A 144,179-nucleotide genomic window follows, 5' to 3' on the forward strand; every position below is an offset into this window, starting at 1 on the left:
AATACTAAACAATGACAATAAAGTTTTTATGGCTATAATGGCTAAAAGAATGGCAAAGGTGATGCCAAAATTGATAGATATGGATCAATATGGTTTCTTGGAGGGGAGGCAAACATTTGACAACATTAACAGAACATTGATGATCCAGAGGGAAGCAGAATGTAAGAAAATACCAATATTGTTGATGGGTATTGATGCAGAGAAATCATTGACAGAGCAATCTGGGACTTTACAAGCAGGACAATGGAAGAATTTCCATTCCCTGATAAAATTATAAGGTTGATTAGGAGGATGTATGAGGGATCGGAGGCAAAAATTAAAGTGGGTGGGTTCCTCTCTGATAATTTCTGCTTGAGCAGAAGAATCAGACAGATGTGTCTTCTTTCCCCTTTGTTATTTGCATTATGTTTAGAACCATTGGCAAAGAAATTAAGGGACTCAGAAATTCAAGGATATAATTGGTATGGTAGTCAAAAAAAGCTGACTCTGGTTGCAGACGATATTATTTTATACCTGATATAACCAGAAAAGGACATTACAGTGTTGTGGAACATTTGACACAGTTTCAACTCTTTTTGGGATACAAAATTACTGGAATATTTTGAGACAGTTTCAACTCTTTTTGGCATACAAACTTAATAAAGCTAAAACAGGCAATAGCAGTAAATTATGTACTCACACACAATTTGGTTCAGCAATATCTATATTTATGGGGACATAATAAATCTAAGTATTTAGGAGTATGGATTAAAAAATGATTCTGGTGTGGCAGCTAAGGATATGTGGGAAAAGATTAAACAAAAGATAATACAAAAAGTGAGAAACTGAAAGCTCTGTTATATGGATATGTATAGTAAGATACAAGCAGTTAAAATGCTTTTAGTCCCTTTAATCTTATACACAGGTCAGGCATATTTTTATCAACCATAAGAGAAGTTGTGGATAGCAATTAATAAAGAGTTGAAGGATTTTATCTGAGAAGGGAAGACGTCAAAAGTCAAGTGGGATAAGTTGATTCTTCCAGGGTGGATTGGGATTACCCAATTTGAATGGGGTAATTCAGAGCTACACAGTTAACAGTGGATATAAAAAGTTTACACATCCCTGTTAAAATGCCAGGTTTTTGTGATGTAAAAAATGAGACCACAATAAAGCATTTCAAAACTTTTTCCAATTTTAATGTCACCTATAACCTGTACAATTCAATTTAAAAAACAAAATCTGTTAGGAGAACAAATACAAAAAAAAAAACATTCAAAATGCTGGTTGCATAAGTGTGCACACCCTTAAACTAATACTTTGTTGAAGCACCTTTTGATTTAATTACAGCATTCAGTCTTCTTGGGTAGGAGTCTATCAGCATGGCACATCTTGACTTGGCAATATTCGCTCACTCTTCCTTGCAAAAGCAGTGCAAATCTGTCAGATTGCTAGGGCATCTCTTGTGCACAGCCCTCTTCAGGTCACCCCACAAATTTTCTAGTGAATTTACATTTAAGCTCTGGCTGGGCCATTCCAAAACTTTAATTTTCTTCTGGTGAAGCCATTCTTTTGTTGATTTGGATGTATGCTTGGGGTCATTGTCATGCTGAAAGGTGAAATTCCTCTTCATCTTCAGCTTTCTAGCTGACGCCTGAAGGTTTTGGGCCAAAAGTGACTGGTATTTGGAACTGTTCATAATTCCCTCCACCTTGACTAAAGCCCCAGTTCTAGCTGAAGAAAAGCAACCCCAAAGCATGATACTGCCACCACCATGCTTCACCATGGGGATGGTGTTCTTTTGGTGATGCAAAGTGTCGTTTTTGCGCCAAACGTACCTTTTGGAATTGTAGCCAGAAAGTTCAACCTTGGTCTCATCAGACCATAATATATCTTCCCACATGCTTTTGGGGGACTTGATGTATTGTTGTGCAAATTTTAACCGGGCCTGGATGTTTTTCTGTGTAAGAAAAGGCTTCCATCTTGCAATCCTACCCATAGCCCAGACATATGGACAATATGGGAGCTTGTTGTCACATGTAGTACACAACCAATACTTTGCAGAAATTCCTGTAGCTCCTTTAGTGTTGCTGTAGGTCTCTTGGCAGCTGCCCTGACCAGTTTTTGTCTTGTCTTTTCATCAATTTTGGAGGGATGTCTAGTTTTGTATAACGTCATTGTTGTCCCATATTTTTTCCACTTTTTGATGACTGTTTTCACTATGTTCCATGGTATATCCAATGCTGTGGAATTTTTTTTGTACCCTTTTCCTGACTGATACCATTCAACATTGAGATCCCTTTGATGCTTTGTAAGCTCTCTGCGAACCATGGCTTTTGCTGTAGCAGGCAACTGAGTAAATGTCAGGAAAATCCTACTAGGGCAGCTGAACTTTATTTTGGGTTAATTAGAGTCTCTTTAATTGATGGCAGGTGTGTACCCCAGAAGACTGAATGCTGTAATTAAATCAAAAGCTGCTTCAACAAAGTATTAGTTTAAGGGTGTGCACACGTATGCAACCATCTTATTGTACTTTTTTTATTTTTTATATTTTCCTCCTAACAGATTTGTTTGTTTTTCAATTGAATTGTACAGGTTATAGGTCACATTAATGGTGGGAAAACTTTTGAAATGATTTATTGTGGTCTCATTTTTTATATCACCAAATCCTGGCATTTTAACAGGGGTGTGTAAACTTTTTATATCCACTGTAAGTCTCCTATACATAGCACAAGCAGAAACCAATAATTCAAACTGGAAAGGGATGATGATGAAACAGGGAGGAAGCTCAAGAAACAAGAAGAGACTTGGATTTTGGAAGCAGACCTTTAAGGAGAATAACAATAATCATACAGAATATTATATTCTTAAAGTAGCAGAAAGTATTCTAAGAACTAAGCCAACATGGGAATGCAAAAAGGAGATTCTTCGATAGGGATGACTGCAATTAGGGATACAAACAATAGGCAAGAGGGGGCTGTAGTTTATTGGAGAAAACTGGCAAAGAAACCAAGATATTGGGAGCAGATAACTAGAGAGAGAAGAATAATAGAATGGGAAGATGCCAATAATTTATTTGGACTGCAGATTAGAGATTGTTTTCCCAATCAAGGATTTATATCAGAGTATAGGCAAAAAGAAAGAAATGGGGGGGGGTCCTAAATGAAAGATCAGCACTGGTAGTGTTTTTGGTAGACTCTAGAATAGACGCTGTTGTTTAAAAATGAATAATTAGTGGATCATATTATACATTGCATGATAACTATAAGAATTAAGCAGACGACTTTAGAAAGGATTAGGAAGAGAGAATGGATAAGCAATTCACAAACAAACAATGGGGGATATATGTTTGTCTTCCAAATATGCAACAAAATCCAGAAGATTTAGGATTTTCCTTAGAAATGTTTACATATTATACCCAAGCAGACTCCAGAGAATTTTTCCTCAGGTAGACACCAAATGTTGGAGGTGTGATGGAAAGAAAGAGCTAATTGGGAACATGTTTTCTGGGAGAGTAAGGAGCTGGTAGACTTTAAAGATTCCTGCAGACAGCTCTGTCAGAGATACTGGGTGAGCAAATTGGTGTAACTAGGGAAATGATTCTTCTGAGCTATGATACATAATTGGAATTGCCTAGACACGGTAAGGCCTTGCTGAAGCTAATTATGGTGGCTGCCAAAAAAGCAATTACTACAAAATGGAAATCAGAGTCTAAACCAACTATACTAGAAGTAATGAATATAGTAACAGAGATAAGACAACTGTAATTGGGATCTTTAGAAAAAGGTAGAAGTAAATTACGTAGGAAAAAAATGGGAATTGTGGGAGCAATACATACAGGGGAAGAATGAGGTTTAAAAGAAGGCAGGATTTCAATGAGCTATGCAATGTTTGACTGACAATGACTGGGTAGATTATAAGTGATGTATAATGTTTGCAACTAAAATTATGTCAATATGGTTTGTGATATAAATTGCTTGCAACTAAGATTATGTCAGTATGGTTTGTTTTCATGTAAATAAATGTATGATTGTCTATGCCACAAGTGATAATTTAATAAAGATGTTTCTTGTTTAAAAAAAGAAGATTTTAACTTCACAAAGATTATATGTAGAAGAATAAACACTTCAGTGTCTTTACTATTCATTATCAGCTATCCACTGTAAATTATTTTTTGCCTACAATGTCTCTCATGTCTTTAATTCAAAAGCTAACCTGGACTTGAAAATTTACAACTGTAGTTTAATATGGAAGCACCAGGCTATGAAGTTTGATTAGGTATCTAACTTAACTCAAGATTGGTGATATTATGGAAATAATTATCCCTTCAAAATAAAGACAGTAAGAACTTAAAATCCTTTAAGAGACAACTGGATTCCTGGGCTGGGGATAGAGTGTTTGATCTCGAAATCTTGGAGTAAGGGCTACTAGACAACCATACGGTCTTAAAGTTGGTACACAGCTTATGAATTTATAAAAGATTGTTGGCATCATGTCATGGTGGAGAGATGTAGAGATCAGCTAGAACACGGAATGCTGCATTTTCTTCACTTTTCCCTACTCTCTGAGTTTGTGCAATCTCAGAGTAGGTGTGTGTATCTATCTATATATGTATATATACATGGGATCACTACTAAATGCCAAACACACAAAATACCGAAGATGTAAATACCGAGACTAAAATCCCGAAATGCCAGAATGCCGAATTTTCAAAAACATGAATCCCACATTACCGAAATAGAGGCGTGAATATACCAATCAGTTGTAGAAGGAGTGCACAATTTACACATGCTCTGCCTATAAAAGAAGTACCATAACTTTAAGAAAATGTTCAATAGTGAACGTCTTATTACTGCTTTGTCCAGAGAGCAGAATCATGTACATGCATCGAGGGAGAGACTTGCCACAGGCTGTCCTCCTTCTCCAAAGTACAGAAAACTGATTAGTCAACATAACCATTTCCAAGCTGTGGTGGAGCATCAGGAAGACTGTACGTGCATACAACTAGTGCAGGCTATAGCACGGTTACTACAGATGTAATTATCAAGTTGCTATTGATCCATACCAGTAAGGGATTTATGTGTACTTGTGTTGAATGCTCACTATATAACATTTATGTGTTGGGAAATGGTTTCACAGGCTATGTCATGCAATATACACTTTCATATTTATTTGTTTGTGTTTTACATACATAGTACTCTACGGTGACAGAACTGTTGGATTTCGTGATGTATTGGTGTTTCTACAGAGGTGTGACTCTGCATTTATTATTTTAACGCACCGGTGGCATCGCACCTCATTAAACAAGCCGCTTTTGGTATTTTGGTCTCTCGGTATTCTGAGATTCGTGTTTTTGAAAATTCGGCATTCTGGCTTTTCGTGATTTCAGTGTCGGTATTTTATGTTTGGTATTTTGTGTGTTCGGGATTTAGTAGTGATCCTATATATATATATATATATATATATATATATATATATATATATATGTATATAATTTCGAAATACCACAATCTCAAGTTTCAGAATATCGAGTTCAGAATCTCGAGATCTTGGAATCTCAATATTAAGAACCCCCCCCCCCCCCAGAAAAAGCAGTCAACTTGTTAGAAAAATATATAATAATAATATGCATACTAAGCATTCGAGGTTTAAAAGGGTTAATACATTTATTCTGTTCACACTGCATGAATCTGCACAGTTATTAGAAACTTAACAAGAGGCATTTCATTTCTGCTAAGGTCATGAACATAACAAGTGACATTTCATTTCTGCTAAAGTTATGAAACTTAACAAAGAGATATTCATTACTGCTTATGCTATGAGAAAGTATGCAGCTGCTAGAAGCATTGATAAAGAAAACAATAGATGCTTGAAAGTATAAACCATAGACAGCATTACTTGTACTAAAGCTAGAAATGTACCTTGAATCCAGACAAAATGTAACACATGCATTAGAAAAGTACAATTGAAGAATTGAAAAGTTAAAATGGGCTAAAATAAGCCCAAGGCCAGGTTGTTTTTCTCAAAATGTTTTGCAAGCTAGCAAATAATCTAACCTAGTCAGCAATAAGTCTAGTATCATTTTCTGTAGAACATACAGAAAGCTGTGTCTAACCACGTCAGCAATAGAATAGTAACATTTTCTGTGTGACAGGAAGAGAACTGTATAAGAATAACATACTAATCACCAGTAATTCAGACAAATCTTGTGCCTACATGCTTTGTCTCCTTGCTGCAAGTAATAAAGGGTGCCTTGCTTGAACCTAACGTGAATTGGTCTTTGAAGTTTTTTCTTTGACAGATTGGTCCTTCTGACCGGAACCCTTTCTTCACCTCGGATCAGATGGCCAGGTGGTTGAAACCGTACGGGTAAGAAACCAAATCAGTTCTTCTTATATGGAAAGTCTTTGGACTGAATTGTCATTCAAAAGAGGCCAGCCACTTTCTGATCTGTGACTGAAGGACGGGTCTCCATGAATTGGTGATCAATCATGTGGGCTCAGGTAAGGTGAATCTACTTTTTTCTGTTTTCTGTTTTAGATCAGGGACTAGATGTGTATTGTCTTTGTCAGACTGTATTTTTCTTACAAGTCAGGGACAAAAAAGATTATTGTCTTGTCATAGATCAGGAGAAACAGAATAAGTAGGCAGTCATTCTGAAGAGACTATAACAAAATCCATGGTACCACATTAAAAAATTAAGAGAAGTTACGTAACGATCAAAGGGTAGAACAAAATGGGTAATAATTGCACAAAAAGACCCCAAAATCCGCCTTTAACAGAAGACACAAAATATATGCAGTCGCAGCTCGCCGACAATATTAGATATTATTCAAAATGGGTTAATAAATATGAATTTGACGGAAAATTAGAAAAATCCTCACTTATCAAACTTATCAAACAGCTCAAAACCGATTCCAAAGGTTGGGTAAAAAAGCAACGTCGATTAGTAATTCCTCAGGCACACAGGTGGCTTGAGGAAGTAAACCGTAGGGAACAAAAGAACAAAAATTCAAAAGCAATGTTTTTAGATAAGGAGGACAATAACTTAGTAATAGCATCAGCACCTCCGCCTCCCTTACCAGAATATGAAGCAAGTGAACAGGTTAGTCCACTCCCATGATATCCTGTAGTCACTGAAGATAGAGATATTATGAAACTAAAACTTACTAAAATTAGAGATCCCATCAGGACCAGGTCCCAAACAAAGGCAGGTAACTCAGATGAAGGCATCGAGTTATGGCAAATGGTTAAGAATTCACAATCTATAAGTGAAGAAGAAGAAATATGCCCACTTATAGAAGTACCCAATCCTCAGGCAGGTCAAGACAATCAGGACCCAACTATTTTAGTGTATAGACCTTGGACTCTGGAAGACATCCGGAAAGCCACTGAGGGAATTCCCCATCCAAAGGTTAATTTTAGAAAATTCTCAGAAGATTTACAAGGAATGAGGCTGAGTTATAACCTAAATGGAGAAGAAATAGAAAAGGTAGTTAGACAGATTGTAGGGCCAGATTGGTACATGATTAGTGGGAACTGGAATCCCATGACGCTGCACAAAGACCCTCCCACATAGCAGCAGAATTAGACACCAGAGTAAAAGGTCTGACAGACCGCATCTCTGAAAAATGGAAACCTAGGGCAGACTGGATTTGCATTAATCAATGCATCCAACAAGAAGGTGAAACAATTGACCGGTACTATGCCAGATTATTAGAGTGTTTTAATAACCACTGTGGAATGCAGGTTCCTGAAGATCAAACACAAGATTCCTCATATGAACAGCAATTAAAGAATGCATTCTTAAAAGGCAGTATTGCACCTATAAGCAGTTTTATTACAAAACATATGGTAGACCATCGTACAAGCAGGTTACAATCATTACTTGAATATGCTAGTCATGCCGAAAGGCATTTTAATAGCAAAAAGAAAAAGAAAGCTCAAGTATTTTCTGTAGAAGATGGAGCAGAAGTTTATGTAGTACAGTCTGGGAAAAAGGGCAAGAGAAATGCGCAGGGAAACAAACAATCTGATCAAAGATCAGAGGACTTTGAAGGGCGGAAGAAAAGGGGAGAGTGTTTTAAATGCGGTAAAAAGGGACATTTGGCAAGGGATTGCAAGAAAAACAAGAAGGCAATAACGGAAGACAAGGAGGGTGAGGACTGACTATATGGTAGTCAGGAATTTTGCTTTTCTGTGTCAATCCTGAAACTGGATCAGTTATTACAATGTTACTAGAAGGGGCTAGCGAAGAAAGGACACATGAGAATGTGATAGAGGGAGTAGAGGAAGTGCAGGAAGTTAGTGACAATGAAGAAAATGAAATATTGGCCCTAGCTTTATTGAGCTTGGAGCTCTATTTAGCAGACATGAAACCAAAAGTTACACTCTTGGTAGAAGGGAGGGAAGTCAAATTCTTGTGTGACTCAGGGGCATCACGAATCCTGATACATCCCTCCAAACTGCCAGAAAACACAGAGTCACCTGATTACATACTGGTCAAAGCAGCTAATGGACAGCTGTATTGAGAGCCTCTCTGCCATAACATTGCAATAACTGATCCAGTTTCAGGATTGACACAGAAAAGAAAAATTGTTGTTTCTGCAAAATGCCCAGTAAACCTCTTGGGCAGAGACCTCATGCAGCTATTTGGTATAGCAGTAGCCCCAACCATGCAGGGTATGGAAGCACAGTGGCAAATTAATACCTCTACAGTGCAATTGGAGGGTGAAATGTTTTATTGGTACAGCCAGGACCTGGTTACGACTAGTCCAGGGACTGTGACCAAAGAGTTACTGAATGTAGCCATCAGCAAGTTCCCCTCCCTTGACATTGATAAGCAACACCTTTTGCACTGTACCCTGTATTATTGTAACACACCAGGACCTGATAAGGAATATGAGCAAGAATTATTTAAAAATCATGCAAACAGATTGATATTACGCAACCTGTACTGGGACACAGAAGGGAACAGTGTAGCCAGCTGTTCATTGCCCCAGGAGTTCTTTGCACTTTATAAATCTAATCGATTATCACGTTAGCTTAACAAAAAACAGAAATATAGAATGGGCAGACCTAGGAGAAAAAGTCACGAGATGGGAGAAACAGACAGAACTAGAACTGTCAGAACAGGGAATACAAATACAGAAGTTGAATTGGATAACTCAGACCAACCCAGCTGTGCACTTGCAGTCTAGCGAGGACAGCTGATTGACACTCCTGTTAGAGGAAGAAGAGAATGCCTTAGAAATATACCAGAGACCTTCTGTTCAACAGGAAAATCAGATGTAGGACTCATTTGTACAGTGGGACTAGTTACTATTACGCCAAAGTCAGCATTCAGACCACAAAAAAGACAGTATCCCTTAAGAAAAGATGCAGAGGCAGGGATAAAGCCTATTATAGCAGCCTTACTTAAAGGAGGGATACTAGTAGAATCTCCCGATTCACCATATAACACACCCTTATTTCCAGTTAAAAAGGCCAATGGAGAATGGCGTATGGTCCAAGATTTACAAGCTGTAAATGATGCAGTAATACCAAGAGCACCTACGGTGCCAGACTCAAACACCCTGTTGAATGATCTGAAACCTCAACAGAAGTATTTTTCTGTGGTAGACATCAGCAATGCGTTCTTTTCGATACCAATACACCCTGATAGCCAGTATTGGTTTGCATTCACATTTCAGGGGAAAAGGTATACATATATGCGACTACCACAGGGATATTGTGAAAGTCCAACAATATTCTCACAAGAAATGGCAAGCAACTTGGCGGGATTCACCCCACCAAGAGGCAGTCAGATTTTACTTTATGTTGATGACATCTTGCTGGCAGCCCCACCCAGCAGGAATGTAGAGAAGATGCCATTGCACTTCTACAATTTTTAGCCGCTGAAGGACATAAGGTAAATAAAAGTAAACTGCAGCTTTGGAAAAAACAAGTCAAATACCTGGGATATGTAATATCCAAGGAAGGTAGAACATTAGATGAGGACAGAAAAATAGCAATTTTGCAAGCACCAAAACCCACTACCAAGAAGGAAATGATGTCCTTCCTGTATACAACCAATTTTTGCTGGAGCTGGATTCCAAACTATGCCTTGGAATCTGTACCTCTGACTGACCTTATATATAAAAAGCCTATGGCAGCGCAGGATTTGTTACAATGGACACCAGAGGCAGAATCTGCCTTCTGTAAACTAAAGCAGTTAATAGCATCCTCATTAGTTCTGGGACTGCCAAACTACCATAAACATTTTTTCCAAACTGTAGATTGTAAGCAGGGTTACATGACATCAGTATTAACACAACAGCATGGGGATAAGCAACGCCCCATTGCTTACTATCCATCACAACTAGACCCAGTGGCACGATCCTTACCTCACTGTGTACAAGCAGTAGTTGCAGCTGCAATGGCAGTACAGGCTTCAGCCTCAGTAGTTTTGTTCCACCCTCTCACTTTGAGAGTACCTCATGCAGTCGCGATTATTTTACTACAAGAAAAGGTGGCATATCTTTCCCCTGCTAGGCATCTTTCCTGTATGACTATCTTGATGAGCCAACCTCATATGACAATTGAGCGATGCACGACTTTAAACCCTTCTACTCTGCTCCCGACCTCTGCGGATGGCACACCACACCGCTGCCTGCAGGTAATTGAGCAAAAGACACTACCTAGAAAAGATCTCACGGATGTCCCCTTAGATGATGCCGAGGTGACATACTACGTGGATGGTTCATGCAAAAGTGGTCCTGCAGGACAGAACCTAGTAGGATATGCAGTAGTTTCTGATACTGGGATTATAGAAGCAAAACCTTTACCACACACCTTATCTGCACAGGCAGCAGAATTGATTGCCCTGACACGGGCATGTACCTTAGCAAAGGGTAAATGTGTAAACATTTTTACTGATAGCCAGTACGCTTTTTCTACTGTACGTGTTTTTGCGCAACAGTGGAAAAATCGGGGAATGATAACAACTACTAGCAAACATATAAATCATGCACAGTTTATTTTAGATCTTTTAGAATCTATTCAGTTACCTCAGAAAGTAGCCATTTGTAAATGCACAGCTCACACCAAGCAACAAGATAGGATTTCAAAAGGTAATGCAAGAGCTGATACAGCTGCAAAACAAGCAGCCACAGAAGTATTTCTTTTAAATGAGGAATTACAACCCTCTGAGATTTTAGCTTTAGATATGTTAAAAACAATGCAGACACTCACTATGCAAGCTGAAAAACAACGATGGATAAAATGAGGAGCAATCCTTGAAAAGGGGCTGTACATCTCTGGAGAAGGAAAACCGATACTACCCTCTAATTTGCTTTGATATGCAGCTTTGTTGAGCCATGGGCAGTGCCATGTCTCAACAGGGGGGATGGTACAGCTGGTGAACCAGGTGTTCACAACGTATGGATTTACAAACTACTCTAAAAAATTTGTTTGATGTGTCAGATTTGTAACAAACATCATGCACAGGGGGCGATAAAGCCCAAGCAAGGGAGTTTCCCTACACCACCATATCCATTTCACACTATCTGTATGGATTTCATAGAATTGAACAAATGTGAAAATAAGAAATATTGTCTTGTCATTGTAGATATGTTTTCCAGATGGGTGGAAGCCTTTCCAACCAAAAATCCAGATGCAGCTACGGTGGCAAAATTACTTGTCAAGGAAATCATTCCTAGGTTTGGTATTCCGGAAAGGATCTACAGTGACAATGGTACACACTTTGTAAATCAAACCATACAACAGTTGAGTAAGCATTTTGGTATTTCTTTACATTGTGCATACCATCCACAATCTGCAGGGCTAGTTGAAAGGCATAATGGTATACTAAAAAACAAATTGAGAAAATTAGTAGCTGAGACAGGGAAAAAACTGGTTATACTGTTTGCCCCTGGCACTGTTGATCATGAGAACTGTCCCTACAGCAAAAGGATTGACTCCTTTTGAAAAATTATTTGGAAGGGCTTATTATACACCCAGTGGAAACTTCTCATGTCATCAGACCAGGAAGCTGATTTCACACTAGCTGAATATATGAAAAAGTTGTTGAGTTCTAAACATCTGTTGCAGTCAAATTCTGTTTCAGATAGAAAACAAACTGAGACATCAGAAGTGGCAGTGATGCCCGGAGATTGGGTGTGGATCAAAAACATCAAGAGGAAAAATTGGTCATCACCAAGGTGGGAAGGTCCCTACCAGGTGCTTCTTTCGACACCCACTGCAGTTAAGCTAGAACAAGCTTCGTGGATACACCTGACGCACTGCCAGGGCCGGCCTTAGGCATAGGCGAACAAGGCGACCGCCTTTTAAAGGGCGCAATTTTGGCTTATTTATTTGTTTAGTTTAATTAGTGCATTCTTTCTTCCCAGTGCCTGCAGCAAGTGGCGGGAAGAAAGAATGCACTAACTAAACCAATTAAAAAAAAACAGGGCGGAAACCGGGGAGGAGCGCCCCTCCCACTTTTACAGCTGCAGCAGGTCGATTGCCCTATTAGCGTCTTCTCCTGTGATGAGAATCATGCGTGCTTCGCCAGCTTGGAAGTAAATACAATTTTCAGTCAAAGCCAAATTTTAAGATAGCAGTTCCGTGAAGTCGGGTGGGGGTTAAATCCACGTGGCAGTTTGCTTTAGAAAAAGGTAAGTGTTTGTATCGTGTGTAATTCTGTTTATATATATAGATATATATATATATATATATATATATATATATATATATATATATATATTGGGGCACAGATGGCAGGAATAAAAGGTGTTCACAGTACAGATACAACTTATCTTAGTTCTTTTATACGTGTGTATATGTTGTGTCTGACACAACCTGAGAGTAAACCAAATCACTCTGGCATATGTGTTATTCACTATGTGTCGGTGTGTAGGTAGGCACTTCTTTCTATTAAGACTCTTCTGTACATTTGCGTAAATCTCTGGAGAGTGTCTTTAATTCATGTTTAAATCACTATCTTCCAGGTACAAAATATACTAAACTTGCTGATTAATTATAACCTCACTTATTCATGCTTTCTTTATTAACCCTAGTAATCGGTTATAAAAAAAACTGTTCATTGCTGTTATATTTCCTTTGTCAGCCTCTGAACCAAAGTCCCTTATTAATGTATACTTTAGAAAACTCCCTGTCTTTAGTCTATAATGTCACCCTTGGGTTATGTGAACTCTTAATGCCATATTAATTTTTCCAAAGGGGAAAGTGTCTTCTTTCCAAGGATCAGACTCTTGAGATTTCTGGCCTGATTAAGATTTAATATCTGACAGGGATGAAATCTATACGTGTATCTGGTTAAGCCTGTTACCTTTCCTGACTTCTGTTTTCCAGAAACCCCTTTTTGCCAGCCCGTTGACCTATAAGTCTAAGCCAATAGGTAGCTCCTGTGTATTGGAATGGGATATTTTAATGCAATTGCATTACATGTTGGCATTTCAGATGCTGACATTTAGCATGAATGAAAATAATAGAAGTTTAATTTATTTGACTGGTTTATAGAAGTAGTAATGATTTTTTGTGTGCTGCCCTGTTTTGCAGTTGTTCTGTTGCACTGCAGTCTTCTCTTGTCGTTTATACAGAAAGCATGCTACCATGAATGTGTGGGGAGGTGCATGCAGTTCGAAAATATTGAGAAGGCATGGTTACGTTTTGTAATATTGGTAGTTTTAAGCCTTGCAGTTTTGATCTATTTTAAAAAAAATCCTGTTACTGGAGTGACTGCAGCCAGTGTAGAAGTTTTATACAGTGCCTAATCAAAGTAAATATAAAAGTGTGTCTCCCTAGATGTCTCACCTCAGACTTGAGAAATATGTCTCACCTCAGACTTGAGAAATATGCAGTGTATTAAAAACAATAGTAATATCTTTAACATTTTACAAATTTTGTTTGCAATTTGTCTTGTTAGTTGTTGACAGTGATGGTATTCTCTTCCAGGCTTTGCATTCATTTCAGTTCCCTTTCTTCTCAGTGTACATATGTAGTGACCTTGTCAGCACTGACAGAGAAGGCATTTAGCTTTGCAGAAAATGTATTTTGGTGTTTATGATTGCTCTATCAGACATTTTTGAAGATGGTTTATGGCTTCTACTTAAAAGGAGACAAAACCACTTAAAAAAAAATAACTGTCATTACCAGAGCTTTAACATGTGTGTACATTTAAATTTTAATTCAATGTGAAGGCCAGTACTTCACAAATAAGAGATGGCAGTAGGCAGATTTGTGGTTTGTGGGAGGAAACCGAGCACCGGAGGAAATCCACATGACCACAGGGAGGACATGCAGACTCCGCACAGAAGGCACCCCAGCCAAGCATCGAAAAGGAGAACCTCTTGCTGTGAGGTGACGACGCTAACTGCTGCACCACCGCAATTGTCCTTGCGTATTGATTGATACTGGTGGATTGTAATGACAAGTTTGAGTGGCCTTTTATGGTTAAAATGTTCTGAAATGGGCAGTTTTGTCATTATTGGGTCAAAATTTTTCATTGTTTGCTGGAAAAATATTCAAAATTACAAATTTAAAACATACTAACAACTGGTACTGTATTATACTAGGAATATAATTTATTACAATCAGGAAGGTGAATCAAAGAACACATACATGAATGCATGGCCATAAAACTGTGTTCAAGGAGCCTGTAATTTGAAAATAGCCCAAAGGTAAACTTAATTCTCCACTTTCCAGATGCATTTCATTTGAATGTAGGTTTTAATGCTGTTTCAATGGCAGAAAATACCTAATTGTATACACACTGAGGTTTGAACATTGTTCATAGTAACTAGGGAGAAATAGCCAAGTAACAAAACACTGGTATGGCTGGGGAGGGGGCTGCTGCAAGAGAGGCTGCTCAGGAGGCCTCCTCAATCTATTACACTGCCTAGGGTCCCATTTGACCATGATTTTCTCTGCTAATAAAGTGAGAGTAGTTTACATGGCCTCTTTAAATCGGAAAAACACTCCATGGTGCGGCGTCCTCTCTTTAAGGAGGACCAGGAGTGCTACACATACTGATGTGAGTAATGGGTCATGAAAATTACCATTTTCAACAGTGGGTCTTGGTCCATAAAGGTTTCGGAACCACTGCTTTACACCACCTACCCAACTGCTGACAGAAAGGAGTTTGTGTTTCAGTGCATTTAAGGGAATGGAGTTTTCAGTGCATTTTCAAGGGACTGAGTTTCGGTGTATTTTCAAGGGATTACGTTTCAAAGGAAAGTTTACTGCTGCTCATGCTAAGTCCCGTTTTCAATGTGCAACTGTTTTATCAAATGGCATATTGTTGTAGAATTTGAAAGCAGTGTTAGTAGCATAATTGCCTTTGGTGCAGAAGGCTGTGGAGTCTACTCCCACACCATGTAGATGAAGTGCTGATATCGCAGTACCCATATGATTGCAGATTATTTGGTGTATTACATGGAGGAATAGGGGTTCTGCACTCCTGAGTTTCCTCCTTTTGTATGAGATGCCTAGTAACTATGAACTTGTCGGTTTTAGTAATTTCCTATTGCAATATTCCCAGTTTACCAAATTTTTTAATGTAATATAGATTAATGCAAGGGCAACAGGCACTGAATTTGTAGCTGAAACGTTGAGGTGTAAAGTTGTTTGCCAGTAGCAACCTCTTCATTAATTACAGATATCTTTTAATGTGGAATTATTCCAATGATTTTACTTCTGTAGAGACTGTGTATCGAGTGATATTGGTGGATTGTCATGACAGAAGTCTTGGTTGGTTGCCTTTTATGGTTGAAATTTTCTGAAATGGGTAATTTTGTTATTGGTTTATACTTTGTTTCATTGTTTATTAAAATGTTTAAAACTACAAATTTTAAAATACCTTCTAACAAGTGGTGCTGTATTATAGAAGGAATATAATTTAATACAATCAGGAAGGTGAATAAAAGAACAAATTCATGTATGCATTGCCTTAAAATGTGTGCAAGGAGTCTATTTTGAAAACGACCCAAAAGTAAACCTATTCCTCCACTGGTCAGATGCATTTTCTATGAATGTTGGTTTTCATGCTAAGTCTATCTGTGTTTGTGCTGTTCTAGTTTAAGCTGCTGTACACAGGGAGGAGAGAGGTTACTATTCTACTTTCACTGAACTGTAAGGCTTGCTCGCCTACCCATAGTAAATTAAACTGTTAAGATTAACTTGAGCATCTGTTTGAAAGAAGGCACATGGGCTTGTATTTTCTGAGGACATGACTTTTACAGTAAAATGTGTGAAGGAGCAACAGATAAAGCAGGCTTATTAAAAAAAATTCCACTTTCCTTCACTTGCAGTTTAACTATATTACAAGGTATCTTCTTCCAGTGCATTTAAATAATTTAGTTTGGGAGGGTGGCCTAATGGTTAAGGTGTTTGCCTTACAAACACAAGGTGCAGCCTACAAAACACAAGGTGCAGGGTTTGAGTCTCACAAGGGATAATTGGCTAGGCTTAAAATGGCTCGCAAGGGCAGTTAGCCTAGTACTAATCTATTAACCTATTAAGGAAATGACTGGAGTGGCTTTCTTGGGGAGCGACCTTCATGTGGATGTGGCTTATAGGGCAGGAGGGGTATGGTGTGGGTGGGGCTTAAGGGTGCTGTTATGGGTGGGGCTTAAGGGAGCATTTTGCCTATTTGCCTAAAACCGCCATTTTGGGGGTGCTGTTATTGGGTGGGGCTTGGGGCTGGGTACTATTTTTCTGAGCCACCATTTCAGCTAAGGCTTGACCCACTGCAAGCTGGTTAAGAACTTTGAGTTGGACAAAAATCTTACCTCTCCATCGGGGCCCTCAGCACAAAGTCTGGCTACAAAGGGGGTCAGATCAATAGGACTGATCCGTCTCAACCCCAGTGAAGAAACCATCAGTGCTGAAGGTTCTATTAGGGCAGAGAGTAAGAGCACGTGTCCAAAGAAAAGATGACGGAATCCAGTAAGATCCAAAACCTACTCGGAAGAGTCGGACAAAATAGAAATGCAGAACAACCGTTTCCACAAAAGTATTGCATAACCATCCTGTTGACTGTACTAGTGACAATAATCTTTTTGTTGTGGCCATTCCTTTTCTCAGCCACACAAACTGAACTGAACAAGCATGCAGAGTGGCACCTGAACTTTAACACTTACCAGGCAATCAAATATGTGGCAATCAAATATGTGTATGCTGAAACTTTCAATGTTTCGAATTGCTGGATTTGCACAGCCTTACCAACAGCATATGGGGGGTTACTGTTAACTTCAGTTCCCCTAAGAGCCAACAAGACCTGGGAAAACCTAATTCATGATACATTAGATGTCACATCACAAGATAAAGTAGCATTACACTTGTCTGTTCAACAGAAGGGAACTGTGTGTTTTTACAAGAATGGTACAGTTCAGGTGGGTTGGAGCAATTGCAATGTGACTGTTCCCTATAGATGCTACACTAAACCTGATAACACCAGATCCTATTGCAACACAAGCTATGATACATTTTTTGAACTGATGCATAGGACAACTGAAGAAGTAAAACATAATGCTGATCTCTATAAGCAACTGTCTATAATCGACAAAAAATGTTTCATGCAGAGCCAGGGCATAGTAAAGTTACTACTAAAGTTGAAGATTGTTACTTTGTATGCGGTAGAAAAGCATATAAATGGTTACCTGAGAATTGGTCCGACAGTTGTTTTTTGGGTTACCTGGTTCCGGCCATATGACACACAGCAGTTTTACCTCAAGGGAAAATTCGGAATGTTCGAGAAATCAAGAAATCTATCAATCCAGTGGGGCAAATCAATGTGCGCTGGAAAAACCTTCATGCTGTGGGCAATGGACTGGCACACATGGACTTGAGTGATACTATTATATCATGGGCAGGTGTAATGCCAACATATGGAGCAACAAAATCAATCTGGGAACTGAGAAAATTGTCTAAGCTTCTCGAAATAATGAGCAATGCAACCTTTTCTGCCCTAGAACTGGTGACTGATGAACTGACTGCCATGAGAACAGTGGTGCTTCAAAATCGCATGGCTCTTGACTTCACCCTAGCGGCGAGAGGAGGTACATGCACTTTAATCCAGGAGGAGTGCTGTTCATATATTCCTGACCACAAACACGAGATAGACAACCATCTTGAGGTGTCAGCCATGACCAAACCAGGACCAAATCCATTGACGGACTTTTTCCAGAAATTGTTTGGGGGGGTGGTGCAGTATCCTGATGAACATTCTGATTGCCATCTGTGTAGGAATAATCCTACTGGTGGTATGTGTGTGCTGCTGCATCCCCTGCATAAAAATACTGATTAAAGACTTTATAGACATTTCAGTTTCAGAAACCTTATACCAAGGTGCTGAACTTGAAGAATTGCTAAAAAAATGAAAAGGCTTTCATAAGTTTAAACTGAATGACTCTCTTAACTGCAAATCCTGAGTAGGAAGAGGTTAGGGGAAGAAAAAACTGTTTATGCTTATCTTGAAAGTAGAATAAAAGTATTAAAAGGGGGGAAATGTTAGAAAAATATATAATAATAATATACATACTAAGCATTCAAGGTTTAAAAGGGTTAATACATTTATTCTGTTCACACTGCATGAATCTGCACAGCTATTAGAAACTTAACAAGAGGCATTTCATTTCTGCTAATGTCATGAAAATAACAAGAGACATTTCATTTCTGCTAAAGTCATGAAACTTAACAGAGATATTCATTTCTCCTTATGCTATGAGAAAGTATGCAGCTGCTAGAAGCATTGATAAAGAAAACAATAGATGCTTGAAAGTATAAACCATAGCCAGCATTACTTGTACTAAAGCTAGAAATGTACCTTGAATCCAGACAAAATGTAACACATGTATTAGAACAGTACAATTGAAGAATTAAAAAGTTAAAATGGGCTAAAATAAGCCCAAGGCCAGGTTGTTTTTCTCAAAATGTTTTGCAAGCTAACAAATAATCTAACCTAGTCAGCAATAAGTCTAGTAACATTTTCTGTAGAACATACAGAAAGTTGTGTCTAACTACGTCAGCAATAGAATAGTAACATTTTCTGTGTGACAGGAAGAGAACTGTATAAGAATAACATACTAATCACCAGTAATTCAGACAAACCTTGTGCTTACATGTTTTGTCTCCTTGCTGCAAGTAATAAAGGGTGCCTTGCTTGAACCTAACGTGAATTGGTCTTTGAAGTTTTTTCTTTGACACAACTCATCACAAAACATGCTTTTGCAGGAGGACAAGCCCCCCTGCACCCTCACACCCCCCGCTACTTAAATATACCAACTCTGAGATCGCACTATAGTGAAGAAAAGGGAAATCTCCCATTCCATGCTGTATGCCGATCTCCGTTCAGGATTTCAAAGTTTTCTGTAGGGGACCCATATATATATATATATATATATATATATATATATATATATATATATATATATATATGTGTGTGTATATATCTGTGTGTGTGTGTGTGTGTGTGTGTGTGTATGGCTCTACTTCAAAACATTGAAATCTCATAACACTGAACCTCAAAACACTGAGACCATAACATCGAAAACCCAAAACAAAGAAAAATCAGAACACTGAAATTTTGCATCATAAGATTTAAACCTACAACGCACATGTAAATAACATCCCCTCCACCTATAACAACACCAATGTAACAAACACACTTTTTGCAACATTTCTGTATGGTGATCATGTTATAGTGGGGTTAGAAAATTAACTTTTATTCCACTGTAATGCAATCTAGGAGTTGGTATATTTAATTTACAGGGGTGTGGGGAAATAGCCTCCCACATGGGGGGTGCAGGGGGGCTTGCCTTGCAGAAACTTAGTAAAAAGCGTGTTTCTTACTTTGGTAGTGCTATAGGTGGAGGGGATGTTATTTACATGTGCGTTGTAGTTTTCTATGTTATGATGCACACTTTCAGTGTACTGAGTTTTCGTTGTTTTGAGTTTTCAGTGTTTTGGTTTTTTGATGTTATGGTCTCCATGTTCTGAATTTCAGTGTTATGAGATTTCAATGTTTTGAAGTAGACCGGTATATATATATATATATATATATATATATATATATATATATATATATATATATATATATATATGTATATATAGCCTATGTCAGATAACACAGAAAATACTCAACATAAGATCGAGTTTCCAAAAACCTGAACATCAAAAAAAAAAAAAAAAAATATATATATATATATATATATATATATATATATATATATATATAAATGTGCCTTTTTTACATTTTTCTGCACACCCACACTCCTGCAGATTATATATACCAACTGAAAGATTGCACTACAGTGAGGAAAAGGGCACATTTTCCGATCCTTGGTGTACCTCAATCTCCATTCAAAAGTTTTGAGATTTCAAAAACTCAATCATATGGTCTCAACAATATTAAGTTCAAGTTTCTGAAAACTTGATCAGTTGATTAACTAAAAGGGACCCATATATATATATATATATATATATATATATATATGTGTGTGTGTGTGTGTGTGTGTGTGTGTGTGTGTGTGTATGTATGTGTGGGCATAAAAACTGCAAAAAAAACTTAGCCAAGCTAGAGTTTCACTGTGATACCTTAAACCTCTTGAAATGGAAGCCCATGTGATATATGCAAATGACCCCTTAAGGATGTTAAATGTTTCAGCTACAGGGCTTCTGAATATCCATGACTCTTTGACTTTTTAAGTCTTTATGGTTACATTTAGGCCAGTAAAGCTGTGGACATGCATGTTTTTGCCTTTTATTGACCTCGCCAGCACAGCATAAGTGGATAGTTTGGCTATAGTTCAGAAACATAAGGTCTTTATCCAGCTGATACCCATAAAGATTAAGGTAGTGGAGTTTGGCTTTATTCTTGGCACCTGTTGCTCTTCTTATGTGTATTATTAAGAAGGCTTTGAGGCCTGGGAATTCATTTAAGTAGTTTACTGTATACAAATACATCAGGATGAATGGCAGGAACATTGAAATTAAACAAACTATCTAACTAACTGACTGACTACATACTTGCATGCTCTCACTCTGGCTGCTCACTCCAAATTACACTCTTGCTTGTATGTGCTCAGTACTTATATGTATATGTTGACTCAAGGAAAGCTTCTTAAAGGTATATCACACACACTGATCTACATTCTCCCTCTTTACTGAGCTGTCTCTTATAAACAATGATATTTCAATGGGCATGCAATTTATACAGACACTAATAAAGAAAAACAACAGTCATAGCCATGTTGCTGTTTATCTGGAACTAGGTTTCAAGATGTGACTTGATCTCATGATATAATAGGACTGGGTTTAGCAACAGGGACAGTCATGATGGAATGTTCTGCTTGAAGAGTTTCAGGAATTTTCTCAGGAATGGTGATTGCTGACTGAATGTTCTCTGGAACAGGAACATTGGACAAGTCAGCCTGAGAACCAGTGGCGGCTGGTGACTTCAAATCAAAGGGGGGCTGCAGGAGACAGCTGAATGGGTGGGGTCAAGGGGGAGGGGTGTGGTCAACTAGAAAGGGGAGGAGCTATGTTCAAAACCACAAAAACTAACTTTAATTAAATACACTGCCCTTGGTGGCAAACCATCATTATGAGAGTCCAATCAAGACAAAAATAAGTGTAGAAGAATAAAAATATTTCAATGCATTGGCTGCATGACAGCTTACTTAATATCTAGATGGAAACAAAAGGTTGTGAGGCATGAAACAATAAATTACTTTTTAAATACATTACTGGAATGCCAGTCAAAATCAAGTACAAGAAAAAAACAGAAGCACTCAACTCAAACCACTTCTCCTTGCACTGCAGTTCTAATTATAATTTATATTCAGCTTTATTAACGTACCAAGTAACATGCTGAAAGTAGAAATCTCTGTGATGCCCCCACTTGTAAAAATGTTTCTTATCCAAAAAAGACCTGCTGCCTGACAACTATCTACTTGTTTCATGGGGAAAACATGTAAGTAAAAAATGAAAAGCAAACAAGAAACAAGCTCAAGATACATTGCTTAAAGGATTACTGTACAGGTTATGGACCACACATGATCATTGAAATTCTGTTTAGTTTACGGGTAAAGTCTGTAGAGATGACTGTAAGTCTCCAACAAGTGTAATGAGCTTTTTAAAATAATGGAATCCTGTCCTTTAATACCCAAGGCTTATACATTATCTAGTCAAGTATTCTCTGCATGGCAACAACAGAAAGGCTTTCAGTGTTGGCAATTCTTTAACAGTATGCTTATTAAAGCTTACTTGCATCTTACGATCTCAGACAAGCTTACCTTATGGTCATTAAAGCATTGCACAGAGCAACAGGCACTTTGAGTAATAAGCATAAATCAACAGTACAAAAATATGACAGAAACCAGACCTTTCTGCAAAATCAAGGACAGATGAAAAGCCACTGTAGTACTTGTGTCTACCTTGGATGGGGGGGACACACTGCACATTTACACTGCATAACTACTCCTTGCCTTGCTTGGACACATCCAGAGTCACTACATGGTGGAGTGGGGTGCAGCAAGTATGTCACAATTTGAAATGTCTCTGGCTGACTGATGGCTGTGACACATTTGTCATACCTCTCAACCTCAGAGCAAGAAATCTGGACAAAGCCATACACAGAAGTGGGACAAATGCCCACAAATAAGGACAATTTTTAAATATTGCTCTAATAAACTAATAAAATAAATAAGATAATAGAATAGGTCTTGCATTAGTATGACCTTTTTGACGGGTATAAAATCTGAAACTCAAATGTCTGTCATTATTTTCTAACTTCAGTCTTTAGTGATTTGTCACTAATTTGCCAAAAGACACAATTTTATGAAAAATGGACCAAATGTGATGCAAAAATATAAAATAGCCACACTATACAGCTGGGAACATGTCAAAGAAGGGACACTTTAATATTAGTACTGCTAACTTGAGCAGCTGACAAAATAAAAGAATCTACATGCATTTCAAGTAATCTATAACTTTGATTATTACAGTTATTTCTTAATTGTAAACCCTCCATGTTTTCTTCCAAAATTGCTATTTTGCAGAGGGATTATTAGGGGGAAGAGCAACATTTTGAGCCAAAATCGGGGACAGTTGAGAGGTTGGCTATGCCTAATTCTATAAAGCAATTTTATTTGCATGTACCTCTCAACCTGTTAATGCAGTAAATCTGAACAAGGCCAAATATATTGGGGGAACATATAAACAGTACTAAAAATTGCTCTTGTATAAATTGAGACAGTTGATAGAATAACAGTTCTTACTTTCGCATGCATTTTTCTGAAGGTTATGAAGTCTGAAACTCAGTGTATCATTATTTAGTGACTTAATTTCTAAATGATTTGCCAGAAAACTACAAATTTTATGAAGAACAAACCAAAAATAAGAAGCAAAAATCTATTCATTCTTTGAAAATCTGGACAGTTGGGAGGTATAGTTCAGCTAGGCCTGTCTGAGTTTGCTGCCCTTCCCCCTGACAAAATCATGGTTAAATGGAGCCTCTGCAGCCATTCCAATGAACCATTACTTGGCTATTTCACTCCTTTTACCATAAACACTAATGTGCATACTGCTTTACTTCTGTGATGAGTTGGACTTCATTTGAAAGTTTTATTTTGTATTTTACAGCACAAACACTAAGTCATCTACTAAACAAAGCAATGCAGTCTCACAATGAAAACTTAGCATTAAAACTTCTCTGCCCTTGAAACTCACATTCATTGAAACAGTATTGAAACCCACATTCAAAGAAAATACATTTTGCCAGTGGCAGATAAAAGATTAATTTTGGGCTGTTTTCAAATCATAGGCCCCTTGCATATGAAACATACATGTGCTCTTTGATACACCTTCCTCATTGTACTAAATTATATTCCTCGTACAATATATTACAGTTGTTAGAGGGCATTTTAAATTTGTTTTGAACATTTTTCCAGTAAGCAATGAAACAAAATGCATGCACCCATAATGACAAAACTGCCCAGTTCAGAACATTTATCATAAAAGTCTACTCAGACTTCCACAGTCCACCATTATCAGTAAATATGCACAATTCTACAGTCCACCACTATCAGTAAATATGCACAATTCTACAGCCCACCATTATCAGTAAATATGCACTATTCTACACAGTCCATTATCAGTAAATATGCACTATCTCTGAAGAAGTAAAAGTCATCTAAATAATTCCACATTAAAGAAATCTGTAACTAATGAAGAGGTTGCTGCTAGCAAACACCTTTATATTTCATGGTTTCATCAAAAAATAAAGTGTCTGTTGCCCCTCAGGAATAAACTGCCTATATTACATTAAAAAAATGATAAGCTAGTAATATTGCAAGAGGAAATGGATGGCAAACTGATAACGGACTCATAGTTAGTATCTTCACCAAGGAGAACATTCTCAGTACGGCAGCATCCACCCCTTGTGGGAGTAGAACCCACAGCCTTCTCAGTACGGCAGCATCCACCCCTTGTGTGAGTAGAACCCACAGCCTTCTGCATCAAAGGCAAGTACACAACCTGTTGTGCTATTAACAAGGCAAACCAACTTCACTTAAGCAACACTAAACTTCTGTTCCCCTGCTGCTCTCAGCTCCTTGTAAAATCTACTCAATACTCAACTTCGCAGCACAAGAAAACTGGAAAAAGCCAAAATGTATTGGGGGGGGGTCAAAAGCCCAAAACCCAGGGACACAAACATTGCTTGTATAATCTTGGAAAGTTGCTAGAACCATACATTTTACTGCCAAACTCCCTGTGCAAAACAGAGCAACATACCACTACGCCAAATCAGCTGCTTTGTAAAAGAGGAAGACTGAAACTTAAATGGCTATCATTTAGTGAATTCAGTTCTCACCATAGCTGTCAACCTCTTAGTACAAAACACCTGGACAAACCCAGTAATGAGGGAATACAGCCCTCAAACATTCAGTGAATTCAGTTCTTGCCATAGCTGTCAACCTTAGCACAAAAACCTGGACGAAGCCAATAATGGGGGAATACAGTCCCAAAAATAGGGACAAATTTCAAATATTCATCTTATAAACCTAGAAAATTGCTAGAATAAAAGGTTGTGTTACGGTTGTGTTACTATGTATTTTCTGAAGAACATGAAGTCTGAAATTCAAATGCCTGTCAATTTTACTGCTGACAGAATAAAAACAATTTTCAGCAGAGACCCAGGGAGAAATACTGCAGACACGTCTTTGTAAAATGACAGGGCACCAGAGCAAATCCACACAAATACAGGGAGGAGATGCAAACTCCACACAGAAGACACCCCAGCCAAGAATCAAACCAGAAAACCTATAGCTGTGAAGCAACAATACTACCACTGCACCATCAAATATGCAAGGACTCAAACATTCAGAAACCTGAAGTCTGAAATTCAAATGCCTGTCAATTGTATTTAACATTTGCTAATCAGGACAGTCTGACTTGGAACAAAAAAAAATTTCAGCAGAGGCCCAGGAAGAAATAATGCAGACATGTCTTTGTAGCATGGGAGGACACAAAAGCAAACCCACACAAACACAGGGAGAAGATAAAGACCCCACAAAGAAGGCACCCCAGCCAAGAAGCAAACCTGAGAACCTGCAGCTGTGAGGCAACAATGCTACCACCGCACCATCAAATATCAAGCATTGCAACATTTACAAACCACAGATATTATGAGGAACAGATCAGATCAAATATGAGGCAAAAATCTGCAGTTTTTTTTTTTTTACAAATGGTGGTGGGTAGGGAGTTCAGGTCTTTAACACCTGCATACAAGGTACAGGGTTCAAGCCTGAGGTATTCCCTACCACACACACACACACACACACACACACACACACACACACACACACACACACACACACACACACCCCTGTAGTAGCAAACCACAAAAACTAAATATACTGCACTGGGTGCCAAACAGTTGTCATGAGAGTCCAATCAAGACAAAATGAAGTGCAGAAGAATAAAAATATTTCAATGCATTGGCTGCATGACAGCTTAATATCTAGATGGAAACAAAAAAGGTTGTGAGGCATGAAAAAATAAATTACTTTTTTTAAATACATTAATGGAACGCCAGTCAAAATCAAGTATAAGAAAAACAAGCAGCACTCAACTCAAACCACTTCTTGCACTGCAGTTCTAATTCTAATTTATATTCAGCTTTACTAAAGTAACAAGTAACATGCTGAAAGTAGAAATCTCTGATGCCCCTACTTGTAAAAATGTTCCTTATCCAAAAAAAGACCTTCTGCCTGACATCTACTTGTTTCATGGGGAAAACATGATCAAAGTAAAAAATGAAAAGCAAACAAGAAAGAAGCTCAAGATACATTGCTTAAAAGGATTACTGTACAGGTTATGGACCACACGATTGGCATTTGGTTTACGGGTAAAGCCTGCAGAGATGACTGGAAGTCTCCAAGTGTAATGAGACTCTTAAAATAATGTAATTCTGTCCTTTATTACAAATACTGGCATATGCATTTCAATACCCAAGGTTTATACATTATCTAGTTAAGTATTCTCTACATGGCAACAGAAAGGCTTTAAATGTTGGCAATTCTTTAACAGTATGCTTATTAAAGCTTACTTACATCTTGCAATCTCAGCCAAGCTTACCTGATGGTCATTAAAGTATTGCTACTTAAACACAGAGCAACAGGCACTTTGAGTAATAAGCATAAATCAACAGTACAAAAAATATGACAGAAACCAGACCATTCTGTAAAAATCAAGGACAGATGAAAAGCCACTCTAGTACTTGTGTCTACCTTGGATGGGTGGTATTCTCTGCACATTTACACTGCATAACTACTCCTTGCCTTGCTTGACACATCCAGAGTCACTACATGGGGAGTGGGGTGTAACAAGTATGTCACAGTTTGAAATGTCTCTGGCTGACTTGTGATGGCCCTGACACATTTGTCATACCTCTCAACCTCAGAGCAAGAAATCTGGACAAAGCCATACAAAGAAATGGGACAAAGGCCCAAAAATAAGGACAATTTTTAAAATATTGCTCTTATAAACTTAGAAAGCTAATAGAGGTCTTGCATTAGTATGAATTTTCTGAATGGTATGAAATCTGAAACTCAAATGTCTGTCATTATTTTCTAACTTCAGTCTTTAATTATTTGTCACTAATTTGCCAAAAAAACACAATTTTATGAAAAATGGGCCAAAAATGTGATGTAAAAATATAAAATAGCAACACAATACAGCTGGGAACCTGTCAAAGAAGGGACACTTTAATATTAGTACTGCTAACTTGAGCAGCTGACAAAATAAAATAATCTACATGCATTTCTGAAATAAAAGTAATCTGATTATTACAGTCATTTCTTAATTATAAACCCTCCATGTTTTCTTCCAAAATTGCTATTTTGTGGAGGGATCATTAGGGGAAGAGCAACATTTTAAGTCAAAATCAGGGACATTTCAGAGGTTTGGCTATGCCTAATTCTATAAAGCAATTTATTTGGATGTACCTCTCAACCTGTTAATGCAATAAATCTGGACAAGGCCAAATATATTGAGGGAACATATAAACAGTACTAAAAATTGCTCTTCTATAAACTGGTTCAGTTGATAGAACAGGTCTTACTTTAGCATGCATTTTTCTGAAGGTTATGAAGTCTGAAACTAGTGTGTCATTATTTAGTGACTTAATTCCTAAATGATTTGCCAGAAAACCACAAATTTTATGAGGAACAATTCAAAAATAAGAAGCAAAAAATCTATTCATTCTTTGAAAATCTGGACAGTTGGGAGGTATAGTTCAGCTGGGGCTGTCTAAGTTTGCCGCCCTTCCCCCTCACAAAACCATGGTCAAATGGAGCCTCCCTGCAGCCATTCCAATGATCCATTACTTTGCTATTTCACTCCATTTACCATCAACACTAATGTGCATACTGATTTACTTCTATGATGATTTGAACTTCATTTGAAAGTTTTATTTTGCATTTTACAGCACAAACACTAAGACATCTGCTAAACAAACTTGGCATTAAACCTTCTCTGCCCTTGAAACTCACATTCATTGAAACAACATTGAAACCCACATTCAAAGAAAATACATTTTACCCGTGGCAGATAATAATTAATTCTGGTTTGTTTTCAAATCATAGGCCCCTTACATATGAAACATACATGTGCTCTTTGATACACCTTCCTATTGCTTTGAACATTTTTCCAGTAAACAATGAAACAAAACTGTCCAATTCAGAACATTTCCATCATAAAAGTCTACTCAAACTTCTACAGTCCACTATTATCAGTAAATATGCACAATTCTACAGTCCACCATTATCAGTAAATATGCACAATCTCTGAAGTAGTAAAAAAGTCATCTAAATAATTCCACATTAAATAAATCTGTAATGAAGAGGTTGGTGCTAGCAATCACCTTTATATTTCATGGTTTCATCGAAAAATAAAGTGTCTGATGCCCCTGAGGAATAAATTGCCTAAATTACATTAAAAACAAGCTAGTAATATTGCAATAGGAAATGGATGGCAAACTGATAACAGGCTCATAGTTAGTATCTTAATGTTAAGTACGGCAGCATTCACCCCTTATGGGAGTAGAACCAACAACCTTCTGCATCAAAAGCAAGTACACAACCTTTTGTGCTATTAGCAATGTGAGCTGACTTAGCATAATCAGCACTAAACTTCTCTTCCCCTGCAGCTCTCAGCTCCTTGTAAAATCTACTCAATACTCAACTGCATCTCAACTTCGCAGCACAAGAAGTCTGGAAAAAGCCAAATTTATTGGGGTGGGTCAAAGGGCAAAACCAGGGACACATTAAACATTGCTTGTATAATCTTGAAAGCTGCTAGAATAAAATGCTGTGTTACCACCATACATTTTACTGCCAAGGTCCCTGTGCAAAAGAGTCAGAACAACATACCACTATGCCAAATCACCTGCTTTGTGAAAGAAAAATGCTGTGTTATCACCGTACATTTTACTGCCAAGGTCCCTGTGCAAAACAGTCAAGAGCAACATACCTCTACGCCAAATCAGCTGCTTTGTGAAAGAGAGGAAGACTGAAACTTAAATGGCTATCATTTAATGAATTCAGTTCTCACCATAGCTGTCAACCTCTTAGTACAAAACACCTGGACAAACCCAGTAATGAGGGAATACAGCCCTCAAACATATTCAGTGAATTCAGTTCTTGCCATAGCTGTCAACCTTAGCACAAAAAACCTGGACAAAGCCATTAACAGGGTATTACAGTCCCAAAAATAAGGACAAATTTCAAATAGCCATCTTATAAACTTAAAAAATTGCTATAATAAAATGTTGCGTTACTATATATTTATTGCTAGAATAAAACGTTGTTTTACTATGTATTTTCTGAAGAATATGAAGTCTGAAATTCAAATGCCTGTCAATTTTACTTCTGACGGAACAAAAACAATTTTCAGCAGAGGCCCAGGGAGAAATACTGTAGACACATGTCTTTGTAAAATGGCAGGACACCAGAGCAAATCCACACAAACACAGGGATAAGATGCAGACTCCACACAGAAGGCACCCCAGCCAAGAATCAAACCAGAAAACCTATACCTGTGAGGCAACAATACTGCCACTGCACCATCAAATATGGAAGGAACTAAACATTCAGAAACTTGAAGTCTGAAATTCAAATGCCTGTCAATTTTATTTAACATTTGTTAATCAGGACAGTCTGACTTGGAACAAAAAAAAAATTCTCAGCAGAGGCCCAGGAAGAAATAATGCAGACATGTCTTTGTAACATGGGAGGACACAAAAGCAAACCCACACAAACACAGGGAGAAGATACAGACCCCCCCCCCACAAAGAAGGCACCCCAGCCAAGAAGCAAACCTGAGAACCTGCAGCTGTGAGGCAACAATGCTACCACTGCACTATCAAATATCAAGCATTGCAACATTTATAAACCACAGATATTATGAGGAACAGATCAGATCAAATATGAGGCAAAAATCTGCAATTTTTTTACAAATGGTGGTGGGTAGGGAATTCAGGTCTTTAACACCTGCATACAAGGTACAGGGTTCAAGCCTGAGGTTTTCCCTACCACACCACCATGAGCCTAACCACCAGTATATTGCACCAGGGGCATAAGCGGCAAAACCACCATTAGATACACACACAGTCCCTGTAATAAATTAGATCCAGGTCACAAACCCCCCGACGAGTGCAGCTGAAAAACCCTCGCAAATCCGGACCTTGCCCATCGTGAGATCTTCCCCTGCAGCAATCCAATCCAGACCCGAGATCCTTCTCCTGACTGCCGACCTTGCAGTCCGACCCCGACGCATTTCCCCAGCGAGTTCCCAGGCAGTCTATGCAGTTTAAAACTGCATAGACTTGTGGGAGCACTCCTGTTCACGTGTCTCAATCAGGACTGCTGCTGAGACAATCTACGCATGCTCCATGCTCTAGACTGTCTCAGCAGCAGTCTGGACTAGTGCGCATGCGCGAAGTCCGCGAAATTTAAAAATGTTTTTTTTTCTTATTTTTTTCTTTTTATTTGTTTTATTTTGTTAGTTTGAAGTTGAGGGGGCTGCAGTCCGGCAGTCCAATAGCACGGGCCGCCCCTGCTGAGAACTAGGGTCTTTTTCACAGACAAGATGCTGTAACACTGGTTCCGACAATGGTAACAAAAGCTCCTGATTTTGTCTGAATTCCACTCCTTGTGATTCCATAATGTATGATCTTGGCTCTTGACACAAACTCTTCACAAATCCAGTGCGATCAAAACTTTTTGACATCTGCATCCTCACTATCTCCCTTTTTTCAATGAACTGAGTGGTTTACTGGTTTTATCTTAGTAAGACTTCTGGGACAAATGCTTTTTCAACAGTTGTGCTTTTACTGCTTTGTTGTTCTTAGCACTTGGAACCAATAAATTACTGCTGATTGGTAGTGTGGTTCTGGTTTGTTTTAACATAAGCCTCTGGGCAGGTGAACCACAATGTTTATCACAAGGAATGTTTCTGAGATTTAACAAGTTTAGAAAAACATTGGTATTGTGACATCTGGATTTCTCTAATAGCTGTTTTACAGTTTGCACTGCACATTCAGCCAAGCCATTTGACTGAGGATATTCAGGACTACTCATAATATGAACAAAGTCCCATTCTTCTGCAAATTTCTTGAACTGCTGACTTGTAAACTGTGCACCATTGTCAGAAATAACTCTGTGCGGACTAGCATGGACAGAAAAATGTCTCTTCAACTTAGTGATGACAGTACTGAAAGTTAGGTTGGGAAGTAGGTCAAACTCAAACCAATTTGAATAAGAGTCTGCTAACACCAAATAATGTTGACCATTCTACTCAAAGATATCTGTGGCTACTGTCGACCAAGGTAGTTCAGGAATCCGGCGTAATAACTCATTACATCCGAGTGACGCCTCCAGGTGCATCTGCAGTTAACTCCTACTGACGCCTCCAGGCATCAAATATTGCTTGTTCATATTTGCATCAATAATTTCAAAAATGTGCTATGTACAAGGTTTTAAAAGATTTCATCTTAAAGCTTACACAATAGCAAACTTAACTTCATTAATATTTGATCTCTGTCTAATGTAGGTAAATAGATATTAACTGTTTTTTATTGTATTAATTTATAGAGATATAATTTTCACATTTTTTCTAAATATCTCAACAACCAGGTAACACAGGCAGAACTCCTTAGCTTCAAATGAAAGCTCTCAATTTGATGAATAAAATACTGCTGACAGTATGTGTGTAACTTGAGTGGTTGCTGAGATATTTTAAGGTGTTTACAAACTATTACAAATGTAATAGTTACTGTGTTTACTGTGACTTATAAATTCAGTTTAAGACATAGAACCTAAAGAATACTACCACTATAAAAAATAGTCTGTGCTGAAAAGTTTTCCATTTATACATCTTTCATAATCCCTATGGTTCCAGAAATATGAGCATTTGTTTGAAATGTGAATACATAATTTGATTCTGTCAGAAGACTTAGGTTTTGCCCATTGGAAGTTGCAGTGCAAACTTTTTGAGCTCCATTGGAGTGAATGAGTTGTGGTTCTCTCTGTTGATGTGGCTTTGTACTATTATATACTGAACAAGATGAAAGTAGTTTCTCAATATCTCTTGACATAGAAGGCCAAAATACTAGACCTCTCACCCTTCTTTTGGTAGAATCATTTCCTGAGTGGCCACAATGCAAGATCTTAATATACTCTTGTTGCAAGGACTTTGGAACAATCACTTTAGGACCGTTCATGATGATGCAATTGTCTGACAAAATCTCATCTCTGTATGGAAAATAAGACTGCACTTCTATTGGTAAACAAGATTGGTTTGAAGGCCATCCTTGACTGATAAACTGGTTGAGCTTCTGGAGAATTGGATATGAAGCTGTGTGAGTTTTGAGCTCATCAAGACGTGTGGAAAACAGAATTCTCACTTCCATGACCTCAAAATCAAGTTGGTTATTGTTATGCTGTTCTGTGTTTTTTTCTGGGTGATCTGGATAAGGTATCAGCAAGATAAAGAAGTTTGCCTTTTGTGGAAACAAGAGTGAAATTGTACTTTTGCAATTTCAGGATCATGCATTGCAGTCTAGCTGGAGCTGTATGCATAGGCTTTCTCAAAATAGTGACTAAAGGTTGGTGATCAGTTTCAATATGGATATGTCGACCAGAACAAAATATAATCATGAAACTTTGAACATGCAAACACTATTGCCAAAAGCACTTTCTCAGTCTTGACATACTGCATCTTGGTCTGGGTTAGAGTTCTTGATGCATAGGCTACTGGTCTACCCTCTTGAATAATGACTACACCTATACCAAAATTAGATGCATCACAGGAAAGAGTAACTGGTTTGTGAACATCATAGTAGCTGAGAGTTAGTGGGTTGGCAATTTCCTGTTTCTGGGCATCAAATACTCTTTGGTGCTGTTCTGACCATGATCAAATGACATCTTTGCATGTCAGCTGTTTTAGCGGTGCTGAAAGGTGGCTTAATTTGGAATGAACTTGCCTAGATAGTTGACCATGCCAAGAAGTCATTGTAGGGCTTGAACATTGTCTGGAGCTGGTATCTCAAGAATTGCTGTTTGATTTGAAGGATCTGGTTATAAGCCAGAAGTGGTAAACAAGTGACCAACATAAGCAACTTCTCATAGCCTGAACTTGCACTTCTGAGGATTCAGCTTAAGATTCACTTCATGTGCTCTTTCCAGAACTTTCTTGAGGTTTCTATCATGTTCGACTTCACCATTGACTACTGCCTCCTACTAGAATATCATCTACTATAACAGCACACGGATAGCACCCAAACATTTGCTCCATCGCATGCTGAAAGACTTCACTGGCAGAATTTATTCCAAATGGCATTCTCAGAAATCTGTATCCTCCAAATGGTGTACCAAATGTGGTTAGCAATAAAGATTTTTGGTCAAGCAAAATTTGCCAAAATGAACTCTCTGCATCTAAGACAGAAAAATGGTGGGATTTGGCATGAGGGCAGCAACCTCTTCAACTGTGCACATTGGATGATGAGGTCTTTTTAATGCTTTGTTCAGCTCTCTTGGATCAGTACATATTCTGATATCATCTGAGCTTTTCTTATGAGCTACTACCATGGAAGATACCCATTCAGTAGTTTTTTCTCCTGGACAAATCACTCGTAGCTGCACCATTTTGTCTACCTCGGCTTTGACTCTTCTCTGCATAGCTACTGGAACTTTCTGTGCTGGTTTGATAACTGGGCTGACCTCCGGGTCTAACTTCATAGAGTACACAACTGGTAGTTTCCAAAGTTTGTCTGCAAAAAATATCAGCATACTCAGAAAAAATAGTTTGGGTGAAATTTGAGCTGTTGTCATGTAGGCTTACATGGTGAACTTCTATATTAAGTGAAAACAGTCCAATTTTCAAACTGTCTCTGTGGCTTAATAATGACTGCACATGTCTCTTGACTACAAAACAATTGCAAGCCATAGCTGTTCCCAGCAGAGTAACATGAAAGCACTACTGAGCCTTCAGTTTGAATCTCTTCACCACCATAAGCAACAAGCTTCACATATTTTGTCAAATCAAGTTGTTCTGCAGCTTTTACTCTAGCAAATGCTTCTGATGACATAGCATTGCACTTTGAGCCAGTATCTACTTTGAGCTCTACAGACCTCCCATTAATCCAAACAGTAAAAAAGATTTCGATCTTTGCTCACAGATCTACTTCATTGAATGTTTCACCAAGTACAGACACATCATCAACATAAAACGTAGGGATGCAACTTTCTAATTGATCAACTTGCCTCTTGGAATGCCCTCTTTTAATAAAAGAATGTGCTTTATTTGATTTGCAAAACCTTTTGAGATGATTCCACTTATTGCAAGAATGACACTGCTGACGAAAAGCTAAGCACTTTTCTTATTTAGGTTCATGATTACCACCACAATTACAACAGTTGACTATAAAGCTGGGTGGAGGCACATGTTTTGACTTTGCTGACTCACCTTTGTGCTTCACTGAACATGCTCTGGAATTTGCTGGAAAGACTCAGGGTTTCCCAAGGACTGTTACAGGATCTGCAGTAGCTGCCATGTGCTTGGGCCTGTTTCTTTTAACCACGTGCTGCATACTATCAACATGAGCTTTGTCACTGTGCCTTCCACTGCTATTCATATTTGTAAGCATACTTGTGTGCTTTTATGTAAGCTCATATATCTGACAAATCTCAATGACCTTATTTAACATTAAATCATTGTCTCAAAGCAAAATATTTCTCACTGTGTCATTATTAATACCACACACAAGCCTGCCTTTTATCAACTCATCTCTAAAATCACCATACCTGCATGTTTTAGTCTTGTTTCTCAAGTCAGATATGCTGCAAAAATTTCACCAGGTTTTTGATCCCTTTTGTAAAATAAGTGCCTTTCCATTGTAATATTTGTTTGGGGGTCACACATTTTTGTGAATCTATGTTTTAAGCACTCAGTGTCTTGTACCACTATATGGCTTACTTCCCCCCTCCCCTGCAAACACAGTTGGTGCATACACAAATGAATATTCTCTTTCAATGGCCTCTGAACCAGCTAAATTAAGCAGAATAAATGCCTTTGCACACGTGTCTTTGTCAGAAAAAGCAGCCTGGATGAAAATATCATATTCCTACGCAAACATTCTCCAATTTTCTGCAATATTGTTATCAAACACAAGTGGTACAGGTCTGTGAGAACCTTCTGCCATGCCCACAGAATACAGTAAAACACAATGCAGTCTTGGCCCTTATAATTATGTATGAACATTCACAAACACCAGGTACTTGTAATAATATTCAAATGCACAATAAACTCTTTGAAAGACTGTACACTGCAAGATATGCATTGAAATAACTATACTTTGTGAAATATTCTTTAAAACAACTGTACTTTGCAAAATAACTGCACTGTAATACTGCACACACTTGCAAACACTTTGCACACTTCTGACATTTTGAATAGCTTTAGTTAATACAAAAAAGTAGGACATAGCAAAAACCTACAGTCATTTTCCAAATGGCACTCTTGCTTGCACGTGCTCAGTACTTATATGTATATGCTGACTCACTGGAAAGCTTCTTAAAGGTACATCCCTTCAAGGCTAGCCTTGATTCCAAACCAGGCTTCAGTAACAATTAGTACTGTAATGTTTTCATTAACAGTAACATAAACTCAGATTTTTTTACTTCAGTCTTCTTACATTAAACAGCAAGTATTTTAAAACATCACTGTGCAAAGTCTCATTTTAAACAAATTCAGTTCTGTTTGTAAAATTAACTCTGGTTAGCTTCATCAATTTGTAATCAGAGATTTTATTAACCACATGACTTAGAATATATTTGTGTTTAGAAAAGCTTGAATTGTTTCTTACAATGTATTCCCACAAGCATGACAGCATTTTATCAACATATAACATAAGCCATTTGTAGCTGTTTTGGTTGCTGGAAGGCTAACTACAAAAGTCAGTTTTGCACCAGTTTCATATTATATGTATATATTATTTATTTTATCTCAGTCACAATGTTTTTAATGGTGTATGTTCGATATCATGTCTCCCTGCACATGCGATTATGCTAATAAATATTGGATTTTTGTTCATTAACTTAAGTAGATCCATCCTAATGTCACATGATTTACATCCTCTTAAGGAAGTTAGTTATTTGTGATTTAGCTACACAGGAGAGGTAGTTATTGATACCTTTAAGCAGTGAGTCCCCAGCTGACAGACCTTTTATAGGTTCCTTACTAAAATGTTGTGACTCAAAAAGCCAAGTCCCAACACACCAAAAAATGGTCCAAAATGCAGAAGATGAGCATATATCAAACATTACTTTTCCCCTTTAAACTTTTTTTTTTGCATATGGACAAGGCTTCACACACCTTATCTTACATATACCAACTCAGTGATTGCTATAACTCAAAGATAAGGGAGCATTCAAGAAATGTCAACCTTAGACTTAGTATATGTATGTCCAGATTTTTAGCCATTCAGTCTCCAGTTTATAGGACTTGGCATTCCAAATCTTAATATTTCAAACAGTTACCACTTGCATATTATCAGCACTTGCTTCTTCTGTTTTATCAGAGTCTTGTCCCTTGTTAAATGATTAATTTGTTCTTTATGTGTTCTGTTTCTGCCGTCTTTTGTTCTGTTCAATAATCTAGCTTTATTTAAATGAGAGCTCCCTCCAGGGCACTGCATCACTTCTTTCTCTTATTTATGTTCCTTACTTTATTTACTTCCTCATCAGATTTATAACCAATACAAGGATCATAGGTTCATAGGTAGGTACTAGGCTATCTGCCCAAAGGCATTTGTAAGCCTAGCCAGAATGTGTTGGCTTTCGCTGCCCCCTTAGATTAGTTCCCTGTGCCTCTGACCAGCAGAGCCATTGAAGTGATCCCCGGGGTAAACTTTCTGTTTCCCATCCACTCGTCAAGGTTTCTCTTGCAGAGTGTTAGTGAGGAGCTCTGCCTAATGTAGATTGGAATCTTGTTCCAAAGCATGGGAGGTCTCTGTGACAGGAATCTATCCCTCCAGCATGTCCTATTTATTGTTGTGGTGAGGTTTAGATCCCTAGAGCATGTGGCTCAAGGAGATAAGCCTTTCTTTAGGTGGAGCATGTCCATCAGTTCTGGGTTGGACATGGCCTTGTATGTCAGGCAGAGATCACCTCTGAGTAGGCGGTATGCAACTGAGTACAGCTGGAGTTTCTTCAGTCGAGCTGCATAGGGCATCTGTTTGAGGCCAGTGATCCTCTTGGTGAGGTACTTCTGTGGTCTTTCCAGCTGTTGCAGGTGTCTTGTAAGATACATCCCAAATGGGGCATTGTACTCTATGATGGGTCTGATGAGCGATGAGTAGAGGGGCACAATGACCTATTTTGATCTGGATGCGAACCCTTTTGTGATAAGGTGTGCCACGTAGAAGGATTTTCTAACCAATGTGATTATCAAAGGAGAGTTTACTATCTACTTGGGTCCCCAGATCCCTTATTACATCTTCCGTATTTAGGGGACTACCACCTGTGTGGTAGTTTGTGGGCACTTTGTTTTTTCCAAAGGGGATGACTATGCACTTTTTGGCATTTAGCTTGAGGCCATGATTTTGACACCAGGTGTCCATCTCAGTGAGACCCTTTTGGAGGATGTCTGTGTCAGCCGGAGAGTCAAGCTACAATTTGAATTGCAGTTTTGCCCATTGTTAGTTGCACGTGGATGATCTCTGGAGCCTTAGACCAGGTTTCTGTTACTGCACATATATCAATTTTCTCCATACTGAGGAGTGCCTTGAGTGCGTGCATTTTGAGGTTTAGACTTCTGACATTGAGTAGCATTACCCTCAGTTTTTTGTTACTTGTGCTATTTATAGCGGTGGGTTTGTCTTTTGAACCTTGCCTAAAAAAGGCACTATGGGGGTGGCAAGAGCCTTGGCCAGTATTCGAAAGCCTAAGAGTGACAGGTGCAAGCCTTCTCTAGCGAAGCAGCATGGCTTGTCGAGCATGTAATCCCAGGTGGACAGACACTGGATCCCCTTTCAATGATACCAGAAACTTAGCCAATTATTAAAATTGATAATTTTTTCTTTATACTGTGGTATCATTCTTGGTGAGGGCAGAATGCTGCTTAGGGTCAGGGTCATACCAGCCTGGGCTACAAGATCAGAGAGCTCTTCCATGTCTCTTTTCGTGTAGTCCAGGGAGGTACGGCTCAGGTCATTCACACCAACATGGACAATGACAGAGTCATATTTGTACTTGTTCTGGAGTGACCTGAGTGCTTGTGTTATGTGATGGATCCTGGCACCTGACAGGCAGCTAACAGTAACCTTCTTCTTATTCAGCCTAGTGAGTGGGACGTCAGTGTGCCTGACTATAGAGTCACCTATTACTAGTATGCTGGGTATGTTATTTTGCCTTAAGGGCTGTGATTGCATGGCACACTGGTTTTGTGAAGTAAGTGTTTCATGATTTGTGATAGGGGGTGGAGGTTGCTTGGATGTCTGCTTTGGAGGTCTCTGTTGCTTTTGCAGATTTTTGTTTAGAGCCTCCGAGTATGTTTTCATGTATTTATGTGTGTTTTTTGCCAGTGCTGGTTTAATGGGTGTATGTGAGACTGCTGGTGTGATGCAAGTATTTCCCTTCTCCTCTTGACTGTCTGATCCAGCCTTGGGTTGAGAGAGCTTAGCCTCCAGTTTGACTGTATAATTGCATCTCTTGCATGTATTAGTGTTTGTTGGTAGGAGGAGAGGGCTGTCTGTGTACATGAGGCAGTTGTAATGTTGCCTCAAAATGCCCAGATTCACCAGTTTGACTGCAGAGTACACCTGAAGCTGTCCTTTGGACATGCCTGGATAGGTACAGTGAGCTGTTTTACTGAATGGCTGGTAAGGTTGAATAGAGAGCCTTGTCCTTCTGTAATATATAGGAGGGTATAGTGCTAGGGTTTATAAGTGCTTGTTTCAGACATGAAAGTTTAAGAATATTTCACCCAAAGTTTAAAGAAGGGAACAAGTAATTTCAGAGCAGTTTCCCGAAATGTGAACAGCATAACAAATGAAAGGAGAAGCAGAGCACTGGAATGGTGTAGTAAACTGAATGTTGACATTAGTCTGTTATGTGTCACAAGTGTTCGTACCTGTGAGGGACAAACAGGCGGAAAAGGCATGGGAAACTGGAATGGAATTTGGGGATGAGAGGTGTAGTAATTCTATGCAAAAGTGCAGTGAAGGTTTTGAATGTCTGTATAGCTAGGACAGGAAGATTGACAATCATGGACATTAGATGGGAAAATGAAGTTTATAGAACAATATGGGTATATGCATATACTAAAGTTAATGAAAGAAATCCTCTTTTTGAAGAAATAGAAATAGTTTTCAATATGCAAACTATAGTAATGGGAGATTTAAATGTTGATTTAAGAAGTGATAAGAAAAAAGGAAGTCAATAAGGTAGGGTAATGTGAAAGGTATTGAGTTGTGGAAAATTAAGAGTGTGGAGTAATAAGCACTGGCTATATAGGATAGAATAGATAAAAGTGGAGATTGATTATTTTCTAGTCACAGAAAATATGAAAGAAATGGAAGGGTGATATTTCACATGGACCTTTTTTTACAGATCATTTAGCCAGCTGGATAGAGATTTAAAAAAATAAGGATATAATTTTAGAAGAAATAAGAAGGCTTGCAGTATATTTTTTGGAAAGAATGGAGATAAAAAATAAAGTACATTTTTTTGGGAAGAGCATGCTGCAATTGCAGGTTTTTGAAAAAGTATTAGGAACTATTATTTGAATTACAGTTATATGGCAGACTGGAAATAAATAAATATCATAATCAGCTATGGGAGCAAATGGTGAATTCAAAGGAAATTAATTCAGATTATTTTAGAAAAGAGCAGGAGCTTTACAAGGAAAAATCAAAGGGAAGTAAGACAATTATCACTTAAATGAAGATTGTGGCTAAGAGGGAAGAAAGATGAAGATTCTCCATCGATGGAGAACAATGTTAAAAAAATGCGAGTATTATGAGAAGTATAAAAGAGGAAAATGGAAATTTAATGACAATGCAAACTGAAATAAAAAATGTAGTGAATGATTATTTTATTAAAATGTATAGTAAAGAAAAAGGGGTGGGGAGTATTATTTTCAGGAAAGGGAAGCAATGAGGCAGGAGGGTAGATGTCATTAGAGGGGCTACAAAGTCATGTTAGAACTGGATAAAGAAAACATGTTTGAAAAATGGGACGACAGACAGAAAATTAGGAAGGACCTAGTGAACAACATGAGAAGAATGGAAAGATATGTGGAGGATGGTGCATCCACAGAAACAAAAATGCACATTCAAATGGAATTTTTTTTGCTTAAGCTAATAGGCTGGACACAATACTGGGAAAAGCAGGAATTTAGGAGAGAGCAGAATGCACTGAAATACAGGCAAGATACCTTTCAGACCATGCAACAGAAGCAGTATAGATAAAAGTGGAAAGGTAGGCAAGAAAAGAGGTGGGACATGTATGGGCAAGTTATAAGTGAAGGGACCAGTAAGGAAAAGAGACACTGTAGGCATATACCAGTAAGGTGAGAGTTAGGAGGACAAGCAGCAAACAAGGAAGCACTGGTAGAATGGCATAAAAACAACAGTAAAGGAGAAGATAATGAGCCGGAGGGTGACAAAGGAAAATCAACAAGGAGAAAATTCAGAAGCTAGATTATAGTATTCTAGTGGAATACTTGGTTCTTGATCCAAGGGGCATTTTTAAGCCTAGCCATGCTTCCCAGTAAAATTTGACAGATTTTGGTTCCCAAGGGTTCTCTGTGGGTATATGTAATTTGACATGGGTGAACAAACATTTACATGCTTCCTCTCTCTAATAGAGACATATTTGCCAGACCAAAGGTATATTTACAGTTCCCCATCCCCTAATCCAAGTTTCACTTGAATAAGTGCAGGGATGACCTCTGTATAACATGGATGCCTGTTCCAGAGAAGGGGAGTCTTTGAGACATCAACACGTTCCTCCAGCATGTCTTACTTATGTTGCAGTCAAGGTTTAGGTCCCTGGATCAGGTATACCTGATGCTATTTCTTTTACGGCTATGCAATGGGTCCATTAAGACTGGATTGGAGGATGCTTTGTAGCCTAGGCATAGGTCTCCTCTCATCAGCCTGTAAAAGACTGAATATACGGATGAGGCTTTGTGGCAGTCTGCAAAGGGCTTGTTTTCCAGACCATGTATTCATTTTGTGAGGAATCTCCAAGGACATTCCAGATGTTGCCAGTGCCTGGCCAGGTACACACCAAATGGGGCATTCTACTCAGTGACTGGTTTTATGAGAGCAGAGTACAAAGGAATGATGACATCCTTGGATCTACTTGCCATACCCCTGCTTATAAGTTGTGCATGAAAATGTAGTAGTTTGTTGGGGTGGCCATCTTTCTGAAAGATACTATGATTCACTTTTTGACATTGAGTTTTAGACAATGACTCTGGCACTAGCTATTAGTCTGTGTCAGGCCTTCTTGGAGGATATTTGTATCTTGGGATTCAATGACTGCACCCAAATTGTAATCATCTGCATACATGATCAGCCAGATGTCCTTGATGTTAGCCCAACCTCAAAGAAGTAGATGCCAAACAGGAGCAGCCTCAGCAGTGAGACACCCCACTAGTAACTGGCCTTTTTATGGTGGAAGACTTCCCTATTTTAACTTCTTGGGTCCTGTCTGTAAGCAGGTGATGTAGGGTTTTATACTGCATTTAGTGAACTTTTCTACAATGCCTTAATGGGTATTGTGTCAAATACCTTGGCCAGGTTAAGATAGGCAGTAAGTACCATTTTCCTCTCATCTATTGCTTTGGTGACTTTCTCGAAGAAGTCCACCAGCTTGAAAAGACAAGACCTGCCCTTGACATATCTGAACTGATTTAGGTCCAATGTTTGTAGGTTACCTATCTTGTCATTTACGATGTCCATGAGTATTCTCTCCATAGCTTTGCATATCATGCTAGTCAGGCTTATGGGTCAATAATGTCCAGCGTCCGTGAATGGCCCACCTTTGTGCAGTAGGATAACCATTGCAGTCCTCTGTTTGGCATGAAGCCTGTTCAAAGGGTGTGGAAAATAATGTTTCTAGTGGTCCCAATAGTTTATGTTTCATACTATTAAGGAGGCATCCTGGGATATTATTGGGACCTATCGATGCAGTGCTCTTGGCCTTGGACAGCACCTTGAGCACCTACTGTCTGATGACAGATGGGGGACTTATGGATGTGGCATTTCCTGAGGGACACCTGGAGGGGAGATGGGGCTCAACATGGAGCTAAATTTGTCAGCCAGGAGGTTTGCTTCATCTTCTGATTCACTATAGGTGGCACCATTTACAATTAATTTGGTATATTGCTCTGTATTGCCTTTGAGGTTATGGATTTAGCTGAAGAAAGCTTTGCGATTTTTCTTGCCTTGATAGGCTAATTTTACCTCAAATTTGGCTTTGGAGGACCTTATTGTTCTCCCTGAGTTGCTTATTTAGGTCAATGAGGAATTTTTTACTTGCTGGGCATTGCACCTCCTAGTTTTTGATATTAATTTCCTTCTTTTTTATAAGCCTATTGATGTTGGTATTTTACCAAGGTGGCTTGTTTTTTTTAAGTTGATCCTGTTCTCAGTTGGGATATGTACAGCTGTCTCTATGCAGCTGTTAATATGATTATACAATGTTTCTGTGGATGATTTTGCATAGGCAGCAGTGTATTCAGGATTGGAGGGGCTTGAATTTTTGCCAGGATGTCACTTTGTAGTAAGACGTTTGTTCAAGAAGAATACCTAAACGTTCCAGGGTTAGCTGGTATCCCTGGTTTTACCTTTATTTCAAAGGAGACAGCTTTATGGTCTGACTTAACTAGCAAAGACATTACACTAGGGAGGGTGCAATATTCCGCCATGTTTTTGAGGAACAGGTCAAGAATATTAGCACCCCTAATGGGCCTACAAACTAACTGGTCAATGGTATTTGAATTTTCAAAGTTCTGGAATTTTTGGACTTGCATGTTAGGGGTTGTATATGATTCCCAGTTTATACTAGGTTAGTTAGTTGCTCATAAGTATGGTGTTAGGTTGAATCCGGAGTGTCTCTACTACATTTACGTGTGCATTATCTTTTTCTGGGTCACAGAGAGAGGGACCTATAGCTTGCAAGGATATGGCATGGGGCTTTGTCTAAGGTAATTTGGAGATGGAGAAGCTCAAGTGCATCATACTAACAGACCAGTCTTGATGGCTGATGCAACAGAAAGTAAAAAGGGTTATTGCTAAACTTAGTGAGCCTATATTAAGAAAAATAACCAGAGATGCACTAGGGGTATTAGAAATATTTTGGAAATTTTATGAAAATCTGTTTAAAGTAGAGAAATGTTAAAATCATGAAAAAATACAAATGGAAATGTTTATGGAAGAATTAAATATGTCAGGGTTAGAGGTAGATGAGGCTCAATTACTAATAGGACAGGAAGAGAAGAGATAAAAATGGTAATGTATAACCAATCTACAGGAGAGTCTCCAGGAACATATGGTATTCCTGGGAAAATTTGGAAACTAGGAGAAAAGAAAGTGATAAAGATCTGGAAGGTTTTGTTTAACAGCATTTTAAAAGGGTCCAACAACTGTAGCAAGAGAACAGAGGCTCCAAGTGGAAAACACAAGAAACAGGAACACACACTGGATACACCAAAACTGGCTAATCAGAACACTAATTGAATAATTATAGCATTCAAGCTAAGCTAGTTTAAAGGGGGTATCATTAACAAATTCATGTTAAACAAACATAGACAAAAGAAAAAAAAAAATATAAAAGAGCATGAATAAAGACAGTTAACAAAAAATCATAAAAGCGCAACAAACATGCTAAAACACCAAAAAAACAGCAACTTCTGGCCTAAGCAAGCTGACAGTGCAAGTGCAAGCCTAAGAGTGTGTTGTAAATAAAAAAAAGCAAAGTGATCAAATGCATAATATACATACATATTTCAACCCATGGGAAAGCACCTAAAAATCTCAGAGAGTATAAGTGCAGAACCAAGATGCACTGAATATAATATATCATCAACCAATAAACTTATGCTTACTTCCTCATATTGATGGTGGTTTTAACTGAGACATATTGGTTAATGCCTGGATGATGTGTGCTTTCAGGGTAAAGATCATAATCCCCTCCCCCTGAGCCAACTGGTTCATATTGTCCCCTCCTTCTCTATAATTGGCCCATCCAGAATAAGACGTGTTTGGCCAGGCACACTGTCATTACCCTGTTTTGATATCATATAATAATTGTGTACACTATCACATCTTTCTCTCTTAACCAAGCCATAAAAAAAAACCTGACAGAAAATATGGCCAAAATTAAGAAAACCTGGGTGTAAACAGAAAAGAACCATCGGATGGGTGAAACCTATAGCATCTGATATGTGTTGGCATATGATGACAGTGGCCAGGGGGAACGTCCCTGTATGACCATTGAAAGTGATTTGTGGGGCGATGCGCTCTATACACAAGGTTTGCTTCAAATTCAATTAGGTCTTATAGCTGAGCTGAATGTTGAGCGGATGAATACCCCTGGTAAATGGATCCTGCCCTCACCGCATTGTTGCTTAAGCCATAATTTCCTGAAGACCTCCTGTTTGCATTCATCTATTATTAGTTAGAGGATCTTCTCTTTCTTCAAAAATAAGCCTACGCGAGCTCAGAGCCAGAGGCCATTTCATCATTACAAATGAACAGGGGAATATCTCTGTGAACCTCAAGAACGAGGAGGTCGCTTTGGCTCCCAGTGATGGACCACAAGGGGTTGGCAACTGTGTTTGCATGGAGTGCCCATGGCAACTCCCCATTTTGAAGGAACAACTGATCCTGGAATATAAATATTGTTTCTCTATAATCATCTCATCAGGCAATTTATCAAAATCTGCCTGCTGCCTGCTAACTAACTTAAAACCATAACCTCTCTGATAAGATCTCTGAGTATTTGGGCATGTGATATATGTGCTCAGTTTCTTCGTCTCCCCTTGTTGTTTGAAAATTTTCTAATGACCCCTTTTTTTCCCTCTGCTGCTGCTTGCTGACCGGCCGCCATGCTAGCTGCTGTCAATATCACCCCACCAGTTGTCGTGGTAGAAAAAACCAATTCTAGTTACAGCAATAGCAGGCAGATTTTGATAATTTGCCTGCTGAGAGATGATATAGAGAACCCTAGAAGCGACCTCTACGCTCTGAGTTCACAGCAGATATTTCCCCTGTTTTCAAGCACAGTTTTTTAATTTAAAAATTTACTGGCAATAAATAAGATAGTACGTCATTACACAGGAGTCCACCTGGAGAAACTCTTTCGGTTCGAAGTGCATGCATCCCACTTTTAGACTTTAGATTTTGAGCCAATTATATATATATAGAATATAGAGGATTTGTAGGTTATCCCTCTAAACTAATAGATGAATGAAACAGGAGGTCTTCAGGGAATTTTTTGGCTTAGCAACAATGCCGTGAGGGGGCAGGGCATGCCTCTGTTTGTGCAGACTTCGTGGATAGGGTGTACAACATTATTTATGATATCAAAAGGTAATGACAGTAGTGCCTTGCCCCCAAAAACCGTTTTAAATTTAGTGTTCTGCACTTATACTCTCTCTGATTGTTTTAGTGCTTTCCTTCTATGTCATAGTGGCTTTTAGGTAGTTTAGTAGGAGCATTACATTACACTGCACCTTTACCAGTTGCCAGTGTGTTCAAGCCCTCCATATGTGTTCATGTCATTACATACTGCTGCTTGGCTTATATAAGTCTTTGGTAAATATTATGTGTGCAGTTAACTTGCAGTTGGTTTTTACGCTGTATACTTGCATTATATTCACACCATATTTCAGTCGCTATATATATTATATGCTGAGATGAGATCCCCTGGGTGTCTACATCTTGGGGCGGCGCCGCTGCCACTTTTTTCTTTATGATAAGGGGCTCACATGAACAGCATTTTAAAAGGAGGAGAAGCACCAACATCCTAGAAGAAGGTGTTGAAGGCTATAATATCGAAACATTGTAAAGACACATCAAATCCAGCCTCATATAGGCCCATTTCAATTCTAAACCACGATTATATAAAGTGTTTTTATCTATAATGGCTAATCGCTAAAGGAATGGCAAACGTAATGCCAAAGTTGACAGATATGGGTCAATGTATTTTCGTGGAGGGGAGGCAAACATTTGAAATCTTTAAAAAAGCAATTATGATCCAGAGGGAAAGAAAATGTAAGAGAACAGAGTAAGCTGGGATTTTATGACTAAGGAAATGGAAGCATTTGCATTCCCTAATAAAATTACAAGATTGCTTAGGAGGCTATATGAGGATTTAGAGGTGAAAATTAAATTGAGGGAGTCCTCTCTGATATGTTTTGTTTTGAGTAGAGGAAGCAGGCAGGGGTGTACTCTTTACCCTTTGTTATTTGTGTTATATTTAAAAACATTGGCAAAGAAAATAAGGGACTCATAAATTCAAGGATATAATTGGTATGGCAGTCAAGAAAAGTAAGCTTTATTTGCAGATGTTATTATTTTATAACTGATAAAACCAGAAAAAGGCATGTCAGTGTTGTGGAACATTCTGAGACAGTTTCAAGTCTTTTCAGGCTACAAAATTAATGAAGCTAAAACAAAGGCAATAGCTGTAAACTTTGTGCTCACACATGAATTGGTTCAACATTATCCATATTTATGGGGGCATGATAAAATGAAGTACTTAGGAATATAGATTAGAAAGGATTCTGTTATGTCAGCTGAGGATATGTGAGAAGAGACTTAAAATATAATACCAAAAATGACAAACTGAAAGTTCTGCTTTGTGGATATAAATAGCAAGATACAAACAGTGAAAATGATTTCAGTCCCTTTAGTTTTATACATAGGTCAGGCATATGTTTAGCAACCAGAAGGGAAACTGTGGATAGCAATTAATAAAGAGGTGAAGAATTTTATCTGGGAGGGGATGAGGACAACAGTCAAGTGAGATAAGTTGATCTTTCCAATAGAACAAGGTGGTTTGGGATTATTTGATTTGAAGGGATATTTCAGAGCTACACATTTAAGGCTCCTACATATAGCACAAGCAGAAAGCTATAATTCAAAGTGGAAAGGAATGATAATGAAATGGGGGAGGTCAAGAAACGATGAGAGACTGGTATTTTGAATGCATATCCTTAAGGAGAAAAACCTGCGGTGGTGGTGGTGCTGCGGTAGCGTTGTCGCCTCACAGTAAGATGTTGCCCGGTTCGATTCTCAACTAGTGCGTCTTCTGTGTGGAGACATGCGTGAATGGGCGTACCTTCGTTGAAGGTTGTGCATCAGGGCTGGTAACTCGGCATGTAAAAATCAACTACCAATCATTAGTGGACCGGAGTTCCACTGTGGCGACCCCTAACCGGGAAAAGCCAAAAAACGCAAACAAATCCTTAAGGAGAATAACAATAACCATACAGAATATTATATCCATAAATTATCAGAAAGTATTCTAGGAACTAAGCCAACACAGGAATGGAGAAATGAGATTCTGTCGATAGGGATAACTGCAAGTAGGGGTACAGATAACAGGCAAAAGGGGGCTGGAATTTACAAGAGAAAATTGGTAAAGGAACCAAGGCATTGCGAGCAAATAATTAGAGATGGAAAGGTAATAGTTTGAGAAGAGCCAAGAATTTATTTGGACGGCAGGCTAGAGATTGCCTTACCTGTCAAAGATTGATATCAGGGTATAGGCAAAGAGAAAGAAAAAGGTAGGGGGTTCATACGCAAAATACCAGCAATGGTAGAGTTTTTAGCAGATTCTAGAACAGAAACTGCAGTTAAAAAAGACATAATTTGTAAGGCATATAATGTATTGCATGATAGCTATAGGGATCAATCAGGAGTTTAGAAAACACTGAGAAGAAAACTTTACAAGCAATTTGCAAAGAAGCAATGGGGGGGATATTTGCATGGCTCTCAAATATTCAACAAAGTTCAGATGATTTAGGATTTTTGCTTGGAAGTGTTTGCATAGATATTTTTTATGCCCCAAGCAGACTTCAAAGACTTTTTGTGATGGGGAACAAAGAGGTAATTGGAAACAAATTTTTGGGAGTGTGAGGAGTTGACAAACTGTAAAAATTCCCTGCAGACGTCTTTATCAGAAATACTGGGTCCGCAAATTGGTGTAACTAAGGAAATTATTTTTTTTAACAGTGATATAAAATCAGAATTGTCTAGACATAGTAAAGCCTTGCTGAGTTTAATTCTTGTGGCTGCCAAAAATGAAATTTCTAGAAAATGGAAATCAAATTCTAAACCAACTGTACTAGAAGTAGTCGATATAGTAAAAGAGATAAAACAAATGGAAGGTGGATCTTTAGAAAAGGGTAAGTGCAAGTTACGTAGAAAATTGGAATTATGGGAACACTATGTACAGAATAATGTTTTAGAGGAGGAATGATGTTTAAGGGAAGGCAATAATTAAATGAGCTTTGTTATGTTTGACTGACAATGACTGGATAGATTACAATGCTGTAAAATTTTGCAATTGAAAATATGTCAATGTGGTTTGTTTTCATTTATATAAGTGTATGATTGGTTATGTCATAAGTGATAATTTAATAAAGATGTTTTATTTAAAAAAAGCACCTCCACTTTTTGTCCCTTCATGTGCAGTAGTTGGTCTAAATGTGTGGAAGGCATTGTAGCTCTGCACTGCTGGGATACTGTCCTTGGCTAACCATGTTTCAGTAGCTCCACAAACTTCTGCATTCTCCATCATGAGGAGAACTTTCAATGAATAGAGTTTCTTAATTATGCTCCTGGCATTCAGCAGTAATAAACTGAGATTTTTCCTTGGTTGGTTTAGTTATGTCAGTAGGTTTATCAGATTGTCAATGCCTAAAAAAAGGCAATATAGGGTTAGTTCAAGGTTTTAGCCAATATTCAAAATCTCAGCGCATACAAGTGCAGACCTTCCCTGGCAAATCAGTAGGGTCTATCAACCACATCCACCTAGGCTGGCAAATATTGTACCCCTTTCAAATGGCACCATATTCTAAGTAAGTTAATTAAAGTCAATTATTTTCTATTCATATTGGGGCATCATCCTAGGAGAAGGTACAATGCTGCTCAGTGCTGGGCTCTTATCATCCTGGGACACATAGTCCAACAGCTGTGCCATGTCTGTCTTCATATAGCCCAGGGAGGAACATCTCAGGTTGTTCATGCCCACATGGACTCTAAATGAGTCATACTGGAACTTGTGGTTCAATGACCACAATGTGTGTGTGTGATCTGACAAATACTGGACCTTGAGACTGCTGACTACGACTCTCTCCTTACTTAGGCTGGTGTATGTGATATCTGTGTATCTCTTATGACCAGAATATTGGATTGGGCTGTGTAGTGGTGTGCCTTATGAGCTTTGAAACTGAGGCACATTAGGATGTTGCCTTATATATTGCATTGGGTTTTGATTTTGTGGAATGATCTTGTGGTTCCTGATGATATTTTTTGTTTGTTTGTGCAATGTCTAGGAGCTCTTTTTGGTTTAGGGAGATTACATTTAAAAGCCTCAGCATATGTAGATCTATGGGTCTAGTCGACTAAGTGAGGTGGCTTTAGCATGTGTGTGTTACTGACAACTTGTTTGTTATTATAAGAGTTTGTATGTGGGAGCCTTGCCACCAGTGACATTGTGCAGCTGCATCTCTCACATACCATATCAGTTTGTTAACATTTAAGTGGTTGTCAGTAAACATGAGACATCATAAGGGATGTCAGCAACAACCTGCTCACCAGTCCACAAGACATCAAAGGCAGATGGAAGGAGCATTTCCAGCAGCTTCTGAATGAAGAAAACCCCACAGAAGCTGTACTGCCCCAGAAACAGCCCACGATGAGAGAAGAAGAGGAGCCAAGTCTAAAAGAAGTAAGAACAGCACTAAGGTATACGGGCCAGATGTTTACGTCACCTGAGGCAGAAGATCCCACATGTGAGAATACTGCAACATGGAAGAGAAGGACATCTATGGTTATGGTAAGATTTTACACAACTAATCTTATGATTGTTGATGTGCAAGATGCATACTAGGGAACAAGTCCTGTCTGCCCTTATAAAAGATAAGAGCACAGTATCCATTGGCCAAGATAGAAGATGTGTGTTGGTGGTTCAGTGGTAGAATTGTCATCTGCCACACAGGTGGCTCAGGCTTTTTTCTCGGACATTGCAGCATGGCATTTTTAGGGGGATGTGGTTGGCACAATGGTTAAGGTGTTCCCCTCACAGACACAAGGTACAGGGTTTGATTATTACCTTTTGGTCACTATCTGGTTATTGGCTAGGGATATAATAGTTTGCAGACCTATTTGCCTAGTATTTACCTGTGAACTTAGCAGGTAGCCTGGTTATCACTACCTGATCAGTGGCCTGTTCTCATGCTTCACCTCATTAATCTAAGCCACCGCACTGGTTACATTCCTTAAGCCTGTAAAACGGCTATTGTAATGCTTTTACACAAGGGTGGCCTAATGGTAACTATATGCCCATTAGTCTCACTAGTCTGTTGAGTAAATCTGTGTAATATGCAATTTGTTTGAAAAATCACAAAAGCAGTGGCTAGCACTGACACAGACAAACAACTGGTGTCTGAGTCACAGACTAAAACTAAATGCCAAGAAATGCATAACAGTATCCTTTGGGAAGTCATCCATCCCTGGTAACTATCATATTGACAACACACCCCTTAGAGGTGACCCAGTAGTCAGGGACTTAGGGACACACACAGATAGTAATCTAGCGTTTGATCATCACATGTCTACAGTAGTGAGGAAATCATGTGCGCAGCTTATAAACAAAGGTATGGCATCTAAGTCCAAGGAAGTCATTATTCCACTGTATTCTGCATTCATCAGAACTATCATTGAGTACAATGCCCCCTTTGGTATGTACCTAACAAGGGATATCTGACAACTGGAATGTCCATAGAGGTTCCGCACTAAAAGAATACAGGGAGTAAGTAATATGTCCTATGCAGAACGCCTCAAGGCCTTATCCCTGTATTCTGTCTCCTACAGGCTTTTGAGGGGAAATCTATGCCTGTCATACAGGGCATTGTCAGACCCCACTCTGATGGACCTCCTGCATATCCATAAAACAGTACCAGAATTACCCGTTCTAAAGACTTAAACCTTGCCTGTGATATAAATAGAACCTGCTGGAGAGATAGGTATGCATCCCAGATCTATGGGACGGCTCCCCATCCATGTGAAGCAGAGTTCCTCCATAATCTAATTCAAGTGCAACTTGGACTATTGGATGGGAAACTGGAAATTCACCCCTTGTTTGGCACCTATGTCTCTGATGCAAACAGGTGACCTGTAAATGGTTCATCTCTCATGCCCATGCTTACGCTTATCAAGGGTATCAGAACTTGTCAGAGATTTGGGGTGCGTGGCTAGGTGAAAAAAGGCCCTTGTGGTCATTAGCCTAGTAAACCCCTATAAATCTATAGATGTAGCATATCTTGGAAATGGCCAAGGCATTTGACCCTGTTCCTTACGCAGACATTATTGATAAACTGGTGAATCTAAATATAAATATGTGTGCAATGGATAGCTAACCAGTTGTTTGTCAGATGTGTTGAGAGTCGCAGATGCCACTTTTTCTCAGACTTTCAGGCTAACACTTAACTTGTGCTTATCCAGGTTTGTAAACTGCTGCAAAAGGGGAGTTGTTGCTCAGTCTTCTACTGATTCACAATTGCTCTAGCTTGGGTTATATTATGTTAACAAATACAACTTAAAAAAGCAAAAAAAAAAAATATTAAAATACCACCAAGACCATCGATCCAAAAAGTAAGCGAATTTAATGAAACACTTAGCACCTTGGCTTACACAGCCTTCCAAGAGTAAAAACATACAAAATACTGTTTGCTTATATACAGCATATTGCACAAAACAATCAATCAATTAAGCATACAATTTAAATCACATACTTCCAATTACATTCTTTGTTGAGTCCCTGAGGCTCCAGAGTACCATACTTTAAAATCAGCAGTTTCTTTTTTTAAGAGTTTGTTTTTTTAAAGACACACATTCACCTATGCCAACTTGCAATTTTTCCAAGACACAACCCCTAAGAGAATCAGGGTTAGAGTTGTGTGCTCTCAAAAAATGAGTCCCAAGGGGACTCTCTAATTTTTTCTTTTTTATGTCCCTAATATGCTCCTGCAACTGGACCCTAAAACTCCTGTAAGTTTCCCCTATGTAAAACTTCTTACATCCACATCTCAACACATATACTAACCTTACAACTGTATTCATACCTAGCTGTAAACTTGATGCCATTAATATGGGGAAAAGAGCTTACTACATATTGACAGATGGAACAACCATCACATGGAACAGTGCCTTTATTTATGCTTAAGCTCTGACTGACATTAACATCTGGTAAACAAAACTGGTTATGTACCAGAATGTCAGACACATTCCTAGCTCTTTTATATGCAATACTCACAAAATCTGGTAGTATAGAGTTCAAAATGTTATCCCGTAGGAGCATAGGCCACAAGCTATGTGTTTTTTTAACTATTTCCTCAATTATAACATTAAAAGTTGTCACTAAGAAAGCTTTTTTCTGCTCTCCATAGTTCACAGCTGCATTGGTAGACTGATTTCCACCAATACAAACATCATGTTTTCCACTAGCACGGACATAATAAGAATCTCTCTGAGAGTTCATTTTTTGTTTAGCTTCCCTGACCAACTAGACATCATAACCTCTTCTAATAAACATTTTTTCTGCTTCAGCTATCTCTAAATCAATGCTCATATCAAGGCTACATAGCCTATGAATTCGTAAGAATTCATTATAGGGTAGTACCTTCACCAAATGTTTGGGCTGACAACTATTCCCATATAAAAATACATTTCTATGTTCAAATTTCCTATGGAGACTAGTAGTAAAACCGTCTAGGCTTATATCCAAAACATTCACTTGTGGGCCAAGCTGCATACCATCAAAGCTTAAGCCCATAGTATTAGCTTGTAAGTCATTAATAAACAACAAAGATAGTGTAGGAACAAACAACAACAAATCCATATATATATATATATATATATATATATATATATATATATATATATATATATATATACAGGAATGTTAAACTTATATATTCAATGGGGATATATAATAAAAACTCATATATTATAAAAAAATGTACATATATAAAAAATGTTAATGCATAAAAAAAATCATATGCATGTAAAATAAAATGTAAATAATATAGTATATAATACTATATATAACAAATCAAACTCTTTATTAAATTGAGATATAATAAAATACTAAAAAAAAAATATTAAAAATAAAAAAAATTCTTAATAATAAATATAAATAAAACTTACAAATAAAAAAATAAATAAAAAATAATAATAAATATAAATATGTTATTAAATAATAAAGCTAAAAATCATCAATACTGAATATCCTTACAATCTATACCTATGTTTTTATTCACCTTAACTTGTTCTAAAATAATATTAGTCCCATTGATATTATCCAAAATCACATGACAATAATTACAACTTCCACATTTGTGAGTTCCTATATATATTATTGTATCTATCTACCCCATTAACTTCATATTTATTCCCATTTCCTATGTCTTTCAATGTATTGTCCACAGTCAGTATATTCCAATATCTATTTTATTGTTTTACTTCATCCAATAATTTTGTTGGATATCCTTTTGTAGTAAACATTCTACCTATAAAATCCAGTTCATCTATCATTTCCTCATATGTGGATGTCATTCGTGCAGCTCAAATACACTGTCCAAAAAAAATTTTTTTTAGAATAGGATGATATTACTACTAAATTCCAAGTAATTATATGAAAACATGTTTTCCGATATATTGGTGACAAATCCAAATATGCTATGCCTCTCGACTGGTATTATGTGTAAACTTCAAAATGTACTAGAGGTGTTCAAAAATGTAATAAACTTCTTCAGGTCCATCCCATAGGATAAACAAATCATCCAAATATCTTGAATAGTATCTAATGTGTTCCCAATCAAACTTTCTAAGCCCTCATCTTTTGGAATACTCGAAAATAAATCTTTTACATCAACTGTGATGAAAATAAGTCCCTCTTTCCAAATTTGTGAGGTCAAGTTACTTACAAAATTCCAGGAACCCTTAATTAAATGTGGAATAAGGAAAGGTCTTAGAATAACTACCAGATATAATAGGCCGAAAAGGTGGATCCTGTATATTCAAAATTGCACAATTCTAAGTTGATCCTTTCATCTAGTAATAACTCTTCTACGAATAAATCTATCTTTTTATATCCAATATTTATTTCATTCATAGAAACTGATGTATATTATTGTTGATTCTTTTAATTGTTTGTTTATTAGCTGTGTCTTGAACTTTATAGTGTTGGATATCTTTGTTGGATTCGTTCTTGTAAGTCATTAACAAATCCAAGAGCCTCTGTCTGGCTTCCTTGACATAAAAAAATAAGATCATCAATAAATCTAAAATATAAAATAACCTTAGATCTGAAAAAAATCATGTCTGTAAATAAAATCATCTTCAAGTTTAGCCATGACTAAATTGGCATACATGGGGGCGAAAGCTGCCCCCATGGCAGTGCCCTGCAACTGCTGGAAAATGTCTCCATTGAACATAAAAAATAGTTTTTTCAACAAAACATAACTAAATCTATCAAAAAATGAGACATAGGAGAGTCCCCCAAAAAATGGAACAAGGCCTGTGTCCCTATTTCATGCGTAATATTGGTATATAGACTTTTGACATCTAAACAAAGCCAAAATATGTCCATATTCCAAATTTTACCCTTTATTTTGTTCAAAAAGTCCTGGCTGTCCCTGATATAGGAGGCTGTACTCATAACATATTTCTTAAGGTGTTCATGTAACAACACACTTATATTCTTCAAAAAATACCTCTGTGCAGATACTATAGGTCAGCCACTAAGGTTAGTTAAACCTTTGTGTGTTTTAGGTAAGCAGTAAAAAACTGCCATAGAGCAGTTTTCCACTCCAAACTTCTTTTCCACATCCTTAGAGGTGAAATACCCCAGCCTTAGGCCTTTGTCTAACAAAAGTTGGTACTGCTTAATAGCTTCGAAGTAATCAGAAACATCACATTTTCCATAAATTTCTGCATTATTCAAATGTTTATAACACATCTCTAAATACTGTGTGATATGCATGATTACTATCTGGTTGCCCTTGTCAGATGGTTTAACCACCCGTCTTCTATCATTATCAAATTTCAATAGGGCTAGCCATTGCTGCTTAGTTAAATTAAAACATATGTTAGACTTATTCTCTATACAGGACCAGTATATTTTTTCAACCTTAAAATTAAGAGTAGCAAAAAATCCTTGCAAGGTATTATTTAGAAAAGGTGGAATAAAAGAGCTTTTAACAGAGAAAGCATCATTATTCAGTTGGCAATAGGCATTGAAATCATCCTCAAACAAATCTTCCTGAGACGACAGGCATGAATAAAAAGAATCTTCATCACTACGTTCATAACAGTTATTAAACACAACCCCTCCTGCTTGTTTAAAGTAGTACATTAAATGCAGTTTTCTACTTAAAGAAAAGACTTCAGTTTTAAAGTATATGTAATCTCGGTAAGGCAGTTGGTATAAACATAAGACCAAGACATAATACAGACATAACCACATCAGAAATGTCATGTTTGGACAAATTTAATACATGTAAATTATCACAAACGACATTAGTACCAACGTTTTTTTCTTGTTGTACTGTCCCTTCTTGTTATAGTTCTTTTGCTGGCCTCATTCACTGTGGCCTCATTTTCTGTTAAAATCGGTTCTGACAGAACTGGAACTCCGAAAACAGTTCTGCATGTCTTACAGATTTTGTACTTTAGGCAAAGCTGGAAACTGTTCCACACTCCCCTGAGCTGCAGTACTCAAATCTCCCTCTTCAGAAACAGCAAAAGAAACTGAGGAAGAAGCAGAAACATTTTACCCCAGCAGGCATCATTACTGCCATTATTACTTCTGTTCTAGATGAAAAAGATCGGTTATTTTTTTCTTTTCCAAAAAAACGCTTTATCAAGACTGTAATCCTTAATGTCTCTGTTAATTTTATGGCTTTTACGCTCTACTAGTAATTCTTCAAAGTCCACAAGTCTGCCATTAATTTCTTCCAGCATACTAGTCAGTTTAACAGATGTTAAAAGTTTATCAAGTTCAACACTCACCATTCTGATTTCTTCTTTAAGCCTTCGCTTCTTTAACTCATCCCTCTCAATTAGAATGTGTATCCATTCAGTGGAACACTGGTGAGCTGCCTGCACCCATCTTTTTTGAAAGGCCATATCCTCAGCATTCCCCTCCTCAAAGGGGGTTGTAGGTGCTTTGTATGCTCGCAGACCTCTCGGGGTAATATTCAGCTGTACATACTGCTGCAGGCAAAGAATATTAATATGTGTACTGGCCTCCTTCTGCAACAGATTCTCCAGCTTCTCCCTCAGATTTACAGCCTCTGCCGATAAAACAGTCACAGTAGAGGAGCCCAAAATTTGAAAAGGGTTCACAAAACGACATTCTCATTCCCCCATAAAGCGCTCCCAAACAGTAGCCATGGCCGGACCCTGAATAGCCGCTTCAAGAGTAGCCGAATTACCAGTCCCAGGCACATTACAAGTACCAGCTGCTTCTAAATTTCTAGAGCCTTTCTCATTTAGTTGTAAAACAAACTGCTGAATAGTCCTTTGACTGCCATCAATAGTATCATCCCTAAAGGGACGTGGCACATTATTTGCAGGATCAGTGGCCTACAAATAGCAAATACAACTTAAAAAAATAAAGTATTAAAATACCACCAAGACCACCGATCCAAAAAGTAAGCGAATTTAATGAAACACTTAGCGCCTCGGCTTACACAGCCTTCCAAGAGTAAAAACACTACAAAATACTGTTTGCTTATATACAACATATTGCACAAAACAATTAATCAATTAAGCATACAATTCAAATGACATACTTCCAATTACATTCTTTGTTGGGTCCCTGAGGCTCCAAAGTACCATACTTTAAAATCAGCAGAGTTTCTTTTTTAAGAGTTTGTTTTTTAGACACACATTCACCTATGCCAATATCATGTTAACAACTGGTGGAAAGCTAGACATTTCAAATTAAATGTTAAATGTAGCATAGTTAATTTTGGTAAACAAAACTTGTTCACGTACCATATAGTTGACACACTCCACCAGTCAGACTTTGTTGTAAGAGATCTAGGTACACTTGTTAATCTTTATCTTTTGATGTCTTTCTATATCACTGTTGCAATATTGTTCATTAAAGGGATCCCCTGCCAAGGGCAGCCTGACATCCAGCCAGTACACCAAAGCCTTAGGATGTTATAGGGATGCCATTTGTCACACACAATATTGTGGGAAGAAATAGCCAGGGAATTGTTATGGCTAGGCTTGTATAGGCCCTAGGGCCGATAGCCTAGTACCAACCTATGAACCTATAAGGAAATTGAAGTCAGGGAAAGCAGCAGGCACAGATGAGGTCAGAGCAGTTATGATAAAGATGCTGGGTGAGATAGGGGAGAAATGGTTCCTGAGGGTACTAATAGCAGTGTGGAGAGAAAGGCGTATCCCAGATGACATAAGAATAAGCATACTCGTGCCAGTGTACAAGAACAAAGGGGACATCCACAACTGTGGTCAGTACAGAGGAATCAAACTCCTATCACACTGCATGAAAGTACTGGAGAGGGTGACTGATAAACGGGTACGCAGAGTAGTAGAATGTAAGATGGGAGATGAGCAGTTTGGATTCAGATCAGGATGCAGCACAACTGACCCGATGTTTGCATTGAGACAGATACTTGAGACGAAGGTAGAGATGAGGAGAGAGTCCAACTGGGCACTCCTAGACTTGGAGAAAGCATATGAAAAGGTCCCAAGAAAGCTGACCTGGGCAGTACTGCAGTGGTTTGAAGTCCCAGAAACATTGGTAGAACTAGTGCAGGTTATGTGCAAGGACCCAATGACTCAAGTATGACCAGTGTTCAGCCTCACAGAGGGGTTCCCAGTGGGAGTGCGTGTACACCAGGGTTCAGCTCCGAGCCCACTGCTGTTCATACTGGTGATGGACTACATTAGCAAATAGGTCGGAGGGGACAGATCAACAAAGTTGCTGTATGCAGATGATGTGGCATTACAGGCAGACTCTGAGCTAGAACTTCAGCAAAGGATAGGGGAATGGAATGCAAAACTGAAAGCACATGGGATGAAACTAAGCACAGATAAGACCATGGTAATGGCAGCAAACTGGAGAAATCAGAAGAAGCTGAGAATAGAGATAGAAGGGAAGATAGTAGAACAGATAAACAGCTTCAACTATCTGGGAGGGGTGGTTGAGGAGAAGGGAAGTCTGAATGAAGAGGTCAAAGCTAGAATCAGAGGGCCTGCAGCCAAATGGCATAGAGTATCAGGTGTAGTCTATGACAGAAGAATGCCAAAGAAGCTGAAAAGAAAGGTATACAAGACAGTAGTGCGACCAGTACTACTGTATGGTACAGAAACCTGGGCAGTAAAGGCAGAACAGTGGAAGAAGCTACAGGTGATGGAAATTATGTGCCTGAGAAGGGTGGAAGGATGCACGCTGTGGAACAGATGAAGGAATGAGGACATAAGAGCAGAAGCAAAAGTAGCTCCAATTGCAGAAAAGATCAAAGAGAACAGATTACTGTGGTTTGGACATAAGCAGAAGACAATCTGGTGAGGAAGATTTGGGACAGACAGAAAGAAGGTAAGAGGAAGGGAGGATGTCCAGCAAAGAGGTGGGTGGATTGTGTGAAAGAAGATCTGCACCAGTCAGGCATGAGTGTTGAAGAAGGCAGGAGTGTGGCACTGAACTGAGAGAGTTGGCAACAGTTAACACGATATCCCAACCCAACACAGAAAATGGGAAAAAGGGGCTGATGATGATGATGATGAGTAAACATGAGACAATTGCTACATAGAGAAGAAAAACTCAGAGGTCCAAAGGAGAACATAGCAGGGAATAAAAAAGGAATAGGAGAATCTAAGAAAGTAGTATTAAGTGTAGAGCTAGAAAGCAAGAAAACAACTGCAATCGAAGTAGAATGATTGTACTGAAAAGATTACTGGCAGATATTGGGGGAAGAATGCGGGAAACAACTAGTGAAGAAGTGTGAAGTAGGGAAAGAAGAGAGGGAAGTCTCAAAGGTGAGTAGTAAAAGAGGAGAGGTGACAGAAAATGATAGAGAATCAGAATACAAAATAATATCAAAAAATATAAGAGAGAAAGAAAAGGGAATAAGTCGAACAGTGGTGGAAGAAGAAAAGCCAGGGAAGGGAACCAAATAAGGGATATCAACAGAAGAAATAAAAGCAGCAGTGCATAAGATGAAGGTAAAAAAACAGGAAGGGTGGTTAGAGAGAGATAATTTGGAGGACATTGAAAGAAGAATATAAAAGAATACAATGACCACAGGAGATAACAAAGCAATGTAATCCCAAAAGAAGAGGGAGACAGAGAAGAAGTGGAAAATTACAGGCCCATCTTGCTAATAATAACACAGACATCCAGATTTTTAGCTGAGATGCTTGCAGCCAGACAAGATGGCATACTTCCCAAATAGTCCAAGGGGAGCAGAATGGATCTGTGAAAGGTAAGAAGTTCATAGAGGTCTGGTGGAGTCATAACTGAATTTACAAAGTGGAGAAAAGGGGGGGGGTCAAGCAAGAGTAGTCCTTTTTCGACAAACAGATGACATTTAGCATTGTGTGATAGGACTTATAGCCAGCCCATTGGAGTAGACAACCCAGGTGACCTGAATCAGACTCATGGCTTGTGCAGCTGATGGGTTGGCATGGGAGGATGGGTGATGCCTATCCTGCGAAGGAGGGAGGGTGGTGGTTCCCAGCTGGTAGTGAGAAGGAGTGTGCACATATCACTCAGAGCAGCACATAACACCCAGAGCAGCAGTCAGCTAGGAAGGGTGTGCACTGTGGCTGCTACAGCCAGTAATGGTAGCTCCCTGTCTTGCATGTGAAGAAAATGCATGTACAGACATAGAGGAGCATAGGTGGCACCTGCAGTGACACAACCAAGAACATCACCTCCAAGGAGGTGGGGTTAGGGCTAAAAAAGTGAAAATGCTCTCATGGCCTGGATGCCTGTGAAAGCATTAAGAATCTCCAGTGTCTGCCCATATGACGGCCCCCAACAAGGCTCACTTGACAGATCTGAAGGAGCGATAGTCCCCACCACCAGGTAATCAGGGTCAGTGTGAGACTGAGGAGGCTCAATGGTCAGTGAGCAGAATAGGCAAAAATAACAGAAAAAAATGGCATGATAGTACTTCATATGTGGAATACTGACAAGAAGAAATGTAGGGGAAACATTTACAAGCTGAATAAAAGCAATTTATGTAAATCAGAAAATGGAAAGGCATGGGTATGTAAAACAATCAAAGAAGGAAGGGGTACGAGGTAGTGCTGTGGGGCCCACTATACCAAAGATTATTCACTTTAGTAATGGAGGAACCATCAATGGTAATAAGGGGAAAAGTCACATAACTAAAAGCAATGATGAAAGCTCATTCAGTCTTTCTTGTGTATGCAGAAAATTACAAGCTCAACTGTGAAAATATAGAAGCAACATAAAGGGAGGCACTGCCAGTATTTTTAGTGTATTTAAACAAGTGTCTGGTTTCATGTGCTATAGAAAGCAGATGGTGGTCATTAGGATATGGGAGAGTGAGAGTGAAAGAGGGATAGGGTCATACAGGAAAGGAATACACCAAACACCTAGGATATTATGTAGGAAAAACTGGATGACACAACGCAAAGAAATCTAGAGGGACTAAGTAACAAAGTAAGGTGAATATTGAAGATGAGGGAAGAATATGTATACACTACTGGGCAGAGTGAATGCAATAAGAATAATGATTCTCCTCATAGTAATGCAAACAATGAGGAATCTGCCAGTGGTCTCAAGAGAGAAAGATGTAGATAGCATGGAATGGGAACTTGGAAAATGGACATAAAAAGGCAGGGGAAGGATGATAACAAGGAACTAACTCAGACAAGGTCAAAAGTAAGGTGGCTAAGATTGTTTACATGCACCCCCCACACAGTGACATCTAACATAATGAAGTGGATATAATGTAAGGGAGGAAGGCAAAGGTTCATGAAAAATGAGGCTGGAATAGTTGGAAAAGGTTTGAAGAGAAAAATGAAGAAGCAATAAAAAGACTGGGAAATCTAAAATGAGGGAGGAGATAAGTGAGGAAGTGAAGGAGGAAGGAGGCTGGGAGTACTTCAAGGGGAAGAGAAAGGCAGAGAGGGAGAATGGGATTGTATAAGAGTGGAGCAGGACCTGACACAGGAAGAAATAGAAGGGTATACAGTATTCAAAAGAAAGGAGAAGTTAAATAAGAATTTCCAATCCCAAAAGGTAAATGGTGGGCATAAAAAAGACTGTGGGATAAATGGGAAAAGATGGGAGGTGAAGAAAAGGTACAGTAGGTAAAGGAAAAGAGGTCACCTTCAGAGAGAGCGCAAAATCAAGTAACAGGCAGAATCAGAATGATTTATGAGGACCTAAAGAAAAAGGCACAAAGAGAAACTATCAGTGAAAAAGGCAAAAAGGAGATGAAAGAGGAATGAATGCTAGAGAACCACAAAAGTAGGGTGGCACATGATTATCAGTATAAGAAAAGGACCTCAACAGATGCAAACAATTGGAGCTGAGGCACTCAGAATTGTAAACAGATGGCAATTCATCCCAAATAGGCTGGCAAAGGAAGAAATCATTCTTATAGTACATCTCAGGCCCCCTCACTCTGAGCTGTTCTTCTCATCTAAGAGGGTTTGGATGGTACCACCACAGGTCACCATAGTGGTGCTTGCACTGCTTGCCAGAACAAGGTATGCCTGTGACTTCTGTAACAGCCCTGGTGAGAAAGTGTCAAGCATCCACCTTCTCCTGAACTGAAACACTGTTTGGGCTCATCTCCCAGACAGTAGATGCAATGCTGGTGCACATTCCGGCTAATGAACTGAAGGCCTTGTGAGCACTTTGGTGGCTTACATTCTCTATTTACTGAATGAGGAAACTTTTCTCCACTGATTTTCAGTATCGAGATCTAAACTATGTGGGTGTCAAAAAAGAACTGATGACTGCAGAGTTAGGCATGCTAGTCTGTCATGGCATGTAACAATCAGAGACACAAACCCCTGGCACTGCAGGGGGAGAAAAAAACAAAGGTTTAATTGAAGGCAGCAGGAAGGAATATCTCAAATGCACAGCCACTAAGGAGTAGTTGGAGGAGGAGAACTCCTGGTACCAGATCTTCCTTATTTGAAATCTGGAATGGTACCGTCACTGTACTGGTGCAATGTGAACCAGGACATTGAGAGAAAAAAGCTGTCAGAAAAGAGCAAACCTCATCCCAATTAAATGCTGAATCCCTTACTAGGTTAGAAAGAAGCATTTCTCTAAAAGAAAGTCTCTCTTATAAAATCTATCCAAGCTATCCATTGCAAGGAGGGAAGAAGAGATTTGTTTTTACTCATTCCAGAAGAAATCAAACAAGTTCCTCAACCGAGCTAAAGGTTCCTCAAAAACGAGGACTGTTAAGGCAGGAGCTAAGCACTTAGAGCACCTAGTGGCAAAAGCAGTTAGAGAAAGGAAAGTCTTGTAAATTATAAAAAAAAAAAAAAACAGATTGAAACTGCTCTTTTTGGTAAAAAAATACAAAAACAGTGGAGTTGCTGAATTTTTTATCTTTAATAGACTTCTGCAAAACAACACAACACATACAAAAAAACATGTTCAAATAATCATTACAAAATATCACCTGAATAAAACAATAACAGACTTGTATTCCTCAAACTTGCTTCCTTTTCTGGGCCTTTAATTTTAATAAGCATTTAATTGAAATAGTATCATTTATACCTGGGTAATCCCCGCGGTGATGCAGCAGTAGCATTGTCGCTTCACAGCAAGAGGTTCACCCTTTCGATTCTCGGCTGGAGCGCCTTCTGTGTGGAGTCTGCATGTCCTCCCTGCGGTCAAGTGGCATTCAAAAGACATACATGAATGGGCATGCCTTCGTTGAAGGCTGGGTGTCGGGCTGGCACCTCTGCACCATAAAAAAATCGACTGTCGATCATTAGTGGACCGGAGTTCCGCTGTGGCAACCCCTAACCGGGAAAAGCCAAAAGAAAAACAACATACCTGGATGATCCCCACATTCAACAAAAGTTGTATTGCTATTTCACTTACCTCTAAAAGTAGCAAAATCCCTATCTCTCAAGCACAGTTCAATGCTTTGTAAAAAAAAAAAAATGCTTAAAACTTTTTGAATTTTGAACATACTAAACTCTGACTATATAATGGACGGTTTGTTTTCTCTTTGAGGAATAGCAGGGCTCATAATTATCTAAACTTCCTAGTGGCCTTGTCAGCATCAAAAAGTCTCTCAGAAGACACATCTTGGCATAAATAATATACCTGTAGACAAGCAGTTATATTGTCAGCTGGTCCCTATAGTTTTGTAATATAGCCTGGCGTTACCATATATCAGCTATTGTCAATATACCTATATTGGCAGTAGAATGGGAACTCTTAAGTATGAAACTTACTACATTAGCAAAGTCAGCCTTTCCAGTAAAGACTTTAGACTTTGTTTTATTTTATTTATTATTATTTATTTATCCTTTGTTGACCAAGTTGGTTCCACTATGCTAGCAGCCTCTTTTCAGGGGAGACTCGAAATGGCATTTATGCTAATAGGGGAAATTTGTTCAGAAAATCTTTTTTTGATAGGGGCCATAGGATCTTAGACATCCACCTGAGCTACCACTAACTCAAACAGATGGGACCTTGATTTAAGGTCTCATCCAAAGGACAGCACACTCAGAAGTGCAGCACCCCTCTAATGCTGCACTACACTGTCGGCAATCTAATCACCTGGAGGAAGAATAGAACCCAAAGCCTTCTGGTCTTGTAGCGCCAAAGGTGAGTAGGCTACCCATGGCACCACTGACACTGCTAGTTATTGTTGGCCTGTTGTTGTATTATTGGCTTTTTGTAGTAAATGTAGGTCTATTACAACAACATACCTTTCCACCTCTAGTATAAGACTTCTGGACAAAGCTAATGGAAAGAAAAAGCCCAAAATCAGGGATAGTTTTTAAACAGTCTTCTTCCAAACTTAGAAAGATGCTAAAATAACAGGTTTTGCATTACCACACATTTTCTGAAGAATATGAAGTCTAAAACTCATTAATTAGTGAATTCAACACTCAATGATTTGCCAGAAAAAAAATTTATAACAACAGACTAAAAATTTGAGGCAAAAATCTGAAAACATGAATTTTTTGACATTTGAAAAGTATGTTACCAACAATACAACACTTGCTGATTTTGCAACATTTTCCAATAGCTGCTGAAGATATTTTTATACTATTATATATCTATGTACTGTAATCAATAGCCACTGTCATATTCCACCCCAGTTCTCTTGCATTACTGCCATAATTTACCCTAGTTTTATTATAAACCAATACAGAAATAAGTTATTCCTCTGTTTTTTAGCCTTCAAAATGTTAGGAGCTCTCCTTAAGCAAATAGGTTATGCAATACTGCCATCTCCTGGAGAAAATTGTCATCTGAAATAAATTGTGATATTCTAACAGTCTGATCTTTTATACCATTAATAATATAGGCTGGATGACAAACTTTCTTTGTATAAATAGGATTGGCAAAAGTATGTTTTCTAATAATATCAGACACAAAGCAATTCTTAGTCTTATAAATACATAAACATCCTAGAAACAGAAGTTCACTTCAGATCAAATAGTTACAAACTTAAATAAAAACATCAGTAGTGTGTCAGGGACTTGGGGACACACATAGACAATAATCTAGCCTTTGACCATCACGTGTCTACAGCAGTGAGGAAATCATTCTATGCTCTGCAACTTATAAACAAAGATATGGCATCTAGGTCCAAAGAAGTCATTGTTCCACTGTATTCGGCATTCATTAGATTTATAGAGTACAATGCCCCCTTTGATATGTACCTAACTGAGCATATCCAACAATTGGAACATCCATAGAGGTTCCTCACTAAAAGAATACAGAGCATAAGTAACATGCCCTATGCAGACCGCCTCAAGGCTCTACCCCTGTATTCCACCTCCTACAAGCTGTTGGGAGATCTATGCCTGCCATACAAGGCATTGTCAGACCCCACCCTGATGGACCTCCTGCATATCCACAAAACAAACAGCACCAGAATTACCCGTTCTAAAGACAAACCTTGTCTGTGATATAACTAGGGCATGCTGGAAAGACAGGTATTTATCCTATAGACTCCCCCTTTGCTGGATCAGGCTCCCATTCATGTACCAGAACTTGTCAGAGATTTGAGATGCATGACTAGGCTTAAAGGGGCCCTTGAGTCATTAGCCTAGTAAATACCTATGAACTTAAGAACATATGTTAATAGAAATGTTAAATTCAAGTAACTGTTTGAAGGTTCTAGCCCACAGAATAAGAATATTGTCAATAAAATGACCATAGAATTTCAAATGGTCTTTAAAAAGCCATTACAAATAATCCTCTGATCCTGTGTAGCTAAAACAATATTTACATAAGAGCGGACAACTGCTGCATCCATTGCAACACCGTTCTGCTGATGATAATATTGACAACAGAATAAGAAATAATTATTCTGCAAAATCATGTCCATAAAAATGTACACCATGTTAATGACCTTATTTGATAATACAGTTTTGCCTATAAATTCCAATAAAAATCTAATTAATATCATGTGGTATGACAGTGTCTTTTGTATACTCAAATATTATTGGAATTGTTTTCAATATGTTATCAATGAAAAATGGTAAAGGCTCAGTTTTAGAACCTCTTGCGTCTTTTTCTGACCCTTTAATTTTAATAAGCATTTAACAGAAATAGTAGCTTAAAGTTTAGCCACCTCTGAAAAAGCCTGTGAGCTGGACATCAGCCAGACTTCAAAGAATCTCATCCATGCAAGATTGCTGTAGTCTGAATAAGAATGAGAGTACTGCCTTAAAGGAGCTACGTACTATCGGAGTCATGAAGGCTCAGGTCAGGGGGGGGCAGGTTACTGTGGTCATGGACACTGACAGATATGAGAAAATGTATGAACTATTCATGAATGATAAACATGATAAGAAAATAGACTTGATAGATATTAACAAAACATGGAAATCTATAGATACTTCTTTGTTGAATATATTCAATGATGGCACTTTGACTTGTAAGCATTGTTGTTGTTGTTATGACTGGCACTAGATTTTTACGTGCCGAGTTGCCAGCCCAGACGCACAACCTTCAACAAAGGTACGCCCATTCACGCATGTCTCCAGACAGAAGACGCTCTAGCTGAGTATCGAACGGGACAACGTCTTACTGTGAGGCGACAGCACTACCGCAGGACCACCACCGCAGCTTTTTGACTTGTAAGCATTATACTTTTTTAAATGTGGAATTTCCAAAAAACTATATTACTTAGTATCAGACCCATGACTCCAAATGGGAGAGATGCAAACATTTACTGAAATTAGAGGCAAAATTCTCTACACACAAAATGGTTAGTGAGTATTCAACTACCTCCAATAGAACTTAGGTACTACCCTGTACGCCCCCATATCTGAAAACACATACACACACACACACACACACACACACACACACACACACACACACACACACACACACACACACACACACACACACGCCCACACACTCACACACATGTCACTAAGCACCAGCACAAGCGAACTAGTTAACAACATAACTGATAAAGCCATCCTTAAAACCCAGAAAAGACCACACTACAAAAACTGTAATAACTGGAGATTTTGTGATTAGACCCACTGACTCTTCACTCCTACACCTGGATAAGGAGAGTCATGGAGTCCTGCCTCCCTGGAGATAGCAATAGGGATGTCACTAAAGCCATTACATGCATCCAGGGTTCTTGCAATTATTTTGACTTTGCAACTCTTGAAAACAAAATGAATGCCACTGGGAGCACTCCTTTCTCCCAGTGATGCAGAGGCATATGGCTGACTTTGTGGATGCCCTTGCCAAGGCTGGTGAATTCTTTCACTTAGTGAGATCTTTCCTTAACTGAGGATGGCAATAAAATATGAGGAAAAGACTATTGGCTTTAACAATTGCCTTAGATCATGGTATTGAATTGGGGGGGGGGGGGGAGTATGCTTTACAAGGGAATGGCTATATGTCTCCTCAGATGTAATTACAGTACGGAATAGACTCTCTTTTCCTTCTTAGGCACAGTAATATTATGGGCATTCCAAACTAAAATCTGTAGATAACAAAAACATAAAGGAAAGAATCATCAGTGTATGCAGCCTAAATAAAACCAAAGACCTCTATATGCTTACATTGTCTCTGAAGTAATAAGGTATGTGCTGTCATGAAGACATGGTACGAAGACCCCTCCTACATTCCACAAATTCCTGCTTGCAACTCTTTCCACTCAGTCTGGCCCACCGACCAAGAAGGTGGTATATCCATCTGTATTGGTGAATCCTTCAAAAGGAAGGTGATAGAAACAAATGGTGGAAATAAAGTACTTCATACCCAGGTTACAATAAACACAACAAAGCACAATTTTGTAACTTATAATATCTATTGTATGTCACCTCAAGAACATTAGCACTTACCTGATAAAATTAAAACCCTGTCCATATTCAAGAGCAACTTGAATCTGTGGATGGGAAACAGAAAATGTAACCCAGGTGGACAGATGCAGCTCTTAAATGCTTTATCCCATGCATGAGTCCCCCTCAAATTATCTATGGTATAATCCCAGTTATTATCACTAGGGGTAATATATAATTATCAACCATGGAGTGGATAAGTTAATTCAAGCACCTAAAGGGAAATTGGCTAGGCTTAAAATGGCCCACAAGTTGCAGCTAGCCCAATACTTACCTATGAGCCAATAAAAAGTCCAAGAAGAAGAAAAGCAAATTAGATATCAGTCACAGAAGTGTAGCTGTCTCAACCAGTGCCCTCTGCCGGTACAACAAACCAGCACCCTACCCCCCCTCAGCTTTTCAAGTGAAGACAAAAAAAAGTCTTTCATTCGACTGGTACACCAACCAGGAAACCAGATGCATGACAAAGCCCTCCCCCCTGCCCCACCCATTCAGGTCCCAATTCTGTGCCCTGCCTCCAACCTTCCTTCTGCACATTTTATTTAAAAAAAATAATTTCTTCTTTGCTATGGTTTATAGCCTGCCTGCTCAGAGCACTGCAGCAGTCAGCTTTTAGTTAAAAAAGAGTTTTTCTTTTTTTTTTCTTTTTTACTATTAAACTGAAGCAAAATGGTTGCTGCAGTTTATACCTCACAGAGAGCACTCAGGTTTGACTGCAAATGCAATACCAGCTTTTAAAAGTTCCTGATCAGCTGATCACACCCCCCAACAGTTTGCAGTCAGGGCAATTGTCCCTCTTGCCTCTTCCTAGCTACACTACTGATCATTCAGACAAACATCCATACCAGATGTGGTAAGCTAAATACTGCTCCACCATCTTTATACAGTGCCAAGATGTCTTGTAGACATTAACTCTTATAAAATTAAAAAGGATACCATCTTTGAAAATGTTTGAACAGGCAGATACAGTGGCCGGAATGCTCACTTTGCATCAGTCAACCTGGATTGTATATTAGAACCCACTGGCAACCTATAGTTAATCACTCATGGCCCTGTACAATATTTTAACTGCACTGACTGAATCAAAAGAAAAGCACATATTAAGCCTTCAAACTTTACCCAACCCAGTGTAACAAGGCTAATGTCAACTCTGTCTAAAAATAACTTAGTCAAACAATCAAAAAAGTAAAGCTTCACTCAAGGTGAAACTTGCCATCAAGTTAGGTGGCAATAAAAAAGTCCCCTACACTCACATCTAAATAATGAAGGGGAAAAAGCAATAGTAAATGAGTGCAGACTTGCATGCATATTCCTTAGCCCCTTTGATACCACCTCCCTCCAAAGAGTGCTTAACATTATACATCTGACCATGCCTTCAATGTCAAAAAAGAAGAAGAAAAATAGCTTTATATAATACGGATGGGCAGCAGGTAAAAACTGAAAAAAGATCTTGGTCTTGCATGATGACCTTCCATTTTACATTGATATAGCTGCTTACTGTACAGCTATTATCAGACCAATTACAAAATGTCATGCACTGGTATATAACCTATCCACATGCCATCTGGTGCAAGGACACTCAGCACCTTTTCCACATGACTAGGATATGTGATAGTGGTTCATGTGGGAGCAAATTATTTGGCTTGCAAAACTCCAAGGGACAATCTGGAACTTGTTGTGCAAGTATCAGATAAGGGTAAGACTCTGGTTCTGAATGGAATCTTCACTTCACTGAGATTGATACCTATATATAAAAAATGTAATTGATTTCAGCAATTGTCCCAAAATCTCGCATCATTCCAAGGGGATCCAGTATGCACTAGCCTGGGAAAAGATAATCAACTGTCAAACTTGCTTTGGAAAATATGGCCTGCATCTCTCTTTCAAGGGTATGTTCTGCATACTGATTGCTGCTATACAGGTTAGATCCTGCCAATTATATAACAGTCAGCTAGCTTTCAGGGCACCTTCAATGGACTCAATCAAGCAGCTCGAGATGAGCTGACTAAAATACAAATTTGGGCGTGATCCCCTTCAGAGCTTTCTTGCCACCGAAGAGCAATCTCCTCTGAGGATTTCAAGGATTGACCATTGGCTTTTGCTTTCCTTTGGTGGGCAGAAAAGTTCCCTTTGGGGGGAAACCTTCCATTTTCTTATATTTCACCATCATTATAATCATCATCATCAACCTCCTTTTTCCCATTTTTCTATGTGGGGTCAGGATGTCATGTCACTTGTTAGCCATCTATCCTACTCGGTGCCACTCTCCTACCTTCTTCAACACACATGCTTGACTGTCACACGTCTTCTCTCACACACTCCATCCACCTTTTTGCTGGATGCCCTCATTTCCTTTTGCCTTCTTTCTGTCTGTCCCAAATCGTCTTCACAAGACTGTCTTCTGCTTTCCTGCACATGTGCCCGAACCACCATAATCTGTACTCTTTAACTTTTTCTGTAATTAGAGTTAATTTGTTTTTTGCTCTTATGTCCTCATTTCTTCATCTGTTCCACAGTGTGCATTTTTACCACCTAATTTTAAATTTAAAGTATTGGAGGTCGTATGTAAGAATTTAAGAATGGGTGATCAAAATAATAAGCTAGATATAGCTGAATACAGATGGATAATAAGATTAGCAGCAGATAGAATACCAGGGTTAAATAATAGAATAACACTTAAACCTATGTTAGATTTCAGGCAGAAGCAATATAGATAGCTAGATACTCTACTATCTATGTACATACTAAATATATATATATATATATATATATATATATATATATATATATATATATATATATATATATATATACACATGTTAGGAAGTTATAAATGTATGTTATATGTACAAAAAATTTTTTTATTAGAATTTTCTTCATCAGATATTTTATGTTCATAATTATGAAAATATTATGAGTTTATTTTATTTTAAATATCTTATATATATTCTATGCATATTATTTAGTTAGAGTGTATATATTTTTTTAAGAAGTATGTTAGTTGATTTTATGGTTTCCTTTTTTATAAGAATGAGAGTATAAAAACATGTCATTTTTCTACTGATGCTTTTAGAAATGATTACATTTCTAATAATATTTTAAAGAGGTCTATTTTTACATTGGGTGGCTGTGTCATGTGGGTCTTTGATTAATTACTATATAATAATGTTTCAATTTATTTGATGTTAACACTGAAGAAGGGATATTCCCAAAAGCTTTGTTTGTTGTTGAATAAAGTGAGTGTTTTTCTACCTGTTCGACATATTTTTCATTTTACCACCTATCTCAGGCACTTCATCTCCATCACCTCTAACTTCCTCAACTGCTCTTCCTTTACTGCCCAGGTTTCTGTACCATACAGTAATAATGGTCACACCACTGTTTTGTACACCTTACTTTTCAGCTTCATTGGCATTCTTCTTTCATACACTACACCTTACATTCTGAGCTACACCTCTGATTCTAGCTTTAACCTCCTCATTCACACTTCACTTCTCAGCAGCCCCTCCCAGATACTTGAAGCTGTTAACCTGTTTCATTGCTTTCCCTTCTTTGTCAGTTTTTAGCTTGTTCTGATATCCCCCATTTACTGCAATTACAACTGTCTTATCTGTACTTAGTTTCATCCCATGTGCCTTCAGTTTTGCATTCCATTCCCCTAACCGTTGCTGAAGTTCTTGCTCAGATCCTGCCTGTAATGCCACATCATCTGCATACAGCAGCTTTGCTGACCTGTGTCCTATGACCTATTTGCTAAAGTAGTCTGTGACAGCCCCTACTCTGAGCCAGTAATCAAGGAGTCTCAATTCTCACCACTGACATTGGTAAGGGACAACCACTATGACAAAAATAGATACACACAGTATTTTCAGATGCAGCTCTCTGCACCAAGCACAATTTCCCTTAAGAGCACACAGAAAGCACACCCCAGGCCTAGGACTGGACTCTCTCTCTCTCTCTCTCTGTCTCTCTCTCTCTCTCTCCCTCTCTCTCCAGGCCCCAAACAAGACTCCACCCTGACCACTTTGGAGCTCTGTGTCCCTGTTACAAGTAGCTGATACACACACTTGGATATTTGATTTTCACACACACACACACACACACACACACACACACACACACACACACACACACACACACACACACACACACACACATATGCACACACACCTGGGAAAGGGTGGCACAGATTTACCAGTTGTGCCCCCTCCGCCCAGACTATAAAGTAATTAGACTGCCACCAGTTAGCTACTCTAAGGCTCTTACAAGGGTACCCAATTATAATGAGTAAAACTAATACTAATACAAATGGTAGTGTCTGACCAATGCAGCAAGGCTTTCAGGAGCAGCCACAGTGTCACTAAAATAAGCATAAGTACTCTTAAGATGTTAAAAGTATTTTCTAAATGATCAGCCACAATGAAAGGCATAGACATATTTAATAATAAATAATAAAACAGAAAACATGAGAATACTGAATATCTAGTTAAAATAAACACCAGAGTTTCAATCACAAGACATATAAAAATACCACAGTTGGATAGATTCACACAGATGCAGAAAAACAATACTTAACTAATCTCACTATATTTTCCTGAATAACTACGGAATTACTCTTTCCTAGTTAAGCTACTTACTACAGCAAAGCAAGATGATGAGTATTGAGTTGCTTACTACAGCAAGGCAAGATGGGGTGTGAGGTTGTGTGAGATATCTATGAGAGATCTTTCCTGTCAGGTTCTGAAACACAAAGTGCTGCTGTGAGAGTTACATCATATTGCTCACTAAAATCTAAAGAGTCATTTCACTACTGGTTATAGAATGACATCACATCTTGTCACTTGATTCTGGTACAATACAAACCCAGAGCTTTGCTAAGATCTGTTGCAGCATCTTCTTCTTCTTTCAGCTTTTTCCCAGTCAGGTGTCACCACAGCAGATCACCTGTCCGCTCATGATTGGCAGTGAAGTTTTATGGTGTTGAGTTGCCAGCCCGGAACCCAACCTTCCGCAGAAGGCACACACACACACACACACACACACACACACACACACACACACACACACACACACACACACACACACACACACACACACCTAGGGACAATTTAGTGTGTCCAATCCACCTACAGCATGTCTTTGGGATGTGGGAGTAAACCAGAGCACCCGGAGGAAACCCACATGACTACAGGGAGGACATGCAGACTCTGCACATAAGGCACCCCAGCTGAGGATTGAACCAGAGAACCTCTTGCTGTGAGGCGGCAACGTTAACCACTGCACCACCGCGGCCACCCAAGATCTGTTGCAGCATCTGAAAGCTATAAAACAATTTCAAAAACTTCCACTCTTCCAAGGTAGCAGTTAGTTCACCCCTAAGGACAATACAGTAAGATTCCAAGTCCTTGTTTTCCCAGACATTTTTGTCTTTGTCTGCAATCAGACCTGTAATATAAACTCTTTATGACCTAAACCAACCCATTTCATTTTCAACCTATTTTTTCAAAATTAGATGGACTGAGATTAACCTCTTCTCTTTCAGAATTTTCTCTTAAAACATATATATTTAATCAGTTATAATAATATTGTCTGCACATGTATTTCTCTTTTATGTCCCGCAGGACCCACTGTTGATGCATTTTTAACACAAGCAACTTTACAAATACATTTTAACACAATCATCTGTACAAATCAATGTGATAGTCAAATGATATAAAATTCTTCACAAAACTCTAGCTAGCTATGCTGGCATATGTTACACATGCACTTTCCTACTCTCCCTGGGACAGACGGCACTACCTCATATCATCACATCTCTCCTGCCTTTGAAGACTCAAGCTAGTTTTTCAAGTGACCCTGGAAAAACATTACTTGAGAGAAATGGGCCTGTCTGGAAACACATTAACCTATACCCTGTCTTGAGAGCCCATCTGCATTGCCATTGCTAGCCCCATTATGGTGCTCCACTGTCATGTCATATGCCTGCAGCCCTAGTCTTCACCTTAATAAGTTGGCATTTTGCTGGCTGGTAGGATGTAGCCATGTTAAGGGATTGTGGTCTGTAACCACAGTGAATTTCCTTCCATACAGATAGGAGCGAAGTTTCTGCAGTGCCAATACTATGGCTAGACATTCTTTTTCTACAGCTGCATAACATTCCTCTCTGGATTGGAGTCTATGGCTGAGATATACAACAGGGTGCTCTTCTCCTTTTGAGGAAACCTGGCTGAGTACAGCCCCCACCCCACGGTTTGAAGCATCCACCTGTACAACAAATTATTTGCTGTAATCTGGACTGGCTCACAAAGGGGGCCCTCCTAAAGCCCCTTTAAGCTTGTGGAATGCCTGCTCACATGCTGGGGTCCACACTAACTTATCCGGTCTGTTTTTCCTCATCAGGTCTGTGAGGGGAGCAGCTATTGTACTATAATTGGGAGCAAACTTTCTATAGTACCCCTGTCCCCAAGAATGCTCTCACCTGCTTTTTGGTAACAGTGGTAGGCCATGCCTTAATAGCTTCCACTTTAGCGAGTTCTGGCCTGATATTACCACTCCCTACTCTATGTCCCAGGTAGGATATTTCTGCCATACCTATCTGATACCTACTGGGTTAATGGTCAACCCTGCCCTTTGCAGTCTGCCTAGGACCTCCCTGTCATGGTAAGGCTTCATCAAGTTGACATGGTACAATCTGTTCCACTCCCTAGCAGGTTTACTGTGTAATTAACATCACTGAACTTCCTTATCACTTCAAAGGGTCCCTCCCAATCTGCCTGCAGCTTACTATGCTTGACAGGAATGAGCACCATAACCTGCTGTCCCACAGTGTACTCTTGGGCTTGAGAATTCCTGTCATACCAGACCTTTTTCTGCTGCTGGCTCCTGCCAAGTTCTCCTGGGCCAAGCCCATGAGCTCCCTAAGCCTTATCCTGAGGTTTAGGACATATGCCACAACAGACTCCTTGTGGGATTCACACTCACCCTCCCACTCATCACTAATCAAATCTAAAGGCCCCCCTCACCCTATGCCCATACAGCTACTCAAAGTGTATAAATCCTGTAGATTCCTGAGGTACTTCTCTGTACACAAACAGCAGATGGGACAAATATTTGTCCCATTCTTTCTTAAGCTGGTCTGCAAATGCCCATAGCATGGTCTTTAGTGTAGAGTTTAATTTCACCACAAGACCGTTAATCTGGGGGTGGTAGGGATGTTCTTTAGGTGCTTCACCCCACAGCACTTCCACAGCCAAGCCAGCAGGTCAGACATGAAATTGGCACCTCTGTCAGTCAGCATTTCTCTCAGAAATCTTCCCCTGCTGAAAACCTCTAACAAAGCATTTGCCGCATTCTCTGCCTCAATGGAGGACAGAGATACTGTTTCAGGGTACCTAGTAGCATAATCTATTACCACCAGGATATACTTCTTCCCTCTGGAACTTGGGATACTCAGAGGCCCCACAATATCCATAGCTACCCTCTGAAATGGCTCTTCAATCACAGGGAAAGGCATCAAAGGAGCTTTGACCTTGTCTCCTGCCTTGCCTACTTTTTAGCGCTACTGACAGGTCCTGCAGTACCCTGTTACAGCACTTGCAATTACAGACCAATAAAAGTTCTGCATAATACGTCTCTTGGTATGCTTTATGCACATATCACCTGCAAAAAAAATTTCATGGACTATGGCTAGAAATGCCAGACAGTAGGCTCTGGGCACTACCAATTGCTGTATTACCTCATGCTCCCTCAGGGGTCCACTCTCTATACAGCAACCCTTTTTCCAGTATACAGACTCCCCTTTTCCTTGAGAATCAGGTGCTTCCTTAGCTACCTCCCTCAAGCCTCATAAGGTAGGGTCCGAAAGCTGAGCCTGTCTCAACTCTACCTTTGTGACCCTTCCCAGCTCCCTTTCCACAGGAAGCCTGGTATCTTCTGACAGCAGTGCCTCACTGTCAGCCTGGGTACTACCACTCTCCTCTGTCCTTGCAGTCACCCTGTCCATGGGAAAATTAGTATCTATCAGCAGCTGTGGCTCACTTTGAAGCTCATTGCTACAGGGTAGCTCTCTATCTCTGAAGTAGCCACATCACCAGCCCCAGCTTCAGGTGTGTTGTCTGTTTGGGTCTCCAGCAGGTTACCAGACCCACATGCCTATCTCCAAGCCTGACTGCATGTAACACAAGGTACCACATTATCAAAATCATTCTCTATCAAGACATCTGCAGCGATATCCTCAAACAGACTGACCTGCTTCCTTTCTTTTCCACCCTCCTAGTCAAGGTGAACCCTGGCCAAAGGCATTTGGAATGGGGTCCATCCTAAAGCTCTGACTGAGAGTGGACTGCCCAAGCAAGTACTGCTCCTGTTTAACCACTACAGGCTTCACAATGGTTACATCAGAGGCTGTGTCTCTCTTAGTAGTGGCCTGTCTTCCATCCACTAAGCTAGGATACAAACTCTAGTGATAGACTGGTACCTCTGTTATCTCCAGACAACTTACTACTGGCAGGCTGCTATTCCCACTTGCTGGCTCCCTCACCTTTTGTTCCCCACCTTGCTACAGTGGATATTTGTATGCTACTTGGCCCCTCTGATTGCATTTAAAACATCTAACCCTTGATCCTGGTCATGTACCTGATCTAGTGGCTTCCCCTGTTACTGGTGGACTGTGTTGGAGTGATTTAGGATGCCCACCATAGGGTTCCATTATATCCGTGTGCAGCACTGGGTATCCCCTTCTTGTGCAGGCCCTGCTTGCTAAGTAGAGATCCCCTTTTCTCCCCAGCTCATCTGCAAAGTTACACTCCCAGTCTGCCAACCAGATTTTCATGTACTCAGGCAAAGTGCTTAGGGCTTGTTCCCTCACCAAAAGGTCTGCCAGCCTTTCAAAAGTAGCAACCTGACACCCACTCACCCAGCTATGAAAATAAGTGCTTAACTCAGCAATATAATCACATACACTTTCAGCTACCTTGCATCTATGCTCACAACACTTTTTTCTGTAAGCTTTAGGTGTTAATTTAAAACATTCCAATAAACATTGTTTAACATTATCACACTTTAAACAATCAGTATCAGGCAATTTAGAAGCAGCAGTTACAGCTTTACCTTGGAGTAAGGGGGTCAGGAACCGTACCCAGAGCCCTTGATCACTCTGTTTACACACTCTTTTAAATATATGAATAAAACTATCAAAATTATCACCATGTGTAAACTGTGGAAGAAATTTACTGATTTTTATTGCTTCTGAGGTTCAATTATTCCCTTCCCCGTTACCTCCATGACCCTAATGAAGAGTCAGCATCTCCCTCTCAAGTTGACACTGTTTCTCCTTTTCTTCATCCTCCAAACACAGCAGTCTCTCTGCTAATTCTAATTCCAAACATTTGGCCTCCAGTTCAAGTCTCTTTAACTCCAGATGGGTTTTTAAGTCCTCTGAGGAAAAGGTGAACTGTCCTGTTTCTGAAGGCTGCACATCTACATCACCAGATTGGTTGCCTTCCTGGTTGCTGGTCCATGCTGCAGCTGTGTTTAAGGCTGAAATAATTTTCTCTTTAGTCAGGTTGGCATGAACCAGTCCTTTGGCTTGGCACACTTTGTCCAACTGGTTCATTGTCAGCTTGCCATAATCCTCTGCTGACATCTTTGCCTGCTTTCCTGCTTTCTTTGACTAAACTAAACTAACAAAACTTAATAAAACTGTTGTGAAAAATTAAACTCTGTATATTTACCTTGTGGCTGCTAAGAATACATACACCTTCAGTGATAACTGCCCACAGGCTACTGTATTTCAAGTAATATCCCACCCAGCTGCCACCTCTATGTGACAGGCCCTACTATGGCCCAGTAATCAAGGAGCCTCAATCCTCACCACTAAAACTGGTGAGAGATGGCCACTAGGAACAAAAATGGATACACACAGTATTTTCAAATGTAGCTGTCTGCACCAAGCATGATTTCCCTTAAGACCACACAGGGAGCAAACCCCAGATCAGGGTCTGAACTGTCTGTCTGTCTGTCTGTCTCTCTCTCTCTCTCCCCAGGCCCCAAACAAGACTCCACACTGACCACCTTAGAGCTCTGTGTCCCTGTTCCAAGTTGCTGATACACACACACACTTGGATATTTGATTTTCACACACACACACACACACACACACACACACACACACACACACACACACACACACACACACACACACACACACACACACACACACACACACACACACACACACACACACACACACACACACACACACACACACACACACACGCCTGGGAAAGCCTGGCACAGGTTTACCAACTGTGCCTCCTCTGTCCAGGCTATAAGGTAATTACACTACCACTAGTCAGCTACTCTAAGGTTCATACAAGGGTACCCAATTATACTGAGTAAAATTAGTACTAATACAAATGGTAGAGTTTGACCAATGCAGCAAGGCTTTCAGGAGCTGCCACAGTGTCACTAAAATATGTACTCTTAAGAGGTTAAATGTATTCTGTAAAAGACCAGCCATAATGAAAGATATGGACATATTTAGTAATAAATAATAAAATAGAAAAAATAAGAATAATGAATATCTAGTTACAATAAACACCACAGTTTCAATCACAGAAGATATGAAAAAAAAAAGAAGACAGTTGGATATATTCACACAGATGCATAAAAAGAGTACTTAACCAATCTCACTATATTTTCCTGACTAAAGAATTATGTTCCTTAGTTAAGTTACTTACTATATCAAGGCAAGATGAAGAGTGTTGAATTGCTTACTACAGCAAGGCAATATGAGGTGTGGAGTTGTGTGAGATATCTATAAGAGATCTTTCATGTCAGGTTTTGAAAAACAAAGTGCTACTGTAAGAGTTCCATCATATATCTCACTAATATCTAAAGAATCATTTCAGTCGTAGTTATAGAATGACATCACATCTGGTCACCTGACTCTGGTACAGTGCACACCCAGAGCTTTGCTAAGATCTGTTGCAGCATCTGAATGCTATAAAACAATTTCAAAAACGTCCACCCTTCCAGTATAGCAATTAGTTCACCCCTAAGAACAATACAGTAAGATTCCTAGTCCTGGTTATGCCAGACATGTTTGTTTCTGGCTGCAATCAGATCTGTAAGATAAAATCTTTACGACCTAAACCAACCCATTTAATTTTCAAACTATTTTTCAAAATTAGCTGGACTGAGATTAACCTCTTCCCTTCCAGAATTCTCTGTTAAAACATATAAATTTAATCAGTTATAATAATACTGTCTGACACACATGTATATCTCTTTTCTGTCCAGCAGGAACCAATGTTGATGCATTTTTAACACAAGCAACTTTACAAATATATTTTTTAACACAAGCATCTGCACAAATCAGTGTGATAATCAAATGACATAAAAAATTCTTTACAAAATGCCAGATAGCTATGCTGGCATATGTTACACACATCCACTGCCCTACTCTCTCTGGCACAGATGGCACTACTTCATATCATCACATAGTCCATCACCAGTATGAACACAGTGGGTTCAGAGATGAACCCTGATGCACACCCACTCCCACTAGGAACCCTCTGTAAGACCAAATACTGTTCATACTTGAGTCATTGGGTCTTTGTACATAGCTTGCACTAATTCTACCAATGCTTTTCGGACTTCCATCACAGGACTACCCAACTCTTCTTTCTGGAGATCTTGTCATATGCTTTCTCTAGGAATTCCCAGTTGTAGTTTTTCCTCATTTCTAGCTTCTTCTCAAGTATCTGTCTCACTGCAAACATTGGGTCGGTTGTGCTGCATCCTGATGTGAATCTGAACTGCTCATTTCCCATCTTACTTTCTGCTTCTCTGCATATTTGTTTGTCAGTCACCCCCTCCAAAACTTTCAAAGATTGTGGCAGGAGTTTGATACCTCTATAGTGCCCACAGTTGTGAATGTCCCATTTGTTTGTGAACACTGGAACTAGTATGCCTTTCTCTCCATATTGCTATGAGTACCCTCAGGAGCCATTTTTTACCTGTCTCACCCAACTTGATCATATCTGTTGTGACATCAGTTCAGCTTGCTGCTTTCCCTGACTTAATTTTCCTTAGTGCTGCTCTTACTTCTTCTTCAATGGTCTCTTCTTTTTCTCTCACTGTGGGTTGTATCTGGGGCATTACAGCTTTGGTGGAGTTTTCTTCATTCAGAAGCAGCTGGAAGTACTTCCATCTGCCTTTGACATCCTCTGGACTGGTGAGCAGGTTGTTGCTGTCATCCCTTATGAAGGGTGTCGGACTATCTTCTTTATCTTTTTGCCTTTGCCTTGCAACCTGATAGAGTTTCTTTGTGCCATCCACTGAGTCACTTTCCAAAAGTTGGTAGAGTGCCTTTGATGCCTTATTCTTTGTTATTGCAATTCCTCTCTTAGCTTCTTTGTTAGCCAACCAGTATTCCTTCTAGCCTGATCTGTCTTTCCAATCTCCCTTTTTTCCTCTACTCCTTTTTTTTATGACATACTGGACTTCTGTATTCCACCACCAGCTTTCCTTATGTACCTTATTTCCATACCTGGTTCGGCCACATATCTGCTCTGTAGCCCTTACATATGCTGTTTTGAGACAGCCCTGAGTAATTCCTTGAACTGTTGTGATTTCTCTCCAGTCAACTTCCAAGTCTTCAGCCTGGTCTCTGTTGACCTTAGAGCCTTCCCTGACAACTGCTTTCAGCTGATTGTGGCAACCAGTGGTTTATGCTGTGGGCCAGCTGTTTCACTAGGGTTGACTTTGCAATCACTGATTCTACCCTTTTGTGCTTTCCTTACTAGGAGGAAGTTTACATGAGTTGATGTTGGCCACTTTTGTATGTTATCTTGTGACTGTCTCTCTTTCTGAATCATTTGTTGGCTACCATCAAGCCATTTGACAGCCATTAATCTAGGATGGCCTCTCCTTCTTTATTCCTGTTGCCCCACCCTTATGGACCCAGGCTGTCCTCATATCCTGTTCTCTCTCTCCTGATATGTGCATTTAGTTCACCCATTATCAACACCAAATCCGGTTGTCCTACTTTTCTAGTAGGTCCTGCAACTACTGTCTGAATGTCCTCTTTTCCTCACTATCACAACCCTGCTGTGAGGCAGGGTCAAGATTATGATTATGTTGAGATTACGAATAATGCTCTTACACTAGAGTCTGATTGCCATGGGTTTGTCACTAATTTTGATGGCATACCTCAATGTCTTCTGATCTTCTGAAGCTTTTCACTCACTACAATTCTCACACCATTTCTAGCCTGTCCTCCTCCTGAGTTGTAGATTCTGTATCCCAAGCCAAGTAGCTTTGCTGCACTGCCCTTCCATCTTGCCTTCTGGATACATAAAATGTCCAGCCTCCTTTTTACCATCATGTCATCCACTTCTAAGCCTCATCCTGTCAGTGAACATATACTGAGTGTGACAATTTAGTTCATGTTTGGCAGATTGAATTGTTTATGTTCATAGCTATCCAAGATAACCCAATCTGGGCAACCGGACACTGGTCGGCCAGTAGCTTACTGAGCCAGGAATGCTTTGCTTTATGGCGGGCACACACTGGACACTAGGGACACATGCACCCCTCCCATCATTAGCATGGGTCCCTGGTATAGGTTGGAGTAGGCTGGATCCTCAACCAGCTTTTCACTGGTAAATATCCATGCCTATTTTGGTGATATTAGTCAGCACAAGATCACCTAGAGCCATATTTTTACATTGTCGAGTGTCTAGCCCTCCCAAGGCATGCAGTCTGTGATTCATGTTCTCCTAGATTCTGTGCACCACAGTAGATGCCCAATGTGGTTAGTCTATAAAACATTTCTCCCTACAGGGCACCATGTAGAGATGGTGTTGCTGCCCACAGCTCCATTCTTAGGTGAGTCTGAGATGGAGGTGTGAGAAACCCCACACAGACACAGGGAGAGCATGCAAACTCCAAACAGGCATTATTTAGAGGTCACAATTAAACCTTGCATCCATTTTTTATATTTACTGATGTTTTATTACTTTCTTCCTCAGAAAAGTTATTTTAAAGCTAAGAGTTTTGTGTTTTAATGAACTGTCTTGAGATTGTAACATGCTGTTAAACGGAGCACTTGTTTTTTTCTGTCAGTTTTAAAGTAGTGTAAACTAACTGATATCATATTTTCTGTGAATAAATTGTGTTTAACTTTCCATTGTGGGGCTGCCATAGTTTGAAAGTGCTTTTTACTGTGTTTATTTTTTTTTTGTTAAAAAAGTTACTTTTGTGGACTGTTAGTTTTTCCAGCATTTACTGCTTGTCTTTGCTGAAAAGGAGGCACCATTTTCAGTTGACCATAGAACAGATTGTTGGCCCCATGGTAGATTCTTCTTCCAGCCACAAAAAGAAATGGAAAAGTTCAGCAAACAGCCTTTGCCACCACAGCAGCCTAGCAATTTGCTTCATCCACAGATGAGTAACTCTGCTGTGGCCATTTGTCATACCTCAGACCACTAACCTTTTACCCCAAATCCTTCTGGTGTAGCACCTATTGCCACTATGGACCTTTCAAGTGGTTACAGACAATACCACAGTAATGCGGTATATCAACAAGCAAGGGGTACCAGGTTGTAACCTTTTTACAGACTAGCCATGTTAGCTGGGGATATAGCTATACAGTACAATCTCACTCTACAGGCATCCTACATTCCTTCAGATCAAAACTGTGTGGCAGACGAGCTGAGCAGGACCAGGGCAGTCCCTTACAAATGGAAACTACATCAGGGCATCTTTAAAGATTTAATCCATCTATGGAGAGTTCCTCACACAGACATCTTTGCCTCCTCTCTGAACAATCAACTGACAAAATTCTGTTCCTGGACTCCATGCAAGAAGGCCTGGAAGACAGATTCCTTTTCTTTTCCTTGTACTGTAATGTTCCTGTATGCCTTTCTGCATATTCCACTAATATCTAAGGTATATCTGAAGACTCAGAAGGAATCCCCCAAGATCATTGTGTTCACTCCCTTCTAGCCCAGGCAACCATGATTTTTCCTTCTTTTGGAAATGGCCAGGGGCAATTACCACAAGCTTCCTCACAGAATAGATCTACTCACACACAAACAAGGGTATTTGATACACCCTGACATCAATCATCTTCACTTGACTGCCTGGATGACAGGGCCTTAATTCCTTTTAGCACCTGTTTTCTGAGGATATGCAGCAGATACTAATGGAGGAAAGAAAGCCTGCTACTAGAAAATCATATATTAGTAAATTAAAAAGATACTCTAGTTGGTGCCAACAACATAACCAGCACCCATTAGAGCTAGTTATTCTCAGATTTTACAGTATTTGTGTGAGTTACTATCCTATGACCTTTCTTAACAGTTTTACTGATTGCTCTGACCACTGCAAGAAGCGTATCTGAGTTATTTAACATAGCAATGAGGTTTCTTTGGGAACTAATACCTCTTTTATGCCTAAAGTGGCATCCGAGTTTATTTTAAGCCAAACTATCCATCTCTCCATTTTCTTTCCTGAACCTAAAGATGATAAGAAAGGATACTCCATACATTGAATGTCCACAGGCAACGCAGGTACTATTGTGACAGAATTAAATCTTTCAGACCTTGGGATCAATTGTTCATTTCATGTGAAGGTAAGAAGAATGGACAACCTGTGTCGAAACAGACTATTTCCAAATGGTTGTCTAAGCTATTACCTTTTGTTATGCTCACCATGTCAAATCTATTCCAGGCAGGGTAAAAGCCCACTCTACCACAGCCTTGGCTTCATCTACTGATCTTTGGAAAGGACTGGATTCTCAAAGTAATATAGAAGCTACAAACTATAGCACTTTAATCTTGATTCCTTCTCTAGGTCTAGAACAAGTTTTGCTAGAACCATTCTCCAGTGGCTCTTGGACCCTTCTGCTTCCTTCTCCTCCCAAATATAGTTAGCTATGATAATCGACTCATAAAGCTAAGGCTACTGCAGCAGATCAATATGAAGAACTTAGTACAGTTGTGTAAGTTGAACTTACCAAAACAGTAGATATTCAAATGATCTCTCTGCTGCAGGAGCCGCTCCCTCCCTCCATCCACCTTGTTTTTTTGGTGTGTTTTTTATGCCAGGGTATGGACATTTATTTTTTGTTATTCCTAGCATTGTCCTTTTAGGGCTCAGCCTCACTCTCTCTGCTGGCAGGAAAGCTCTGAAGGGCTTTGTGCCCAAACTTTTTTCTTTTAGTCAACTCCTCTCAAGTTGCTTGGTAGTTTGGGCTAGTGGAAGGTGCCTTGAAGCTTTGAAAGCTGGCCTGGTGTTATAACCTTACCAGGATATAACCCATATAGCTGAGTCTTCTGCAATAGTGATCATTCAAACATCTACTTTTATGGTAAGTTCAGTTTAGACAAATGTGCTTTCTGCATAATGACTTTAATGCCTTTGCTGCTCCCATTGTGACATTTTTAAGTCAAGCTCATCAAATGAGCATCCCACCTTAACAAACACATCTAATGCCAAATTGAACAACATCAAAATGTTTCTTGTCAATGCCAGAAGTTTCAACAATGTAGTTGTAGAAGGCCTTTTAAGGTCAACCAACTCAATGGTAAGTTTCACCTTGAGTGAAACTTTATATTTTTGATTGAGTTATTTTTAAATAGAGTTGACATTAAATCTCAATGCACTTTTGTGTCTGGACCATGTCTGTGTATGTGTCATGGGACTCAGCGAGTACAATATTATTTTTAAATCATCACATTTTAATCAGCAATATGGCTATACATACATTACTAAAAAAGAAAACAAACTATAGTCATGTTTAGACCTAACCATCCCAAACTTTAACAACACCGAAATACTGTTTACTAAACTAATAATTCATTCAAAGAAACATCTGAACATAGTGGGAGCCTACATCCCACCTGGGAACAATCTGACTACTTTAGAACGCATCTTAAATTGGGCAGTAACATCCCTCCATCAGGAAACAATTATAATGGGTGACTTTAATGTGGACTGGCTCTCCTGTAGCTCTCAAAATCCCACTGACCACATTAACCTACACGGTTTCTCACAAACAATCCAAACTTGTACTAGAGTAGACAAAACATCAAACTAACATTCAATCCTGGACTGGATCCTTACAAACAGGCCAAATTTATCCCTGCACTCTAGCTGTCTCCCAGACAGCCTCAGTGACCATATTCCAATTTGCATACTCTGACACTGAATAAATCCATATAAACTTACCACCTGCCACCAAATCCGAGATAAGAAAAAAATTATCCCCAAGACTTCATAACTAGTTTAAAAAAATGCAACTAGGCACCACTAAAAGATTCCCCTTTAGATACTGCAGTTGAATACTTTAACTCAGCCTTCTTCAATACCCTAAACATCTTTCCCCCCAAGGACAATAAGGATAAAATCCAATCATACCTCTCAACCATAGCGAATTCCTTGGAATTTACCAGTTTTGAGGGCAAATAATGGGGTGCCATGAATTCCCGAGTGGTCCCTATAATTTCCGATTTTTTTTTTAAATTCTTTTTTTGTGTGCTACAACTTTAAATTTATGGCTGATGTCACCACGCATCACCAGCCTACAGAGGCATGCACGTGATTACATCAGCTTTGTTGGACTCAGTCAGCTTGGTGGGGAATATGCAATGGCAGCTATGCAAATGTAAGTTTGAGTCCGCCCAGCACCCACCCACATGGCATACACATGCCGCAGCATGAGAAATGGGCTCGGGCTCTCAGCCCCAGGTAAGAAAGAAAAAAAAAAAAAGAAAAGAAAACAGGCCGCTCTGTTGTTGTAATTCAAATATGCGTGCTTTGTTATTGGCAGCATTAGCTATTTTGTACTGCTAAGCTTTGTCTCTATCACGGACAGTGTGTGTTTATTATTTTATTTTAAGCAGAGAGTGGTTACTGGCAGCTCCGCTCCGGTGTATGTACTGCAAAGGTTACATTCTGCAAGTGTGTAAATCTCATATCCACAATGTGCCAGCACGTACCTGGGGAGTGGGATTTAATATCCACCATACGCATACTACTATTATTAAAGTATTGACAGTAAACAGCTTCTTTCACAGTTACTTAAACAAGCATCTAGTGCATCGCTCTTTGATTACTAAAATACATCATGCCAATGCATTTCTTCTTCTTTATCCTTCCTCTACCAAAGCTATGCTTCCAATGCATGTAAAAAAAGTTAAACATTTCTATAAATGTCTCCTTTTTCCAAGTTAGTCATTTGCTTTTGTACAGCATTTGGGTCTGTGTGCAGAGCAGTCAGGGTGCCTCCTCCCCCCTCTCCACTGCTGCTCTCTCAGCTCTGACCGCTTTAGTCCCTCCCTCTAGTCCTGAAGTCCTGCTGCACAACAACCATGATGTACCAGCATTTGTAAAAACATTTATCCAAACTAATATATATATTTTCAGCAAACATCAACCCTTTTAACTTATAGGCAGTTGCCCCAGATACAGGCAGTGCAGCCTAAGCACCCTCTCCAACCTCCTGGCTTTCAGTTTGCACTTGCAATTCACCCTATCACACTGTAGAAATTGCGGGAAATTCAATTTTTAGCTGTGTCCCCTAAATGTTTGATTCTCAGTGGTACAAATCACTCACCAGATTCTCGTACGTCCTACGATGTTCTTTGCTTGTCCAATCAATCCTTTTTGGCAACAGCTGAAAAACATATAAAGACTCGCTTCAGGCATTATACTACCGTATGTTTAATAGTCTGCCTTTTTTCATTTAAACTATTAAATGACAAAGAAATTAAAACATGAATGAAAGCAGAAACATAACTGCACTCAGAAGCTGACAAGTACCAGACTGCTTTGCAGCTTACCTCCTTATCTTCCACTTCTCTCACAAGAACATGCAAATCAAAATATAAAATAAAAAACAGTGCAGATAATTAAATATTTTGTTTACCAATAGATTATCACATCTGTATTTTAGTAAGAAACAAGCATCCCTATTAAGCAATGTGCTAAGGTTCATTATTTTATTTGAGCAGAGTGGTTTGTGTATTGAGCAGATTTCTAATTCAAATGTTACACTTGTCAGTGTGTGTGTGTGTGTGTGTGTGTGTGTGTGTGTGTGTGTGTGTGTGTGTGTGTGTGTGTGTGGTTCATATTTTATTTGATGGCAGCTCCTTTCATATTTTATTTGATGGCAGCTCTGTGTGTTTATTTGATGGCAGCTCCTTTCACATTTTATTTGATGGCAGCTTTGTGTGTTTATTTGATTGCAGTTCCTTTCATATTTTATTTGATGGCAGCTCCTTTAATATTTTATTTGGTGGCAGGTGTGTGTTTATTTGATGGCAGCTCCTTTCATATTTTATTTGATGGCAGCTCTGCATGTTTATTTGATGGCAGCTCCTTTCACATTTTATTTGATGGCAGCTCCTTTCACATTTTATTTGGTGGCAGGTGTGTGTTTATTTGATGGCAGCTCCTTTCATATTTTATTTGATGGCAGCTCTGCATGTTTATTTGATGGCAGCTCTTTTCATATTTTATTTGATGGCAGCTCCTTTCATATTTTATTTGATGGCAGCTTCCTTCATATTTTATTTGATGGCAGCTCCTTTCATATTTTATTTGATGGATGATGTGCTAAGTCTATTTCATTGTGAGACTGTATTGCTTTCTTTAGCAGATGTCTATTAGTGTTTGTACTATAAAATGTAAAATAAAAGTTTTAAAGAAATCCAAATAATCATTGTAGAAGTAAACAGTATGCACATTACAGTGTTTATGGTAAATGGGGCGAAATACCCAAGTAATGGAACATTGGAATGGCTGCAGGGGGACTCTGTGACCATATTTTGGTCATCTGTTCTTCAATTTGCATTTGAAAGGAGGTATCCCACAATTCTGATGGAGTGGGTGGGGTTGCATAATTATGCATGCAAATTTTATGTTAATCAGCATACAGATTTGTACCTATTTTTCATGAGCCTTGCCCAGATTTCTGATGTTTCCAGGTTGAGAGGTATGAATCCAATTATGCCCCATAGCTAACCAAACAAACAAGACCTCTGTTAAAAACTAGAGATAAGGCCTGGGAGAAATGTCTCAATGACAAAACTACAACTAGCAAACAACCATATCTAGAACTACGAAATAAAACTAAAAAGCATATTAGACAGGACAAAATAAATTACTGTAGTAGTATCCAATCAAAAAAAAAAATCTAAGAAACCCACAAATATTCTGGGCTGCCATTAAAAAAATCCTACAGCCAGGGCAAGCTAGCACTCCCTCCCCAACACTCATGATACTAAAGACAACATAGCCTCACAATGTAACAGATACTTCACTGAATCCATACTAGCCCTCACAAACAGTAATTGTTCTTCCCCTACCCAGATTCACATAGTACCCACACTTGATCCCATTAACCTCTCTTTCCAATCTGTCCCAATAAACACCACAATTAAATATCTCAAAAGGCTTAAATCTACTACACTTGCTGCCGACTATCTACCTGGTGAATATCTAAAAATCACTGCAGAAGCAATATCCTATCCAGTATCCATATTAATAAATCAATTCATTTCAGAACAAGTCCCTAAAATGTGGAAAGTATCATATATCATCCCTCTATATAAAGGTGGAAACTAAACAGAATTATAAAATTACCAGCAAGTACTATCACCATTATCTAAAATACTTGAGAGGTGCATCCATTCACAAATCTTAAACTATCTAATAACCAACAATCTTTTATCTAACAATCAGCATGGTTTCCATCCTAATCATAGTACGACCCCTGCCCTTGTTAACTTTACTAACATTATTAACCACCATTGCAATGAAGGCAATTTAGTTTCCTCCATCTTTCTTGATCTGTCCAAAGCTTTTGATACTGTCTCTCATTCTAAACTGTTATCTACACTCTCAGAACTTAAACTTAGCCATTCTGCACTTACTTGGTTCCACCAGTATCTAACTGGTCACCAACAAGCTGTAAAATGACAACAAAATCTCTCTTCACTACTGCCTGTAACCTTGGTAGTACCACAGGGATCTATTCTGGGTCATTTCATTTTTATCTTTGCTAACAATCTTCATACTGCCACCCCACTTGCCTCCATAGTTCAATATGTGAATGATTCCACCCTGATTTGTGCAGCCCCAACACTACAAAAACTCCAAAAAATCACCCAGCAGTCATTCAGTGCAGTGGAATATTGGCTAAACAATGCACAACTTATACTTAACCATAACAAAACAAAACTCATGCTCTCCTATCCAACTAGAGCTGCAGACCTCCACCCACCATTCAATATATCATCATCAAACCATACAATTATTTATCTAGTTTCCCAAAGAAAATTACTTGGAGTGGTCATTGACCATAATATGAAATTTGGCATACACATACCACAGACAATAAAAAAGTTCACAAAAAACTAAAAACCCTGTACAGAAATCGGAACTTTCTAAACAAATCTTCAAATACCACTATAGCAAGAACCCATCTTATCACTGCGCAACTATACACCTCACAAATTCTCATAAATATTAATAAATCTTACCAAGCAAAGCTCAAAACTTGCAATAATAAACGTGTAAAGTTTGCTACAGAATCAAATTTCAGATCCCATCATTGTTTTGCTTTAAATCAACTATCTTAGCTCAAACTACCAAATCTACTTATTTATAATCAACTCACATTCACCCATTGAATACTAAATCAGCAAGAAACAACACCAGTACTTCAAAATCTACTAATACACTACTTCAATAACAGGGTTTGTGTTCCAATAACAAATCATTTTTAAATATATTCAAACCTAACAATGCAGCTGGAGTTTCACTTTTTTCAGACTGCATAGCCAAACCTTGGAATTTCCTGCCATTAAATAGCAGAACAACTACTAACACTTACAGCTTTAAAAACTTCTCAGATCACACCTATCTGAATCCTGGACCTGCTCTTGCACAAACCCTGGTTAGGAAATAGATATCTTAAGGCAGCTAAAAGAACACAACCAGTTATTTCTGAATTTGAACAGTATAGATACTGCGGTGGTGGTGCTGCTGTAGCGTTGTCGCCTTACAGTAAGACGTTGTCCTGTTCGATTCTCAGCCAAAGCGTCTTCTGTGTGGAGACATGCATGAATGGGCGTACCTATTTTTTGTGATTCATGTTTTTGACATATATCTGTATAACTATTATTTTGTCATACCTCAATCTGTCTATATTTATTATTTTTAAGTCTTAACTTGAATATTCCAGTTGACATGGTGTTTTGTTTCATATAGTGTTTTGTTAATATTTTTATTTCATGCACAGGAAGTGATGTCATATGACTCATTTATGACAGTATATAAGACTTGAATCCACCATTATGGCTTAATGTACTACTGACGAAAGCCTTGTTGCTGAAACCGGTCTAGTTTCAGTTGGATTAAAGTTTGTTTTGTATGAATCCTCCAGGGTGCTGGCTTCTTCTCTTGTTCATCTACCTAGCTCACTTGCCGTGCACCAGCCTAACTTGCTAGCTTTCTTCTTGCTACATGTATCCCAAAGTAAATAATGTCCTGAACGTAGATTTATTTTTTAAAAAAGCATATGTTTTCGCTACTGTGAAACAATAACTTCATCAGAGAAACTGACAAACAGTAAGCGCCAAATATTTAAACCTTCCATGGCGCAAGTACGTACCCACTACGTCACATGGATTCACAAACGAACCTCCCATACAGTGACGTGTGACATATACAAAAGAAATGGAATTCATTCAAAAGCGAACCCTCATTAATTGTAATGTACAACATTTAAAAGGTTAAAAAACAATTAGAACTAACAATCTGTATGCATAATCAAAAATCTATATATTTTATGTAATTTAGTATGCAAGGATTACTCCAGTAGGACATAAATTGCATACGATCCAAAGAGCCAATACAAGGAAGCGTAAAAAAATCCATAAAAGACATCTTGTAGTACGCTGTTAGAACTAGATTGAAATTATATAGCTACTATCATCATTGTCAGCAATAGCGCGTTTTAGAAATTACAAGTGTAATCTATTCACTATACTTATACTAACAATTGTTAAATGTATAAAAAACATTGTCCTCTCTATACGAGAGCATATTTTCATTAAGTATATAAGTATAAGGTAGACATATGTAAGACCTAATTGATACACAAGTGTTTCAAAAGGAAATTACATACAAAATGAATTAAAATGAATATATTTACTGTATTTATTATACACATTAAAATTATAGTTTAAAATCATATGTATTATTTTATTTTACCTCAAGGTGCTTCTTAGTTTCAATATACAGGTTATATTACAATTTTCGTTTAAACCTAGTACACTGAACGCATCTAGTGTCAGTTGCCATTCTAACTCACGTGCTTGCAATAATAAAGAAAACGGACCTCCTCTAACAGTAAAAGGGACATGGTCAATAGCTAAAAAATGATTTAAAAATGAAAAAAGATTGTTACTAATGTGTTTTGCTAAAGCATTGTCACTTTTATTTTTCCTAATGGCATAGATATGTTTGTACAGCCTTTCAAATAGTTTTTGGTCCGTTTTCCCTACGTAGAAGGCTGGACAGCAGTCACATGTAGCTAAGTAGACAATAGATTTAGACTCACAGTTAAGTTTATGATTAATGTAGTATTTTCTGTTCCTAATAGTAAAAGAATTTGCTGTTTTCAAGTAATTACACCTTTTGCATGTGCCACAAGTAAATGTCCCCTTGTATCTTGAAAAAATGTCCACATCTTTGTTTCTTTCTAACAGCATTTTAAGGTTGTTGCCTTTCTTGTATACTATCATAGGGTTAAGTCCTAGTTTTTCTGATAATTGTTGGTTACTCCTAATGAGACCCCAGTTTTTAAAAACAATTGACCTAATCTGGTTATAATTTGTGTTAAAGGTAGTTATAAAACTGGTGGTAAAACGTTTAATTGGTTCAATGTATAAATGGCTCTGATTTTCTGAAATATTTAAAGTTGCCAACTTTTCAAATGCCCAAAGTGGGACATTTTTGGTACAAATGTCAGATTTTGCAGGGCAAAACATACCCACGGCCAGTACAAAAGGAGAGAACTTCACTTTTTTTGCCTAAATAAAAGCTGCTTATTGTAGCATTTTATTTGCTTATTCTATTTCTTATAGCATTTAGGTGTTTCAGATACAGAATAACTGTTTTATGCAACTATTACATAAAATATAGGAAATATGTTTGCCCTAAAATCTCAGGACATTTGCCATTTTTTCGATTTCTTTGCAGGACACAATCGCCCAAAGAGGGACTGTCCCTCACAAAGTGGGACAGGTGGTAACCCTAGACCACAAGCACCATGCAGATGCTGCCTTTTAATCTCTGAAAGAAAAAAACAGTGCAGTAAGTATCAAAACATTGTCATTTTAGAAGTGCTGGACATGTGGTAAGATGAAATGAACAACTATGTCTGTGACACGCTGGGAATGAGATTGTCAAACTTATCATGAATACCAATGTCCCAATAACAGCAAATGCAAAGACTCTTCCGTTCCTCAAGTTGAAGTTGGACAGTTATTAGCATATAAAACTGTCAGCACTTCTCTCTGAGGTTAACTGATCAGCTACTGGATACTTTGTAAAAACCCTTGAATCCAAATAGTCCAAACAGAAGGACATGAAACTGACACAAATGGCTACCTGCCTTGTACTACAGGAGTCTTCAAAGACTTTCAGAGTTTGATGAGCATATTACATGTTACCCCCCCAGACAACACTCAAACATATTTATTCAAGAGGAAATGAGAAAATGAACCTTTTTAGAATACAAAGTGACAAGTCACTAAGATCCAGGATAAGTCTTCTGTCCCTGGTCTTTTACAGGACTATAAAGTAATGCAATATTATTCCCATTCCCAATACGTTTTCTTCCAAGTAGTCAATGTCACACTAAGGTGCATACAATTTCTAGTTACATGTCAGCTTTCAGGGACAGGGAAGGCATGGAAATTAATGATAACTGAATGGGATTGGAGTAAAATTGCATGTGACCTTTTACTACTGCTTTTTCACACTTGTCCGCTGTTAACTTTTCCTGAGTGGAGAACATGACTCTCACCCTCTTAGTGCAAGAAATCTGGACAAAGCCTAAAGTAATGGGGGAACAAAGGCACAAAAATTGGGAAAGATTTTAAGTATTGCTCTTATAAACTTAGAAAGCTGCTTGAATAACAGGATTTGTGTTAGCATGCATTTTCTAAAAAATATGAAGTCTGAAACCCAAATTTATGTCATTAAATAGTGACCTCAGTCCTTAGTGAGCTGCCAGAAAAACACAAATTTTAGGAAGAATGGTCCAAAAATATGCAGCAAAAAAATGGGCATTCTGCAAAAATCTGGACAGTTGAGGGGTATGGTGGGGAGTTGTACTAAAAAATGTCTCCTTACCTCCATCCTGTTGGTTTAACAAGAAAAGAAGGAAAGAAAGGACAAACATTAGGTCTGTCCATGTTGGGATGATAAGGATTCTCTCTTCCACAAAAGAACTTTTGGTTGTTGAAAATGTTATAATTACCAATATTCTGGTGAACATAGGAAAAAACATGGTAGTTTGGAGTAACTATTGTACCAGTAGAAAGGAGGACATCAGCTTGGAGTAACTACTGTACCACTGGAAAGGAGGACTATACATATTATAAATTATAAATATTATTCAGTCCCTATAAACCTTCCCACATGTTTTTAAATGTATTGTGTACCACATTACAGAACATGGGTAGGCCTGTGAATAAAATGTATGTGAGCCCTGCCTTAAGGCTCTCCAAAAATATTGTCAGTCAAAACCAAGCATGGCTACATACATAAGAACCTGGTCTTGAATGGCTTGTAACATCAACTACATCATACATTTTCATGTGTGTGCGTGTGGGAAGGGAAGGGGTGTGTGTGTGTGTGTGTGTGTGTGTGTGTGTGTGTGTGTGTGTGTGTGTGTGTGTGTGTTTGTGTGCATGTGGGAAGGGCTTCATTTTCTAATGTTCTATGGAGTTTAAAAGCATCAGAAATGCCCCAAGATAATGGAAATCCATCTGATGTAGATCTTCTGGGAGGCTGCTGATGAATCTGTAGAGAAGTATGGAGTCAAGAATTGAACCTTATGGCATACCAACTCTGAATATGGCAATGAGGAGCAGTTTGAGAACTGGTGAAGAGGTAGTTGTCAAACTATTCAACTATTTCAGAAAAAAGCAGGTGCAATCAAAGAGCTACAAGAGAAGTATGTAGTCTACTCAGTCAAAAGCTTTTATTTCAGGTCTAGCACTACTCCAGTGTGAAGATCTTTATCAGTGCTTTTGAAAGAATGTTGGTGGTTTGACATAGTGTTGATGAAGTACTAAACCCTGGATAGAACCCATATTCAAAAAGGAATAAGGATGTCATTACCTCATAATATATTTTTTTAGTATTCTGGAAGGAGAAAGGAGTTAGTTATAGGCTGACAGTGTTCAGGGAGTGTAGGAATGGGGACTTTGGAAAGAATCATAATAGCAATTTTCCCTTCATTCGGTACGAATCGGCACAGAGATAAGTAAAAGTGCTACAGAAGTAGAGATTTTTTATTTTATTAATGCCAAGAGAAAACTGGATAATGAGCTTCTATTTGCCAGTCTGGTGAGGTCAGAGTGAACAGAATTAGTGGGAACACAGTACAAATATAAATATTAATTGTAGTAATAAGAGCCAAATATAGTATGTGCTGTTAAAAAAGATTATTTCTTATTTTAGTGTCTCAACAATCCTATGCCTTTAGGAAAGGGGGATTCTTATTAGATTATATCAACTTTAACTAATTGAATGCAAATTTTCCATTAAAGGTATTAATCAATTAAAAAGCCAGTATATGTAATGAATTTAGCTTCAAGTTTCTCTAAACATCAAGCCCCAGTGGTCTAATGGATAAGGGATCAGCCTCCTAAGGCAGGGATTGTGGGTTCAAGTCCCATCTGGGGTGATATAATCTTTAGGGAAGAATCCTGAATAACTTAACACTTACTTTTATCCTCAGCCTGGCCCCCGTGTCCCTTATGGACTGAGGCTATCAATAAGAAAATATTATCCTAAATAACAACCCTCCTGTAAATCCCTTAGTTGCCTCCCTACTACCATGCCCCCCCCCCATATAGATGCCCATGATAATTGGATCCCAAATGGTTAGGGGTGTGTGGCAAGGCTTGTAAGGGCTCTAGTGGCCATTAGCCTAGTAATGACCTATAAACCTATTAACCTATACAGCAAGCCAAGGTTTTTACAACTCAATATATACTCTAACAAATGACTATTATTAAATCAATCCATTCTTAAATATATCAGGAATATTCCATGTCAACATACAGACATTATTTAAAGTCTTTATTCAAACTCTACCAAATAAGGCAAGAAAATAAATATTTTAAGACACTTTGTATTATACCATCCTATTGTTATTCTTGCTGTTCAAGACATTTCTTATATTTAAATGTAATGAACAATAAGGAAAAGAAGATGAAAGTAAAGGAAAGCTTTATGTAAGACATAAAACATGGACAGACATGGGGGGAAGGGGATAAAGGGAGAGAAGTATGGGAGAAAGGTGTAAGTTGTGGAGAAAGGAAAAGGAGCTTCTTCGTACATTAAATCAACATTAACCAGTTAATGCTTTTAATGGAAAATCTGGATTCAATCAATTAAAAAGACAATGTTTGTAATAAAAGCTTCAAGTTTCTCTAAACATCTCTTACTGTCTACATTACTGAGGACTTGAGTGCATATTGACACAACATTTCAGATTGTCACAGTTGTAATGTTTATCAACAAACACTGTGAAAAGAATTGCTAGAACTGCTAGACGGCAATTTCAAGTGAGTATGAGATTAGGAATGTAATAGCTGTTGTTGGAAAGGTGGAAAGTGGGGCAGAACTGGGCATGATCGGCAAAGATAAATATAAATCTTTAAGTGACGCAGATAAGTTAAAAACAAAAAGATATGTCTGATTTTAGCATCTAAAAGGGTTAATGGGGATTTATAACCATTACAGATTTTATACTGCTGCAAATAATGGTTTGGAAATATACATAAAAGAATTTTGCTGTAATGTAAAACACATGGAATTTGGCAGTTCTGTTGGCTATTCTAGATTGTTTTCTTATCTTTTGAAGGGGTGGTCTGTAAGGCAAGAAATAGAAGCTGGACTGTTATGCTTGCTACCACCAAAATGCTAAATGTCAAGTATGTGCTGTAGGAAAGAAACCTTTAAACATAAGATAAGACAAAAGAAAGAAATAAAAGGTACAGCCAAGTAAGATGCATAGCATAACACGTTCAAGGAGAGGCCATTGTTAACAGTAAGTATTAACAGTTGGGTTTACCCACTTTCTTTCCCCCAGCTATGGTTTCTGTCAGCTGCACCATTTTTCCTCATAGTTTAAAAAATTCCTTAGAAGGAACAAAATGAAATGACTGTTAATAAAGCCAGGAACTGTTATTAATAACACAAACGGCTGACATAAGTGGTTTTGTATAATATGAAGGTTAGAGTCTGGCTATATTACTATAAATAGTAAATAATAGTCAAATCAAAATGAATATTTCCAGTAATTTGAAACATATTCTTGGATATCAGGAGGTTGCTAACAATATAAGTTTGGGACTTGTTTTTGTAAAACAGAGGAGTAAAATTTTAAGGAGTGGTTTAGCAGTAGGGGTATAGTTAGCCACTTAGAGGATACAGAGTTCTATGAGTAAAAAACATACTTTCCCATGTGATTTCTGCCCACAGTGCAGATTTAAGAATAAAGTACAGTAATATAAGAACTCAGCATAATAGTAGATGTCCAAATAGATCTCTATTGCTATATTGCTTATATACAGAAAGTATACTGCCAGGGATACTGTATGTCTGCCCAGTAAACCAAAACCTGGTCACCTTCCTCTCATGTCATCCACCTAATAACTCCAGAACACAAATGTATGCTGGTACATAAGTTTAAAACAAATGTTTGAAAGAACTATTTGAAAGGGAGCAGATGATGGGAAGTAACAGGAAAAAGATGGGCACCTATAAGTGTGGTAGATGCCCGCAATGCCCATTTGTGTATAATCAGGAGGTTTTGGAAATAGAAAATATGACATTTTACCCCAGGGGTTATTATAACTGTCAGACTATGGGGATAGTATATTTGGCCAAATGCACGTCTGGTGCATACTATGCGAGCAAGACGGAGCAGAGTTTGAAGCAAAGAATATACAAGCATATATACAACATCAATAGGAAAAGGGAAACTAACGTACTTTTTAGACACACACTAGTGTGCCCGCAAGCAGATTTTAAATTTTGGGTTATTGAGCAGGTGAGTAGAAATGAAAGGGGTGGAGATTGGGAAGTACAATTAGAGTTTAGGGAGCTTATCTGGCAATTGCAGTTGAATGCATGCAACCCACAAGGACTCAGTGATCATATTTCAATTATGCCAGTGCCTTCGTTGAAGGTTGTGCGTCAGGGCTGGTAACTTGGCACGTAAAAATCCACTACAAAACATTAGCAGACTGGAGTTCCACTGTGGCGACCCCTAATCGGGATAAGCCGAAAGACACAACAACTAAAAATAAGAGCAAACAAGTATTGAAGAACACAAAAGCTTAAGAAAATAATTATTAACTACTATTTATTTATTTAGGAGTATTAAGTATATGTAACAGTTATAGATGCATAAAACAAAATGTATAAAATGAAATGTTTTTAAGTTCTATACAATAAGTGTTAATATATATATAAGGAAACAATATTTATGCACAAATAACATCTATTGAGATTTTTATATATTTTTATATGTACACTTGTACAAAATATATGTTTTTAATATGTTTTTTATATATTTTTAACGTTTTTGATATATATATATATATATATATATATATATACGTTTTAGTTATTATATTCATGAATTTACGTGAATAAAATGTATTGGGGGATTGTTAAATTATTTAATTGACTGAAGGTGTTGGGTCTATTTAAATGAATGGTGCAAACTTTGTTCTTGACTCTGATGATGTTTCCGTGCTAGGAAATGAAAGCGCTTAGTTTGTTTGTTTTTTACTTGAATTTATTGTCTACTGGAATAAATAGTTTTTTTGCATTAGAGGTGGCCTTTATTGTGCTGGAAAATTACTGGAGAATTTGTGGTTATTGGTGTTTCGAGACTTCGGTCATCCCATTTTGGAATACTAGGAAACAAATTAAGTACTAATTTTCTTCCAGAGACTTCTAGCCAAAGGTCACATATCCCTGAACACTGTTATGTACCCCATTATCACAAAGAAACATATGCTGACAGTTCTTTTCTTTTTTTTTTCCCTCTCAATTGCCTTTATTGAAAGGTTTAACAACAAAACATTGATATGTGATAATAAAAATATTATAAAACAAGTATACATATCTAAAATAACTATAATATATAACTATTTACAATGATGTCTACTATAAAACAAAGCTTTTTAAACAGAAAAAAAATGTGGCGAGTAGTTGTTAGTTAATTATTAAAGTCTGTTTATGCAGCAGTTCTTTGAATTTCAACCATATATTATATGAAGAGGTGATTCTAGATTTTCTTGTCTTGTTGATGATAAGTTCAAGATGATAAACTTCAGCTACCAAGTGTACAAATTCCTTCATAGCAGGAGAAGTCAGATTCTTCCAGTTCTTGGTGATGACTTTTATTGCTAATGTTAAGATACTCCATAAAACAGGGTATTTTATTTTCATGACACAAGTGGGAATAGGTGAATTAAACAAAATAAGAGATTTGGTCAGAATAGATTTATCATTAAAAAACAGAATGTAAGAGAGAATTCATATTATCCCAATATGTTTTATACAATTGTAAAACATAGGCTGCCAGTCAGCTTTAACATTTAGTTTACATCTCCAGCATCCTATTTCTTTATTATATATACATCAGTTCAACTTTATGTGGTGTGATGAAAGTTCTATATAAGAAATTCCAAGAAAATATCCTCCACCTTAGTGATGAAGCAGTTTGTTCTGAAGATTGGAGTATTGTTTTTTTATCATCTTCACTTGGATAGTTATTATTAACAAGTCTAAAATAATCCCAACAGCTTTCTTTGTGACATACTGTTCATTTCTTAAGTACCTTGTATGTTTAAGATAGCAGTCCCTTTCCAATTATATTCTAGTGTATTAGAATAATGAGTAAATCAATGAATAAGGGGAAATAATTTCTAACTATTGGTTGCATTAGATTAATCTTGTTCAACTAATTGTCTACAGTTCTGAATTTCTAACCACGTCTTTGCTTAACTCAAACTTATTAATGATATGGTTAACATTTTGTAACTTCCCATTGTCTAGTAATTGATACCAGGATTTTGTCTTTAAATGTAGTCATTGTTGTTAAATTAAATGTAGCAATATGATGTTGAGTATAAGCAATTGGAAATACAAAGAAAGTCCATGCTTTATACTTAGGATTCCTGAAAATGAAAATTTTAAAGGCAGTTATTATCATATAATATAATAAGATTTAACTGGCTTGTTTTTGTTTTCTATAAAATAGTCTTTTATCAACCAATTACATTTATTAGTAGCTATTTTAGTATGATATGATTTTGTAAAAGTATTGGATTTATACCAAATACCTCCCTGAATATCCTTTCATTTGGCATTATAATTGTTATTTAACCATTGAAGATAAGGAATATAATTCTAAATGTGGAAGAATAATACCACCCAATGTCCAGTTTCTAATGTGGTGATTAAAGCCAATCTAGGCTTGTTATGAAACCATAAAAATCTCAGAAACAAAGAATTATTACTCTTTTATATTTTGGGGGGAGTAAGAGTGATAAAGATTGTATTATATACAGAATTTTAGGAATGATAATCACTTTAATTAAGGAAAGTCTCTCTTCCACAGTGAAAAAATACATTCCATTTATTAAGAGTTTATTTTATGGAATTTAAGTTATTATTATAATTAAGGGCTGTTATAAATTTAATATTATTAGACAAGATTATCCCAAAGAAAGTGATTTTACCATCTTTCACAATGTATTTATGTAATTCCTTATCTATTTTATTAATATTATAATTAACAGGTAGTATTTTAGTTCTAGTCTCATTAAAACTGAGTCCCGATTTCTTCTGGAATATTTCTATTGCTTGGAATACTGCAGTAAGAGAAGAAATGCAATCAGTCAAAGATAATAAGATGTCATCTGCAAATAATTATGTTTTGGGGATTAAATCATTACTTATTCATATGCATTTGATGTTTTATTTGATCTTATGTAATTTGCAAAAGGTTCCATAACTAGAGCAAAAAACAATGGGGACAAGGGACAACCCTATTTAGTACCTTTAGTGATCATGATTGATTGGGAAGTATATGAGCCTATCTTAATGTATGCAAAGGAGTTTTCATAGAGAAGTTTGATTATTTGTAGGAAATTGTTTGAAAAATGACATTCTTCTAGTACTAATAGTAAGTACTCCCAATTAACTGAATCAAATGCACTATTGATATCCAGACTAACCAAAGTTACTTCTTGTTTTGAATTATTAGTATTATCAATTATTGATAGCATTTTCTTGATATTATCATAGGTATTCCTGTTCATTATAAAGCCAGTCTGATCACTGTTTATCAACATTGGAAGAAACTGTTTTATTCTAGAGGCATAGATTGCCATGAATATTTTATGAGCTACATTTAATAATGAAATTGGTCTATATGAAGAACACTACACGCTCGAGAGACTTGAACCTCAGCACTGAAATAAATAGGACATGCTGGAGGGACAGATTCATAACCCAGAGGCTCCCTTCACTCTGGAATAAAATCCCAGTCCAGGTTAGGCAGAGTCCCTCATTGACTCTCTTTCAAGAGGAATCTTGATGAGTGGATGGGATCTCGTAGGTTTACCCCGGGTATCACTTCTGTGTCACTGTTAGACAGAGGCACAGTATACTAACCTCGAAAAAGGGCATAGCAAAATATATTTAAAATGGGTGGTGAAAGCCAAACACATTCTGGCTAGGCTTATAAATGCCCTAGGGCAGATAGCCTAGTATGAACCTATGAACCTATGAACTGTGTTGAGTCCTTTTCAGGTTTTAAAATTTTGGGATATTAGGGTGTATTTCCAGGATGGCAGTATCTTCATAAGTCCTTTAACCTTTGAAAACACCTCTAGTAAAATACTCAAAGCATCCTTAGTTGTCACTTTGTCTGTCATTTCCAGGTGCCTTATTGAGTGTTAATTTAGCAATTTGATTTTTGAGTTCAGATATTGATATAAGCTTTTCAAATATTGTTATTTGATCCCCTGACAGTCTATTATCAGTATATTTTCTATAAATGGTTTAATTATATCTTGTGTATACACTGTTGGTTTGTGTTGATTAATCTTATTAAAATGAGACGTGAAAACATCTGCAATACCTTCTATTTCAGTAACCTTTTTCTTACTATTAGAGGAGTATAATTATTGGATGTGGTTAGATTTAACAATCATTTTTGTTTTAGTATCCAATTTATGCATGGATTTAGAATTTTTGGAATAATTATTTTTATCTTTTCTAAATTTATCATAGTTTTATGTTGCAAAATTTCTAAAATTTACTGTTTAAGGTATTTATTTCTTCTGTTATTTCTTTTTTCAACTCATCAATTTTCTCCAGCAAATCTATCAAATCTTTGTCCCATTATTTCATTGTTTTGAGCACACCAACTTGTAATTTTGCCAAAAAGGTATGCTTGTTAAGAGTTTGATACAAAAATCTCTAAGGTGTTACCTGTATGATTAATTTCAATAAACATTTGAATTTCTTTATTAAAGAACTCCTTAAAGTCTTTCATATTAGTTATATATGCAGGAATCCTTTTAATTGTGATGTTATTAATAGAATTCAATATAACTTCAAATGTTATCGCTTTATGATCCGACAGTGGGCAAGAGACTACTTTAACATTATCTATTCTACTAGTGATCACATTTTAAACATATCCTCTATCTATTCATGATTGTGTCCCATGCCTGTGTGAGAAATGTATAAAGAAAAGTGAGTTTGACACTGAAAATTCATGCATATCTTTCATATTATATAGATCAGTGAACCCCACAAAAGCCTTGACTGAAGCAGGTTTCTTCCTTTTACAGCTAGTTTTGGTATCCTTGTCAGATAAAATACAATTAAATTCACATGCAAAAATAATGTTTCCCTTTGATATTGATATTATTTCTCCCAACTGTTGTTTAACTGTTTGTATTCCCAATCCAGGTATCCAACAGATATTAATAAAAGTGTATAGTTTCCTTTGAATCTCTAAAGTCACTGAACAAAACATGCCTTTTTCATCACTAAATGTATTCAGCATTTTAGGTACAGGCAAATAATTTTTCCATAAAATAGCCTCCCCTCTTCTCTTTTGTTTATAATGACAACTAGTCAATACCGAATCATCTTAAGTATAAAGTCTGTCCAAATCTTCTTTTATTAAATGTGTTTCCTGTAAAAAGATAACTTGGAAATGAAATATTTTTAAAGATTTTGTATAAACTACCCCTTTTACAACCATTATTTAATCCATTAATTGATACGTGTTTCAAGTTGGCCATACTACCAAAATAGGAAAAAATAAATAAGTATTAACATATAATACCTTCAAACATTTGTAAATAATATGATAGAAAATCCTCCTGAAATAAATGATGTTGAGATTCAGAGAAATCATTCTGATCCCACTTAAAAAATCCTTCATATTGGCAACAGGTTTAGAAAAAGACCATTCTTCAGGACAGGAATCTGAGGAAATACTCTCTTCAGAATCAGAATCTCCATCCTGTAGTGAGAGAATATGGGAAACACAGTCCCATTCCAAATCTTTTCCATCAGACTGGGACTCAAACTCTGACAGGGAAAAATTATTTTCCTCTTCTGAAGAGGAAGTTAATCCCCTCTCAAAGACTGAAATGCTCTCAACAATCCTGATGCCAAGCCAGTGATGTGCTCTAGATGAGATAAAATGTCTAGACTTATGGTTTCTCTACCTAGAAACCCCCCCAACCCTGAAACAGAGTGGCTGAATGAATAGTCTCTATCCTAGAGGAGAAGTGTCATAGTGTGGATTAGCAAAGGAACATTCTCTGGTACCTTCCCTGAAGCCCAATGGTGGTTTTCCCTTCCTGGAAATGGCACCTGTACACCCACAGAGAACATATCTGACTCCCAGTCCATAGTGGCATCTTGAAGAGCAACACCAGAGGAACCAGAAGAAAAAGATGAGCAACCTAAGAACAACAAATGGCCACAGTAGTGTCACCCATTAGTAGCTGAGGTAGGAGGGAAGCTGTCTTGAAGATCGAAGCCTCCTAGACAAATTTTTTTCTTCCTGTAGCTTAGAGAAGGAGTTCTAGTCTTAATGGGACCCAGTTCCATATTCTAGCCAAAAATGAAGTATCTTAAGTGGATACCTGAGCCAAGAGGAGTTGGTGAGATCTCCTAACTAAAAAAAAAAGTTACTAAGGTAAAGATTTTGTCATAAACACCAAACACACTTGCCCTCACCCCAGCAAAGTAATGCATAAGCAGTACACATTCCCAAAAAAATTCAATAAAATCACCCACTAAAGTTAAAGAATCCCCACAGGGATTCAGGACCACTTTATAGGCAAGAATAGTGCCTGATAAAATGTTTTTAGTCCCTTTAGTTTTCTATATAGGTCAGGCATGTTTTTATCGACCAGAGAAGTTGTGAATAGTACTTAATAAGGAGTTGAGGGATTTTATCTGGGAAGTGAAGAGGGAAAGGGTCAAATGGGATAAGTTGGTCCTTCAAACAGACAAGGTGGTTTAGGATTACCTGATTTGAAGGTATATTTTACAGGTACACAGTTAAGGCTGATATACATAATACAAGCAGAAAGCTATAATTCAAAGTGGAAAGGGATGATGATAAAGCAGGAGGAAATTCAAGAAATAGGGAGTGAATGTGATTTTGAATGTAGACCCTTAAGGAGAACAATAAAAGACATATAGAATATTATATTCATAAAGTAGCAGAAAGTATTCTAAGGACTAAGCCAATGCTAGAATACAGAAAGAAGATTGTGTGAATAGAGTTTATTGCAATTAGGGGTACAGAGAATAGGTAAGAGGGGGCTGGAATTTACTGTTGAAAACTGGCAAAGGAACCATTGTATTGACAGCAGATGCCTAGAGAGGGAAAAGTAATAGAAATGGAAGAGGTCAAGAAGTTATTTGGACTGCAGACTAGAAACTGCCTTCCCTATCGGGGACTGATATCAGATTATATAGCAAAAAGAAAAAGATAGGGGAATACTAATCAAATAACTTGCTCTGGTAGAGTTTTTAGTTGAATCTATAAAAGAAGATGCTGTTAAAAATGGATAATTAGTAGGGCATATAAAAATATTGCATGATAACTATAGGAATCAATCAGGGGAGATTAGAAAAGATTGAGAGGAGCGACTGGATAAGCAATTCACAAGAAAACAATGGGAGGACACACGTGTAGCTCCTAAATGTGCAACAAAGTCTAGAAAATTTAGGATTGTTGCTTGGAAGTGTTTACATAGGTATTTTATACCCCAAGCAGATTCCAAGGAATTTTTCCTCAAGTAGATGGCACATGTTAGAGGTGTGATGGGGAAGAAAGCGATAACTAGGAACATATGTTTTGTGAGTGTAATGAGTTACCATACTTTAAAAATTCTCTACAAAGTACTCTGTTGGAAATATTGGATGAGCAAATGGATGTAACTAAGGAAATGATTTTTCTGAGCTAGGATACAGAATCTGAATTGTTTAGACATAGTAAGACTTTGTTTAGTTTAATTCTGGTGGTTGCCAAAAAGCAATTACTAGAAAATGGAAATCAAAGTCTAAACCAACTGTAGTTGAACTAGTGAATATAGTAACAGAGATAAAAGAACTGGAAGTAGGATTATTAGAATAGGCTGGGAGCAAACTACATAGAAAAAATGGAAATTGTGGGAATAATATAAGCAGAATAATGTTTTGGAGGGGAAGTGAGGTTTAAGGGAAGGCAGGAATTGAGCAATTTATGTAACATTAGTATGATAATTGTATAAAAGCATGTATGTGATAATATAATGTTTGTAACTGTGAACATGTTAACACGGATTGTTTTCTTTTATACAAATGTATGTTTGACTATATATTGAGTGATATTTACATGAAGTGTTAAAAAAACAGTGCCTGATTAGAGGTCTGCAGAGCTGAGAAGTATCAATCACAATTTCTGAAAGAAAAGCAAAGATTTTTGTGAAAAATCTTACCAAAGATTACCCTGTCTGCTAATGTCAAAGCTCCACAGATAACATCTGCATAAAACATTTTAACTTTCCTAAGAAAAAAACAAATTTACTCAGGATTTTCTTTAGAGAAAAATTAGTCCAAAATGCAAGCTCTGAGGTAAACTTTCTTGAAACAAATAATGAACAGGGAAGAAATGCCTTAACAATAATTCAATCTAACTAATAAAACACCTTTTTAATGTATGTAAGGTAATCCCCAAAAAAGATCTTATTTGGCCATCTTAGTGGTAGACAGCCATTGGTCTCCCAAGGCCCTCAGAAAAGGGCACTCTTAGGCAGCAAGAAAGTTATGAAGTATTTAGTGAACTAGCCACTGGTTTTCTCTTCATCCCTCATGCATGTCAGTGGCTAGGAAAGCTGGCTCTTGTTTCTGCCTGCAAATCCAGATAGTTTATGGCTTTTGTGTCTTTCTGTATGTGACACACTGTAATCACTAGATGCAGTAATTTCAATGTTCAGTGATACTTTTGTCTTTTTTCAAGGACTATATCTGGTTTTCTCACATCTGTTTTGTGAGCTGTTGGTAATGGATAATCCCACATGATGTACACATCATCATTCTTTATGTTTTGTAGTTCATGCTTTGCAATGCTTGTCAGCTACTTCTATATTATAGTGTTGCACAGGTTACAGTGCAACAGTCTTGCCATATTATTGTGCCTTTCAGTGTACTGGCCCTCTGCCATGAATACATCACATCCAGCAACAAGCTGAGAGACTGATTCTAAATCTTTTTTTACAGAACCTACATTTGTCTGTTTCTCCCACATGTTCAATGGAATTTGTAAACCAACATGTATGTAATCCATTATCCTGGACTGCCATTAACCTTTCATCTTTTGGTTTTAACTCGCCTGTCCTTAAACAATCCTGCATCAAATCCAGATCAACATGAGACTGTTCCAGAAAATCTCTATAGCTGGCACTATATTTCTGGGTTTTCCACATTTTTTTCCTTCTTATCTGATCCTTCTACTTATATTCTTTCTTTTTTTTTTTTTTTTTTTTTTGGCACATTCAGTTGCTATCTGTTTTTGTCTACTTCAGGTTTGATTTACATTCCTGCTTAATACCAGAATGCCTCTGCTAAACTAATCAGAGTGGCCATCTAAGGTTGCCATCCATCCCGTTGTCAGCAGGACACTCACAGGTTGAGCTGCCTCATCCCGTTGCCCGCTGTGGAAAGTAGTGGGACTTGAAAAGTCCCACTTTTCAATCGCACTGAATTGCCGTGGAAAAGCCGCAATTACTTCTGGCTTTTCCACAGCAATTCTGTTACGTCACCAACCTGGACCTGCAGGTAAAGCTGCTACCTGTTAGGTCCGGGTGCTGTAATTCGTGCAGCAATTGGCTGCAATTCATGAAAGGGGTGGGGATTGGGGCAGGAAGAGCCCGGCAAAGATCGCGGCTGTAGGAGCGCTTTTTTTAAGTGCTTCTACAGCCACTAAAAAAAAAAAAAAAACGAAATTTTATTTTTTCTAACAAGCCAGTCAGTCAGCCATCCATCCATTCATATAGCCATCCATCCATTCTTCCAACCAGCCAGCCAGCCATCCATTCATGCAGCCAGGTAGTCAGCCATGCATCCCTTTATGCAGCCAGCCAGCCATTCTTCCAGCCAGCCAGCCAGCCAGCCAGCCATTCATGCAGCCAGCCATCCATTCATGCAGCCAGCCAGCCAGCTATCCATTCAGACATCCATCCATCCATCTATCCATTCATCCAGCCAGCCATCCATCCAGCTGCTACTCCCACCAACCATCTAGCCACTCCAGCAACCAGCCAGCCAGTCAGCCAGCCACTCCAGCAGCCAGCCAACCAGACACTCAAGCAGCCAGCTAGCTAGCCACTCCAGCAGCCATCCATCGTACCCATAACAGCATCTCCTTCACCGCTCCTGTGGTGATGTCATGGTAGAGGGTGTGGCCAGTGTCATATTGGCCACACACCCATGTCCCACTTTGGCCCACTGAAAAGGTGGCAACCCTATGGCCACCTTAGACTTCCCCTCCTCATGTTTTAAAACTTTTACTATGTTTGGATCTGATGAGGTCAGCAGATATGTATGCAGTCCCACAACTGCAGATCTATTCATATAATCAATTTTGAGGTGGTCCATACCTCCTTCAGAGAGTGGAATATATTATCTTGTTATACACTGATTTTTATATATAATTTGATAAGCTTGAAGCATTTTTCTTGTTTTTCTGTCCAACTGATCCAATGCTTTTTGAGGCCAGTCAATGACACAAACTAAGTTAGAACAGGAAGAGCAAATTGGTTTATAACTTGGACTTTATTCCTAGATGTCAAAGCTGTTTTCAGTACTAGTTTTAGTCTTCTAAAGTATACCTTACTGAGTTCTATTTATATTTGTTCATGTCTTATTGCCAATCCTTCATCAATTCCCAAATATTTATATATTCCCTCCTGCTCAAGTTCTTTTATATTATCTGAGAAAGTTTTATCCACTTGCAGTTGTACTTTCAGTTCGTCATCTGATGAACTATATAGTGTTAAGCCGTCCACAAAAAGTAGATGAGAAGTCTTTAAGCAATGTTGTTTTCTGGGAGCCAAATTGTAACTAAGACCTAATCTGTTAAGTAAACAGTTTAATGGGTTAAGGGCAAGACAAAACACCAGCAGTGACAAATCACCCTGGAATATCCCCTTTTGAATTATCTCTGGGTTAATAATAAGGCTTAACTGCACAGTGGTTTGCCACTGTTTCATGGTCACTGTAATATAATCAATTAATGTAGGATGTATCTTATACATCTGTAAACACTCATTTAGCCATGAATGTGGGATGCTGTTAAATGCCTTTTTGTAATCTACCGCTGCCATACCTAGAATCTTCCCTTTTTTGCAGTTTTCTATTATGGCTTTATTTAGCAACAAATGCTCCTTTCTCCAAAATGATTTTTGTTACCCTTTTGTTCTATTGCAATGATTGAGTTTTCTTCTAAATGACTACAAACTCTGTCTGAATCAATTCCAGTATATAGTCTGTGCATTGTTAGAAGGCAAGTTATTGGTCTGCAGTTTTTAGGATGGCTAACAGATTCACACTTAAGGAGGAGTATCTTTATTTCTTTTGTTAACCAGGCTGGTGTCACTTTAGGATGCACATATAAGTAATTCTCACTCAGGGCTAAATCTTTGTGTAAAGATGTTAATACTTTTAGGCAGAAATTAAGTACTACAACTGAGCCTGGGGTTTTCCAATTGTCAACTTTTCTTAATTTTGCTTCAATTTCTCTGGCTGTTACTTCATTCCATTTCATATTCTGCACATTTGAACTCCTTACTGTTTCTTTTAATTTGTTTATCCAGTCAGCATCTTTGATATGTTCCACAGGGTCTTCATAAATATTTCTCCAGAATATGTCTACTTCTACTTTTTTGGTGGTGTTTCTATTCCATTTGCTTTATTTTCCAGTTCTCTACAGAACTTTTTGGGTTCATCAGTGAACTGCTTATTTTGTATTTTTCTGTTATATTTATCTGCGTATCTTCTAAGTTTTTCTGTCTGTGCTGATCTCTTCAGTTTATTATTTGCAATAGTGAACAACAGATCCTAGTCTGTTCTGATAGTGTGTTACTTTTATCACTTCTAGATTTATAAGTATTTTTGTTGAGCTGTTTCCTCTACTTTATTCTTCTGACAGTGACACTTCTTGTGTTAATTGCTTTATAGTTTTCCCTGTTTGGTGCTTCCCTGATGGTATTTTACTCCTTCCCTTCATTTCCCATATGTGTTGCATTTTGTGGTAAGACTTTATATGTTATTAATTTAGCTGCACAGTAATATATCCTATTTACTTCTGTTATACAGTGATGAGAGTAATGTGTCACTGTAATATAGCAGAGTTTCTAGGAGCTAGTAATATAGCGTGTTACTTTTTCAAAATAGTAGCGAAGTAATAGTAATCTATTAATTTTGAAGTAACTAGTAATATAAATGTACGTTACTTTTGCTTAAACCAGTGGTTCTCAACATGGTATTGCCCTAAAGGTCTAGTTAGAGTGTATCAAAACATGCTGTACAAATGATGACTCATCAGTTGTACGGCACAGCTTCATTAAGTATGGTATGCATAGCAAATGTGTTCTACTTGTTACTGTTTGATGTCAAAGAGATAGCAGTTAAAAAGAGTGTATGCTGCAATATTCCTGGTGTTGTTAGTAAGGACTGTCTGTTTCATTTTGGGCAGAACTTGTGGAGAAAAGTACAGCACATTGGTTTAGCACCACTGTATGGCCAATACTGTCATTCCAGCTGTATGCCAAACAATTTGCAGCACTTGCTTTTCTTCGTGATGACTAGGCACTTTCTATGATTTGATAGCAACATTTCCCCCCCGGAGGACAAGGATCTTATTAAATATTTCAGTAAGTGATCGGTCTTAGGAAAGTTTAGGAAATTCACTTCTAGAGCATCAGTATCATCATGTTTTCCACCCCTTTTCCCCATTTTATTTTAGATCGTAAATGACTTAAATGAACTGTCATTGTCAAGAATCCAGAATACAGTCAAGGATTGTCACCTCTGTACCCATTGTTTACTGGGACATAGAATATTTGATTTGTGTACTGTTAAGGCAGTGTTGGTTTTTGAGCAGAACAGGTATGATGAATTACATTTATGGCTCTCTACTATTATTATTTTCCCTGACAGACCACTTCTGCACCACAGACATGAGCAGTTTACAACAGTTGTCAATAATAAACACTTGTACACTGTGCTGGATTTCCCACATACAATTGCTGTCCTACTCAAAACATAAATGTGCATGTACTCCAAGATGTATCCACCATAAGGTGCACCTTTCAATTGTACTGTGTTTCTTGTAAGTTATTGCTTAACTGTACCCACTAAAGTATTGTCATATTAGGTAATTTCATAATGATAAGTTTGAGACCTTTCCCCTGTCATACTTTCATTTTTAATCACTGTACAGGGTGGGATGTTATTCCATTAGTGTTTATGTTTCTTTAAAAAATATATATGTATAAGTTGTGTTCTGTACCCAACTGTATATCAATATCTTGTATGTTTGACTACTAATGCGGGAATTACTTCTCTTCATGCAGACATAGGTGAGCATCACTAGGAAATTTGCATTACAGTGTTGTTACATATTTCCTCCCATTCATTTATGACATTTCTACTCCACAAAGGCAGTGTCTTCTCCTTTAAGGAGAACATTGTGTGCATCACGCAACACGGATGTAAACATATTCCGCACTTGCACGAAATTTAAAATAGCCAGTCCATTGAAAAAGAAGGTAGGTAAGTAAATGAGAGTGTGTGTGTACATGTACAGTATATGTGTATGTGTATATATATATATATATATATATATATATATATATATATATATATATATATATGGGTCTACTTCACAAGACTGAAAACTCAAAATACTGAATTTCATTTGAGTGAGACCGCAATACCTAATTTTCAAAATAATGAAAACTCATTTGACTGAGTCTCATTATACTGAAAGCTTACAGTGCTGAATTTCAAAATACTGTTTAAACTAGTGGTTCCATTCATTTCTGTATGAGAGAGAGAGAGTATGTATATGTAATTTAAACTATCCTTTCTGTTTGTATGGCAGATAAAGTGAGCTGTATTAAAGAGAAGGTGTGTGTGTGTGTGTGTTGCTGTGTGAGAGTAGGTGTGTATGTTGCTGTCACTGTGTGAGGGAGTAGGTGTGTATGTTGCTGTATGAAAGTGAAGGTGTGTGTGTTGCTGTGTGAGAGCATAGAGATGTTAGCTAGGTAGGTGTGTGTGTGTTACTATATAAGAAAATAATATCAACATTTGCAGCAATACGCATAAGAGTGAACATCAACTGAAGATATAACACATCTATTGTAAAAGAGTGGCAATGCAATGCAATGAGAGAATATGAAAATAAATTTATATCAGCAGTTGTTGCCATATTCTCAATAGAAATATTATGCAAGATAAATATATCCAATAAAAAAAGGTTGGTATAAGTAGTCACATAAGGAGAGGGTTAAAGAAGCAACATACATATTTGTTGGGACTGGCTGAAAGGATGCATTAACAGTAAGCAGAAATCCATTATAATAAGGATAGCATCAATAAGACATTGAAGAAAAACATGGTTAAGCAGCTGGATATTTATTACAGCTGAAATTCCAAATATGATTAAACTAGATGTGATATTGGCTGTGTGTGTGCAACAAGCCGCAGTTGTCAAAGAAGGGAAAAGTCAAAAAATGAGGATTGCAGTGAAGGATGAAGGACTAGTTAGTTAGGGTAAAACAGATGTGGGAGGGTAGGATCAGGAGCACAAGAGAAACAGATCACAAGTTAATGCTAGTGGAGATACAAAGTTACTGAAATGTGAAAAGTTCTGATGAACTGAGTGCAAAAGTAGGTGGGAGGCTTGTATTGTTAACCTACATGATCAGAGTTGCAGAAAAAGGAGTACAGAGTTCACATCAGCAGCTATGAAAAGAGCATGAGGAGAATCTCTGCAGTTTGAGAGAAGGAATAGTGTGGGGGGGCACAACTGGTTATCCAGAAGTTGTGCAGGGAAGACTTTAGACTTAAGGATATGATGTTTTTCTTGAAACTGTGCTGTGTGGTGTTGCCTGAGGGCAAATGGCATCTGGATCCAGAGCCTGGCCATATGGCACAAGTGCAAGTCTTCACCATGTGCAGTGATGCCTTGTGTTGGTGGGCAAGGTGTCTGTCTTTAGAGCAGAGTTCTCTCACAGGATAGTACCATTTCATCATTAGGAATAGGAAAGGAGATTTGGATGGCTGATATAGGACAGGGTGGGTTACATTCAGTTGGGTGCACTGAAAATAGCTTAGAAATTCCAATTGTTACACAGAGCAAAACCATTGTGAATTCTACTAATGAGACTGGAGGCACATTTTGGTATCTTCTTGTAACATTGGTCTTTGTTGTTTTGTAGTATGAAGGTTAGTGTAGATTGTTTCAGCACAGGTAAGCATTGGCTATAACCTTTTGGGCTTGTTCTGAGAAATAGGTTTTGATTCTGTATAATGCACCTATTTTGATAAGTTGTTTAAAGGAGAACTACACCCTGAGAGTGAAAAGACATGTTTATTTCATCATATCTTAATGTTTCCTACATTATAACACCACTTTGGCAAGTATATACTTTTTTACATTTGTGTTTGTAATTCCAGAGTCTGGAACTACACAGCCCTTGCAAGTATAGCAACTGCACGGCCCCAAAAAGGAGAATCCAAATTCAAAAACAAAGGCCAGCAGACAGTGATATACCAATTGCTTTATTTAAAGCATGTATAAATGAAACTCCTTCAGACCGGTTTTCAGCTGAAAAAACACTTGGATAGCCTTCATCAGTGTAACATGAATCAGAATTCCACAAAATAGTGTTCACTTATACTATAACCTGTCAACAAAAATGAAGCTAATTGATTATTCAGAAATTCTCATTCAGACCTGGTGGAAATAAACCACCCAACTTAACAATCCACTTTTTTTCTTTTGCATTCAATATAGAGTGCCATCCAGCTTTATTTATCCTATTCCCAACAATCCTATCAATGATTGTGAATCTAAAATTTGCACTGTTGTGTACCAATGAGTACTTGTATAGGGCATTGCTTATTCTTTTGGTTCTAATGTCACTACAATGTTCAGACAGCCTTAGTCTCAATGGCCTAGAAGTTTGCCCAACATAAAAGGCTGAACAGGTGCATGCAGCAAGATAAATCACCCAATCCGTTCCACAGTTGGCTAAAAATCTGATGTCATAAACTGTACCAGTGTTCTTGCTAGTAAATTGTTTTGATTTAACTAACTTATGACAATGTAAGCAATGTCCACAGGGCACACATCCAATAAGTAAATCACCTGTCAAAGTACGTTGACTATGGTCCTGAATTTGTTTGTGGCCATGTTTGTAATGATTAAAGTGGGACCTTAAAGTTTTCCCTTTCTGAAATGAAAAGAGACACCTATCATTGAGAATCTCAGATAGCTTACTATCAGCTAAAAGAATATTCCAATGTCTCTGGACACTATCTAATAGTGTGTTGGTATTCCGCCCATAGTAACAAGGCGAATATCCATATGTCCACCCTGTTCTTTATTTTTGTAAGTCAATAAATCATGCCTGTCTAGCATGAACACCCAGTTACTGGCAGTCAAGATGTTACCAATTTTGTAGCCCCTATCTCTAAACCTTCTGGTCAGGTCCTCCTTAAGTATTGATATTTATCTGCTTGTGAACAAATGCGTTTCATAAGAAGAAATTGAGATTTGGGTATATTTCTAGTGATATGTGGTGGGTGGAAACTGGATGCATGCAATAGGGAGTTATATTGTGGGTGCTTGTGATAAACCTGAGTATCTAGAGTGTTATTGATATTTCTAGTGATCAAGACATCCAAGAAAGTAATTTGTTGGACATCATAGTTGGCTGTAAATTCTATTCCCCACTTGTTACTGTTTAAGTATTCAACAAACTCCTGCAGATATTCAATGTCAGACCTCCAGACCATCCAAGTATCTATAAGAAATGGTCCTCACCAGTCTTCTTCTTCTTCTTTCGGCTGCTCCCGTTAGGGGTCACCACAGCGGATCAACTGTTTCTATTTTTTCCTGTCCTCTGCATCTTGCTCTGTCACACCAACCACCTGCATGTGTCCTCTCTCACCACATCCATAAACCTTATCTTAGGCCTTCCTCTTTTCCTGTTACCTGGCAGCTTCATCCTCAGCATCTTTTTCCCAATATACCCTACATCCCTCCTCAGCACATGTCCAAACCAATGTAATCTTGCCTCTCTGGCTTTGTCTCCAAACCTTCCAACCTGGGCTGACCCTCTAATATACTTATTCCTAATCCTGTCCATCCTCATCACACCCAGTGCAAAGCTTAACATCTTCAACTCTGTCACGTCAAGCTCTGACTCCTGCCTTTTTGTCAATGCCACTGTCTCCAACCCATATAATATAGCTGGTCTCACTACCCTCTTGTAGACCTTCCCTTTCACTCTTACCGGTACTCGTCTGTCACAAGTCACTCCTGACACTCTTTCTCCACCCACTCCATCCTACCTGTACTCTCTTCTTCACCTCTCTTCCACACTCACCATTACTCTGAACTGTTGATTCCAAGTACTTAAACTCATCCACCTTCACCACCTCTACTCCCTGCATCCTCACCATTCCTATATCCTCCCTCTCATTCAAACACATATATTCTATCTTAGTCCTGCTGACCTTCATTCCTCTTCTCTCTAGAGTATATCTCCACCTCTCCAGGGTCTCCTCCACCTATTCCCTACTCTCACTACAGATCACAATGTAATTTGCAAACATCATAGTCCACAGGGACTCCTGTCTGATCTCGTCTGTCAACCTGTCCATCACCATTGCAAATAAGAAAGGGATCAGAGCTGATCCTTGATGTAATCCCACATCCACCTTAAACGCATCCGTCACTCCCACAGCAGACCTCACCGCTGTCACACTACCCTCATACATATCCTGAACCACTCTTACATACTTTTCTGACACTCCTGACTTCCTCATACAATACCACAACTCCTCTCTAGGCACCCTGTTATATGCTTTCTCTAAGTCCACAAAGACACAATGCATCTCCTTCTGACCTTCTCTGTACTTCTCCATCAACACTCTCAGAGCAAACATCGCGTCTGTAGTGCTCTTTCCTGGCATGAAACCATACTGCTGATCACTGATCATCATCTCCCTTCTTAACCTAGCTTCCACTACTCTTTCCCATAACTTCATGCTGTGACTGATCAATTTAATCCCTCTGTAGTTACTACAGCTCTGCACATCACCCTTATTCTTAAAAATCAGGACCAAAACACTTTTCCTACATTCCTCAGGCATCCTCTCACTTTCCAAGATTTCATTAAACAATCTAGTTAAAAACTCCACTGCCATTTCACCTAAACACCTCCATGCTTCCACATGTATGTCATCAGGACCAACAGCCTTTCCATTCTTCATCCTCTTCATAGCTATCCTTACTTCCAGAAATGGACCTCACCAGTAAATAGCCAAAATGTGGATCAAACCATCAGAAGTACTTGAATAAGAACCAACTACGACACACAAATATATGAATAATTCAATAAGGACAAATTTTTCTGAAGATAAGCTGGTAAGCACCAAATAACCAATGAGCTCCCAATCTTCAATACTGAAGCAGATGTACAGCACACCACAGGCCAACAGCAAGGAAAGTGATAATACAGAACTACACAGCCCTTGCAAGTACGGCAACTGCATGGCCCCAAAAAGGAGACTCCAAATTCAAAAGCAAAGGCCAGCAGAAAGTGATATACAAATTGCTTTATTTAAAGTATGTATAAATGAAACTCCATCAGACCGGTTTCGGCTGAAAAAACACTAGGATAGCCTTCATCAGTGTAATGTGAATCAGAATTCCACAAAAATAGTGTCCATTTATACCATAACCTGTCAACAAAAATGAAGCTAATTGGTTATTCAGAAATTCTCACTCAGACTTGGTGGAAATAAACCACCCAACTTAATAATCCACTTTTTTCTTTTGCATTCAATATAGAGTGCCATCCAGCTTTATTTGTCCTATTCCCAAGAATCCTATCAATGATTGTGAATCTAAAATTTGCACTGTTGTGTGCCAATGAGTGCTTGTATAGGACATTGCTTATTCTTTTGGTTCTAATGTCACTACAATGTTCAGAGAGCCTTTGTCTCAATGGCCTACAAGTTTTCCCAATAGCACTTAATAGCTATAGCTATTATACTTTATAGCTGCAGATAATAAATGAGAAAGAGGGCACCCCTGCCTGGTTCCCCTGCTCTAGCAGAAATTATCAGAGAGGAACCCACCCACTTTAATTTTCACCTCTGAGCTCTCATATACCCTCCTAATCAACCTTATAATTTTATCAGGGAATGCAAATGTTTCCATTACCCTACTCATAAAGTCCCGCTTGCTCTGTCAAGTGCTTTCTCTGCATCAAAACCCACCAACAGTAGTATTTTCTTACATTCTGCTTCCTTCTGGATCATCAGTGCTCTGTTAGTGTTATCAGATGTTTGCCTTCCTTCCACAAAACCACAATGATCTATATTTATCAATTTGGCACCACTTTTGCCATTCTTTTAGCCATTATAGATATAAATATTTTATACTTATTGTTTAGTATTGAAATGGGCTGTATGAAGCAGAATCTGATGGATCTTTAGGTATTATAGCTACCACTACTTTCTTCCAGGATGTTGGTACTTCTCCTCCTCTTAAAATACTGTTAAACAAAACCTTCCATATACTTATCAGTTTTTTTTCTCTCCTAGCTTCCAACCTTCCACAGGAATACCATCTATTCCTGGGACTTTCCTGTAGATTGGTTATACATCACCATTTTTGGGTGGTGCGGTGGTTAATGCTGTCACCTCACAGCAAGAGGTTCTCCAGTTCGATTCTCAGCTGGGGTGCCTTCTGTGTGGAGTTTGCATGTTCTCCCTGCGTTCATGTGGGTTTCCTCCGGGTACTCCGGTTTCCTCCCACATTCTAAAGACATGCTTCTGGAGCATTTCTTCATGGGCCTCCACTGAAAACAGGATCTGTGGAACCTAGTCAGACTTTCCCGGTCAACAAATGTTAAATAAATAAAATACACTTTTATCTCATCTCCTTCTATCTTGTTAGTAATTGAGCCTCATCTACTTCTAACCTTGGCATATTTAATTCTTCCATAAACATTTCCATTTGTACCTTTTTTGATTTCCATATTTCTCTGCTTTATAAGACTGCCATAGAATTTCTGAAATAGTTCCAATACTTCTACAGGATCTCTTGTTATACTCCTTGTTATAAGCTCCCTAAGTTTGGCGACAGCTCTTTCTACTTTTTGTTGCCTGAGTCAGTGTGCTAAAAGTTTTTGTGCTCTAGAGTTATTATCAAAAAGCAGTTACTTAACACCAGTCTTTCTATACTTGTGCATATTATTGGGGTAATCCTTTATTTTCTGTTTAGCGTTCTGCAGTTGCTCCTCTTCTTGTTTTGTGGAATTCCCCCCTATTTTGCAATATTTTAAAATTTGTCAGTCCCTCTGAATAATTCTTTTTACTTCTTAACCATATCTCCCTTTCTGTTATTTCCACCCTATTTGTAAACTCCACTTTAATTTTCTCTCACTCCCTAACTATATTTTCAGAAGAAATTTCTGAATTTTCTGTATTTTCCTGTGATCGGGACAAAATTAACCGTCACCTTAGGGAACGGATAAGGGATCACCTTTACTGCAATAGAAAAGGGCAACTGTATAGTGCTTTCGCTAAGCATACATTGGATAAGGGGGATGACTATATATTTTTGCTTCAGGTTTTACATATTCAGAATGTCAGCAATAGGATGGGGGACATAGTCAATACTACTGAAAATATGGAAGTAAAATGGATTTTGCGTTTAGGAGCACACACAGGTTTGGATTTGAATGATAGTGTTCCATTGAAGCCAGTGCTAAAATCTAGAAGGTTAAAATAAATAAAAAATAATAATACTATTTTAACAAGAGAAGACTACATAAACACATGCAGGGCTTTGGTTCAATGACAGTATTTCTTCAGCTGCTTCTAGCATAGATATCATTAAAGACAAGCATTTGTTGAGATGTATGTATTAAAGCATATGTATTTACTAGGTGGACAACATGTGCATTTATTAGGCAGAATATATGTATTAAGTTGTTGAGTGTGTACTGCTTATATTTTAATATATTTTAATATATATTTTTTTATGCTTATACCCATGCACATAAGTAGTTACTAAATGGGGAACCTGCGTATATGTATTTATTCATTGACTTTTTATATATTTTATTTATATTTATCCACATGTTCTTGTCTTTACATTTTGTGCACGTGTTTGTTAAACATTTTTTTTTTTACTTCAGCAATTAACAAAGAGCAAAACGTAACCATAGTAATGAATTGATTGCTGAGTGCTGAATTAACTTTGAGTGGTATGATTGGTTGTTTTAGTAATGAATTAAAGCATTTAAGTGCTGTTGCTGTTTGAATGAACTGTCTGATGAAGCAATGGTTACCATTGTGAAAGCATGCACCATTTTGTATTAAAAAAGATTTTACTTTGTTGTGGTTCAGCTTCTTTATTCCAGCTACCTTCCTACTGGGCACCTGTGTTTCAACACTCCTCAAGCTGTTTAACTTATGTTTAGTATTGGTTTTGTCCTTGATGAGTAGCCCACTGTATTGGCAATGCCCCTCCATAAGTGGGGCATTACATCTAACCTGGGTAGTTAAAAGTCCTATCAGCTTTAAAAGCCTCATCTCCCAATGAAGTGTATTATAACAGACCTCATAAACTGTGATTTGACTTGAACAACAATAATTTAGCTTTTTGAAGGGTAAAAAAAAAAGAATAAAATGGGAATACGCAAAGAAAAGTTCTACTGAGATATGTCTTACTGCAGGAAAGAAGTGAGAAGCATTTGAAGAAGACACACATTATATCCTTTGATGACATCAGGGGTGGTACTTGGTAGGAACATTGGAAATCTGACAGTAGTCTGTCTGCCTGTCTCAAACAGACAAATATAGACAGGCAGATGGAAATACACACATGCACACAACCCTGCTGTTTGGATCATTCTGCTGTTTACACCAACCCCAAAAGACAACCAGAAGTGTGATAGGACGACAGTGTGGAGAATGAGCATTCACTCCAAAGTTTCTTTTCATCAGCTGATTCTTTATAACCTCAACCCACTACTGGTACTTCATTTTTTTAGTCCAAATCTCTGTTTAAGGACTGAGGATTTCATCTTTTATGTCCAGAGAATTTTGCAGGTAGTACTGGTTAGTAGCACTGAATTCAAGTTGAAGGGACTAAGAAACACAACCCAGAAAAGCAAAAAACTAAAGTCTTGAAACTGCAATGAAGAATTGAAAGCAATATCAAAAACATAAAATTACAATTGCAAAGAAATAACACAACTAAACTACTTACACAGAAACAGAATAATAAATTAAAATAAAAACGTAATATTCCCAATATGATTTTATGCAGTGGGACAAGCCTTTTGTCCCCCCCCCCCCACACACACATATTTCTAGGGCTGCAATACCACTAAATTATTCTAACTCTAAGGTTGCATGGCCATGAGAAGGGATAAAGTTCAATAGTGAAAGATGCTTATAATTACAGATTTTGAGACAGGTCATGTGTAACAGAATTTATGACATCTATGTTTACCACCTTGCATTTTCCTGTGATCTGGACAGATTTTTCCAGTAGCCATTCTGTGAAGACCAAAGCAAATCCCACACATTTGCAGGTGCTGACACACACAGAACAGAGTATTGTATATGTGCCATAAGGTCATTTGCTCCCTTCATTATTTCGAGCAAGTGTAGGAAGAGCATACTGTAAGCATGGTCCAGTACTGAGACTTGTGTTTGTGTAACCAAAATGCGCAAAATAGAGAATCATTTATAACATTTTCAGATCAAAACTACATACAAGTTCCTAAACAGGGAATAAAATGGAGGGAACTTTGTTGTTTCAGTGACCTCTGCTTGAAGATCTGCTACATTAAGTACCTTAAAGAACTGCAGCAAACTTCAAAGTGCAAAGGGATGAAGCCCTGACTGTGATCCAGACTCCACAGAATTGATTAGTGACTTGGGCACAGGAGGAGCAAGTTGGGTAGGGTGGGGGTGAGTGCTGATGCCATCTCACCTATCCCAGGGGAAGTAGATAGCCCAAACTACTGCTTGACTGACATCCACTGGAAGCAGAATATGGGTCAGAAAGGGTTAAGATTTATTAGCCCCTACCAAGCTGTGTGACAGTATATTAGCAATAACAGTCTCACTCATGGAATGTGTCACTGTGGCAGTAATGTGAGTGCTCCGTGTCAACAAGCTGCTGCTGAAACAAAGGGCAGGACCAGTATATATCCCTGATGGTTGTCTCTCATAGGGTCATAGCTGTGTACTAGGCTAATGGCTTTGGAGCCTTTACAAGCCTAGCCCATAGGATTACCCTGGCATCATGCCACCCAACCTTAGTTCCCAGTGCCTCTGTCGAGTACAGCCACTGGAGTGATCCCGGGGTGAATTTTCTATTTCTCACCCAACTCATCAAGATTTCTCTTGAAGAGGTCCAGTGAGGTGCTCTGTTTGACATGTATGGGAAGTCTATTCCATAGCATGGGCAGTCTCTGGGTTATGAACCTGTCCCTCCAGCATGTTCTGTTAATTGTAATAATGAGATTGAGGTCTCTCGAGCATGTGGTGCAGGGGGACTGGGATTTCTTTAGTTGTAGCTTTTCTAACAGAGCTGGGTCAGACATGGCTTTGTAAGTCAAGCAAAGATCGCCTCTAAGAAGGCAATATGAGACAGAGAATAGTTGGAGTTTTTTGAATCTATCCATATAGGACGTGTTTAAGGCCTAGAATCCTCTTTGTGAGGTACTTTAATATCAATATCTTGTTATTGTATTAAAGCCAACAACCTGTAATGTTGTTTACTATTGCTGCAACTTTGTATCTCTATCATATACATGATGTGGAGCTTTTCTCCCCGGGCATCCTCTGAAAAAGGACCTGCGTCCAGTCGGAATTTCCCGGTAAACAAATGTAAGTAAATAAATAAATAAATAAATACTGGAGCTATAGAAATACTGTAATTTAAACCAGGCTCATTAGCAGCATCTAACACTAGCTGCCAGTATAATTCTCTATAGTCTATTTTTCTTTCCCAGGGACCAAACTTAGGGTTCCTGTCTAATCCTTCTATTATAGAGAATAAATAAATAATCATTCCTCACACTCAAATTTATGTTTATACAAAGTACTTGTTTCCTTTTCTCTCCCGATTCCATACATGTGTTCACAGATTTTCTTAACATATGCTCTGTTTTCCCTACATAAAAACTAGGACATTTTTTACACAGAAATATATACAAGTTCTATGCTGTTGCAGTTAAAATGTTGTTTATTACTGATGATCTTATTCCTGCAACTTATATACACTTGATCCTTATTTGCTATATATTTACACTGTGCACAAGACCCACATTTGAAGGTACCCATTTTTGTCAATATTCTGTTTTCATGAATACTTATTTTTAAAAATGTCTTTCATATTTTGTCCATTTCTTTAAACAAAGGTAATTGGTGCTGAAGAATTCCCTGGAAAGTCTGAAAATTTCAAAAACATATTCCAGCTGTAACTTATTATGTTCTTAATTCTGTGAGCATCTAAAGTAAACCTCATAGCAAAGGCATCTCCATACTCTCCTATTTCTGTATTAGCCTGTTCATCAACATTCTGTTCATTAGTCCCTATTTGTAAATGATCATAAATTCATTTACCCAATATAGATACGAATTTCTTACTTCTTTCCTTTCTAAGCTCATCCAATAAGCTATTAATAAAATACAAAGGATATGTTTTCTTACTAAACATATTTTTAACCTTATTAACCGTGTCATTTAAGTCATTCTCTTTAGAGACTACACATGCTATTCTTATGAATTGACCTTTAACTATACTTCTTTTTTGTTGTATGGAATGCTCACTCATAAAATGTAGATAACAGTTAGAAAAGGTTTCTTTTCTGTACAAGGTAGATTTGAATTTCTTTTCTTGTTGGACCTTATGTATAGCAACTTCCAAAAATGTCATTCTATCATAAGAAATAGTGTGTGTGAACTTTAAGAGCATAGTGGTATTTTCTATGTATCCTAGAACCTCTTTTAAAACAAACTCATTCCCTATCCAAAATATACATATATTATCTAGGTAACGTTTGTAGTAGTTCCAGCATTCACTATATGGTGAATTAAAAATATATTCTTGTTCCCAGGTTTTAAGAACCATGTTAGCATAAATGGGGGCACAAGAAACACCCATCATTACCCCTTGAACCTGCTTATAGTATTCTTTCAAAATATATATAATTATTTCGCAAAACCAAATCTATAAATTCCACAATTAACCTGCTCTCTGTTGAATATAGGGAATTAATATACATTAAAGCTTCCTCAAACCATTGCTGCCAATATCATGGGTATAACTCTGAATACATCCATTATAGCAATAGTGACAAATATATTTTCAATAAATAATTATTTTTGATCCCCCTTTAAAAAAACAGGAGTATTTTAATATGGATGGAGTCCCCTCCCAACATTTCTTTAACTTTTTATCTGTACAAATTGATAGAGAATGAGTCTTGGATCCATTAGCTAAAACTACAGGCCTAAGGTGGATCCTGAACATTTTTATGAACTTTGGGAATTCCAAATCTTGATGGCACAATAGGATTGTCATTATTTAAGTAGGCAAATACATCTATATTAATAATCCCCTGTAATAGCAGATCATTTATATAATAATTAATTTTTGAATATTCCACATTTGTTTAATTCCTAGAAACTGTGGAATATTTTTCACTATTCCGTAAAATCTCCATTATCTTATTATTATAATCAGCTATGTCCATACCATACTACCACCCTTGCAGGGCCTCATAATTCTAATAGATTTGTTATTACTCAACTCATCCATGAAACACTTTTCTTCTTTCTTCAAATTAAAATCTTTTTTATTCTTCTGTAAAAAGACCCGATATCCTTTTCAACTACAATCTCAGAATTTTTAAGCAAGTGGTGAAGTGGTAGTTAACATGTACATTTTTATTTAATATTCCTATCTGCTGTTTTGTTTTACGTGTTGGAAACATAATCTTGAAATTCACCTTCCTTAAAAACAATTTCAAATCAATAATGAGATAGCTAATGTCACTTCCCCTAGAAGGAATGAATTTAAAACTTTTTTCAAATAACTGGAAATGCACTCTACCAGTTTTAATTTCACTATAATTAAAAATCTTAAAATTATTAAAAGTATGCACATGACCCTCTATATTAATATTAGAATTTTTGTTGCATATAGTGATGCAAGGTTGTTTTAAAAATTCCCTATAGTGTAATCTGGATAACTTACCCCTTTGGTCCCCCTTATTTTTACCTACCTTACTTAATGTTCTCTTCTCCTTTTCAGGTATCTCTAGTGTGGTACTTCTATGTTCTTGTAATGGGGGGAATTCTAAAGGGGCATGTATATTGTAATTATTATCTGCTTCATACCATAATCCATTTTGTTCCTCATCTATACTTATGACTTTTATTAACAAAAATGATCTTGGTGAACCTCATTATGATTATGTTAGTTGGCTCACAGATAAATATACTTTTAATTAACATCAAGTTATGACTATACATGGCTCTGATACATATGAAATGAATTTGTTTAAACTAAAACATCTTATGTTAAAATACAGGTCATTGCATATGTATAATTGCTACTTAAAGGAATGTTTAAACCAGAGCCTTTTACCTAGAGGTTTAAGAATGTATACGTACCCAAATAATGTGATTGATGGGAGCACTTTCCATAAAGAATTACTGGGTATTTTTGATAAATGTGGGTTCGAAATTATGACAGTCACCATTAAATAAAATGAGTTGAACATGGAGAACTTATGTATGAACATAATAATATAATCTTGAATGATTTACTATTTAGAGTATATTATGAAAGAATTAAATATTAAGATATTATGAAACAAGTGGACAATTAAGTGCTCATTTTTATTAAAGAGAAAACAAAGGAAATTAGATATAGATAAAAAGAATGCAAAGAAAATAGGATGTCTCCAAAACCTACAAATAATTACTGTAACTCTGGTAATTGATGGGTCAATGCACACTATGATCATAATGAGGTTTACCAAGATCATTCTGTTAATAACAAACAATAACAAATCTTCAACTGTGACTAGCTGAAGGGTTCACCCAAGCACAGGAGGATAGACACAATAGTAGCTACAGCACAAAGGCCAACAGATGCTGCAACACCTGTGACTGTCCTTAGTGTGTCTATGGCTAGGTTGAATCATAGTCAATTGGGTTACAAAGTGCTGAAATGCAGTGAAACACAAAATGCCAAGGTACCAAAAGCAGACACCTGAAGTGCAGACAATAATGCTTGTAAATCTGTGATTACTAAGTGGTTGGGGCACAGATACCTACAACAGACAATCTTGAAACAAGCAGTGGAAGCTACCATGCCTTAAAGAAGACGCCTTTGACCACAGCATCTTCCAGCATCAACAGCAGGTGGAGTATATGACAGCAAAAGATAATGCAATTAAACATCCACTTGGAGACTGCTTTCTTGTTTTTTGGCATACATTTATTCTTCAGGAAAAGGAATTTAACAGCAGTTTCATCATCTTAAAATCCTCCAGTCACTGCACGTAAAACAAGAGCTGGGGGTGTACATATGGGGTGTAGGTGGGACTTTTCTTGTGCATATGGGGTGTAGGTGGGACTTTTCTTGTTTTCTCTTCAACCAAGGAAAGCATTTTCCAAGGTATACACTTTAGTGCTGCCAAACCTATATAGTTTGAAAGTGGTCCTACAACCTTGTTGATCTTAAAGTTCAAATTACTTTTTGTCTGGCAGTTAGCATGGATGATTAAGGTTACAAGTTGTTAATAAGCTGCTGTAGGGTTTGATTCTCTGAATTACAATTTGGCTACAGTATGACTAAGAATGTGAATTAAACAGACACTGCTTCCAGCTAAGTATAAAAAATGAACAGCTGGTACTAGCCTACAGTCCTGCCCTTTACAAGGTGATGATGGAAATAAATAGCTTGCATAGGCATGCCGAGCATGGAATAACTGAGACTCAAATCATACAGATATCTGAGACAGGTCAGACTCACCTTCTGACTAACAAGGAAAAAATCAGGTACAATTCCTCCTAGAAATCCTACTCTAGTTGGCAAGATACATTTACTGGGCAGAATAGCAGAATCACAGGGTCAACAGTCACACTAACTGCCAGGGGCATCACTATCTTTGACTGGGTCATTTTCCTGAATTCCCTGTATTGCCAGGGACCTAAGAGCCTGAAAAGCATCTAACAGTGTATCAAGGATGGCTACCAGTTCTATTAATCAGAGGGAATTGCAGGAAGGGTTATAGGCACCTCCAATGTCAAAGGATGGAGAACCCATCTACAATGAACTTTCTCTTGTTATGCTACACTGAATAGATGAGGGAGAGAAGCACATTTTCTCAAGTGGCAAAAACAGGTCTAGCTTCAGTGTCCACTTCTGAAAGATTCAAGCCAGAGAAGGTCCTGACTCAGTGGCTTCAGGATAGTACTGGAGAAGAAGCTTAAGGAATTCACCAGACCACCAATTCTCATGGGAAGTAACCTTATAAGATATGCTTATAACTGTCTACAAGTTCACTGTAAGATGCAGGTTACCTAAATGATAGATTTGTTACTGGACTAAATTAGGAGGGGGCCCTGAAACAACCTTCCCAGTAATGCTTTAGAGCCAGAAGGCCAGCCCACAGCTCCTACTGGTTAATGTGGGACTCCCTTCCTCAGTCCAGAAAAGAAACATCCTTCATCAGAACCCACAACAATGTTTTTTACTCCAGAAATGGGAGCATCACTTGAAGGTTACTGATGACAGTTACCCATTTCAAAGTCAAATAATACAAACCTAACAAAAGGAGAAAAATCCATACACTTATGGTGTCTCTGCAACACTGACATTTAAAAGTCTAGCAAACACTTACATCTTTAAGAATATAATGGATGCCATTGAAGGTCATGCAAGTCCTCCTACCCAGAAGGCAAAAGTGGGTCTGAGCTTGGAGTCCTGAACTGTCACTGCGAGCAGGGATTGTCAAGAATGGGAAGTATCCAGTCATCTCCAGGGAATACAGCACCCAGTTTAGGGATATATGCAGTATAAAATTACAGTTTCTTGGATGGGGCTGAGTTTCAGAAGAAAATATGCTATAGAAGAATCTAGAATAAATTGATAGAGTATCCTTATCTAACTCTAAGTTACAGAGTCAATGAAATCCTATAACATCCCTCCTATTCAACAGCTTTTTCAGAAGCATCTCTTCCTTTTAATGTCCCTTCATCTACATTGACAACGTGGTTTATAAATGTGATCCATCAGGGAGGGGGGCTGCACATACTAATTCCTCATGTGGGTGGGCTTCATCTTCCATATCCTCTTACTTTATATGCCAAACATCAGCATCAATCCAATTAAGGAAAAGGTGTTTGATCCTCCTTCAAAAATTCTGACAGATCATGATTTTCAAACATGTGCAGTGATAGCCTTCAGCTAAAGAAGGTGATGATCAAGTCAATGAAAGAAAAGGATTGGGAGCAGCTGTCCTTAAACACCATGAAGTGAAACCCACTACACACATCCCCCTTTGACTAGCCATCTCCTTGACTCAGAGTGACAGAGGGTTGAATGAGACCCAGTCAGGAGAAAGTGTTGCCAATGTCAGCTCCCTTTTTTTTTAAACTGGGAAATGACAACATTCATCAGTATCAAAGATCACACTTAAGAAAAATATGTCTAGTTTTAATTATCTGATCAATGCAGATTTTCTTCTCATATTTTATCATCCACTGACCTTAATTTTCTTTCCTCTTAGATTTTTGTAGCCATGCAGACTCAAAACTATTAAAGGATGTTTTGATTTTCTACCCATTTCATCTGTTCTGCCATCAACCTCTTCTCAAGATTTAACTGCTAAAATTCTGAAATTTTCTCTGACAAAAAATGATGGTTTTTAGATTTCTACACAGATCACAATCAAAAGGAATGCAATCCACATCATAACAAACACACTTTATTAAACAAATCATTAGGAGTATGTTGTCACATCTACTTGTGATCTTGAGTAAGACAAGGGCTTGAATCAGAAAAAAAAAATTCCTGGAATGAAAAACTTGGACAATAAATTTCAACAAGATGCAGATGCCAGGAAATAGCAATAAAACTAATCCTGTGAAACAGGGTCAACTCTCACCAGAAAATAATACTAATGTGCATCATTCTCCAAGCAGTACGAAGAACCAAACGAATCAAAGTCATAGAGGACTGATCCTGCTAGTGTGAGATTGACATCAGTAGCACTTCAGAAATGGGTCAAGAAAAGTTTCCATTGACAGGCATTTGAAATGTTCTGCAAAAATTCTATGCTAATGATTCTTTTGGCACCATACCAGTAAACACTACAATGCAAACCTGGAAGACCAAAAATTAAAGGAAAATAATCATGGAGAAAAATACAAATTGTTTAATTTATTCTTAGCTGCTGAACATTTTTATTGCACAGCTTTTTACCACTGTTGAATAATTTACACGAGTTGTAATATATACAGTCTGCAAATTAACCTTGAACAAAATTTATGATTATATACAGAATCCATTCATAGTCTTTATACATTCAGAATATGGAAGTTTAAGTATTCACTACAAAAACATAAACTACATAATAGTAACCACAGCATCAGAAACTGTGTATTTTACTTGAATGGTTCAAAATGCCCCTCACTCACTAAGCAGTAACTAAATAACACTATGGACAGTATATCTTAGTAGAACAACTATAACTTTGGCACCCAAAAATGCAATACCTAATAGATACAACAATCTAACTTCCCAAATCAAGTTTCATACCAGTTTTAGTTATGCATACACTCATTTCAGTCTAACAAAATTGTCACAACTCTAACTGTATCGAATATGTACAAGTTAAATTCCTACAATGTATCGACCAACATATTCTTACTGAAGTTACTGGGACTGTCATCATACTAGGGTACATGTTCTGGTTCTACTTGCTGATCTCTGATACAGATCAACCCACATACTGCTCACAATGCATATTTGTTTCTGTTAAGGGGTGATATGCTGTTTGGTAGGTCCAGTGACATTGTTTCTGAAATCAGGAGTTTTTAGGTAAGCTCAATGTAGTTCTTCACATGTCTAACACAGATTAATATCAAACTGGAATGCATGGGAGCTGCTAAATGGCCATAGCAATGATATTCTTGACCTAAATGACCACACTAGCATTAACATAGATTCTGCAGGGTGAAAGATAAGTTAGTTGTCAGTGAGTTAGCCATCAGTCACTCACATCCTTCTACCTAGTCAAACTTTTATTGGTTGGAATGCTAAAAATGAGGGTTATCAGTACTGCACCACAAGAATGTCTGGGTATTCCTCTTTTAGAAATGCCCTTGCTACCCACATTTGTTCTGTGAATATTCTGAATGCTACCTTTCATGCAGAACTAAAACTTTATAATGGTGTGTACAAGTACTGTGTATTTGCATAGATATGTAATGCAGTATGCTTCTGTCATACATTGCATCATGAATGCAAATACTATCAAATGTTCCAAAGGCAAAGCACTGTGAATTAATCATTTCTGAAAATGAAGACACGGACAATATACACTGAGAAAAGTTGATTCTCTCTCTCTCAAAGGTGGTTTAGCCTTTAAGATCAGTGTAGACTAAGCAGTAATAACATTGAGACAGCAGCAAAAGGTGGAAAATTAAGTCAGAAGTCTCTCTGAAGTCCATCTTATGTGGGTGCACAAAAGCATAAGCACACAATTACATACTTTTTTAAACTGCTGAATGAAAACTTCTAAACAAAAATGAGACAGCTCATTAGGAATAAAGTACAGTTGTGTGTTAACTTGCCATAACAGTGAATGTATGAATAACACAAGGTCCTTCAGCAAAACTATGATAACTTTTCCAGTGATAGTGGATAATGTCAAAAGTGAGCTTTTTTGAAGTTCTGTGTGTGCCTCCTTCTCAGAGCTGGGCTAAACTTGTAGTCATTACATAAACAGAAAAAGCATGTGGGGCAAAACCCACTTGCAAACAGCAAGATTTCAAAAAACGTACTTTCAAAATATCACTGATTGCTACAAAAGTGATCTCACTTAAAGAATAGGGCCACCATAACAGAATGTATGGGATGATTCACATTTTCTATTGGTAGAAACAGGACTTTGGCCAGATTTTCCAGCAATCGGATGTCCCCTAGCCTGCACTGCTACAATACTGAGCCCAGACTATTAGTCAGTACCCTGACTACAGAATCGAGTGTCCTGTGCACTTTCCTGCTTTTTAGTGCCCAGAATACAGAAAACAGGAAGACTGCACCAACAAATAATGCTTTTGTGATAGGTTAAAACAAAGTCACTGAAGGAAGGATGGACAGGTAAATAGACAGCTAGATACACACACACACACACACACACACACATATACATACATGAAATGGTAACAGTGTGTGTGATGGTAGAAACATGATCCATTATCTACTTATGAACTGCAATTGTGAATAACAGTACAGTCAAATGACATTCAAAATCTCAAATACATCTGCATTACAAACTTTAGTAAGAAAATGTAGACTACCAATAAGAGCAAGGAAGAATTCACAGAGTATAACTTAAGAATACTATCAGACTTAAAATATTAAATAGCAAGGGGGAGGTGAAGGGGGTAAAACTTTGATGCAGCAATTTTCCTAACACTTCTACATCTTCTATTATGGTGAGGTATAACATAACTGTGCTCCCTCTCTCTCTCTATGCTGGCGTAAGATTCATATGCATGCACTGGAAAAATACAACTCAGTTCAGCTTACATACTCCATAAGGGTGGTTGCATGGTTGGTGTATAGTATTTTCTATTATCTCTAGTATTCTGCACAGTCTACACTGTTTTAGAAACCTGTAAATGATGACCTTGTGGTAGTCTTGCAGAGACATCATCTGAAGAAGGTTGCTATAGTAACTCCTAACCTGCTAGAATGAGTCCTACATTCCTAGACAATGTTTCTTTTTATCCCTTTCAGCAAAAAAACAATGCAATTAGCTATCTGCTTGGAAAGGGTGTTTGGTTAGTTAACAACTCTGTGACCCTATTATAAAAGAAGCAAACAACTGTTCAGTCTATCTAATGGACCCTGTCTGCTACTTACAGCATCTCAAAGCCCTTTGTAGATCCATGCTGTGCAGAATTCATTTTCCTTTATTTTCTCAACAGACTATGTCAGACTTCAGAAATAACTTCAGTCATACAACATGGATCTATTTTCGAAGATACCTTTTCTTTTTGGAAAGACTGTATAAAGCTGTTAATATCTTAAGGCCTCTAGTTTAAAATAATGACAAAATAAATAACTGCCTTGTAAAACTGTAACATAAAACAATGGAAAAACCTTGCTTTGGGTTTAAGATATGCAAAATGATGCCACAATGGAGTTGAAAGAAAAAAGTATATTATATATCTGTTGAATTACTTCACATTAAAATGATGCATCTGCTGACTCTGCATAATGAATAAAGAAAATGCAGGCTCAAAGTAGTAAATGTGTTTCAAAATTTAGAATTAAAGAATAATTTATCATTCTTGTACTTAAAAAGATACCACTGTACTTTAAACTGAAAAATGTTATATGTGCGTGTGTGTAACACACACACATATATATATATATATATATATATATATATATATATATATATATATATATGGTTCCCCTTCATATGATCGAATTTCTCTAAACTCAAAAGTCATAATCTCGAATTTAGAGAAACTTGAACATATGAAAGGGACAAAAAAAAATTAACACCTTTGAAATGTTTTCGCAGGGGGGCTTTGCCCCCTTGCACCCCCCTACTTAAATATACCTACTCTGAGATCGCACTATAGTGACGGAAAGGGAAATCTCCCATTCCGTGCTATACGCGTAAGCGCAAAATGGAAGATTTTCCATTCCTCCGCTATAGTGCAGTCACGGAACATTCACATTTAAACTGCTAGGGTACAGGGGGACCTGGCCCCCTGCAATAAGGTAAGTTAACTTTTTATTTTTTTAAACCTAAGGCTCCTATTCACAATTTTGAGTGAATGGAAATTCGAGATTCTGGTCTCAAGATTATGAATTTCGAGCTTCCATCCATTCGAGTGAAGGGGAACCATATACATATATATAAACACACATATATGAGTGTGTGCGAGTGTGTGTAAATTAGTGTATAAAGAAGTCAGTACATGCCTTGTGTAAAATTAAGAAAGCAAACAAATATGATCCTTTCATATAACAATATCAATAAGTTCCAGAAGACAAAGGATGCTATAAAAGGTTTCTGTGAAGATATTTTTTTAAGGAAGAGTAGCTTGTGTGACAAGAAGGGGCAAGTGGAAAGTAATACTCCATAATGTTGCTACTTCAGTCTTCCCTTACATTCTCCAAAAACGTTGCTGTACGAGAATAAAACAATGAATCACTAGGGACAGCAGCACCTAAAATCTGTGCTTTGCAACCTACAGGGAGAAAAAAGTAAGTCAGATATATCTTCTTAGAACAATTCCTACGATTGCAGTTCTGGAAGTTACATCAATGGCATCATAGGTGCACCCAAGTGCTTCTAGGCCCACGGATACAGCTGTTTTAATAGTCTGCCAGCTTTCCTTTACTTTAGAATTAAGCAAATGATATTTCCACCATTCTTTCATAAACAGAACATTGACCAGACAGCATCTCAGTGAGATAGTTAACACTTACCACTGAAGAATTACACATACTAATCATTTTCCACTTCTCTAGTGAAGGGTAAGGAACAGTAAGACATTTTTATTATGCTAGGTTTCTCACATGCTGCAGGTAAACCAAACTTCCAGGATCTGATTTTGAGTTGCAACATATAAAGTGATTTTCTTTAGCGAATAAACAAAAAGATCAGCTGACCTGTGAGCTGTTGAATTTATTTCAATTGCTCAGAATTAACCAATAAATCATGGAAATTCTTAAACAGAAGGGGTCTATTTCCACGGGTACTTGAATTTTAAGTAATACTGACAAACCACTCTTAGGAGATGAAATTGCATATGTTGGCTAGTCAACAGTTTCATCAATAGTATTGCCACTTAATAGAACTTAGCATGTGGAGGACAGCAAGAGGAGCAAGAGCTATGTTCATGGTCAGATAAAATGTATTGCAAATGGAACTTAAGAAATCTCTGATATCATTTAATACTCCTCAGGCGAAAATGGATCTGGACGCCTCTCCTTAAAATTACATGGATCCTTAAAAAGTGTATATAAAGGCTAATCCAACACGACTCTGAACCAATGGCAGTACATGCAAGGTATCTCACTAACCACAGCCTTTCTTTTGAAATAATTTCTTCAGCTAATCTTTTTTTAACCGATCTCATGCAAGACTAACTGAAGTCTTTCCTTCAGTAAGAAGGAGGTGTCCTTGGGATGCAACCCTACAGCATTCTTTTGCTATGAAAACCTATAATTCATACTTTGGAAAACTCCTCCCCTCCTCGGGCCTGCAACTCAGGCTGAAGAATTGCCAGTTTGATTTTTGGTAAAGGCTGACATCTGTACCTTGACTGCTTCTGATACAGGTAGCTATTTCAATTTTAACACTTGTGCCTTAATCAGTAGAGGGCTCTAGGCCAAGTTAAGGACAGACTTCTCTTCCCTGTCAGTGGGATTTGGTTGAAAAGCTATACCAGCCTCAAGAATGAAAAAGGTGATATAAAAGTCCTGGAATCTATGAGTCAAAAAATAAATCCACCTTCTGGTGGATTAGACTTCTCTGGCTACATTTTATGTTTTTCTTGGGATTTCTTTTTAATTACTTTGCTGCTTTTCTCTGTTAAGAAAAGCTGAAGCTTTGCTTTCTTATTTCTGAGGCTCGCTTAAATTTCTGACGATGTTGAATGTTTCCAGTGTTACTGTCAGGTACCAAGCAATACTCGCTTTCTGAATGAAAATCTCTGGGGGAACATATGTCTGTCTTGCATTTAGTAATGAACTTTTTAAACAGTGACATTAGTTAAGTAAAAGAATAAAATTAAAATATATATATATATTATTTGCTGATGATAATATTTTGTACCCAATAGAACGAGAAAAGGACAACTCAGTGTGGTGGAATATTCTGAGACAATTCCATTTTTTTTTTTTTTTTTTGCAAGAAATAAAATTAATGAAGATAAAACAAAGGCTATAGATATAAACTATGTACCCACATATGAACTGGTCCAGCAATACCCCAATAAAACCAGAAAAGCCTATCTCAGTGTTGTGGAACATTCTGAGACAGTTTCAAGTCTTTTTGGGAAAGACAATTAATGAAGATAAACCAAAGGATATAGCTGTAAATTATGTACCCACACATGAATTGGTTCAGCAATACCCATATTTATGGGAAAGGATAAAATGAAGTATTTGGAAGTATGGATTAAAAAGCTTCTGTTATGACAGCTAAGGATACGTGAGAAAAGACTAAACAAAAGATAATTTCAAAACTTAAAAACTGGAAGCTCTTGATTATGGATATGGATAGCAAGATACAAGCAGTGAAAATGTTTTAGTCCCTTTAATTTTAAATACAGGTCAGGCATACTTTTATCAACCAGAGGAGAAGTTGTGGACAGTAATAAAGAGTTGTAAGAATTTATCTGGGAGAGGAAGAGGGCAAGAAGGGCCAAGTGGGTTAAGTTGATCCTTTCAAGGTAGTTTAGGATTACCTTATTTGAAAGGATATTTTAGAGTAACACAGTTAATGCTTATATACATAACACAAGCAGAAAGCTGCAATTCAAAGTGGAAAGTGATGATGATGAAATGGGAGGAGGCTTCAAGAAATAAGCAAGTGGGATTTTGGATACAGATCCTCAAGAATAACAGCAGCCATACAGAATATAATATTTATAAAGTTGCAGAAAGTATTCTAAAAACGAAGCCATCATGAGAATGGATAAAGGATGTTTTGCAGACAGCAATGAATGCAACTAGGGCACAGCGAATAGGCAAGAAGGGGCTGGAATTTACTGAAGAAAACTATTAAAGAAACCAAGGTACTGGGAGCAAGTATCAAGAGAGGAGAAATTAATAGAATGGGAAGAGACCCATAAAATATTTGCACTGCTGTCTAGAAACTGCCTTCCTTATCAGTGATTGATATCATAGTATAAGTAAAGAGAAAGAGATAGGGGAGACTGACTCTGGTAGAATTTTTAGTTGAATCAAAAGCATAAGCTGTTGCTTAAAAAAAAATGAAAATTGGTAAGCCATGTAAAATATTGCAAGACAACTATATGAATCAATCAGATGAGGTTAGAAAAGACTGGGAAGAGATTTACAAAGGAACAATGGAGGGATATGTGTATGGCTCCCAAGTATGTAACAAAGTCTAGAATATTTAGGATTTTTCCTTGGAATTGTTTGCAAAGGTATTTTTATACCCCAAGTAAACTCCAAAGAAGTTTTCCTCAGGGAGACAGCAAATGTTGGCGGTGTGATGAGGAAGAAAGAGGTAACAAGAAACATAAGTTTTGGGAGTGTAATGAGTTGGCAGACTTTAAAAATGCCCTATGGAGTACTGTCAGAAGTAATGGATAAACAAATGGATATAACTAAGGAAATTATTCTTTTGAGCTGGGACACATCATCTGAACTGCCTAGACATAGTAATGCCTGTTAAGTTTAATTCTGGTGGCTGCCAAAAATGCAATTATGAGAAAATGGAAATTAAAGTGTAAACCAAAAGCATTTGAATTATTGAATACTGTAACAGAGATAAGAGAACTGGAATCTTTAGAAAATGGTAGGAGCAAATTACATAGAAATAAATGGAAATTGCAGGAAAATACATGCAGAATGTTCTGGAAAAGGTGTGAGGTTTAAGAGAATACGGGAAATGAGCAATTTAGTAATGTTGGACTGATGATAGTTATACAAAACAACATATGTGATGTATAATAAGAAGTTATGTCTTACCATAACGTTCCATGTTAGTTGTCTTCTTCTCGCCTTCTTTCTTGCTGGATGGGTTCGGAGCTGATCCTCGGCTCCGACTCGGCCTATATTATAGCTCGAGAGCTATTTTTACCGGCTCGAGGCAGCCCTATATCCCACAATACCATGCGCTAACTCCCCAGATCTCGTTTGGAAGCTAAGACATAGTATCAAAAGTAATATTATAATAATAATAATATTATAATCCTCTTTTACGAGTACAGATTACCTGCTAGTAACACTAAGGATACTAGGAAAGACGCAATCATATTGTATCTCCAGAAATGGAAGGACTCAGAACCTCGAGTCTATCCAGGCTAGGGGGCAGGAGGGAGGGACGCAAGAAAGAAGGCGAGAAGAAGACAACTAACATGGAACGTTATGGTAAGACATAACTTCTTAATGTTAAGTTGTCATTCTCGCCTTCATTCTTGCTGGATGGGACAGCGTCCCTAGCATCTTAGTCCTGGGTGGCTCAATGGAACAGACTCCTGAGTACAGTGGAACCAAAATCAGCTCTATTTCTGGAGGCTAGATCAAGCTTATAATGGGCAATAAAGGTATGTTTGGACGCCCATGTAGCTGCTGCACAAATGGCATCTAGAGGTAACCTTGCTTGAAAAGTCGTTGAAGTTGATAGTGCCCTGGTTGAATGAGCTTTAGGCCTAGAGGGTAGTTGCCTGTGTCTCAACTCATAGATCAAGGTAATAACAGATGTCAGCCATCTGGAAAGAGTAACTTTCGATACCGGAAGCCCTTTCTTGCCTGCAGCATAAGAGAGGAAGAGCTGGTCTGATTTTCTGAATTGTTTTGTCCTGTCAAGGTAATACCGTAATTGGCGATGAACATCTAATGAATGTAATTTTTGTTCAGCCCTGTTGGTATAGTCTGGGAAAAATACGGGCAAATCAATGGAGTGATTTAGATTTGCTTCCGATAACACTTTTGGTAGAAAGGAAGGGTTTGTTTTGAGAGTCACCCTATCTTTATGAAAAACCAAATAGGGAGGACGGACAGACAAGGCTTGAAGTTCCAATACCCTTCTGGCAGATGTTATAGCTACTAAAAACAGCGTTTTCCAAGAAAGAAGTTTGAGAGAGCAAGAAGCTGCCGGTTCAAAAGGGGGTAGAATTAGTGAAGTTAGAACTAAATTCAAATCCCATTGTGGGGGTGGATCTTTAACTGGAGGTCTGAGTAACAAAATGCCCTTGAGAAAGGCTTTACAGAGTTTGTGGGACATAATATTTGCTTCTGAGAGTCCAACATGAAAATTAGCAATGGCCGCTAATTGTACCCTGATAGTGGCCGATGATGACCCCGAATGAAAAAGCTCCACCAGGAAGTCTAGTACCTCATGAAGGGGTGCATGGAAAGGATCTAAGGATCTAGTTTGTGCCCAGTGTGAAAAACGCTTCCATTTACTCGCATAAGTCTTCCTAGTATTGGACTTATGGGAAGCCAGAATGATCTCACGAACAGGAGGAGAAATAAGGGGAAGCCTGGCTATGGCTGGAAGTGGAGCAACCAAGCTGTGAGGTTGATCGAATGTAGAGACTGATGCAGCTTGCCCGTGAGGTGGGTCAACAGATCCGGAAGGGGTTCCAGATGCCAAGGCTGTTCCAGTAGGTATTTGTGCAGAAACGGGAACCAAACTTGTCGAGGCCAAAACGGGGCAATGAGGATCATTTTGGATCTCAATGCGGTTGCTTTCTGAATTAGTTGTGGAATCAATGGAAAGGGAGGAAAGGCATAAAGCAGACCCCGGGGCCAAATGTGAACAAGAGCGTCTCTGGGGGGTTGGCCTGGTAGAGGGAAAAGTGTGAAGAAGTCGAGGAACTTGCTGTTTTGCGGAGTTGCGAAAAGGTCGCAGCAAGGCTGGCCCCACTTCCGAAAAATTCCGTCTACTACCGCTTGATTTAGAGACCACTCGTGAGGTATGAGGATAGTTCTGCTCAATCTGCCTGCTATGACGTTGGACTTCCCAGGGATGTGCGTTGCTATCAGAAACCGTTGAGATGAAATCGCCCATTGCCAAAGTCTGAGTGCTTCTCGACAGAGAGGGTAGGACTTTGTTCCGCCCTGCTTGTTTATGTACCACACCACAGGCATATTGTCCGTTTGAATTGCTATAGTCCCCGTGGGAAGAGAGCTCTGAAGGGCCTGCAACGTCAAAAGCACCGCCCTCATCTCCAGGACATTTATGTGCAGGTGGCATTCTGACTGTTGCCAAGTGCCCTGGACCGTACTGCCCTGATAATGCCCCCCCACCCGATCAGGGAGGCATCCGTTGTGACAGTGGCAACTGGAGGGGGGAGAAGAAAAGGTCTGCCCTGAAAAAGCTGAGGGGACACCATCCACCAGGAGAGATGTTTCTTGCAAGATGGTGTTATCAAAATGTTGTGGGTCATTGGCAGCTGCTGAAAGGACCACTGAGAAAACAGCATCCACTGAAGGAGTCTCATGTGGAAGCGAGCTAATGGAAGTAAAAGAATAGCAGCCGCCATGAGGCCTAACACTTTCAATACTAGCTTGACTTGGACTCTGCTGGTCTGAAACAGGAGCTGAACATTCCACCTTATGTCTGTCACTCTCTGAGGTGGTAATGTTGCAGACATTTCTGTGGTGTTTAATACGGCGCCTATAAAGTTTATACATTGACAAGGCGACAAGGAGGACTTTGCAAAATTTATAGAAATACCCAGGTTGTTGCAAAGATGGATAGTATAATCCCTGGCCATTATGAGATCCTGTTTGGTGGTAGCGGAAATGAGCCAGTCGTCTAAGTATGGAAACACCTGGAATCCTTTTTGTCTCAGGTGAGCCGTGACCACTGCCAAACATTTGGTGAACACCCGGGGGGCTGTGGTGAGACCAAAGGGCAGGGCCCTGAATTGAAAATGACCGACTCCCAGCCTGAAGCGGAGAAACCTCCTGGAGCGCCTGTGTATTTTTATGTGGTAGTAAGCGTCCTGGAGGTCTAACAAGCACATCCAGTTGTCTCTGCCCAAAAAGGGTAGAATGGACTGCAGTGTTACTGTCCGAAATTTTGTCTTTAACACATAGTTGTTTAACCTGCTGAGGTCCAAAATGGGTCTCCAATCTCCTGTCTTTTTTGGTACCAAAAAGAATCTGGAGTAGATTCCGGATCCTAGCTGATCTGCTGGGACTGCCTGGATTACTCTTTTGTTTAACAGCTTTTTTATTTCTAGCTGAGCCTGATCCCTCTGTGCGGGTGGTACGTCTGGTAGGGGTTTTGGTGGTTGTACTGGAGGGAAAGTGAGAGGAATTTTGTAACCCTCAGATATGATCTTCTGTACCCATGTGTCTTGAGTGATAGATTGCCAGGCTTCCGGGTACAGAGATAATCTTCCTCCGACTGCCTCAGAAGGCGGACAGTCGGGTAGCTTCTCAGGGATGCTGAAAGGGTTGGTCAGGGAAAGATTCCCTGGAACCCTGGTTTTGTGGACCCCCTCTGCCCCTGGGGCGGCGTCTGTTATTCCCCCCCTCTGCCTCTAGGGGAGAAATTCACCACGTGCAGCAGGCGCGACTCCCTGTGGTTTGCAGAACCACATCTTTCCACCCCTCTGTCCCTTAGGATAAGGTCTAGAAGGCGTGGAAAAATGGACTCCCACGGCAGAGAGAGTCTTACCATCTTGCTCGCATCTGGTGAGGGTATTCTTCACCTGAGGCCAGAACAATTCCGAACCATCAAAGGGGGTGTTGGTGAAGGACGCCTTGAAGGGGTCGGCAAAATTACAGAGTCGCATCCAAGCGTGGCGTCTCAACGCAACGCCTGTACCAGCGGCCCTACTCACTCCATCGGCTGCATAAGAGATTAGCCACATGGAGGAGTTAACAATGGAGTTCAGGGTAGCCAGCTGAGAGTTTATTTTGTCCTTAAACCCCACAGCAGAAGGATCCTGTACTGTTTCACCCAGCTCTGTGAGCAAGTCTCTTTGAAGGCGGGTGAAATGACATAAATAGTTCAGCGATCGCATAGAAAATGTCGCTGAAGCAAAAGTCCGCTTGCCGTACCTGTCCATGGTCCTGGACTCTTTGTTAGGAGGATGAACAGGTACAGAAGGATCAGCTAATTCCTTCTTAGTGGCTGCTGCTACCACCATAGCATCAACTGAAACACCTTTGGTGAGAAAGGATTTATCATCTGGTGCAGAAATAAATTTAGAAGGCCTCCTAGGGGTAGGTTCCATTGAATCAGGAGCTGCCACGCCTTTCTAGCCACTACTTCCATTAGTGGGTTGAAAGGGGGAGACACCCAGGAGGTGGAAGGGCAAGATCCAAAGGCGTCAAGGTAAACAGACTCGTCCTCAGAAGGTTTGAGAGTGGACCAATTTCCCCTCTGTCTTAGGATCTCCAGGATGTCTGAAAAGGAGACATCCTCAGAGGGGAATCTGGGGGAAACCCCTGACTCATCCAAGTCGGTGTCCGACGTGACAGACTCGGGGGAGTCTAGGTGCTTCCTCTTGCACTTTCTTTTCCTAGGGGGTTCCCCTGAAACTTTAGGGGAACCCTCGAAAGAGGAGGAGACACCCAAAGTGGGTACCTTACGTTTTAGATCTCTGCTGTCGGGTATAGGAGGGTGGCCAGAGACCGTAACAGGCACTACAGAGGGAGGAGCCGCAGAACTTAACCTTGGAGTGGATACTGGGTCCAGCACACTCCTCATCACCTCGAAGGCTCCCCCAACAGACACCAAGGGTAGCCCCGGCTCCGAAGAGGCTGGAACCACCCCTGGAACCAACAGAGAAGGCTCCGAGAATGATGTCGGGGCCGAACTAACCAGAGCCAAAGCTCCGAGAGGGAGAGCGGGGTCGGACAAGGGTCCGATGCCACTCGCCCCCTCAGAGCCGACAGTGGAGTTTCGGCGCCCGGACCTCTCCATGGATGGAACCAATAAAGAGGTCGGAGCCGACGACACTGAAGCCGAAGGAGGAGGAGGTATCGGCTCCGACGTGGGCAAGGTCACGGATCCGACGAACTCCGGCTCCGAACTCGAGAGATGAGTCAGAGGAGGAATAGATAACTGTATCGAAGGAGCCACAGTCTGATGAGATGGGCTCTGAAGCATTTGGGCCAGCGCCTGAGACTTTATGAGTCTACTGACTACCCTCTCGATGTCGTGATCTGAGAGCCTGGAAGACCTCGATGAATGAGTCCTATGACTCTGCTCCGATAGAAGGGGGGACCTCGGAGCCGATCTGACGGACTCTAAAGAAGGGGACCTAGAGCGCTTGCGCGCTGGGGTCGGCTCCGATGATGGTTTTGAAGCGGAACCCACTTTGCTCGCCTCAGAGTCAGCTGGAACCGAGGTCGGAGCCGTCTCGACAACACCAGCCCTCGGCTCAGAAGCTGGAGCCGAGGGTTTGGCGGTTTTTGATGACTTCCCCGAGCCAGACTTGGATGGGGAGTCATCAGGCTTTAACAAGCCCCTTAGAATAAGCTTGTTACGCCTTTCCTGCAGGACTCTTGAACTAAATCCGTGACAAACGGAACAAGAGTCCTGCAGGTGTAAAGGCCCCAAGCAATAGACACAAGAAGTGTGACCGTCTGTCAGAGACATTTTCTGACAGCACGAGTCACACTTCTTGAATCCCGAGACCTTAACATCTTTGGACATTGTCCTAAGACAGTCACACAATCAGCACACACACTCACTCACTTACACCCAAGGGGGAGATGAGGGGACTGATTAAAAGAACAACACACACACACACACACACACACACACACACACACACACACACACACACACACACACACAGGTGAGTAAAAAGAAAAACTAAGGCATGTAGGCCTGATTATAAAAGTTAACTACAGGGGTTAGGTAGGGCTTACGAAACAAACTCTAAGTAAAATATTGATAGGGAACAAAAGTAGGGAATATAGCCTAATAACTATCTCAAAAAAAAGAAATTCGTTGAAAAAAATCCTTTACTGACCTGAGCCGGTAAAAAAGCAACCTCGCAGTGAAGCGGCAAACGAGATCTGGGGAGTTAGCGCATGGTATTGTGGGATATAGGGCTGCCTTGAGCCGGTAAAAATAGCTCTCGAGCTATAATATAGGCCGAGTCGGAGCCGAGGATCGGCTCCGAACCCATCCAGCAAGAATGAAGGCGAGAATGACAACTTAACATTGTATGTAACTAGTTACATGGTACTATGGTTTGTTTTCTTTTATGTACGTGTATGTTTGCCAATGTCTTAAGTGATAATTCAGTAAAGGTGTTTATAAAAGGGGCAGTTAAAAATCAGATAACTTTGCCTTACCTTGTATTTTAACTAACTTTTTGGATTAAGGAAAAGCATAGAGCAATGTATGCTTCTGCTGAAAAAAGAAGGCATGTATCTTCTAAACTGTCTCATGAGATTATTAGGGAACATAAAGTTTTGAGTTAATTGCTGTGATAAGATGAAAAGAGATTCAATTCTAGAAGGCCACATGTCATTTGTAAGGAAAGTGTTAGATCCAGTTTCTATTTCATTCTTCATCTAAGTGCATCAATTAGATGATTCTGTATACTTGAAAAGAGTCACTAATACTGGAAATAGTGCTGCACAGCCTCTTGCAAAGTTGAAAATATTTACCCTCTTCTTGCCTTTTTAAATCAAAGCAAAGGCTAAAACTGTTACACAGACAAACTATTCCCTAAAAACTTCAAGAAGGAGTCAGAAAAACTAGAGTCTTTACTGTGTGATACTCTAAACTTTCTGTAGTGGAAGCCCATGGGATATATACAAATGACCCACTAAGGACTACATGGTTTCTGAATGCCCATTTCTTTTTTTTTTTTTTTTTTTTTTATGTCTTTATGGGTAGATGCAGGGCAATAAAGTCAAATCCCACTAGCCGTACACATGCCATGTTTTGGACTTTTTGTGCTCTTGTCAGAAAGCAGGTGGGCAGAGGACATAAAATCAAGTATGATGCCCATAAACAATAAGGTGCCTGCAAAATATCCTAAGCAACATCAATTCAAATGGTAAAAAGGTTACACAGGCAATCTACTTGGTAAAAACTGCAAGAAAGACTTAACAAAGCAAATTTGTTTTTTTATATATATCAGCGCTGTAGTGGATTGTGTTCATTCCCAGGTGATCAGACTGATAGATATCCTGAAATACTGTCCTGGTCCTTTATACTGCTTTCATTTCCTTAACCTCAACCATTATCCAGAGGGAATAAAGCTACTGCAATGATTTTTCCACTTTGGGTAGAGGCTGATAAAATATACTTGCAAGATCAGTTTGTGGGAACAGTATGCATTCTGTCCATGTAATGGAGATTTATACAACCTATCAACATTTTTCGTCCTAGATCCCAAGAATCAGTGCACTGAATATGTAAAAATGGAAGAACCATCCACTTTGAAGCTTAACTTTTTCTCTGTTTGTTCTCTGGAGATGAAGGGCATCCAAAAATAACACTGTAAAAGTTAAGCTTCCATTAAGGAAGCATCTTCTGGTGGAAAACATGATGCCAGAGAGTTTTCCTTTTCACAACTTTGGAAATGTACCAATTCAATCTGTCTCGTGTAGAAATCCTACTCCTCACTTGTGAAGTCAAAAGAAGGAGCTCTTTTCCTCCTGACCTTTTGAACCTTTTGAGTTATTTGTGCAGATTTACATCTCAGTGTTCTGTCCACGGCTAGTAGGCTTAGGTTGCATTAATGATGTTTCCTGTACTATACTGAAATACCCCTTAGTAAGAGATTCATAATTAAAGGAAGGCCACAGTAAGAGACTAGCTAAGTCAGATGTTTGTTAAGTGATGATCAAGCTTGAGGGAACACCTGAGAAGTACTAGATTCATCCTCTCCAAAATCCTTTTCATCCAAAATGATCAGAGGACAGTAATACAAGTACTGAAAATATGTTGCCAGAGCTAGAGCTTTTGACAGCATAAAGATTAGTAAGGCTAATTTTGGTGCTTTAGGAAAAACCTATTGTTATTGTTAAAAACAAAAGGATTGTTAATTAAGATCAAATCTATTCCAAAACAGTTCTAAACAGCAAGCAAAAACAAAAACAAAAAATGTATAATCAAAGAATCCAAATGTAAATTTAGAATCAGAAGAAATGAACATTAAAAGACTTTGTAATATCTATTACTAATATTTAACAATTTGCATTTTCTATTTTTCCTAGCTCATTCAAGTAAAAGGCAGCAGTCACAATAATATAAGTCTAAAGCAAGGAGGAGATAAGAGAATAGTATGTCTGTTTAGACTTTCAGTTCAACCCTTATCTTCTTTTACTCACTTAGATTGCATCAGTGGAAGCTATTTAATACTATGATTCAGTCTAGATTTCCCTATCATTTTCCTCTCTTCTATTTCAAAAAAATCTAATCTATCATAATTTCGAACTTCTGCATCTGTGGTACATGGCCTGATTTCCATTTTTTGGTAATCACCATTTAGGCAAGCAGAAACATTAGGCTGCTAGTGCTTTCTGGTGTTTTGCCAATTTCAGTGCCCAGAGAAAACTGAGTAGAAAACTTGTTGCAGTAATCTCTAATTCACCTGCTAATACCTCTACCAGTAATTCTCTCATTTCACATTTTAATATCTTCTAATTCTGGGCAAGTCCAGAATATATGATCCCAAGCCCCTTGCTGTCCTTCTACATACCTCAAGCATAATCTATTCGATGTAAGGGACATTTTCTGAATTCTGTCTGGGGTATAAAAATTATTTATGTAAACACTGCCAAGCAAAGGCCTGGAACTTTCTGGATTTCATTGTGTACCTTTGTACCACATGTCTACCCAGTCTGACCATAACAACGTTCTTTCCAAGCTTGATTTTACTTTCTATGCTATGGGCTTTATTCTCTCTTGAAAAGCCTTACATAATCAATTTAATACTTTCATTGCTGTATCTTCCACAGCCCTGGTCTTGTGCAATAGCTGTGTTAATTTTGGGGGGCTTCTGCATTATTCCTTGCTATCCTTATTTTATATAATTTGACCTACAAGCCCATATAAAATAATATATCTCTCTTAGATTAAAGTTAGTCTTAGCTAGTTCCCAGGTTAGGTATATCTCTTCTTCTACG

The sequence above is a fragment of the Protopterus annectens genome, chromosome 1.part0, assembly GCF_019279795.1.
Source record: "Protopterus annectens isolate FY-2018-M chromosome 1.part0, PAN1.0, whole genome shotgun sequence".
NCBI lineage: Eukaryota > Metazoa > Chordata > Ceratodontiformes > Protopteridae > Protopterus > Protopterus annectens.